Genomic DNA, 106,370 nt, shown 5'->3' with positions numbered 1-106,370 from the left:
TTGTTTTCTGCTATTTTAACGTTTATTTTGCCTTATATCTTACAAATGTATCATTCTATGTAATAGGAATTCGATGGTCCTTTTAAATAGTTCAATGGATGGAAACATATTAGCTTAGTGGAAAATACTATAACAGAGAGAAGAGAAGTGATTGAAGTAACACCAGTATATTCTGTTTGGTATAAATGTGACTTATTCTTCTTTGCTTGTATTCAGTACTGCCCAACCATGTTCTTAAACCTAGCTTTTAATCATGCTTTATAACATGTGAAAAGTAAAATATTATATACAACTTGAAATTTGTTTGTTATTTTCAACTCAACTGTGAAATATATGAAGAGCTATCCTACTTGCCTCGGCATCTATGCTGGCGGCCATGTCTGCACCTTTGTTAAAGTTTTGATGAACGTTCACTTTATCTGTGTTATTGAAACACAGAATAGTTATTTCTCATCACCACCGACATCATATGATACAAGGGCTATAATTTTTGCACCAATATTTCACAAATTATCCCCACTTAACTTTGAATTTACGTTAAAGTTTAGGTGCACTTTCACTCTGTACTTACTAAACAGATTGCATTCAAAATAGTTGTTCTGCATCACCACCCACCTTGTATGATGAAAGATCTATAATTTTTAGCTCACCAGAGCACAAAGTGCACAAGGTGAGCTATTGTGACCGGTCATTGTCTGGCAGCGTCTGTCAACATTTGCCTTGTGAACACTCTAGAGGCCACATTTGTGATCCAATCTTTATGAAACTCTGTCAGAATGTTAGTCTTATTGATCTCTAGGTCAAGTTCGAAACTGGGTCATGTGGGGTCAAAAACAAGGGCAGTAGGCCAGATCAAAGGAAAAGCTTGTGAACACTCTAGAGGCCACAGTTGTAACCCATTATTTATGAAACTTGGTCAGAATGGTTGCCTTGATGATTTCTAGGTCAAGTTCGAATCTGGGTCAGGAGGGGGTCAAAGCTTTTGAAACTTTCAACACTTGTTTACCATCACCATGTACAGTTGTAGGCAAGAGTACATAACTCCATCAAGCATTTTGGTTGAATTATTGCCCCTTTTTGACTTAGAAATCTTGGTTAAGTTTTTCGTACCAGTTTACATTTTGACAAAGTCTTTTGAGATAAAGCTTTGAAACTTTCAACACTGTTTACCATCACCATGTCCAGTTGTAGGCAAGAGTACATAACTCCCATCAAGCATTTTGGCTGAATTATGGCCCCTTCTGACTTAGAAATCTTGATTAAGTTTTTCGTACCAGTTTATATTTGTGTAAAGTGTTTGACATATGGCTTTGAAACTTTTATCTCTTGTTCAGTATTATAGTCTCTATCAATAGGCAAGAGTACATAACTCTGTCATCTTTTTTGGCTGAATTATGGCCCTTTTTGAACTTGGAAATTGGTTCTGTTTTCATATATGTCCATGTTTTGTCAAGACTATTTGACATATTGCTTTTAAACTTTAAACACTTGTTTATCACTATGATTTCCATCTGTAGGCAAGAGTACATAACTCTGACAACTATTTTGGCTGAATTATGGCCCTTTTTGGACTTGGAAATTAGTTAAATTTTTCATACAAGTCCATATTTTGCCTAGCATATAACTTAACATATTTGCCATCATGGTCACACATTGCCATTTAGTGCAAGACTAATCGAAATCCACATATATAGGAACATTTTTTGTTTAATCCATTTTTAGCTCGACTATACGAAGTATAAGGAGAGCTATCCTACTCGCCCCGGCGTCGGCGTCTTTCCGCGTCCCCACCTTGGTTAAAGTTTTGGTGCACTTTCTCTTTTTAGCTCACCTGTCACAAAGTGACAAGGTGAGCTTATGTGATCGTGCGGTGTCCGTCGTCCGTCGTCCGTCCGTGCGTGCGTGCGTGCGTCCGTCCGTCCGTCCGTAAACTTTTGCTTGTGACCACTCTAGAGGTCACATTTTTCATGGGATCTTTATGAAAGTTGGTCAGAATGTTCATCTTGATGATATCTAGGTCAAGTTCGAAACTGGGTCACGTGCCGTCAAAAACTAGGTCAGTAGGTCTAAAAATAGAAAAACCTTGTGACCTCTCTAGAGGCCATATATTTCACAAGATCTTCATGAAACTTGGTCAGAATGTTCACCTTGATGATATCTAGGTCAAGTTCGAAACTGGGTCACGTGCCATAAAAAACTAGGTCAGTAGGTCTAAAAATAGAAAAACCTTGTGACCTCTCTAGAGGCCATATATTTCACAAGATCTTCATGAAAATTGGTCAGAACGTTCACCTTGATAATATCTAGGTCAAGTTTGAAACTGGGTCATGTGCCTTCAAAAACTAGGTCAGTAGGTCAAATAATAGAAATACCTTGTGACCTCTCTAGAGGCCATATATTTCACAAGATCTTCATGAAACTTGGTCAGAATGTTCACCTTGATGATATCTAGGTCAAGTTCGAAACTGGGTCACGTGCCATAAAAAACTAGGTCAGTAGGTCTAAAAATAGAAAAACCTTGTGACCTCTCTAGAGGCCATATATTTCACAAGATCTTCATGAAAATTGGTCAGAACGTTCATCTTGATGATATCTAGGTCAAGTATGAAACTGGGTCACGTGCCGTCAAAAACAAGGTCAGTAGGTCTAAAAATAGAAAAACCTTGAGACCTCTCAGGAGGCCATATATTTCACAAGATCTTCATGAAACTTGGTCAGAATGTTCAACTTGATGATATCTAGGTCAAGTTTGAAACTGGGTCACGTGCTGTCAAAAACTAGGTCAGTAGGTCTAAAAATAGAAAAACCTTGTGACCTCTCTAGAGGCCATATATTTCACAAGATCTTCATGAAACTTGGTCAGAATGTTCACCTTGATGATATCTAGGTCAAGTTCGAAACTGGGTCACGTGCCATAAAAAACTAGGTCATTAGGTCTAAAAAAAGAAAAACCTTGTGACCTCTCTAGAGGCCATATATTTCACAAGATCTTCATGAAAATTGGTCAGAACGTTCACCTTGATAATATCTAGGTCAAGTTCAAAACTGGGTCATGTGCCTTCAAAAACTAGGTCAGTAGGTCAAATAATAGAAAAACCTTGTGACCTCTCTAGAGGCCATATTTATGATGGATCTGTATGAAAGTTGGTCTGAATGTTCATCTTGATGATATCTAGGTCAAGTTCGAAACTGGTTCATGTGCGGTCAAAAACTAGGTCAGTAGGTCTAAAAATAGAAAAACCTTATGACCTCTCTAGAGGCCATATATTTCATGGGATCTGTATGAAAATTGGTCTAAATGTTCATCTTGATGATATCTAGGTCAGGTTTGAAAGTAGGTCCCGTGCCGTCAAAAACAAGGTCAGTAGGTCAAATAATAGAAAAACCTTGTGACCTCTCTAAAGGCCATATTTTTCATGGGATCTGTATGAAAATTGGTCTGAATGTTCATCTTGATGATATCTAGGTCAAGTTCGAAAGAGGTTCATGTGCGGTCAAAAACTAGGTCATTAGGTCTAAAAATAGAAAAACCTTGTGACCTCTCTAGAGACCATACTTGTGAATGGATCTCCATAAAAATTGGTCAGAATGTTCACCTTGATGATATCTAGGTCAAATTTGAAACTGGGTCACGTGCCTTAAAAAACTAGGTCAGTAGGTCAAATAATAAAAAAACCTTGTGACCTCTCTAGAGGCCATACTTTTCATGGGATCTGTATGAAAATTGGTCTGAATGTTCATCTTGATGATATCTAGGTCAAGTTTGAAACTGGGTCAACTGCTGTCAAAAACTAGGTCAGTACGTCTAAAATTATTAAAGTCTTTTGACCTCTCTAGAGACCATATTTTTCAATGGATCTTCATGAAAATTGGTCAGAATTTTTATCTTGATAATATCTAGGTCAAGTTCAAAACTGGGTCACATGAGCTCAAAAACTAGGTCACTATGTCAAATAATAGAAAAAACAACGTCATACTCAAAACTGGGTCATGTGGGAAGAGGTGAGCGATTCAGGACCATCATGGTCCTCTTGTTTCAACTTGTCTCTGTAATTACTTGATGGATTTGATTCAGACTTGAAATACTTATTCCTCATCATCATCCACATCATCTGACACAAAGGCCAGAACTCTGGCACCAATATTTCATGAATTATCCCCCCTTTTCACTTAAATTTTCAGGTTAAAGTTTTGATGCACTTTCACTCTGTCTCTGTTATTACTGAATGGATTTGATTCAAACTTAAAATAGTTGTTCAACATCATCACCCACATCATATGACACAAGGTGCATAACTCTGGCACCATTTTTTCATGAATTATTCCCCCTTTTTACTTAGAATTTCAGGTCAAAGTTTTGGTTCACTTTCACTCTACCTCTGTTATTACTGAATGGATTTGATTCAAACTTAAAATAGTTGTTCAACATCATCACCCACATCATATGACACAAGGTGCATAACTCTGGCACAATTTTTCATGAATTATTCCCCTTTTTACTTAGAATTTCAGGTTAAAGTTTTATGCACTTTCACTATCTCTGTTATTACTGAATGGATCTGATTCAAACTTAAACAATTGTTCAACATCATTACCCTTATCATATGACACAAGGTGCATAACTCTGGGACCAATTTTTCATGAATTATTTCCCCTTTTTACTTAGAATTTTAGGTTAAAATTTTGATACACTTTCACTCTGTCTCTGTTATTACTGAATGGATTTGATTCAAACTTAAAATAGTTGTTCAACATCATCATCCACACCATATGATGCAAGGTGCATAACTCTGGCACCAATTTTTCATTAATTATTCCCCCTTTTTATTTAGAACTTTAGGTTAAAGTTTTGATGCACTTTCACTCTACCTCTGTTATTACTGAATGGATTTGATTCAAACTTAAAATAGTTGTTCAACATCATCGCCCACACTATATGACACAAGATGCATAACTCTGGCACAATTTTTCATGAATTATTCCCCTTTTTACTTAGAATTTCAGGTTAAAGTTTTATGCACTTTCACTCTATCTCTGTTATTACTGAATGGATCTGATTCAAACTTAAACAATTGTTCAACATCATTACCCTTATCATATGACACAAGGTGCATAACTCTGGGACCAATTTTTCATGAATTATTTCCCCTTTTTACTTAGAATTTTAGGTTAAAGTTTTGATGCACTTTCACTCTGTCTCTGTTATTACTGAATGGATTTGATTCAAACTTAAAGTAGTTGTTCAACATCATCACCCACACCATATGACGCAAGGTGCATAACTCTGGCACCAATTTTTCATTAATTATTCCCCCTTTTTACTTAGAATATTAGGTTAAAGTTTTGATGCACTTTCATTCTGTCTCTGTTATTACTGAATGGATTTGATTCAAACTTAAAATAGTTGTTCAACATCATCACCCACACTATATGACACAAGGTGCATAACTCTGGCACCAATATTTAATGAATTATGCCCCTTTTTGCTTAGGATATACTTATATAGTGTTTTGATACATTTTATCTTTACCTCTCTTATTACTTTAAGTTGATATTTTTGACACACTCAGGTTATTGTGCAATATCTTCATCCACAATTGGAGTCATTAAACACTCCAGTGACATCTCTAGTTTCCTCAGATGTGCCCAGTTTCACTATCCAGCATCGAAATAGTCGAGCGCGCTGTCTCCTGTGACAGCTCTTGTTTTCTTTTGTCTGAAAATCTATGGAAATATTTTGACCCCATTCTTCAATCAATTCTTCGAATAGTCGAGCGCGCTGTCATCTGACAGCTCTTGTTTTCTTTGTTGTTAAAAATAGGTTTTCAGTTATCAGACTTTAAAAGTGTTTTCCTCTAGAGCTTTGATATTAGGGTTTGACTCCCTACTATAATTGTCCAAATTATTACCCTAAGGTCAAAAATGGCCATGCCCCTGTGTGTGACATGTACTTTCTATCGGCTTATATATAAGAAACTTTGAAAATCTCCTTCTCTGAATCAGTAATAGCTAGAGCCTTCAAGTTGATATTTGGCGTGTGATATCAGAGTTGTACTGTCTACGATGATAATTGTTCAAGTTATTGCCCTAGATTCATAAATGTGTGTGACATGTATAATATAGGCTAACATAGAAGAACTCCAACTCTTTACTTGTGCCATTATAACACAAACGCACCTGAGTCTCATACACAGGTGAGAGCTTTAGGGTCAACGACCCATGTATTGGCATAATATCTCTGTTCCTTTCGAAAACTGGCCAGATCCTGTCATGAGATCCAGAGTAATGGCCGCTTAATGGTCCAAAATTTGCATTTGGCCTTTCCAGCCATATAGAGACTTTATTTTTTGGTTTGATTTGATACAAACTTGCGAAATATCATAAATGCAAATAACAACAATAGATCTTGCATTCCATGATATATCTGTCAGATCATTGGTTCCAGAGTTATGGCCCCTAATTGACCCCTGAAAGAGCCAAAATTTGTTAATTTTTACCCTGTGATCATGACAGAAGTGGCGACCCTTTCAGCCATATAGAGCTTTCATTTATGCTTTGATTTGATGCAAACTTTAAGCCAAGTTCCAAAGTGGGTCATGTGGAATCAAAAACTAGGTCACCAGGTCAAATCAAAGAAAAAGCTTGTTAACACCATAGAGGCCACATTTATGATCCTATCTTCATGAAACTTGGTCAGAATGTTTATCTTGATAATTCCTAGGCCAAGTTCGAAACTGGGTAATGTGGGTCAAAAACTACGTCACTCCTCAAATCAAAGGAAAAGCTTATTAACGCTCTTGAGGACACATTTATGACCTTATCTTCATGAATGTTGATCTCCTAGGCCAAGTTCGAAATGACTTTGTCTATAATAAGTAAAGAAAAAAAAGATGTTTCAACAGGAAAAAGCTTACATGTGATAAAAAGAAAATAACAATTGTTTCTTTCACATTGAATTTATTAAACTCATTGAATAAATTCAATATGAAAATACATTCATATCGTTAACTGTTGAGGCGGATGTCGCATGATGACAACGCTTGTTAAATTTTGTGTATCCAAAATTCCCACCGCTATAAATGAAAGAACTAGTTCGCTCTGAATATATAACCTCACCCATTTGATTATGGATACGTATATAACGTGGTGTCATAAAACAATTAAGAATGTAACAGAATCATTTAACTGCTAAAAACGGGCAGCTATATTAATTTTACAAGTACCTGTTAAGAAATATTCATTACACTAAAATGGCTTCCTTCAAAGCGATACACAATCTTAGCTTACGTATTGACTAGAAATTATTTCTTTGTCAGAAAATATTGAAAGATAAACACTGCTTGAGCTCATCTGATAAAAAAGAACAATTGACCTAAACAAAGTTTTGGTAATCTTGTATAGAGATTTTGAGCAACATTAGATTAAACGAGGTAAGGAACTTAAATGTTTTAGATATTTAAATGTTTTATGATTACCATACCTACTATTTTTTCTTTAACACGAAGCAATTTCTATCTTAATTAAACAATATGAAATAGATCTAGTGTCAAATGTTTTTTGTTGTTGTTTAATTTTTCAACAAAGCTGAACCACAAACCAATCCTTGTAAAGCACAAGGATTGATCTTACTGATGCACTGAAAGCTTAACAAAAATAAGGCAGTCCAACGTGAAAAACATAATTACGAAACTATCGCCTCAACGAATCGCTCCATTGAAGACACGCACAGCTCCGTTTAGTAACTTACCAATATATAAAGACTAAGAGCGGCAACTTGTTTGATTCTTAATTAGGTTTCAGCAACAGCTTGTAGAAAATGCTTAATTAAAAGATGTGGTATTCAAAAACTCACATAGTAAGTAATTGCAGTTACCAATACTGCGTAAAACCGAATAAACCAGCACGTTTCTGTAAAAGTTTTTTCTATCAAACCTGTGGACAAACGTTTACTTTTTATGGAGGCAGGGATTAAAAATAATATTCAGATGTAATCCACACGATTTGTGCTTATCTTGAAGTGGTGATGTGCTAATTTTGATAAACGGAACAGAGTGAAATACAATTCCAGAGCGTACAAAGAAGTATACTTCCCGACAAAGAAATATTCATTTATAACAAATATTCTTTCAACAAAAATTAAAATATTTTTGATGGAAAGATTACAATATATATTATCACTTTTGTGTTTTGTAAGTTTAATACCAAAAGCAAATTTGCAGGAATGTGGTCCATCAGTAGACTGCGTGGTAAGTGAATGGAACCAGTGGTCGGAATGCACGCAGTCTTGCGGGGAGAATGGTTCCCGAACTCGTTCCCGTGTTCTTTTTCAGGATGCCACGTGTGGAGGCACGTGTCCTTTTGTTATGGAAGAAACTGAATCTTGCAACCGGAAGTGCTGTCCAGAAGATTGTACCTTCACTCAATGGACGGCATGGGCGTCGTGCGAGTGTACTGAAGTAGGGTGTGAAGGTGTAGGGGAGAGAAAGAAATGTAGAAGAACGCGAAGAAGACTAACAAACCCTGCATGTGGAGGCTATTGTAATAAGCTGACGACACAGATAAAATGCGGACATCTTTGTTGTTACCAGGATTGCATTCTCGGCTCGTGGACCACTTGGAGCGAATGTGATGGTAATCATTATTCATTATATAAATATGAGAGCAGAGTTGGTGTTCACTTAGTCGCCCATTCTTTAAAGCTGCTCGCCCTCAGTTTGGTCGAAAAAATTAAATTTCTCAAAAGCAACATTTTTGTAACAGGAATATAAAATGAACAGGTATAATCAACAAAATAAGCGAAAATCTACGTAGCATTTTGAGAAAATGACTGATGAAAACAAGTTTACGGGTTCACAGCACTATATGGCCATATTGAAAAATAATAAACCGTTTGTAACGCTTTACTTTTCCCTACATAACCATATAGTGCGGTGAATCCGTAAACATTTGTGCGGGCGAGCAGCTTTAAGATAAAAAGGGTATGTATTTTAACGGCAATTTTAAGTGTACCAGGACAAATATCCAGGACAATATTTGTTTTTCAGCTCAGTGTGAACAACCAGGTACGAAAAGAAGAACACGAGAAATTATAAAAGATACCGCTTGTGGCGGAAGAGCGTGTAAAAAGACGGAAGAATTTACCACCTGTACTGGTAAATGTTGTCCCGTAAATTGTGTGCTCGGGGAGTGGGGAGAATGGAGCAACTGTAATACTACATGTGGACAAGAAACACAAACCAGGGAAAGGTAAGTGTGGTCACGTGTCTTCAAAGTACAGTCACACTTGCAGAATTTAAAACAGCGCCCAGATCTTGGCAATTTCAATAATATAGGCTTACTTTAAGGAAGTTGTTGTTTATTTTGTTCACAATTTACTAGTATTCCAGTAACTCAACAGTTTTATATTTATTTTAAAACTTAACTATATTCACAATAAAACATGCGACGCCAAAGGATATTTTGTGAAAATATGTATAAGTGAACATTCTAACATGACTCGGATTGATTTCCAGTTAAACAAAGAAGGAAATCAAGCTTTGTATATTTAAGAAATAATATATCTCATCCAGTGATTTGTCGTTGAACAAATCATTGTGTGGAGTTCAGATGCGAAGGAATATCACGAGGGCGCAGCCCGAGTGATATAATAATACGCATCTGAACGACAAATAATGATTTATTCAAGAGCAAATCACTAAATGAGATATATTATTTCGATTCTAACACGTTACCGAGGATTTTAAGTACATCCTTGACGACATTCATGAAATACTTGCCCGTTTTCATTCGGTTTCTTTTCCAGCGCGCCGCTATGCCGTTTGACGCCATGACGTAATATTTGTGATGTCAGAATAGTGATTTGTTGTATAATAATTCACTGTTTTCTACCATCTTTGTTTAATAGGAAAATGAATCGGATCGTGTTAGAATCTGCGATAAACAACGGTTGACGCGCGGACCGGTGAGAGAGCATTATGATCTCAATTATGACGTCAAATTGCCGCATGACGTCCGATACATTACTCCTCGGTAAATGAAGTCCAGTACAATATTTAATATGAAATAAGGCAAAGCCTCAAAGCGAGCTCAAAGAAATCGGATTTAGCTAAAAATATTATGCATCATTTATTTGTCACACAGAAACTATTCCCTACTCACAAGAATTCAGGAGAACCCATTCACTTGAAAAGTCTACATTTAGTGTCACCATACCTGTAACAGTGAATATCATACGTTGCAAAAAATATGGGAAGCCGGTGTCACGGTGACGTCATTATCGCGTTCCCGTTTCTTTCTGCTTATTAATGACATTTTTACCGTTTTTCTGGCCGATGCTTGATCTTTTAAATGAAAGAAATATTTTTTCAAACAACTGGAAAGCATTCTTTCATTATTGTTATAAAGTGATGAATACTTGTTAGCAATTGAATGAACTTCTGTATTCACTCCGGAAAGGAGTACTTCCTGTGAGCACCTATCCGTTAGGGTGCGCTTTTTAAGAACTTCCGACGAAACTTTTCAAATCCATCACCAAGTGTGGAAGTATACTTGCGTTACCGTAAAGCTCGATTCTCGAGCAGGCCCTTTTGGCCTGCTCTTCGAGCTCGCTATTAAAATATATCAATGAGCATGTCTGAATGAAAACAATCAAGGCTCTCTTGTTATTTATCGTCCGATTTACCACGGTTCATCCTTCAGATGCGTAGGAATTGAACCACTCGGGCGTTAAGCCTTGAATATTTGCTAAATATATAAACTATCAACAACTTCGACTTACGTGAGGCGGCCAATATCTATTGTATTTAAAGGGCCCATAGTAATCAGATGTCATCCTGCTTAGTTAAAAACTGTTATTAAAGTTACGCTATTTTTGAAATACTGAAATCGAAATGTTGTGGTGGCTATTTCTTCTCACCAGATTAAATGTTTTGTTTCAACATAACCAATCTAGACTGGGACAAAGTCGTGGAACTGTGCTCATATAATAATTCTTGTTAAATATCAGTCACCTGCTCTATATCATAAAAAGTCATTGATACAGCTATGTAACATCCATTATCCTGTCACTTGCAGTATTTTCGACCCGATATCAGGGTGCCGTATATCTTTCTTGATATACCGTCAGTTGCCTTCGGCTCACCCGATAACCTCCTCCACCTCGCCAGATAAACTTTCTCATCTATGGCACTAACCTATTATTCTCTATTTCTAATATGCTTGTCTCTGTTAAAACACGCTTACGTTAGAATGTGCAATGACGTCAATGTTTTGTTGCGACCAAGAAAGAGCGCTACTTAAGAAATAATATATCTCATCCAGTGATTTGTCGTTGAATAAATCATTGTTTGGAGTTCAGATGCGAAGGAATTATATCACGAGGGCGCAGCCCGAGTGATATAATAATACGCATCTGAACGACAAACAATGATTTATTCAAGAGCAAATCACTAAATGAGATATATTATTTCGATTCTAACACGTTACCAAGGAGTTTTAAGTACATCCTTGACGACATTCATTAAATATTTGCCCGTTTTTAATCGGTTTCTTTTCCAGCGCGCCGCTATGCCGTTTGACGCCATGACGTAATAATTGTGACGTCAGAACAGTGATTTGTTGTATAATAATTCAATGTTTTCTGCCTTCTTTGTTTAATAGGAAAATGGATCGGACCGTGTTAGAATATATTTTATGTACGGTTTTGCATATTAGAATCGAAATGATTTATAACAAAACCGTGTTTTAACACTATTTATACGCTCGAGCGGTAATACGTCGTACAAATGATATCACTCAGGCTGCGCCCTCGTGAAATTACGCCCGACGTATAACCACCCATCATGCATAAATAGTGTAAACCCTTTGGCTATAAATTATTTCTTAATTACTAGTACATGTATATAATGATTGTTTTGTCTTAATGACGTGACGTCATTTCCTGTAAACACGACGTCAAACGACGTAACACCACTTCCCGTATTATTTTACATGTATAAGTTTACATTGTTCAACGTTTGGAACTGTCGGCTTCACAAAGGGAGTCGGTAAATATTTTAATGAAAACCGTATGTTCTTCTTCTTCTTCTCGTACGCGACTACACTGTCAGACCAGTAGCCTCGATGAAACTTGTGGTTTGCCTTAGATCTTCAATGCCTCCGTACAAAAACTGTATGTTCCTTTTAGGTATGTTCAGTTGCCAAGGTGTGATGGGGATCGGTGTACAGAGGATCCTCGTCAACAGGAAATCAAATCATGTACAAATTACGTCAACGTGGACTGCGTGGTGGGTTGAAATAAATAGTTATGAAGCTATTTCTGCTTTAAAGGGGCATTTCTTCAGATGGCACTTCATACGATTAATCATTTAAACTTGATGACGTTGTTTGCTAAATATTGATATAATCATAAGCCTTTAGTCTGCTGAAAATCTACTTAGAATATAATGAGGCCATTTAGTCTACTTAAAAATTCTATGCCGTATAATTTATCCAAGCCTTACTCTAGGGGATGATTTCAGATGTCATCTTGGACTGCGTGGTCGTCATGTTACCTTGATAACGGTTTTTGCGGTGTCGGGTCTAAAGTTCGTACAAGATCCGTTTTGACAGCACCGGTTTGCAATGGTCAGAAATGCGGAAATCTTACAGAAAAGGGGGTCTGTAATGGTCCGTGCTGCAGAAAAGACTGTAGAGTTTCAGAATGGTCTGAGTGGGGATTCTGCTCCTCAACATGTGGCCAGGGAGTAAGGTAATACAAGGCTCCTGCGTTAATTCTCTCATCTGTATTTGTTTTATTTATTTTAATCTGTCGCTTTTAACCGAAACTATGCATTAAGCATGTTAATTGTTCTGTATCAGGTTGGTTGTTTGGAGGTTTCGGTCTCTATTTGTGTTATCTCGCACTTACTTTATTGTCATCACAGTTTGACAGCTACGACTTACTGCATATCTGCATTTTAAATATGCACTGATGATTATACTTGTGTAATCACTGTTATTTGAAACAGCACCCCTCCGCAGCACTAACGATCGATTTTCAATGTCTCACATTCCTTAGAAGTTTGTAGAAATGTCGTTGTCCAACCCACGGGTCACTCTTTTTCTCAGTGGTATCTAAAAATAAAGGAGACTCTAGGGGAGGTAATCACTGCGGGATAAAATGACGCTGTAACGTCGAGTTTATTACGTCGACAATAAAGTAACGTCATATGACGCTAACGTTCGCAGAGCGGCGCTAGCAACGGTTCAGTCTTAAAGAATACAAACACACACAGACAATGTTTCGGAATTTTTACGCAGAACAGAAAATGGCAGATCCCAGAGATAGTTGGTACAGGCCGAACCTGCTTTACAATATTCACTACAGTAAGTACATCTATACATAAATATTTCTTGAATGACTTATCGCTCAATCAGAACGCAAAACTACGAGCCGTATATATTGTTCAAACCATTTGCATCTCCTTCACTGTGAACGATCGAGAAAAATATACAAAAACAAACAAAAAGATAAATAGAAACGTCGATAGACTTGGATGTTTTATTTGGAAAAAGTTTAGAAAAAAGTGCATATTGGAGGAATTTTTAAAAATTCAAATGTAACGATTGTCACGAAAACCCATACAATTTTCTTTTAACAAGTCTTTGCCACATGCATTAACTTTCACTAGCCTGACATATATGTATTTATAAATCTCTATTACATATAACTTGCGCTTTTTTTAAGTTAATGAGTCGAAACCTTAAAATATTTAGGAAATAATAAAATGTTGTTGCGTTTGATATGGATAACTTCAAGGGATTTGTTCCAAATTTACACGACACTATTAATAGTCCTCTTTGTATACTTGTCTTTTTTTACATTTCCAACAAGACTCTTTTACTAATAAATGGCAATGAGAAAGGAGTTTACTCTGATTCAATAATGGTTCGTTTAATTAGAATCATTTTTTCACTGGTATTTACTTGAGGTATTTCTGCACGTTTGATATACCGGAAGTCATGTCGTAATGTCATTTATCCGGACAACATAGAATAAAGGCTGGACACGGCGTACGAACAGGAAACTCGTCCTGCGAGTAAAGTCTATCCCTTGCGTGCGTACATTTATAGACACGACAATGTTTCTTTCTTCTAAAGGCAAAATGTACTTAAGGCATTGTGTTCCAAATTTTTAGGACCTCCAAAGCCACCAACACCACTAAAGATGATGGTTGTCACAAAGGAGTTCAACCCTAGTGTGTGTACTTGTGGTGAACATAGCTGTGTCCCGCAATATAGAATGGAAAGAGAAGTTGTTTGGTCAAATAAAGAAATGAAAACAGAGGAAGGCGAACGGATAAAGCAAAAGATTGAAGACCTGAGAAATGCTTTAACAGATGTGGAATACGGTGATACTAGTGAAGACGATGGAGACAGTGATGATGACAGCGAAGAAGCTTGTGCAAACGAAGAAGGATGGGAAAGCGACGCATCCTGTAAAGATAGGTCAGACGATATCAATGTTATGGCCGACAGAGTAAATGATAATGATGTTGAAAAGCGGTCCAGTACCCTTATCATGGCAGGGGAACAGTGTGAAGAGGGATCTGATGCAAATATCGAAACACAAAGAGATAATTTACATCCAAAAATTAGCAATGCTGTACAAGATGTGCTAAAATTGGAACAGCGTACAAGTAATATGAAGTCTGAATTAGCAAAAGTGGTTCTAAAACTCGACGACTTTGCAAAGCCAGACAAACCCAAACGTTCAGTTAATCTTGTTGAAGACGACGATGACTGTGGATCAGCTTTTGGCATCATGAGGGTGTATTGTGAAAGTGAGCTGCATACTTCCTGGTTAGTTCTTATCCAATTTGCTATTAAGGTAGTTCTGCACGTTTGATAAACCGGAAGTGATGGCGTAACGTCATTTATCCTGAAAACGTTGAATAATGCCTGGATTCGGCGTACGGGAACAAAAATCAGTTTATGAGTTAATGACAACCAGTGAGTAAATTTATTAAAATGACACTGTTACTATCTTTCTAAAGTTAAAATATGATATTAAAACATCTGACACCTTAAATAATTCAAAATAATGTCTTAAAATTAGATTGAAATAGGCAGTTCACTTAAATCATAGCCAAATATCTCGAAAATAAGCATACTGACCTATACATTTTATTTCACCATGTTATAGGCCATATATTTATTTACGACTGTGAGAAGTTTCATTAAAATCTCCATTGTAGAAAAATTTCTATTCGCGAAAATGTTATGAAAGTTGCGATTTTCCCATAGACTCCCATTATGAAAACTTGCGTGAGGTCGAAATTTTTCCAATCAGTCTAGCAAAAAATCAAGCACACGACTTTTTTATTTGCTGAATTTTCTTAGTAGGCCTATATTCCGAACTTTTTAAAAATCAGAGTTTAATCAAATTCTACATTGTAGAAAAAAATCGATCCTAATGTGCAGAACTACCTTAAATTAGTGTTTCAATTTAACATATATAGTATCTTGCGAATGTAGATGGCAGTATTGTCATTACTTTAACTTTGCTTTAAAATTCGCGGAAACTGATACAATACATCAATTTAAAGATAAATAATTCAAATTATTGATGTATTAACTTATGATAATATATTATGATGATAATGTTAATGATAATAATTATTGCTATTTCTAGGATCGATCTTTTGGTCTATTTCAGGAACCAGACGAGTCAGTTCAAGGTCAATGAGTGAGGAGATATTGAATTATTGATTGTCGCTTTATCGTCATTGAATAAAAAATGATTTATCTTGCTTGTTGTACTTACTTTTTTGCTGACAGTTAGTTCTAAACAAAAGCTAACCTATGAAACATGCAAATGGTGAAAAATTCGGAGTACATTTATCGATTTATTTACACGAAATTTCTCATATTGATATGTTGCGGTATGAGGATGTGACAAGTGCTCAGTTTACAAATACATTTTTAAACAAGTTACCTCCACTGATATACTTCAAAATAATATTGAAGTTGTCGAAAGAATATTATGAAATATGACATACATGTAGATTTCTACTAAAAGGAGACAATAAGAGGAGAGGGAATGACGACAGAAAATAACGCCATCTTGGTCATTTTTATTGAGTTATCGTCCGTTTTCCACCTAAATTTTACAAGGATTGTTACTTCGAATTTACAGAATGGTATATTATTAGGAAAACATATTTATCGCCACGGGCTCACCCTACAGATTGGTAAGAAATGTGGTTTTAAAACATGGTGGAGTTATATTCACTCTAAGCCAGCGTAGCGCAACTCATAATAATACAGGAAAAGGGTTGAATAATAATTTATCCTGTCACTTGCAGTATTTTCGACCCGATATCAGGGTGCCGTATATCTTTCTTGATATACCATCAATTGATCATGTGACCAGTGATATACGGTCAGTTGATCATGTGACCTTATGATCGATATTGTTGTCATAAGAAATTTTGCATTGAAACCATCACCGTTGTGTTGGAAATGTCAGAACTAAAAAATGAGTGGTCAAATAATGAGTTTTTATACAAAAACGAAGTTATTGCGATTTTGTCGGTGATTACGTCATTATATAAATGACGTCATTACGAATATGACGTCATTAAAACGGTTGTCGCACACTTATTTTTGTAAAATGAATTGCCAAAAATCGTAAAATGAAGTAGATCTAATGACAAGATAAATAGAATAATAGGTTAGTGCCTAAGATGGAGAAAGTTTATCTGGCTCGGCTCCGAACGTTATCAGGTTCGCCTTCGGCTCACCCGATAACCTCCTCCTTCTCGCCAGATAAACTTTCTCATCTACGGCACTAACCTATTATTCTCTATATTTTTTTATTTGGCTTAGGAGGTCGATGTTTATCTCGAAAACAAAGGTATATCTTTGCTGAGCTAATTAATAATCATTGAAAACAAAAGCATAGATAAGAATAACTGTTGCCATCGTAAATACACATATACATGTGCTGACAGGACTCCTAACCATTTGAAACAAGATATGCAGGTTGACATAACTCATAACTATTGAAAATAAAGTAGATACTTTTATTCCTCCATGAATGTGTTGAATAAAGTTAATCATTGGAAACAAATGTAAAAAATATGCACTAAAATCAGTCTTAACCATTGGACACAAAGACATAACTCGTAACCGCAAAAAAGACATGCAAAAGCGGTTATCTAATGACCCATTGACATGCGTAGGGATGTCGAGGTAAGGCAGCCCTGGTAAAGGATTTCTGGCTTTCAGGACGATATTTGTGCTAATTATCGTTATCGAAAACGAGGAGCCTTGGTAACGATTTTTATGTCGGAAACGAAAGTAGGCATTAATGTGTCTGTACTTTTGATTAAGTAGTGTTATATAATGCCGAAAGAACTGAACAGATTATGTAAACAACAAGTAAACCCAATAGAATTTTGTCTCTAAATTGTCACGGATTTTATGACAAACCACTTTTCTGTGTTACGGATTTCTGTCTACAGTATGACAAAATTGTTTCTCAGAAATATGGGTAATTTGGAAATAACTTTCTTTATTGGAATTCGTCTCTGATAGATGAGTCAGACATTTATTGTACCAGGAAGATACCAGCACGGTTTTCAGTTAATTTTGAAATCTGTTGAATCCTTTGGGGGCACTATACAAAACTTCTATGTTTGGGAAATCTAAATCAGTTTGTTCTAATCAGATGTGTCACCAACGTAAACTGATAAACGTTAAAGACCTGTCGTTACCATAATGATAAATGAAATGTCTGTCTCTTGTACCGCAGACGTATACCATTTTATTTTCCAGTATGTTTGCATAAAAAAGTACAAAAATATCATTTTCTGCCTAAAAGTACAATGACCTGTCGCAATGGCCGCCATTTTGATAACTGCCCACAGTCGCGGACCTTGATCTAGAGATCACTATACCCATCATTCTACAATTTGGTGTACATGACTATGTGAAACACTTATTTTCATGTTATGGCCTGTATATTTCTTGAATGCGTAAATTTGTTCGCTACCATAATAAAATAGAAATCTAGTGCTCAAAAGAAAATCATTAGTTTACATACTTTTTTTTCTATTTATTAAAGAGTACGGCATGCAAGAAAAAGAATCTACCAATAGCTGAAGGTGCGGCTCTCAGGTAACTGTTTTGCGGTAACTCGACAGAGCCTCATTTCCGCCAAAATGTTAACCTCGAGCCAGATATTTCCATCCTCACCTTCAGCCAGTGAAAGATTCTTATAGCATGTTTCGTTATAGCTATATTTTGTTTTTATTTATGTCCAGATCTGGAGCTTATATGAAGTCATCTGAATGATTACACATTTAAACAATATCTAAATATCAACATTTCCTGAATCATTATGTAATGGAAAACATTTGTCTGCAGTAACCGCACACGATCTATAGAATCATGGTCATCGTGTGGAGGAACGTTATGTCCATCCGACCTTGTAGAATCCCGTGGTTGCCTGGTAACTGACGTCACAAACTGCGAGTTCACTGATTGGAGCATTTGGACCATGTGTTCGAATAGTTGCGGCGATGGTGTCGTCTCAAGGAGCAGGCAAATGATCTCTCCAGCTTATTGTGGAGGGGAGTGTGAAAGTGAACACACGTACGAAGAAGTGGCATGTGAATCTTATTCTGCAAGACAAAATTGTACGGTAATGTAACGGAATTTCTTCTTGTATCTATGCGTGCACCACAATTGCATATTATTTACAGAAAACTGGTTGTTGTTTTTTGTAAACGCGTAGTTCTAAAGTTAATTTAGATCTAACTTAGGAAAGTGATATCAATAAAAGTCTATGTACACATGTTGACTTCAGACATTTTAATTTAAATAAAAAGAGATTCACTTTTAAGTCAGTAAAATTAGAAATTCTGGTATTATTTCAGGTGTCAGACTGGAGTGAATGGAGCACTTGTATTCGAAGTTGTGAAGGTGGTACAGAATACAGAAACAGAAGTCTTATTTCTAACCCTGTTTGTGGCGGCACTGCATGTCCGAATTTAACGGTTGGTCATTAATTCAGAATAGCTTTGAATATTCGGAATCATGCAAGAACTGACGTAACAAAAGATGCGGAGCGACTGTAACTGCTTTTCTCATATTTAGAAAGATTATTATTTGATTAATTAAAAGAGTTTTTAAATTTACCCTGCTAAATTCCTAAAATGGACAGATCCATCATGCAGTTTGGATAGTACCAATTATCATTCAAAGGGGTGTTCACTGAACATTTTCTGACTGAATAGCGAACAGTGTAGACCGTGAAGGCTGACCTTGGTCTGCAGTAGTCGCAAAGGCAAAATCACTTGCCTTCAGCAGACTTTTCAGCGCAGTAATACGTATAAATCAAATGTATTCATTTTTTTTGGTGTTTAGGAATCTCGGTCTTGTCAGGAACCGTGCGAACAAACTTGTTTTAATGGGATTTGTGGTTGCCAGCTTGGCTACCGGATGAACGTCGACAATATCACGTGCTCAGAGATTACGTGTCCTCAGCCGAGAATGGAATACTGTCCGAAAACACATAGACAGTCAATAGATTGTAGATATCCGAAGTTCAGTTGTTCAATGGTACCTTTAATATCATATTGAAATTTTGAATAAACTGCGTCAGGCTGTTTTTTATGAAGTCTCCTAACATATTCAAGTTAGAAGAATTTTTTTTCTTGATGTCGAGTATTAGAGAATAATATAACTACATTACATTCATCAACTTTGGTATGTTTATTTATGAGAATACAAGTAAAGTTAGAATTATACGTTAAGCTGCTATGGATACCTCAGTATCATTTTAAATCACTTCGAAGTAAAAGCGGTAATATTTGCTACCAGTACCAGACAGACATAAATGTACATTTATTTCATAGTTCTTGCCTTCATATAAATAGTTAAATTCTCCCAGTATTATTTAGAAGTGCTACTGACTATGATTTATTTTACAGGGCTATACATTTAACCAAACATGCAGCGCCTATTGTGCTGATACTGACTGGGTCCTTAAAGGGTCACCGCAGAATATTAGCTGCAAGGAAGATGGCTTGTGGACGGAAACTCACATATACTGTCTCAGACCTAATAAACCTCCTATAGGGGTATGGATAATAGATAGACTTGACGTTAATTACAGAATAGCATATATAATTTCTTTTTGTTTGTTGTAAGTTACAGAAAATCATACACAATTTCTTTTTCTTCGTATACGTCACGTGTTTTAATTTAAAAAGATGTTTTATAAATGATTATGTTAAAATCTCGATTCATTTATCAATTTGTTCTGACAAAAGTTCTTTCATTTATATCCTTCAGCAGTATAGAGGAATTCTTATTCCATCGTGTTAACCAGACTTGCCATATATGCAGTCGTTTTGAAATTAACGCTTTTAGCTTAACTATTTAAAAATAAATTGATATTGGTTAGTTTTAACTACAACTGCCATTCTTAAAAATGTTATTGTATTTCTAGATCACGATAGACGAGACAGTAATGGTAGAAAACACACCTCAGGACACATGTTTCGCTCATCTCTCAACACTGACATCGGAAGATGAAAAATCTGAATTCCATTCCTACAATATAACAGCTGATGATACAGGACGGTTTTACATAAAGGAAAATAGAGTATGCCTCACAAGAACTGCCAATTACGAGGAGACACCGGACAGGTGATAGGACAATTGCATGCACGAGATAATGAAATCACTTCGTTATGATAATTAGTTACCCTACCATGTTGTTCGTAAGCTTTGTAAAAGGTTATATCAAAGTCTTAAGTTAGTGGTCAGTTTGTTCTAACAAATGTCTCTCCAAACATAATATTCATTTCTACATTTGTAGTGTTGATTGGTCATTAGAAATAAAGTAGCACCTTTTGTGCATACATGTGTTTAGATTTGATCATTTTGTTCGTTTACACATTTAGAAAAACAAGAGAGAAAATGTACACAAAGATATTTCAAATTCCTAAGCTGTAAATGCAGTCAACAAATAATGAAAAGCTGTTCCTACACTGAAAGAAACGTCTTGTGATCCTTGTCTCTCAACACCATAAAAATTTAATAGATTATGAATAATTTGTTTTAACGATTTCTGTGGAATTAAAATAACTAACTTGTGAGTCTTACTATATTGTATACATTTAAGATGGAATGTCACATTTCGAAGTTCTGACATTGAAGGGGAATATGTTGAAGAGACTTTCGCCTTTGAAGTTTTGGATGCTAACGGCCCGCCCTCATCCGTGAAGGTTTGACATTTTTTAAATAAGCCGCGCCATGAGAAAACCAACATAGTGGCTTTGCGACCAGCATGGATCCAGACCAGCCTGCGCATCCGCGCAGACTGGTCAGTATCCATGCTGTTCGCTAACAATTTCTCTAATTCCAATAGGCTTTAAAAACGAACAGCATGGATCCTGACCAGGCTGCGCTGATGGTCTGGATCAATGCTGGTCGCAAAGCCACTATGTTGGTTTTCTCATGGCACGGCTCAAATAAACATATTATTGTGAGATTAGTTATAATTCTACATTTCCAGTGTCTGAATGTAATAATAATAATAATAATAATAATAAATAATAATAATAACAACAACATCTTTATTTATAGAAGGTAGCACATGTAGATATAGATCAGTACAAAGTACAAATGATGCATCTTAATTAATTTTAAATGTGGCCTTCTGAACAACAACAACAACCTTATACAATTTACACTATCACATAACCTAATTAATATCACATTCATCCTTATCAATATCACATTCATTCTTAGACAAATACCCCTAAAATAGATATTGCCTTTAATTATCCATTTATACAATTTTCATTTAGGCAGTCAATTAGTTATAATAATCAATTATATCATAATGGCATAGTTATGATTCAGCTGATATAAACAAAGGGATTCTTTCATTTGGTATTGAATTCCAAACATATGCACCATTGTAACAAATGTGTTTTTTTACCATAATTTGTAAAATATTTAGGTATAACTATGTCATTATGAGCAGCAGATCTTAGACTGTATATGTTTCATTGCTGGAAAAGGTTAAGATTTCAGAGATATATGGAGGTGCTAAATTGTTGCAAGCTTTGTAAATAAGACATCCCGGGTGGAAGTTACATCTTTAATTAAATGACATCCACCCAAGTTCTTTTAACATATCATTTGTTCTTGTTTGGAACGTTTTATTCAATATTATTCTTGCAGCTCTACATTGAATTTTCATTATTTTCCTTAAAGAACTCTTATTTCCTTGACACCATACAGTACAACAATAATCAAATATTGCACTATATATATGACATACGTAAAATTTTGTCTTCACAGAAACTTCATGATATTAATGAACAGGTTAAATTAGAATATTATTGAAAGTCTCAAAACTGTGTAACTCGAAAATGAAGTTCTATTTTAGAGGAGTATCAATTTTCATGGGTGGTTATATTCTTAATACTTATTTGCTTGGTTTTACAGCTTGAGCCTGATACCGTGCCGGAGAATAGTCCCGCAGGTACAGTCGTTGGCTGCTTTAGTGGCACAGACGATGACCCCGGCCAGAACTTGACATTTACACTGGTAAATTCTCTACAGAAAAAGTTCACAACGTTCGACGAGAATGGACAAACATGTTTGAAGGTATCTTTAGAACACTGTTCACTTGACAATCCCTTTCAGCATGTGTATCGTATCCTTACATGTCTCTTTGGTTTAAAGATTTAGCTTATGGCTTTGTCTTTTACAGAATATGAACAGAAATTATTTGCTTCTTGTTTATCTCAGGCAGAATATTTGTTTTTCATATGTACTATGTACATCACTGCCGACTTTTGAACCCGAATCAACCATCTGAGATATGTATTACGAACCCGACTTTACATCTTGTCCTCTTAGGAGTTAAGCGATGAAATATTTAAACATAATGCTAGAAGGGCTTTAAGCAATGAAATATTTAACATTACTGTCAGGACTCGACAAACAATTCAACATTTGCAATTAGGTGTATTCTTTGATTTAAAATGTCTTTATTACCATCACAACCCCATGAGCGGTGGAGGAGTATAGTTTTCACGCTGTCCTTTGGTCCGTTACTCCGATTTCGTGTCCGCTCCACATCTAAATCCCTGAAAGGTTATCTATGACTATAAGGTGACAATGTCCATCTCGTCCTGATGACTTGCAAAACCATGCTCCAGTCCCTACTATACACATCCAATAATTGAGCCGCGTCATGAGAAAACCGACATGGTGCGTTTGCTACCAGCATGGATCCAGACCAGCCTGCGCATCATTTCTGTTCGCTTTCAAAGCCTTTTGCAATTAGAGAAACCGTTAGCAAACAGCATAGATTCTTACCAGACTGCGCGGATGCGCAGGCTGGTCTGGATCCATGCTGGTCGCAAACGCACTATGTTGGTTTTCTCACGGTGCGGCTCATATAAAGATAACATTTGAAGGTGAAATTGATTGGTGTCCACTCAATATCTTCTAAAAATCAAAGGCTGTTTATTAAACTTGGCTAGATTGATCATTTGCATTGAGACAACATACAGAAAAAAATGTCCCTGATGTGCCTGTCAACGGCCAAGGTCACAAATGAAGGTCAAATATCACAGCCTTAGGTTTGACAGATCCTGAGCTTGAGTCTCTGTCGGGCTTTCAGTGTTTCATCGGACTGTTTCACGGCAATATGGATTAAGTGAAAAATACTGCAGTGAGTAATATTCGCGGCGATTTTATTTTCGTTGATATTCGCGAAAAGAGCGTAATTCTTAACACCCGCGGATATTTAAAATTATCCACTCCAGATGAATAAGCCGCCAGGAAGTCCGAATTCTAATCAACGCAAATGTCTCTGTTGTTTATCAAAAGGCAAAATAAAAATTTCGCGAAAATTACCAAATCTAAGTTATATTCCAGTACTTAATTATTAAAATGTCTATATGCGCACAACTCTTTTGTTGAAATATCATATGAGAAATATGTGAACATTTGATGCATTTTAAAGCATTAAAACTTCATATCTATGTTTTGTAAAACTTAGGTACTGTCTTTAAATATTATTTATAGTAACTTTATAACCGTGAAAAGGAATGTAATGAATTTGATATATTGTCTGGATGACAATTAGAAACAGCACCGAGGGCAAAAGTGTAAAATTTTCTTGAATAATTAACGAATTATGTCCATTTTTGTTCATATTTCTGTTTCTGTTCAAATTTTGTTTGTTTATTACTTTACAACTGCTAGAAGGAACCATTATTATAGATGACAGTAAAAGAATTTTCTTTGCGCTAGAATCGTATTGTCGTTTTTGGAACGTTTGAAATGTATCCTTGTTGTTCTTCAATAACTGTAATATCATCCCCTCTTTTCTATATATATTGATAACTTTTCTGTTGAAGGTATGTAAAACATATACTAACTAATGAGAGAAAATGCAACTTTTATGCTTTTAATTGCTTCCCTTATTCTTTTGAAAGTAATGATGCTAGAGACGGACAATTTGAATTACTTCCCCTTTAATCCCAAGGGACAAAAATCGTTATTCGGTGAAAGATAGCAATTCAACGATTTCTAATACAATTTTAGGTTCTTCAAGAATCACAACCTCTCTGTGCTACTGATGGAGGGGTTTACTGTGCGCTGAACAGGGAATGGAGATTAGAGCATCGTGTCAATGTGAAGGTCACAGATGACGGAACCCCACCCATGTCGTCATTATTTGAAGTGCCTGTCTATCTTAGTGATGTTAATGACAGACAGACAGCTGTCAAAATCATTCCAGCCATGCTTCCTGAAAATGTTCCACCAGGTTCGTTTCTTCGTCTCCGTATATCTCAAAGAATGCCAAAAATTTCTGATATTCATTCAAATTTTCCAAATTGTTTCGGTATTGTATACAGTGTTAAAGAATCAAAACTGGAAGAACTTCTGCAAGGAAAAAATCAGTATTATTCAAGTACGATCTAAAATACATTTTATTGCATGACAGTACTGTAGTTATAAAGATAATTTCTAAAGTGAAAAGTCATGTATATATTCATATAATTATCATTACAAATGACAATATTGTCGTCATGTCGACTTATCATTTGGCGTCATACAGGTGCCGAGATAGAGTGCAACTATATTTGAAGTACTATTTTAAATAAAAATCAAAATGATATAACAATCATTTATTAGGCGCTCACAATTATTCAAGAGGCGTCTACGCACTCTTAAATTATATCTCGGGACGTGTAACGCGTCCATATTGTAATGCGACTCCCGTCATACATGTGCCAATAAATAGTAATTCCCAATTTCATCAACATTTCTTACATACCAGATATACAATATAAAACACAACCATATTTTAATGTACATGTATACAGATACTGACTCGAAGCGTTGAATAGTTCACTTGAGCTAGACCCTCTTAGAACTATTCCAAAGGCGTGTATAACCTCTATATCGTGTTGGTAGGTTCCTCTTGGTTACATTCTTTGCTTCCAAAGGATCTTTTTGTACAGATTTTATTAACTATCACAACAGCAATTTTTAAGTGCCGTGCGGCAGCTGTAAAAAGTCTCCCGTACTTGGATTCAGTGTTGTTATATTTTTTGTGTGTCTTTATTAGGATCATAGTGTCCATTTAACATAATGTGTATTAGAGTTTCGCTTAAGCCGATGCAAGAGGGCGTGAGAGCTATTGCACATTTCATTACCTCTGATGGGATCTTTTAAGGTTTTATTTACATTTAAATTTAACTGACGAATTAGTAAACTTTATAAATGTCGAAAATCTTTCCAACTGTATAGAAGCATGCCTATTTCACATCAGTCAGTTCAAATGTTTGCAGTTCGAAAGCATTTTTGGTTAATGTGTCTTTGACAAACTATGATATTATTCAAGATGAGTGATGATCATATTAATGGAGATGAAGTTGGATTGCCTTTTCAAAAAGACAAAGATATAATCCCCACCCACCCCCTCAAAAACCCTACAGCTGTGTATATATAAATGTATGTATGGGAGTCTTGCAGACAATATCATACACAACGTAGATATAACAACATTGGCAATGCATTGGGACGGTTAAAGAGAAAGCACCACGGGGAAGTTTAAACCATTTTATGATGCACAAAACCCGAAATCCATGTGTTCAGAATTACAAAACAATGTATATAAAACTTAAGACACCAGATGAATCCCTTACATGCATAAAGGTAACGAAATACCCAAATGCAGATCACAGAAACGCTCGTGTATAAATATATAAAGCAATTTTTATTAAACTCTATATCAGGTGATCCACTTGTGAAGTTAGTGAGTGTCGACGAGGATGAGAATCAGACTTACACATATCGTATTGTTAGTGATGCCAGCGGGTTATTCAGCATTGACGGAGACCATCTCACCGCCAGTAAAACATTTGATTATGAAGCAGAAAGCGAATCATTGTTTGAAATTGAGGTTGAATCGACTGATGATGCTTCGCCACCATTGACTGCAAGTATTATTTAGACTTGTTACATGAATGTCATTCTCCATGGCTCACCAATCTACGATCTCTGATAAATTAATATGGAAATTCATATCCATTAATAGGATCCGAATTGTTCCAGTTGCTTACCTACGTCTGAAATTCAGTCAAATGTTCAACACTTAACCTTGTAGTTATAGATATCTTGCATAGAAACGATGGCTCCGTCAGTTGTTTTGGTTTGCTTGGGTCAAGGTCATTGCTACAAACGAACTTAAAACATAAAACATATTTTACTCAATAGCGTCTGTTAGATACTTGAGTAAGAAATGAGACGAAGATACAAAACTTACATCCAGTTTTTAAATGATATAAATTTTTGTAAGCAGAGAATGTTTTTAAGAGTGAAACCATTATCCCTTTCGGAGTGGGATATCAGTTTAGTAAACTTTCTTGTTTATTTAGATTATTTCAGCCCTGAAGCTGAAGATTGGAGATGTGAATGAGGCTCCCTTTCAGCTCCAAGTGTCATCATTAAATGGTGTCTATCCTTATAATCTAAATGCACCTCGTGTGCCAGAAAATCTTCAAGGTGAGTTTATTTACATTAAGATCTTTATTAAAATGACTCTGATAACTGTAAGAAATGTAAACTTTAAACTTTTTTTGCGATCAAGATACAAGTAACCCACTATTTCTATTCCTACGTAACATTACTAGAATACAGAAAATACCACAGCCAATTAGAAATAAATTGCTCCTTCTGTTGAATCTGGCTGAACAGCAACTGTGTGATTATCTTCTCAACTGCCTGCACTGTTTAATATGTAAAAGGTTGACCGGACTGGAGTTTCTGTAAATATGGTTATTTGTATTTCTCACACTATTGTAGGTATCCTGGGTACTGTTATGGTTAAAGACCAAGATCTTGCTGATGTTGTTGATATCTCCATTGGGAGAAAGGAAACAGATTTAAATAACCTCCTGCTGTCGCCGAGCTCTTGCACAAAAATGGTTAGCAGTTATACATTTAAAGATATGTCTAAATACATATTGAGCCGCGCCATGAGAAAACCATCATAGTGGCTTTGCGACCAGCATGGATCCAGACCAGCCTGTGCATCCGCGCAGTCTGGTCAGCATCCATGCTGTTCGCTTTCAAAGCGTATTGCAATTAGAGAAACCGTTAGCAAACAGCATGTATCCTGACCAGACTGCGCGGATGCGCAGGCTGGTCTGGATCCATGCTGGTCACAAAGTCACTATGTTGGTTTTCTCATGGCGCGGCTCATTTTTCTTAATATTACGTGAACTACTTCAGTGTATACTCTTTCATGTTCATCAGTTATTAGTGTAGGTTATCATGTATTGTCACTATAATGCATAACCAATTTGTATTTAAACATGAGCACCCAGGATGGGATCAGGCTTTGAATCATATTTCATGAGAAACTGGTTTTACCCTGAAAAACGTAAGTACATAGAAAATTACATACTTGATAGAAGTCATGATATAAAATTCGAAATCCACATGAAAAAAAAATTCTGAGAAAATAGCTCTGACATACTGAAAATGTAACAAAAATTTCACATTTTCAAATACTTATTGCCAGTGATCAATCTTCTTTATTTTTGCTGTATAAATATTCCATGTGCAATGGAAAGAATCCAGAAACTTCTAGGATATACGTGCTTTATTCTGAAACATTTACTTTTTCCTCGAATAACGATCAGTTTTGGTAGGGGTCATAAATGTACTACCCCCTGTCTTGTTTCAGTCCTAGGGTGCATAGTTCAGAAAATGTGTCCTTGATTTACTTGCCCTTAAAGCTGCGGTTAGTAAATATTGTTGTGTTTGCAGATCCACCAGATGTACTGCACAGCGACGTTATCAATGATAACAGCTTTCAATTATGAGAGGAATAAATTTCATAACTTTTCATTAATTGCAACTGACAAGGCTGGTGAGGCAGCAGTTCTTAACGTCAGCTTGGAAGTACTTAACATGAATGACCCGCCCTCTGTAAGTATGAACGATAATAGATGAATGTGCACATTTATATAAACTCGGTATCTAAAATTCCAAGGGGCTAGGCGTTTTACTTCACAAGTTAACCAAAATTCAACTTATGGTCATAGTTTTGAAAGTAATAGAAACAAAAAAAAAAAAAAAGAAATAAAAAATAAACGTGGAAAGCCACGGTCAAAGAACGCTACCTTCTTGCTGTGAAATCGTGTTACAGTACGTACGTATGGATACATGTACACGCTTGTGACGCATCACCCGAGATTCAAACCTTGTGCTCTATTCAAAATAGAGCATCCCTTGTTGAATTAAACGGAAAACTATTTGTATTTTATTAAATACTTTTTGAAGTGAGGTAGTGTTAAAAGGTTGGTCATTTTAGGCCTGAATGTAAAAATGATTTTTGTCTTTTATATATATTTTTGTAAAAGGATAAAATGTAGTATTTGGTATAACAATAACTGATATTTTACAACGGCTACAAGTAAACCCACGTAGAATACATAGAAGTCTTTTATTTTTATTTTTTACAGAGGTTTCTTTTCAATGGCAAAGAGATTCAGGAAATAACAGTCCCTGAGAATAAACAAAATTTTAAAGTAGGAGATTTCTCGGCCATTGATGACGATAAAGAAGATAAACACCAATTCAAACTTGTCGACTCTGCCAATGGAGCTTTCTTGCTGGAGGGAAGCTCACTGAAGGTTGAACAAGAAATTTAGAAAAATATTACATTTGAATCGAATATTTTAGACATGATGTTTAAATTTTATCCTGACTGGTTGATCGGATGTTTCTCAGTGTGCACTTGATTTTAAGTAATGAATGCATATTTTATTAACGTGTATGTTCAAGTAATTATGTTTCTTCACAAATCAGACTTTGTTTATACTTCTTGTTTTATGTTTTAACTTAGTTGTTCTATTCCGCAGACATCAAAAGCCGACATTATTGACTTCGAGCGCCAGCATACTTATAATCTAGTTATATCGGTCACTGACGACGGTAAACCGAGACAAACTGCTCATTTTGACGTAACTGTGAAAATTGTAGATATAAATGAGCCGCCATCTTCAACACTGCTTTCAAACAACAAGGTATATTTTAGAAATACTTATATAAAGTTCTGAAAATTTTGAAAAGTTTTTTTTGGAGCTGCTATAAAGAAAATGATTAAGTGATTATTGTTACATTTTAGACATTTGATCGAACTATCACTTTTGATTTAAATTTTACATGTAATAGTTTATACTAAATTATTTTAGCTCGATTGGGATGAAGCTTCAAGCTTATGTAAACCTCTCTCGACAGCGTCCTATAAAAAGCAGCACTGATGTCATATGAGAAGACGTGGTCGTGGCCCAAGTGGGACTTGAACCCACGACCTCACGGGTTAAACGGGGACACTTAAATCAATTGGCCATCGCTTCACGTTCGATTTTTACATGAATTAGACAAAAATGATTTTCCTAACTTCAATGTTACACTTTCAGGTTTTATTATAACTTCTGCTGGGTAAAATTCAAATGATACTGAACCACATTATCACATTTTGATATCACGGAAAATTGTTGCAATATCTTATATTTAATGGTTAACTATTTCTGTACTATTTAATTAAAGTTTACTTTTATAAACAGGTTAAAGAAAATAGTCACGAGGGTGTAGTAGTTGGAAAATTAACAACATCAGATCCTGACAAAATTATAGGAGAGAAACAACATTTCATTTATACACTGTCTGATGATTCGCACGGAAGATTTCAGATTAGCGGAAATACACTTATGGTAAATATTGAATTATTTCAATACAAAACACTATAGTCTAGTTAAAGATGATAGTGCATTTATAAAATAACGAACAATTCATTCACACCGGTGGAGGGCGTGTGGTGAGGGCTTGTTTAGTAGACCTTATGACCAAATATTGACAGACAGGTAGTATTTGCTTTTAAGTTTTCAGACGTAGTAATCAGAATTGATACTTAGAAGACTGTTTATTATTCATTTGTGTTATAGTTTATTTTGATATGTAAGTTTAATTTGAAACATTCAGGTCAGAACATCTCCACAGCTGTGTGGATTGTCTACATGTTTGTTAGATTATGAGAAGGAAAAGAGTGTTACAGTAAAAATAATCACATTAGATGATGGCGAACCAAAGATGCAAAGAGAAGACAGATTTATTATAGATATTGAAGACACGAATGATCCACCGACTGATATAAGAATCGATGCAAATATGATAAAAGAAAATGAACCACCGGGAACATACATAGGTATTTGGTTAATGTACAATTCATGCCTTCTTTATAAAGTGATAAGCGAGTATAGAGACTTTTCCATATATGTAATCATTGGCTTATTATTGGTAACTAAAGGCTGCATATGGCAAGTACCATTGTTTCAAAGTAGAAGAGATTAAGAGCAAATTCACATTTCATAGTCACGACAAATGTTTGAAGTATTTACTGCCATAATTACTTTTAAGGACTTAGTATGTCTTTATCTTTATTATCACAATATTTTATACTTTAAGCACTAATACATGTGCATATACATATTTTTTCAAAGGAACAATAAGCGCTAGGGACGTCGATGGTGACAAAGTAATATATTCACTACAGAATTTTGTTGACGTATTTGAAATACAGGACGGGAACAAACTAGCTACCAAGGTCTTATTGGATTATGAAAGATTGAATAATTATAGAATTGTTGTTTTGGCTGAGGATGATGGTGACCCAGAAGGAAGAGTTAGTATGCCTGCCTATTTCATTCTATGATTATGTTCGAGGGCAGCTTGCAGTTCCATTGACAGTTTACCTTCCATTGACAGTTTACCTTTAGTAAATAGAGGCTAATCATTTGTAGTTAACCTGGTAAAACATTGCACGATAATATAAGTTACGAATATCAAATAAAGATGTTGCATTTTGAAATATGTTCAACTTCTAAGGCAGTTGCCATTTTGAGCCTACATGTTTATTGGCTTACGTTTGCAAACTATAGCTAAACCCGCTGATCTATGTTACATATATGATTAAGAAGGACGTTTTGTGTGACATGAAAAAGTAGCATCATCAGATCACATAAACAACAAGGAAAAGAACATGTAAAATGTGATCTTTCTGTAAATAAAGCACTACCTTATTGCTATGATCTATAGACCTATAAGTAGACTGCATTTCGTAACTTCTATATCTTGATTTTTTTAAACATTTACTCAAGGCAAACATATTATATTCTCTTACCAAATGTTTGATTTGCAAATGGCGGCCTCCGAGCAATCAGATTGTCTAAAGTCTTGTATTACGTAATTGTAGCACAGGGAGGTTATTGCAAATGCATAACAAGAAGAGGTAGAACAGTTCTACGAGCATGGTTGTGTGTTGTCCGGAAGTATAGCCTCTTTTTAGATCCAAATTACAAAAGTCAAATTATTTTTTATATATGATATAGGGATGTTCATAAAATTTCCATGTAAGCAAATCGTCCGTTTAAATGTTAATTGTGTAACATTTTCAGCTTTAGGTACATGTGTATATATTTTTACGTTTAAGAATAAGTTTTATATTCTATAATTTACCTAACAGTACCCGTAATATAAGGATTAATAGTGGCACCAAGAGCTGGAATTTGAATATTAAATTGCAGAATACATAGTATTTAATGTTCTACATTACATATATCAATAATGACATTTGTTATTTAAATGTTTCATAAAATTCTGCCAGGTCATATCCAGTTTTATTCTTCTAACGACAATGCATGTTTGTTGTAATGATCATAATGTCACACGTTCAAGTGTTGAATCACTTGCAAACCATGCCGTAGACATCTGCCATGATACAGACTCTTGCCACCGTCTGACAAGTCCTAGAATTGTACATTTATAATACCAGGTTACGTCCGGGTCACGTTCTATCACACAGACGCCGTTGCGTCTGATCCAAAATACATCTTGTAACAAGCAGAATAGTTACTGAAGTATTAAAGAGACCGAAGTATGTTACACTGGATATATAAATGATATTGTCAATTTAAAGCTGTCGTAGTCGATCGGGAGCGAAAAGTAGAACTATTGCATCTGCATTCAAATAAAGAAGTTTATACAGCACTGGCGTAATTAATCCTCAAGATGTTATGAACGATGTTTAACAGAGAGAAGACTGCCCAGACTAGACAAACAGAAAAAGTAAAAATAATTTTAAGTTGCAACCGAAAGATATTTTATTTTAACCAGAGCGAAGAAACGCTGGTGATTCAGGTCGTGAATGTAAATGAACAGCCAGTTTTTCTCAACTTAACCAAGGCATTGTCAGTAAGGGAAGATACAGATGGTGGAGATTATGTTGTTACCTATGCTGTATCAGATCCTGACTCTAGAGAAGATCTAACTGTGACCTTAATGGACAACTCGGATACGTTCTCTATAAGTTCGCCATCATGTAAAACAATGGTAAGGTCCATTGGTTTTTGATCTTTTGAGTAATTCTCTTCTCTGTCTATTAACGTACTGCCATATATACTTTTGCACAGCCTGAAGGATTTTGTGTTGAACTGAACGTCGTTAAAAGTGTCTTATTATCGTTTTTTATTGGAATATTTCATCCCTTATTTGTATCTTGATTACTAGAATCAAGAACCAGTCTGATTATCGTATCTAAAACTGAGTCACTGTCTAGTGATTATTCATGCTGTGTTTGGCTCTTTCAACCTTTTAAACAATTACAAAAGTGTATGCTGAACCAAGTGCGATGAAAGAACAAAACTCCATTCATTAAAGAAAAGTTATGTCCGAGCTAACCACTTTTTTCATACCCTTATATGAAAGGTTAATTTTCAAAAGCCGAATCATTATACTCTCATTTTTGTCACCGATTTTTGCTGGAAAACTAAGAATTTTTAGGACCAAAGGTAATGTACATGTCAGATAATATTGTGTTTAGAACAGTAAATGCATATATTTCGAATTCTCGTGCATGCCTCCCAGAAAGTTAGATTTCACAGTGTTAATTTATAAGTATAAAACCTCTCGTAAACGTCAATTACACTATTAATTAACAAATAATCAAGGCCTTCGAGTGGTTTATCGTCTGATTTACCACGGTTCAGAGTTCAGATGCGTAGGAATTGAACGCCCGAGTGGTTAAATACTGAAGCATCTGAACGATGAACCGTGGTAAATTAGACGATAAATCACAAGAAGGCCTTGATTATTTTCATTCTGACATGCTTATTGGTATATTTTGATAAATATTATGCTGGACTTCATTTACGCGAGGAGTAATGTATCGGACGTCAGGCGGCAATATGACGTCATAAATGACGTCATTATGCCATCTTACCGGTCCGCGCGTCAACCGTTGTTTATCACAGGATATACAGAGCTTGATTTTCTTCTTTGTTTAACAGGAAATCAAATCGAGCCGTGTTAGATTAGTGCTTTGCCTTTTTTTCTTACAGTCACTTACCGGAGCAACTGACTGCACAGTAAACGTCATTTTAACTTACCAGTTAGACGCCATCAGAGCAGTAATTTATAGTATTTCCTTATCTGTTACTGACAAAAGTGGATTAACTTCTACAGAAACTTTGGATATAAACATACTAGACGTAAACTTCAAACCAACGGTAAAGAATTTTGAAAAGAAATGTTCTACATTCTAAAGTGAAGTGATCGGTCACTCGTTTGCATGCCTGTTTTAAATAAAATGTTGTTGATACCTGCTTTTGGATAAGTTTTCTCTATGTAAATAATATTTTTTCACTCAAATATTTATAAGCAACATTTTCAAGTCTTACAGTGATATAAAGTCAACATTTGTACATACAGTAATGACTATGATGAATGAAATGATTAGCAGTATTTCTAAATATGTTTAGGATATAATAATAGACGGCATATCCACAGATGAGATACATGTGAAAGAGAACTCAAAATCTGAAGTAATAGCAAAACTTACTGCAGTTGACAGAGATACTGACCAGAATCATGCGTATAAGATATTGTCAAACACGAGCGCACTCTTCAAGATAGACGGAAACGTGTTAAAGGTTTGAAATAGTTTTTCGTACATAACCATCTTTTTGGTGTAAGTTAGTGATAAACTGTTTATTAATTTTGGCTTTAAATTATATCATGCTGTTGGATGTGCCAGTATTATATAAAGGTCCTTCTCCATAATAGAAACAAGTGGAATATCATATCCCTAGGTCGCTCAACACGACAAAATGAAAGTATTGCAGGTTTGGTTTCAATGAGCCTGTTCGGTAGTGTAAATGGATGCTACCGTCCACGCCCTCTAGCCATGGGTTGAGCAGACATGCACTTATGATATGTAACACAATTTATAACCATCCGCTTGTTCATACGACGATGTTTTATTGAACCTTCAATGATATTTTAGAGCACAGTTCCATGAAAATAATCGTATGATACACAGTTAAAATAATGGACTTGGCCAAAATTGAAAAATAATGAAGTGACCAAACCAGAGTTTAGAGAGAGGATCCGAGATTATGGACCCTGCGTATCGCAGAAACAGTAAAAAATAAAATAAATAAACAGCAGGCTCCTTGTATATAAAGCGTGATTTAACTATACCCAAGGCTGTGAAAATAGGTGCATTGCAACAAGCAACTGTTGCAATGTAAATTTAAAATAATATACTTTGGTAATATTTAAGCCATTTTCAAAATATCAAATGGTACGAGAGAGATTTGTTCAATGTATTTTGTTACAGACATATCTCTAACTAGTTTTACCTAGTTATACCTCTAAAATTGGTAGCTGGTTTATTTTAAAGATTTCCGACAGACCAGCGATTTATTAAAGAGGCTTGAGATTGCTTCCTATATATAAATCATATCTTACAAATTTGCAGTCAAAAGCAGATGCTGATATTGACTTTGAAACGATGCACTCAAACTTGACAATAGAGATAGAGGTCACAGATTCTGGAGAACCACCACGTTCATTTCGAAAGTTATTTACTATCATTGTTAGAGACATCAACGAGGAACCGTCGGGAATTACACTCTCGTCTAATCAGGTTAACATTTAATTAAACGTTTTTCTCTTTCGAAATATTGCATTGAGAAGCATTCAGTGTAAAATAATTCTGATTACTGCATTTATTACATTAATTTCTAAAAGTGTTTAAATTTTAAGAACATAATACTAGACCTGTCATTTTTAAGAAAAAAAACATAAACAGATTTCATGATGTATTAAAATATATTGCCTTTATTTTTAAACTATGAAGCTCATCTTGCATTAAGCATTATCATGCTGGACACAATTGATTCTGCCTTTGCGACTAGTGTAGATCATGATCAGCCTGTACATCCTAGCAGTCTGATCATGATCTACACTGTCCGCCATTCAGTCAGTATCTTTAAGGCAAGCACCCCTTTTAACAGTTAATGGTACTGTCCAAATTGAAAGATGGATAAGTTTATTATAGAAATTTAGAAGGGTAAGGGTTAATAAAAAAGTATCTATGTGTGCATGCATTTGCATGACTATTCAACAAACAAAATCTTTTTGCATTTCTGTACTTTTACCTATAAATTTGGGCTTGTAAGTTTCAATCATCTGAATATTAGGGATTGATGGAGTTATAAAACAGTTTTATTCTGTTTAGATTTCAGAGAATTCACTTACAGGCTCAACAGTAGGAAGTATTACTGTAATAGACCAGGACAGTAATCAGGCACATAGACTGATATTAGTAAATGATGGAAATGGACGTTTTTTCATAGATGGAAATCTGCTACAAGTATGTTTATATTATACTTATCTTTTTAACTTTTTACCATTTAGAGAAAGCACTGTATGCCTTCCATAAGTTCTTTTACATATAGAATATTTTTTAAAAATATATCAGTGTAAATTTTGGGTCCTTACATAATCTTGTGGATAAATAGTACATTGTATAAATAAGCTATATTTCTTTACTGCTACCTTACTGAAAAGACGAATTTGTCATTATATTTGTTTATCGTCCGAATACTAAGCGCTATGTGTAAGATCTTAACGGTTACCTACACAACAAACGTTATTGCTTTATGGTATTTTCATGTACTTTTGTCATATTTTAAAGCAAGAACAAAGAACATTTAAGACTTATACGAACAATTAGATATATGAAGTTCGAAAAGGTAGTAACGTCAGATAACCTGGATATATTTGTACAGATTATATTTTTCAGGTTGCAGACGCCGGAAAATCATGTTCGCAAGACTCTGGATACAACTGCAAAATAAATTACGAGGAAAAATCAACGTATAATCTTAGTGTTGAAGTGATTGATTCAGGGTCCCCACCTTTAGTAGCGTTGTATAATATTACAGTAGATGTAAATGATGTCAATGAGAAACCAAGGAATATTAAAATTAGTGGTAAGCTTAGTAGAGTTCAGGAGCAAAATGAGGTTCTAATCTTGTAAATGTGGTGCGTTTACTTACCAATTGTTTCAAGATGAATACCAGCTCGCGCTTTAATTATTAATCACTAACTGTAGATATATATTTGAAGGTGAACAAAGCTTTATCGGACTTTAACTTCTGCTCCTACAACCAGTGGTAGATTAATTTTCTTGCACACTGTATTTCTAGAAATTGTAGAATAATCAAAGCAAAGCGAATTATGAACACAAAGCGCCGAATGTTATACAGTACAACTAACATAAAGGGACCACCTAACGGAAACGTCTGTAAGGGATTGATTGGTGCTCGAGCCCTTAGGGCGAAGGTACAAACGTATCCGCAGGGATTTTGAAGATGTTATAACACGAAATGAACATGTGCTAACGCTATTCTAGCAGAAATCGCGAAAAAAAAAAAAACTAATTAATGAATACATTTTCCCTCAACGTCAAATTTCCCTGAAATGCGCGAGAATATCTGAGTTGTTTTTTTTTCACGTTGACGTCATTTCCATTTGAATTATCCGTTTTGTGGCCGTAATACGTTTACGTTTACGCTTTGCCACGGAACGAGCATACATAAAAGGTGTTATAACAGCACGTGAGCGCGAGAATCTCTCTGTAAACACACGTTTTCTCTTGTTAAAACACCCCCGAAAAGTGTAAAGAGCAGCAGTTTAATGCTAGAATTTGTGCTTTACATAAACAGTGAAAATGATTTATAAAGTGCAAATTCTACGCCTTCAGAGTTTAAACTACTCGTACACAAGCATCTAACTAACGCAGTTAGCATCTTAGGCTGAAACTGTAATAAAACGTTTGTCGAATTATTTATCACATTACTGCCGCTTAAGTACATAACAATAAGTACATAACAAGTGTTTCAACATATTTGAAAAAATAAAACGTAGCGAATACCATTATATTACAGAGAACAAGTTACAGGTAGGTTCACTTACAGATACGCTGATTGGAATTTTAAGTGTGGAAGATGAAGATCAAATTCAAGCGCATACTTTTGAGTTGTTCCACACATCTCAGTATGTAAATGTTAGAGGGAATGGCCAGGTCACTCTCAAAGAGGGCCCAGATCTAAACGAAGGTCAAGTCATTGATTTTATCGTTAAGGCTACAGATAACGGGAGTCCTCAAATGTTTGTAAGTTTTAGCTGTAACATTTTTGTTAATAAAACTTATTATTTAAATAACTTGAAATGTCTATGCCACTTATAATAAGCCGAACGAAAGTGTTAGTAAATACAAACCAGTACAATGTATAATATTTTAGGATCTTAGTGGTGTAATAGGACATAAATGAACTTGTTTGCAATGTAAATGATATTGTAATATTAGCTATCATTAATCAAAAGTTCCTATACACATTGTATTGACCACGAGTTATAAACACAGCTTTACGTTAGTCGTAAACTAAAGTAAATTTTATAATACAAATATACGTGAATTAATAGTGACAAATAAATCTTAGACAACAGAGACTATCACCATCGTAGCTGTCGGTACAGACATGCTGACCGTCACGCTAGAAGCTGTCGGCGATTCGGTACAACTAGAAGATGGCAGTATACAAATGGAAGAAAATAACCTTGTGGGAAAGAGCATTGCTATGTTAGTGGTGACGTATCCTTTGGAAGATCATACAGCTGTCGCAACAGTTGTAAAAGGAGCAGAAAATGTCCAGACTGGATCCATGGAATGCAAAAATGTAAACAAACTATTAAACATTTATTTAAAAAAAAATGTAAAGTCGTGAAGGGAGGTTTGATTCTTTCATTACGAATTCAGTTAGATTTAGAGAAATATGTTTTGAAAAATTATTTTTACTGTGTCGAGTCATCCAGTAAGCTGATATCGTTATGGAGCAGTTAGATGTATTTTTCTGTGAAATGATTTTAAGATATTCATTTTTCAGAAGTCAGACTGAATAAAAAAGAGGTTTTACCAATTGTCCGAAAGTCATTTCATATTTAAAGCTGTTTTACAATTCTTAATGTTTGTGCGAAAAAAAAACAATATACATGTATGCTTTCCATCCTGAAATATTGTTGTAACACAGATTGATGGTCAAACAGCTTGCGAAGTTGAACTATTACCACAACGTGCTATGGACTATGATGAGACCAAATGGTTTGACGTTATGTTGAAAACAACTGCAAATCATGCTAAATCTATTGATACCTTCCGTATATATGTGAAGAACAAAAACGAAGCACCGACAGTTAGTAATATATTAAATGATATTTATACAAAAAAAATTACTGTTCCAAACAGTTTTTCTACCTATTGACAAACCTATTGTACAAGTTTGCTTAACGCATTCTAAAACGAATATATACTGTTTAAAATAGAGTAGGACTACCCTTCCTGTTTCTCATTTGAGTACAGCGATATATAAATGCATGTAAAATGAATACAGTTACAGTGTTTAACATTTCCATGTACTATATCATTATATCGTTACGTGTCATCAAAATGACGATCTACTAAAATCAGCGTACTATCTGAAATATCATGAACGAGTTTGCCCGGTAATGGCACGATTGCATCAAATGGCATCAAGTGTTACATGTTATATGGACGATAGCAGAAACTGACACCCATTGAAATTCATATCTCTGTAGGCAATAGCCTCATGCCTTGTGTTCAGAAAAGCCGCTGTAATTCTTAAATGCATCTTTTATTTATATGCTGACACCTTGATATAATGAAAACATTGCTGTTTCATAATGATGAATTTTTTCTGCTCCAGTCTATACAGTTTGGTTCCGGCATGATTGCAGTCAGCGAAAACTCTAACAACCAACTTCTGGGCCAGTTTTCTGTCAGCGACCCGGATATGTCAGACTCTCATATGTTTACAGTCTCCGAAAATAATAAATTTGTCATCACCGAAGAAGGAAAGATATTTACGTCAAATGGTATAATGTTTTGCCTTGGAATATTCAGTTTCACATTTTTTATTTTTTATTTGGGTATAGAAACAGTGCGTTGAACTGACATGAAAATATTTCCGGCGATATTTGTATGTCGTATGATATTGTATATACTATCTTTAAACTTACAGATGCGGAAATCGATTATGAGAATGACAAGTATTTATTGATAACGGTGACAGTAACTGACGTAGGTGCCCTTAGTCTTACACAAGATTTCAATGTGACTGTGACTGATGAAAATGAACCGCCATCCGGGTTATCTTTAAGTAACAATATGGTATGTTACTAACCAAGTTCTTTTTATTATCCGCACGTCAGTACTATGTGTATGTTGAAATGTTAAGACGCACGAAGTCATTACTTTTGTTCAACAGACCTCCAACGAATTTATATATTCACATATTTATTCGTGATATTTCATGAAGGAGTAGTTGCTAGCACCTCTTGTTCTTTACATATGTCCCTGTACACTGCGTTATAATTCTTTTTGCGTAATTGCTTATATTACTTATAATACAGTTTGACAACATATTTCACGTTTAACCTTGTTTGCATATTCACGATTTAAAAAAGAAGACCTTAAAGTCAGAACAATATTATTTCTAAGACCAGATATCATGCACAAATTCATAGAAATACCGATTATTTTATCAAGTAAAAAAATTAACAGTATCAACAAATCTTTTTTTAATTTCAAGATCCCGGAAATGTCACCAAATGGGACTGAGGTTGGCACATTTATTGTTAGAGATCCTGATTCTGGACAGAGTCATTCTCTTGAGCTGGTGTCACAAACAGATGCCCGTTTCATAATAAATGGATCTAAACTTATGGTATTTATAAACTCGGTTTCTAATTAAAACGCTGCATTTAATTGTTTAGCTTTAGTTTTAACATACACATATGTCTTATTTTGGAGTGCATGTCATCTTTTGTTTCTTCAGTGCCTGGGGTGAAAGCAAAGCTACACATCTCTGCTTTCCTCCAGTGTCTTTAATACTACGTTGGTAAAGGAGCCATCCACTATTGTTCAAAATGACGCTTGGAATATAAGTCAATTTCAACCGATTAAAGCTTGCAAGTTTTCGTCTTATGTAATTTTATCTATTTCAGATTGAACGATGTTTGTAATAAGTTAGCAGAAATGCTGTTGAAAACAGCATTAAACCGAAGCAGTTTAACAAGTATACTGAACTAACGCTTAGCCTTACTACTTTTGAGAAAAAAAAATCAAACAACACAAAATCATAGAAAATCATGAAAATTAAACAGCATATAAAACATGTATAGATCTATTACTCTACAAAACAATTGTCAGTATATACTGATATATTCATTGATTTCTGGAAAAGCGTTGCTTAAAGGGGCAATACTTTCGGACAGTTCAGTGCCTTTAAAAACTCACCATTTTCAAAGAACTGTTACATGTCCTCTGTTTGATGCATTTGCATTAGTGTCCCAGTGCTGACATTTCACATTACTAGGTGGAACATAACTGACATTTCACATAACTAGGTGGAACATAGTTTTTCGCAATTATTTATTTTTCTTTCTTTACAAATGGCATTCATATTTGAAGGGGACAATTTTTTTTAGAATATTTTAAGTATCCATCGAAAAGGACAGTACGGCAAAATATATAATGGTAAGGTATATTATTGACCAGAAAAGATGTTGTTCTTTTATCAGATATTTCTGTGTTTTGTGAATATACTTCTAAACCTTAAACGTCTTATTCGTTAATTTACTGTTAATGCAGGTTGGAAATGACGGCCCACAGTGTATGACAAAAGGAGGCACTCATTGTTTGTTAGATTTTGAAAGTCAGTCTGAGTATGACTTGACAGTGAGAGTTACAGACAGTGGTGCTACAAACCTAGCTGCAACTTTTGTCATTAAGGTTCAAATTACAGATGTTAATGATACGCCGACGTCTGTGTCAATAAGTGCAAACAAAATCCCTGAAGACACGAACATTGGGACTATCTTTGCGGTGGTAGATGCTTTTGATGATGATATTGGACAGACCTTAATATTCGATATAGCTGATAATGATTATTTTGATATTGAAGATGAAAACCTATTCTTGATAAAAACATTAGACTATGAAACATCACCAGAGCACAATATTACCATTTTTGTAGCGGACGACGGTGAGCAGCCTTCTACGGTGAGACTTTCTTGTGTTATTCTACCTCACTGTATAGTTACTGTTTTAGATGTTTATATGTAACAGTAAATTAAGTGTTTAGTTATTGTAATGCGATTTCGTTGTATAACAGATAAAATTAAAAGGAGAATAAAAATAAAATACCTAATAATCCATTGTATATTTCTATCTTAGTATGTCTTGTTTGCAGGCTACAGCAGTATTCACAATACGCGTAATTAACGTAAATGAACCACCGTTTAGTATGCTATTGTTCTCTACTGCTAAGAGTACTTCATTATTTGACGTTGATTCACCATCGATATCAGAGAACTTGGCAACGTTAACATATATTGGACAGGCTGTTGTACTGGATGGTGACAAAATGGACAAACTTTACATTGAAAGCATCAACAGTGATGTAGATGTGAGAAATGTTCATTGTATTCCAGTAACTAAGGTAATAGACGGTTTACATTTAACATCTAGTATCAATTTGTTGTTTAATCAACAATAATACGAAATGATATTTAAATAACAAGAGTTTTATTTATATAAATTGGAGGAAACTAAAATGTTTCATCTTATACAATTTGTTTGGTCTGATTTCGTGGTTAAGTCACAATGATTCCCAGATGTTAAAAAGAAATGTTGCCTGAATAAAGAACGCGATTTGTCATATTAAGCTATAATCAGACGGGATAAATCGAGGTTTTAAACAAGACGATGCAACAATTTAGAATATATGCAATTTAGTAATTCGAGTTATTTTGATCTAAAATGTTTTAGGGAACCCGTTGCACTGCTGATGTTAGGTCTGGTCGTGTGTACGATTTTGAAGATGAACAATCATTTACATTGACACTCATAACCACTGATAATGGTGGACTTCAAATACGGAATGAAATGACATTACAAATAACAGACTCAAATGACCCACCAACGGTAAAAATAATACAATATGATTTTATTGTAGAGTCATAAGGGTATTTTATCATCAAAGCATCATCACTTACAAAGCCTTGGCAAGTTAAAATAATATATAAGATATACATAAATAGTACCGAAAGTTTGCATCTTTTTCGCCTCTTTTTTTGGCCCCTACTTCAATGTTTCATTACATGGAGAGGATGGATCTTAAAAGCAAAATTATTAAAAGGAAGCAATAGTACTGACATTAGATGACGCTGCGAGAATGTTTGCTTTATCTTCATTTCAAATTAGGACACTTTAAAAATTCAAGCCATATATATAGATTTTTAGTGCAAAGGTGTGAATCAGCGGTGGTTACAAATAATGGCCATTTCTGAGACGCAAGTCTTAACAAAAAATGACCTCGCATTGTGGTCTTTATGTCTGAAATAAAGAACTTATCTCCATATTTGCCTAAAATGCATACCTCGCAAAAATATTTTAAACAAGTTTAGTTTTTCAACATTTTCATTGCAGCAGTTTTGTATCGGTCCTCTTTAGAAGTTTACATAATCTTTAAAAATTGGTCTGCGTGTATGTTCTTTGACATTTTTAGAGTGCGTGTATCTGTTGTCCAGCTCGGTTCCAAAACAAATTGTAGGGATGTTTGTTTTTGATTTGGCGTTTTGAAATGTCGAAAATTGACAAAAATATATAGGTTTTCGACGAAAACTTTTATGCATAGATAATATCATAGACTAAAATAATATCGCATTAAAAATATGAGAGTTAACGAAGAAAGTATTTAAAAGACATTCTTTTTACAAAGTTATAAAGCCCAAATCTGTTTTCTAAAATGTAATGATTATATTCATCTAACACGTCAACACACTTGAAAATTATCATTTATATGTTTATTCAGCATTCTTCAGCTAATTATGTATTCTATTCAAGAAGAAACAATGCATCTGCAAGCAGTAAATGTATTTCGGGCATCGGAAATGTATTCTGACAGAATGAAAATGTTTCTTACACAATGACAGTTCATAAGTTGTTTAAATATGACGAACATTTGATTATTATAATATGTACAATATGTTACGATTATACTAATTTTAACATTTTTGATGTATTTATTTTGTAGAATATTTTTTTGAATGACGCTGAAACTTCAGAACTAGTAATTCCTGAAAACTCAAGAAATATTCTTCTTGCAAAGCTAAATGTTGAAGACAGCGAGGAAGAACAGCGTCATACATACATACTTGGTGGAGATAGTTCTTTTCTTCTTATCGCTGAAGATGAGCTTTGGGTATCTTCTCTTATTATTTTTATTACAAGAGAAAAGAGATAAAGGCCATCTGATAATACTTATCAATTAAATTTTAAGAATCTATGATCCGATATGAATATTTCTTACTTTCACAGAGTAGGTCAAAATAAGACGAAAGTACAGTGAATAGAATCCTAAGCGCATTTTAATACATTTCAGATTTGCATAAGTGATCAAAATGCTACAGAATAGTATTTCCATGCTATCCGGCAATGCGATAGCAAAACAGTTCATAAACATGTGAATTAAAATATTTAAAATATTTGTCTCAGATAACATCAGCTGCGACACTGGACTATGAGACTATTAGAGAAGTTCATTTTACTATTCGTGTGACGGATAATGGAATTCCATCACAATATTTCATCAAAGAAATCTCTCTCAAGTTAACAGATGTCAATGAAGCCCCTTCTGAACTGTATATGACAAAACGCACTGTGAGTTTTAAGTAAATCATTGAAAATACATTTATTTATTTCGTTGGGTTTATCGTCGCACAGACAAATGGTAGGTCATATGGTGACTTTCCAGCTTTGATTGTTGCGGACGACCCCCAGGTGCCTCCCTGTGCATTATTTCGTCACGAGCGGGCACCTGGGTAGAAAACACCGACCTTCCGTAAGCCAGCTGGATAGCTTCCTCACATGAAGAATTCAACGCTCCGAGTAAGGCTCGAACCCACATCGATGAGGCGTCATTGTATATAGGATGGGAAAAATATTGCATATGTGTTAAGTACATGATGATAAGATATTTAACCTAAATAACAATATAACCGGTCACTTTGGCTCAGTGGTTAAGGCGTCCATCTCGGGATCGGGAGGTCGAAGGTTCGAGTCCAGTGGAGAGCGTTTGTCCAGGGGATGTTTGTCATTACACTTGTTCCGAAAAGGCCGGTTCGTGAGCCTCGAGCTAGTTATATGAATGGTTACCGGCTTTTATCTGCCTGGCATAGTGGAAGGAGTAGGGAGGTAATTGGTTCGCACACTAAAGGTGTCTCATAAGCCAAATTGGCTGGCCCTTTCAATATGGTTGACACCATAATAAAACAGACCTTTACCTTTACCTTTTTACAGCCTTCTAGTATATTGATAGTATCAAGTAACTATGTTAATGTATGTAGAGGATGCGATAGGTTTGTGTAACTTGTAATTTAATCAATACATATCCCACCTCGCGTCAAAGTATCTGTATGTTAACAATTTGTCTTTTAGATTCCTGAAACTGTTATGGCGGGATATGAAATTGGACATATTGTAGTAAAGGACCAAGACAACATCAACAGTAAACAGAAACAAGAATTTAACTTCATGATACCAAATACAGAGTCATTGTTAAGGATAGAAGACAACTTGCTGTTGGTAAAATAAAAAAAAATATTTGTTTTTATTTGGTTTGTTATAAAACTGTTAAATTGAATGCTTACATCCCAGCTAAATGTCTGTAAGTATTTGTCTGTATAAGTTTCAAGTAAGGATGAGCGCTTGCATAAAACCATCGACCTTCGGGAAGCTGCAATATTGACGTCTCGTCCTGCATTCCAGGAATTTTCCAGTAACAGGTACAGAAAGTTACTTCAGATATTGAAACTTGACCACAGTCCTAAATATTGTTTTAGTTAAGGCTTACTGATCGAAACAATATTATGAGGATTATTAGTAAACAAGTCGGAAGATCAATATTTAGTTTTATGATACCAAATCTTGAATTTAGTAACCATCATTTCTGTACAGATTTTTTGTGAAGGTTTTTTAAACTGTTCTTTTTATATTTTTTGAGGTTGCGTCACCAGAATTTGATTATGAGACCAAAAAGGAATATGAAGAAGTGATCGTTGTAAGTGACAGTGGGACACCAGTCATGTCTTCAACTTTTACCGTCTCTTTAGAAGTAACAGATATAAATGAGGCACCAACCAAATTGGAATTTTATGGGAGTAAGTTTTTTTTTTCAGTTTAAAGCGCAATTATACATATTGTAAAATGACTGAATTAGCGAATACCCAGGATGGGCATATTGCTGTTGTAAAGCGAAGACAAATGCCTGTTTATAAGAGTTTGTTTCTTTTTAAAGATGATTTGTTTTTGTGTCTGAATTCTTTGTGGAGTATACAAACGCTGATGGACTATTGATGAAATGCTAAAGATTTGATATTTTTATATTGCTAAGTTTGAATTTTGCGTTATAGATGCCATTACTGGAAATATTTCTTGGTAAAGTTTAAAGATACGCATGCGTGTGTTTAATAATTCGCAAACAGCCAATTGCGCAGTAGTGTAATTTTCTCTCTCCGGAACAAAGTCTGTATCATGCAACAATGTTTTAGTTATATTTAAACTTCCTAAATCCGACTTGCAGACAGGCTTATTATATTCCATTCAATTTAAATTTAACAGTTGACATGCTACTTTACTTTTCTGGAGTGTTCTTTTCCAAGCCATAATTTCTTCGATACTTCTCCGATTTTAAAATATTTTGATATCAAAATGACGGCATTCTCGTTAGGTTTAAAATGGCCTATTACAATTCAAGAAATGATTTTGCTCTCCTGTTAAAATTCAAATCAGTCTACAATGTGTTTTCAAAATACGTAAATATATGAACGGTTTTGTAAATGTGTACCTACAGGCAATCACTTATTTGGCATATAGTAAATAGTAACAATGAAAACGTTCTTTTAGCTAATAAGTTCGTTGAACACAATTAAAACTGACTTGACAATTTAGATTATGAAATTATTGATTATTGATTAAAGGATACAACGTGCTTGAGAGTGCAGAAGTAGGTGAAATCGTAGGAACACTTTTCGCCCGAGATCCAGACGAGGGACAATCTCTTGAATTTATTGTGCTGGGAACGAATCTACTTTCAACTGATGGTACAAATGTAGTTGTTAATGGACCTTTAGATTATGAGACTCTGAAAGAGGTTCAATTTACTGCAGCTGTTACAGACAATGGCTTACCACCTTTAACGGTAAGATATATACTTTAACTATGTACACACTTTTAAGTATTAAATGAGAAAGCATAACAGTTCATACAACACATTAATGTCTACTGTAATTACATTATAAATTTAAACTTCGAGACAATATCGCAAGAAAAAATGAATTTGTAAGAAACGCATAATTACAAAGGTAAGCTTCAGTCTGATATCATTTCTTACGCACCAGACTATCGTTTCAGGTGAAAGAATTTTGTTTCGCTTTATTTACTCTAGAATTTGTAAAATACGGTGTGTAAGAAAAATAATCTACCACTGGATGTACATGCAGATGGAAGTATTCGGCTTAAGGTGACAGTTTTGTCCGTAACTTGAGATACCGATTATCATATTGCTTTAATCGCATTTACAAATGATAAGGTCTTTTCTGATGTTGTACTAAGACAGTCATTACCCTTTCAATTTGCTAAATTCTTAAATAAAATAGCAAAGGTATTTCCAATACTGTATCCAAAAAAGAAAGAAAAAAAAACGTCTATGAAATAAGCCTTTATGGCGTTCTTTAGTTGTGATTAAATTAAAATCACATTTTATTAACAGTTAATATTACTCTTCAATCGTTAAGCTGACTGTTAATCTGTTAATTTTTGGTTCTCTGCTGCGTTCTGTACAACTTGGAACAGAAATTCATTCATTAAATCATAATTCGAGCTGAAGTTTGTGCGAAAAAAGTGAAAACATATAACAATAAACTGGTTAAATTCATCTCATATATTTATACCAGACTTGACAGTAAAAAGGTTTCGAACAAATAAAAAGTGATCATATTACATGAGTTTTAGGTTCAGTGGGACAGTAACAAGTGGTGTTATTTGTCAATAGCGTACCTTTTTATAGAGGTTTGCAACCAAAGAAATGAGGAAGAACGTTTCCTTTTTTTAAGGATATTGACTTAATAATTAGGTGATCTTAATTTTATGGGTAGTCGTAATGCAGGGTTCTACTGAATATGTACATCACAAAATACTTATTACGAACAAACGTAATGCTGCGTTGTTCATATTTTTAGTTGAAAAAGAACTTTACATTGTCAGTCACTGATGTAAACGAAGTGCCGACAGATATATTAGTCGTTAACAATAATGGCATGAAAATACCTGAAGACAGTCCAACTGACGAACCGGTTGTACAGCTGAAAGCTTTCGATGAAGACCTGATAGAAAGAGTACAAGCCAAAATCGTATATGGAATGGAATTCTTTAAGCTTGTGTCACCCGATTTAAACTGTTTAACGGCAAGTACTGGACATTCAATTTTAGTTATAAATTGTGTAAAAGTATGTCGTTCTACCTTTAGAGAAAGTAAAATTTGTGCACTACAAACATGGAAAGTAAGACAAACATTGGCATATATTTCAACATATTGGTATTAGTAAGTCTGCAGTATTGTACAAATGTTAGCTGTATTGTGTGAAAACATTGTATTTTGTACGAAATATTAAATATTTATAAAATCTTGCTCAGAAATATAACGCAGATGGTGATTGTAGGTATTCTTTCGCTGAACAGTAGTGGAAACTCCCCGTTTTGGAAATCAATAACTTGGATTTCCCTACTTCTTAAACGGGAAATTTTATACTATTGCTTCTCGTTCGTAAAGTAAAATCATAGTTTTTGTGACCGTCCGTTGTCGTGCGGTGTCCGTCGTGCGTCAACATTTCCCTTGTTAACACTCTAAAGGCCACAGTTGTAATCCAATCTTTATGAATCTTGGTCAGAATGTTTGTCTTGATGATCTCTAGGTCAGTTTTGAAACTGGGTAATGTGGGGTCAAAAACTAGGTCAGTAGGCCAGATCAAAGGAAAACCTTGTTAACACTCTAGTCTCCACAGTTAAAACTGAAACTCATTGGAATCGGTCAGAACGTTTATCTTGGTGGTCTTTAGGTCGAGTTTAAATCTGGGTCATGCGGAGTAAAAAACTAGGTCACGTAGTCAAAACAAAGGAAAAGTTTGTTAACACTCTGGAGGCTACATTTATGACTCTATCTTCATGACACACTGTCAGAATGTTTGTCTTGATAATTGCTAGGCCAAGTTTGAAAGTGGGTCTTGTGGAGTAAAAAACGAGGTCACCCGCTCAAATCAAAGGAAAAGATTGTTGACACTCTAAAGGCCACATTAATGATCCTGTCTTCATGAAACTTGGTAGGAATGTTTGTCTTGATGACCTTTAAGTAAAGTTGGAAACTGCGTTGTCTGGGATAAATAAGTATGTCACCCGGTCAAATAAAAGGAAAACATTGTTAACACTCCAGAGGTCTGATTTATGTCTATAACTTCATGAAACTTGGTCAGAATGTTTGTCTTGATGATCTTTTGCCAAGTTCGAATCTGAGTTTTGTGGGGTCTAAAACTAGGTCACCAGGATCGATCACGATCAAAGGAAAATCTTGTTAATACTCTAGAGATCAGATTTTGGCTATCTTGGCCCTCTTGTTTACTTGTTCCACTCAAAAGGACCGGTGCATAAGAATATGCATGGTATCATTTAAAGAAATAAAGCATTGTAAAGTTGAGAATTATATCTAAATTCTGTCGTTCAGTTTTTTTAAATATCCTGATGAAATTTTTATTCAACATTGAAATTACTTAATTTCAAAATGTCCCAAATTGGAATCTTATATAGATTTGTACTGAATTGCTTGTCTTTCTTAGAGTACTTCCGTTACACAAATAATACTTACAAAACCCTTTTTAACATTACCCTGCTTGGTGATTGCTAAACCAAAATGCTATTTGTTTAAATGTTGAGTTCTGCTCAACCCGGGGCTAGAGGGCATGGACGGTAGCATGCATTTCCACTACCGTCCATGAACAGGCGGCTCAATCAAACCGAGCCTGCAACATTTTCGTTTCCATATCACAGCTCGCAGAGCAACTGTTCTCACAGTATTACACATCTTAAACCACTTCCCTGCTAAATTTCTACTTGTCCTTCTTTCAATTTGGACAGTGCTATCAACTGATAAAAAGGTGCTAACCAAAAATCTACTAATTGAATAGCGAACGGTGAAGATCTTGATCAGACTGAACAGATGTGCAGGCTGATCAAGATTTACACTTGTCGCAAAAGCAGACTCAATCGTGTCCAGCATGATAAGCGTTAAAAGTTTCATCTATGTTTAAGTGCATTTTAGATACATTTTTGAGAGCCTGCAAAAATATGAGAATAGCACCTGGCGTTTATGCTATTGTGAAATGTTGTCGTTTTTTTCTCTTTGTATCTTTACTTAATTTTTCTTAACAATGTCACGGCTAATACAGTGAAAATCTAATTGTTAGCAGTTTAATTACTTTATGATAACAATGTCACGGCTAATACAGTGAAAATCTAATTATTAGCAGTTTAATTACTTCATGAAAATGAAGCCCGCCCGCTTAGCTCAGTAGGTATCGCGTTTGGTCTACGGATCGCGGGGTCGTGAGTTCGATCCTCGGGCTGGGCGTATATTCTTCGTGACTATTTGATAAACGACATTGTGTCTGAAATCATTAGTTCTCCACCTCTGATACATGTGGGGAAGTTGGCAGTTACTTGCGGAGAACAGGTTTGTACTGGTACAGAATCCAGGAACACTGGTTAGGTTAACTGCCCGCCGTTACATGACTGAAATACTGTTGAAAAACGGCGTTAAACCCAAAACAAACAAACAAACAAACTTTATAATAATGGTATTAATAAAGCACGGTTACTTAATAAATCCTATTAAAATTAGTATTGCATTCAGGAAGAATGATGAGTTTTAAGCCATTTTAGTAAAAGCGCAATATACGCATCGATAAATAGATTGCACTTATTAAAGTCATTCGCTAACGTTTTTAGCTCACCTGAGCCAAAGGCTCAGGGTGAGCTATTGTGATCACCCACTGTTCGGCGTCCGTCGTCCGTAAAATTTTACTTCAAACGACATCTCCTCATAAACCGCTAGGCCAATTTCATCAAAACTTCACAGGAATGTTCCTTGGGTGAAGCTCTACAACTTTTTTTATAAGAATTGAATTCCATGCAGAACTCTGGTTGCCATGGCAACCGAAAGGAAAAACTTTAAAAATCTTATTCTCAGAAACCAGAAGCATAGAGCTTAGATATTTGGTGTGAAGCATTGCCTAGTGGACCTCTACCAAGTTTGTTCAAATCATGACCCCGGGGTCAAAACTGACTCCGCCCCAGGGGTCATATGATTTTACATAGGAAAATCTTAAAAAATCTCCTTCTCAAAAACCAGATGCCCTAGAGCTTAGATATTTGACATGTAGCATTTCCTAGTGAACCTCTACTATAATTGTTCAAATCATGACCTCGGGGTCAAAATTGACCCCGCCCTAGGGGTCACTTGATTTTACCTAGATTTCGATAGGAAAATCTTCATTAAAAAAAAAAATAAACCAGAAGGCCTAGAGCTTAGATATTTGACATGTAGCATTGCCTAGTAGACCTCTACAAATTTTTTTCAAGTCATGACCCTCGGGATCAAAATTGACCCCGCCCCAGGGGTCACTTGATTTTACATAGAAAAATCTTCAAAAATTTTCTAAAAATAAACCAGAAGGCCTAGAGCTTAGATATTTGACTTGTAGCACTGCCTAGTGAACTTCTACAAAATTTGTTCAAATCATGACCCCCAGGGGTCACTTGATTTTACATAGGAAAATCTTCAAAAAAATTCTAAAAATAAACCAGAAGGCCTAGAGCTTAGATATTTGACATGTAGCATTGCCTAGTAGACTTCTACAAAATTTGTTCAAATCATGACCCCCTGGGTCAAAATTGACCCCGCCCCAGGGGTCACTTGATTTTACATAGGAAAATCTTCAAAAAGTTTCTAAAAATAAACCAGAAGGCCTAGAGCTTAGATATTTGACGTGTAGCATTGCCTAGTAGACTTCTACAAATTTGTTTAAATCATGACCCCCGGGTCAAAATTGACCCCGCCCCAGGGGTCACTTGATTTTACATAGGAAAACATTCAAAAATTTTCTAAAAATAAACCAGAAGGCCTAGAGCTTAAATATTTGACATGTAGCATTGCCTAGTAGACTTCTACAAAAAAATTCAAATCATGACCCCCGGGATCAAATTGACCCCGCCCCATGGGGTTACTTGATTGTACATAGAAAAATCTTCAAAATTTTCTAAAAATAAACCAGAAGGCCTAGATCTTAGATATTTGATATGTAGCATTGCCTAGTGGGCCTCTACAAAATTTGTTCAAATCTTGACCCCCAGGGTCAAATTGACCCATCCCGAGGGGTTACTTGAAATCGTCATAAATTTGCTAAAAATAAACCAGAAGGCCTAGATCTTAGATATTTGATATGTAACATTGCCTAGTAGACTTCTACAAACTTTATTCAAATCATGAGTAGAAAGCCTGAGCACATCAGTTTTGAAGGAATGGATAAATGAACTTTTTCCTATTGCCTGTGGGATTTCTATTTTGTAATTTTTCGATGTCCGAGTTACGTTGTTCACTAGACTATAAGTATTTGATGATTTTCACAATAGAAAATGTAAGTCAGCAGCTTTGATGCATAGGCCCAGGTCATTTGCCCATGATGTGACATGTTTTTGACATTTATGAAATAATATTTAAGAGACTTTAATATTTTATAAAAGATGTATCCACAACTTTGGACAAAATCCCCTTTCATAAAATTTAATAGCAACAGTATCCAAGGGAGATACTTTTCTTAAAAATGTGGTCAAAGCATTGACAAATCAGCGGTGTTATATTGTCTGTTTTATAATAAGAATGCTTTTTTAGAAAAGAAATACGTAAATGCGTATTTTGAGCTTTTACAAAATTAATGTGATGTGGTTGTTTATTTTATGACTAAGAGAAGCAAGAAAACGGAACACAGATAAAAACGTTACCAAATTTAATGATTGATTATGTACGATATTTATAACATTCGCACCAAATAAATAACAGTATGAATATGCACGTACGACGATATATTTATTGATAGATGGCAGAAATGGCCGCGATGAAAATTACACTAGGAGCTGTGTGATAACCCAAGTTGTACCAATACCGGCCAGCTGCGGGACGAGCAAGCAAGCGCATGTTGTTTGATTATTATCTACTTAGAATTGCCGAACTTATCGTGCAACTAGGAGTTACGCTACGTAGTTATGGGCAAAACCTAGTTCACGTACGCTAACATGGTCAGTAAAATACACGCAACCGACCTAGCGGTTGACTAATAATCACAGAGAGCACGTGCACAACCCAGCAGTATACGCAACTAAACCGACCTAGCGGTTCACAAAACTAAACCGACCTAGCAGTTCACAAAACTAAACCGACCTAGCGGTTTATATCAGCACTTGAAAAACGGACCACACGGAGCACGTGCACACTATATGTACCGTAAACGGACCAAGCGTTTACGTCATTATAACATTAATCCGATCTATGTTATGGCAAAAACTGATATTTTAGTCAAAATTTTTAATGTAAATGGCGGCTTCCAACCACCAATGGAGCTGCGACCTTAGTCGTCCAAAGTGAAGTATCGATCCGCAATTTACCTAACTTTAGCTAGAATAAAGCTTTTTAAATATTATTAAAAAGTACTGAATAAAATTCGTAAACAGAGGTTACCAACAACCAAAGGAGCTGTGCACCTGGCCGCCCAGAATGAAGTATTGAACCTCAATTTACATTAAAGCATTTATATTTGAAATACGCATGCTCGCCGATCCCGCAGCCGGAGATCCCTTACATCGCGACTTATTGTATTATTTAGCCAAGTTACTTGTAATAGAAAAACACAATATCTTAATAATCAGAAACGAATACAACATATTAAAAAGTTATTCGTAGATATTACAGGCTACCTAACCCGTTCAAACACTGTCTATAATGTTCACTGGCTCATGGCGTAACCTAGAGTTGCCGTATGGCCTGTCATCCAATGTCACATAATTATATTTAAATGAATGCACTCATTACGGTAATACAAAATCTCTGATATAGAAATAACTTGTCCCAACACACAATATGAATAAAGTCACATCGTTAAATAAAAACAAAAGCAATGTTGCAGGTTTCCCAAACCTGACTTAACTGTCTCTGAAACTTCCATTCCTGGCATATAATGTTCTGTCTAAGCGCAACTAGTAAGAGCCTTGCGCAGCTTCCGGCTGTGACTGGTGAAACCCGAGGTGAATCTGTACGGAGCATATCTTGTCTATACTATTAAACACAGTTCTGGCAATAGTTAACGACTGCCACTAAAGTTATTATTTGTCGTAAATTTATTGAAGTTCATTCAGTATGGAAACTACTCTGTCCAAACCAGCGTACTCTGTAAATTCCCATTGATACATTGCGTTGTTTGAAATGTGTTGTGCAGAGTTAATTCTGTGTAGCCAAGCATACTAAAGTTATTATTTGACGTAATATAAAAGTTAATTCTGCGTGGAAACTACTCCATTGAAACCAGCGTACTCCGTAAATAGCAGCTAAACACTGTTCATTGATACATTGGCGTTCCATGTCGCCGGTTGTTTGAAATGTGTTGAGCGGAGTTAATGCTGTGTAGCCAAGCATACAGTCTATTCATGAGTCTATTATTGGTTTCTAGGTGAGCATCGTACGTGCATAGCTGTTCCCATAATATAGTTCCATATGGATAACAAGGTGAAATCTGCAAGCATACAAAATTCCAACAGCAGTACTTTGTCCAGATACAACAGTGACATATAAATTAGTTAACTTTAACAAAACTTCAAACAAGTGTTTTAACCACTTCAAACAAACGTTTTACAAGTAATAATAACCAGACTCATTAACAATAACATTATATGGTCTCTATATTGCAAAATTACTCTTTCTCTATGCTCGTTTACATAAACTAAACATTTATACAATCTGAAGGGTGTGGTGGGTGGGCTTATTTAAATTGCAGCGATGTGTACTGCACGAAGACGTTCACCGGAAAGACCGAATATCTGCGTATGGCCTTGCATGAATGAATCCGAACGAGCTTATCACGTGACCGCGCCACCTAGTGACCATAACCATAGCAACATACGACGCTTCCATCGCAAAAATAAATTATATTATTTTTAATTGAAAATAATATGTATTATTTTATGACTAAGAGAAGCAAGAAAACGGAACACAGATAAAAACGTTACCAAATTTAATGATTGATTATGTACGATATTTATAACATTCGCACCAAATAAATAACAGTATGAATATGCACGTACGACGATATATTTATTGATAGATGGCAGAAATGGCCGCGATGAAAATTACACTAGGAGCTGTGTGATAACCCAAGTTGTACCAATACCGGCCAGCTGCGGGACGAGCAAGCAAGCGCATGTTGTTTGATTATTATCTACTTAGAATTGCCGAATTATCGTGCAACTAGGAGTTACGCTACGTAGTTATGGGCAAAACCTAGTTCACGTACGCTAACATGGTCAGTAAAATACACGCAACCGACTAGCGGTTGACTAATAATCACAGAGAGCACGTGCACAACCCAGCAGTATACGCAACTAAACCGACCTAGCGGTTCACAAAACTAAACCGACCTAGCAGTTCACAAAACTAAACCGACCTAGCGGTTTATATCAGCACTTGAAAAACGGACCACACGGAGCACGTGCACACTATATGTACCGTAAACGGACCAAGCGTTTACGTCATTATAACATTAATCCGATCTATGTTATGGCAAAAACTGATATTTTAGTCAAAATTTTTAATGTAAATGGCGGCTTCCAACCACCAATGGAGCTGCGACCTTAGTCGTCCAAAGTGAAGTATCGATCCGCAATTTACCTCATAATGATTGAAACGTATGCGCATGCCCGCCCGTCCCGCAAAAATAGAATTTTCCGCCACAATAAATTTAATTAAATTTATTTCCCCAAAATTCTACAGATACATTTAACCCGTTTGATAGATCTATACTGTAACCCTTTATATTTATGAAGGCATTTGTAACAAAACGACTACTTAAAGGTACTTTAACATTGAATCCCGGATGGAATCGAGATAAAATTCCAATCCAACGTCCGACAAATGAACCCCGTCCTGGCGAAAAAAACCCGGGGTTTTGATGTCTATATCCACACATAATGTATCTGATCGGGTATGCAACTGTACCTGTTGTCTACCCCAACGGTTAATACGTTTTCGTTTAGACTCAATTCTAGAAATTTCAGAGTCCGGAACTCCCCATGATAGACGTTGTAAAATGTCAATCCATATAATGACGCTATCCGGCATGGCTTCACGTAAGTACCGTAGTTCGCGTTTGATTGTATTTCTTAACCTTGTTAGGGACATGGACACTAAATCATTACCACCAAGGTGGATGAATAAAAGATCCGGGCTCTTCATAAGTAGCACATTGCACTGGATTGAATGGCGGAAATCATTCCACGACATACCCTTATTCCCACCAACCTATGATCTTCTGACTTGGTGCTTTTAAGTTCTGTTTCTTTGTCTCTTTTGCACGGACGCCGGCCCAGAATGGAATGGAATCCCCTAATATCCAGATATCTGTGAAAATAATATAAACACTGAACTAGATTGATTACCTGATATAAACTTTATAGCTATCAGAGGACCAACGACCCATAGCTTTAATGTCAGAAGGCGCTAATCCCATCACGACAGGTCCGATGCCCTACCTATCCGAAAACTATGTGACCTGAACTTATTATGTGCTAGCCCAGCCTTAGAGACACATTTTAATAAAAGCGCTGTAAATTGATACCTAGTAACAAATTTACCATTGGCATGACAAAATAAAGGTCCGTCTGCCTTTGGTCTTATTTCCAAGAACTCGCGCATGGCTTTGACCGGACATAGCATAGAATCGCGTTCCTCGGGAATCTGAAGAATGGTAGGCACGCCACGCTGATTAGTTTTGTGTTTGAGTAATCTAACGGATATGTAGTGGTCGTGTACAGTTATGTCTTCAAACTTTAGGCAATCAAACGACCCTACAGCGGAGGAAATCACAAGTTCGCTCACCCTAAATAGACCAAAATATGCTAGGACCCAAATGGCAGTGAATAGTTTCGTTTCGTACAGACTAAAGGTTATCCTGGGGAGTTCCGGAATTAAAATAGCTAAAACCCGTTTTGTTATAGGTGCTCTCAAATCTACCGATTTCCTCATACGGCTGTACCCTTCTAAAAGCTTCGCAATTACAAAATTTCCCGTAAAGTCAGCCCACCCATTAGCTTTATGGAACTAAGTTATGCCGGCAATGTACGTTTTAATCGTTTTTGATGCCAAACCTAGCTCAAAACAGTGAGTTATAAATAAAATCACCTGTTGCGAATTGGTGGGCCAACAAGACTCTAATTTGTAGGACATCCTAAAAGTATGGAACGCACTGAGAGCTGTATCATATGTCCGTAATGTATTCAAGGCAATGCTGCCTTGCATTAAATACTTTGCTGTGGCTCGAAGATGGTCCAGAGATGCTGGGGCACAAGGGCAGGATACCTGTCGGCTTCCGGAGCTAATTTCCTGAATCTGGCGTCCTGGAAACGAGACAGAGCATCGCAGATAGAGTTATGTACGCCTGACACATGACTGGCCCTCAACAAGATGTTAAGTTTCAAGCATTTCAAGGTCAAGGCCCTGAGTACACACATTACCCTTTCAGACTTAGAAGTCAGTGAATTCAAAATGCAAACGACGGCCTCATTATCACAATTAAATTTTATTTTTTTGTTCTCTAATTTATGGCCCCAAATGACTACTGCCACCAGAATGGGAAATAACTCTAAAACTGTTATGTCATCCGTAATGTGTTGATTTCTCCAAGACTAGGGCCACTTTGCTTGGCACCAATGACCTTGAAAAAAGCTGCCAAAACCTAACCCAGGACCTCCGGCACTGTCCGTAAACAATTGCACGTCATCATTCGATAGCCAAAATCTATCGTGAAAAACCGAGACGCCGTTGTGATTTTTAAAAAATGACAACCACATTTCTAAATCTAATCTGATACCCTGTCCGACTCTCAGGTGCTGGTATGGTTTTGACAAACCACAGGTAGCGTTAATCAATCGTCGGCAGAAAGGTCTGCCGGCGACAATAGCTCGGCAACAAAAATTGAGCGACCCTATAATAGATTGCATTTCTTTCAGCGTGGCCTTCTTTTTGCTAAGAAGTTCCTGGATTTTTTGCACCACCTCTTCAATTTTTTGAGACGGGATACGCACCTGCATTTTTATAGAGTCAAGTTCGAGACCTAGAAACACAATTATTTCGGAAGGTCCCTCGGTTTTTTCCTCTGCTAACGGAACACTTAACTCTTCCATACATTCTGTGAAAGTGACCATCAATGCTTTGCATAAAGAAAATGTCTTATCCCCACCCAGAAAGTCATCAAGATAATGTATGAGCTGTCCTGACGTCATTTTGCTTTTAACCACAAATTCCAAAAATGTTGAAAATTGTTCAAATGTATTACAACTGACGGCTGCACCAAACGGCAGAGCCTTGTCGACAAAATATTGACCTTGAAACTTTAAACCCAGCAATTCAAAATCTTTACTTCTGATAGGTAATAAACGAAATGCATTTTTTAGATCCATTTTGAAGAGTTTGCAGTTTTTACCTAAAACCTGGATCATATTTACTGCTTCATCAAAATCGGTGTATTTCACCGAACAAAATTTCCTATCTATAAAATCATTGACCGATTCACCTTCGGGAAAGGACAGGTGATGAATTAACCTGAAATCTCCCGGATTTTTTTTAGGTACAAGCCCGACAGGTGAAACTATAAGATTTTGAAAGGGTTTTTCAAAGAAGGGACCGGCCATTCTACCGGCTGTAATTTCTTTCTTTATTTTTCTCGTACGATACCTGGATTTTGCAACGCCGATCTGAGATTTTTACATTCTCGAGCTCTACGGGGCCCTGAATAATGCATACTGAAACCCGATAAAAAACCATTTAACAGAGAGGATGAATGCTTGTGTTTATACAATGATATATATCTACATAAAGCCAGAATGTTAATTGGTGTAGTTGCTAAATTAATGACATCTAGATTTTGCGGGACAGACATAGATTTACTGTCGACTGTTTGCATTTCTGTAGAGGTTCGAACCCCTATAGGCACCACGGCCTCGGCCTCTGAAGTTAAAGCTGCCTCGGGAGTTGTATTGAAACTGACTTTTCCTCGGGTACGAAGAGTTACTAGTCTGAAACAACGTTTTTTCGGTGCGCGGTTTTGTATAACAGTTTACCGCTGAATGTGAGGCGCCACACTCCGAGCATGCATGAGTAAATTTACATTCAGGCCATAAGCATCGGCCTTCATTGAACTGACGGCATAATCTACGACTTCGCGCCACGGGCGTCCGTTCGGGCATAGGACTAGGACGCAATTGGACGCAACGCCACCACAAGTCGTTGTTTATCATAGCCCAAGACGAGGGCTGTAATGCTTGCCTGAGACGAAACTGTTCGTCGTATTCCCGCCAGGAGTAGCCGCCTTGTTTGGCCGCGCATTCACGGATAATCCACATATAATGCAAAATTTCGTAAGTTTTGTTTACATGTGACGAAAGGTAAATAGACGCAAATATCAAGAACGCGTCCGACCATTTTTCAATACAACTAACCTTTTCTTTGCATTGTTTTGATTGTGTTTCAAGTGTGCCGTTATCAGACAGTTGCAAAAGTCCACCGTTAGGCCGACAATAATCTGCCAATTCTACAGCGCCCTTTAGTAAAAGTGCAAGGTTAACATACTCGCCTCTAGCTATTTGTTGTTTTATAGCTGCTGGCACGTGTGCCGCTATGTCATCGTACGACAAACGTGTAATTTCCGGACTAGCAGGAGCACGTGCAGCAGCGTCAGAACCACAAAGGTTGCCTAGAGACTGAATATAGGGAGGAATAATTTCGTCCCGACTATCCGAAATATGTGACTCGTTACTTAAAGGTTCGATACCCTGCGTACTGTCGGAAAGGTTTATTTGAGCTCCTGCACTAGATCGAGTTTCTTGTTCATCTACATTTACAGACTCGTTACATGTACGATTCGCTCTGGACCTAGTGTTTGGACGCAAGGCATTTTCATTTACGTTGCCACCACACCCCTCGGGCAAGATACCCGCTGCCGTAATAATTTCTTCAGAATTTATAACAGAACCTGAACGTAAATTACCTGGATCTGGTTGTGTAAGCCTAGTTTCTTGCCCATCATCGTTCCTTCGTTGAGAAGTGGCCTTCCTTTTAACCCCTCTTCCTCTGCCAGGCATTGCAGCTTAAAGATAGTCAGATGCAACTCGATATTTACTTATTTAAATTGCAGCGATGTGTACTGCACGAAGACGTTCACCGGAAAGACCGAATATCTGCGTATGGCCTTGCATGAATGAATCCGAACGAGCTTATCACGTGACCGCGCCACCTAGTGACCATAACCATAGCAACATACGACGCTTCCATCGCAAAAATAAATTATATTATTTTTAATTGAAAATAATATGTATTATTAAGTAACATATGATGTTTATTTCATTGACATTTTTGTGTGACATTAAATATATATCTGTGTAAAGACTATCCAGATATGTACGATAAGAGACGTTGTAGATATTGGTAAACAACCAAGAATGGTCACAGTGTTAGATTAGTCAAGTGTTAAAATTTAAAAGATATTTTATTTGATAGTATGCACAGGACCGTTTAAACATGCAGCTATTAAATTCCAAAGACCAATGTTTGAAATTATTTTATAGGTAAATTACACTGGCTCAGTTTGCGTAACTAGTCTCTATTTGCAAAAGCCGTTAGATTTTGAATCAGGTCCAAGAACGATTGATGTTTCTCTGAAAATTCAAGACAAAGGTGGCTTAACATTGCAACGGACATTTTCCTTCTCTGTGACAGACGTTAAGGAACCGCCAAAAGTAAGTAAACTAAACTAAGAGAGATGACATTGATGAAATATGCTGCAACCATAAACGTTCATCTATTATGAAATGAAAAACATAAGAAATATTTGTATTGAATAATTTGATAATGTTCATTTGTTCATTTCGAGAATGGGTAAATTTTGTTGTGGACAACAATATGATAACAGTTGAATAATAATACAATACTTTCGATTTATAATATTGTCTCTTTGAAATGTAATGATCTTTGTTAATACCAAGTTTATTTTTTCATTCCTAAAAGGATATTATCCTCGACACTGATGCTGTATTTGTACCAGAAAACACCCCAAATTTCGCGATAGGTAGACTTTCCACTGTCGACGATGACAGACAAGGACATACATACGTTGTTGTTTCACACTGGGAAACATTCTCAATTGTGTGGTACAAACTGATCGCACGATTAGCACTAGATTTTGAGGAACAAGATACTTATATAGTTACTGTCAGATCACAGGACAATGATCCCAATCCCAAATATCTGCTGAAAGACTTTACAATACTGGTTGGTGATATAAATGAAAAGCCTTCCAAAATAGAATTGGTACCTGCAGAGGTGAGCGCAACATTAAGATTTATTTTATTCTATGTGTATTTTGGCATATTTCTGCATCCACTTAAGCAGATGGTTTTCGCGAAAATTTGTATACCTTTCGTGAAAATTCAAAAAACTTTCACGAAAAGAAACTCTTGTTCTAAATGAAATAAAAATCACGAGTGTGCCAATTACTGCATACGATAATAAATAAACGATTTAGATATTTTTGCAAAACTATGCTTGTTTTCGTGAAAAATGGATTACTAGTAACTTAAAAAAGTTTTTTTTTCTGCATACGATAATTTTGAAAATATTATGAAAAACTTTTAACCTTACAAGAAAAAAAAAACAAAAAAACATCGCGAAAAATTCAGACTTTACGCAAAATTCATCTGCTAATTGTATGCAGAAATATGTTAATAAAACGTTTGTTTTCACGAAAATAAAATGTTTTCGCGAAACTTTCTATAATCATGTAAGCAGAAGCTGTTTTTATAAAAATAATTTTCAGAATCTGTCTTCTGACTTTGGAACATGGTGAGAGAAAGAGTGAGGCTAAGTGCACACCATAGACCGGTTTAAGCTCTCCAATGGAGATTTGCCACTAACCATTTCAAGGCGTTGTTCCACTGCGTTCTTTTATTTAATTGTTTAGTCCTCATGTGTTTGTTTTGTCTTTGTCTTGATGTGTGTTTGTTTGTGTGTGCTGTTGTGATGGTATTTCATAAACAAGCGCAGTCAAACTGAATCTGATATAATATTGCTTGGTTGCAATCTATGCTTCCAAAGTATTTTGCAAAATTTTATTAGTCTCCAATGCAGCACAAAAGATGCTTCTAATGACTTATTCGAGTGACAATTATTAAATAGAGGATATTACATGAGTGTCTTTTTATATTGAATTTATTAAATGGGTTTGATAAAATGATAATATGCGAGGTTCTGCCGAGCGTTTTATCAATTTTATTCAACGAGTTTAATAAATTCCAAGTGGAAAGTCACAAATATAATATTCTTTTTATCACATGTCAGCTTTTCCTGTCGAAACATTAAAATATTCTACTTTCTTTTACTATATAAACAAGTCGATTTGACCAACGTCTCCTATATTATAAACGACGTCGACGTCAAAGCTTTATTACACTAGTGTATTATCATTTTTATTTAATGCCTTTATTACACTCCCGCGACGTCAAACATAAAATATTTTTTTTTTTAAATTGCTTTAAACAATGAATCAAACTATGCTGCGAGAAAAAAATGCAATATGAGATATTTGCAATATAGTTTTCTGTGTCTGTTTTAAGCGGTGTGTAAAACAAATATAGCAGCCGGAAATATTTAGATTTTTACGCTGGTTATTCCAAAGTAGAGCATAAACATATAGACAAATAGTCATTTTGATTCTGAACAGACAAGTGTGATATCATTGCCCTTCTGATATATATACGATTTTATTACTTTAAGCCTCCCCCCCCCCCAACACTTATTTTAGCCCGCCCGCATAGCTCAATAGGGAGAGCGCAGATCTACGGATCTCGGGGTCGTGAGTTCGAGCCATGGCCGAGGCGTATGTTCTCCGTGGCGATTTGATAAAAGACATTATGTCTGAAATCATTCTTCCTCCACCTCTGATTCATGTGGGGAAGTTGGCAGTTACTTGCTGAGAACAGGTTTGTACTGGTACAGAATCCAGGAACACTGGCTAGGTTAACTCCTCGCCGTTACATAACTGAAATGCTGTTAAAAAACGGCGTTAAACCCAAAACAAACAAACAAACTAAGACTTTATACATATACGAATGAAATGTAGTTCCCAAGTAAGCGGCAGTTATATTCAACGTTTTTGTAAAACGCAGAATTTTTGGCATTAAAACATCATATCCAATAGGATGGAACTATACACGTTCCTTAATTTTGTGTAGCCAGCAACTGTCTATACAAACAGTGCAATATGGAAGGGTATACATAATATATGTTTGGACAAAATAAACACACCATTACCGTTTATTCAAGTTACAGTCATGTACCCGTAAGAAAACTGAACTTGACTGATTCCCAGATGATATCATAATCCCGCATATTATAAACGTACTTAAGCTGGTCCTTAAGTTGGAAAGCAGTCCTTGAAATGTTTTTGATTCAGAATTTATCAAATGATATGAATGTATATACTAAACTTATATTTCTTATTAAAATAACAAAATTTGTGTCTGTTTCCTTAAGATTACAAAGACAGCAAGCGTTGGAGATGTGGTGGCACAGATTTATGTTACTGATCCTGATAATATTGGAAGGCCTGATTTTCAGAATCATTTATGTGAAATATTTCCTGATGACTACTTAGGTGTTGATAACACATCTTTGGTGCTTCGGGTATGTTATAAACTTATAGACTTCTGAGGGTTTTGACTTTCAAATAAAATATTAGTTTTTGTCATCAACAAATCTCTCAATCGTAAATCCTATTGAATCAGAGCTTAGATTTGTTCTTTATTTGTTTCTTTAACTGCATACAAGAAGAAGACTTTTATAAAAATCAGTAAATGTTGCAGCGGTTAGATATTGCATACTTTTCAATTTAAGTTGCAAGTCCCGATACCAGAAGATATTTGGAATATCCCAGTGACGATCAGATGTACCGATACAGGAGTACCGGCTCTCTCAGCAGCTTTTGATTTCAGTATTATGGTTGTAGAAAACGTGAATGTGCCTAAAGAAATTCAGCTGTTGGGCCCGTCTGGAAGTAAAGACGTGTCTGTCGATGAAAACACAGCAGATGTCGTTGTTGGAAGTTTATCTATCCTTAATATGTTGACAAAACAAACCTTACAACATGTTAGTACATTTTATTATTATATTCATTTCATAATCTAGTATCTAAACTGTTTATAAAACGTTCAAGCATAATATTTATACAGTTAGTACAATTTCTTTTTACCGTATTCTATACCATTTTAAAACGAGCACTGTTATTTTTATCATTTTCTTTTCTTTCTTCCAGGAAGCTGAGTTCAGTTTGTCTAAAAATTCTCAAGACATGTTTGCAATAAGTGCAGATACATTACGTCTGATGAAACCGCTGAATTTTGAGACCCTACCGGTTGTTGTTGCTGAGATTTTCTACAATGTCACAGACGCATCTGGTGACAGCTTTGACCTTGCTAAACATTTTGCTGTAAGTGCTATAATTATATCTAGTAATTTATGCTGTCAAAGGTTTACGTAAATATGGATATCTGCGTTTTTACTGCAACAATGTTTGTTTATCTTTGCAGTATTTTGTATCAACAGCGGCATGACATATTCATACAAATTTTATATACATTTGTTTTTATTTATTTGATCGAGCATTAACAAAATTAAGTGATAACGTATTATGGTGGTAGTTTGACGTTTTAAAGTATCTTTGAATTTGTGAGATTACATGGATCGGTGTGTATCTTTAACTCTTACCTATATTTCTACAATGGACTAGTCCATCTTTCAATTTGGGCAGTACCATTAACTGTAAAAAGGGGGTGCTAACAAAGAAGATACTGACTGAATGGCGAACAGTGCAGATCAGTGCGGGTGTACAGGCTGATCATGATCTGCACTGGTCGCTAAAGCTAAATCAATTGTGTCCAGCATAGTAACTAAAATTATAAGTTAGGACACACTTGCATGCCATCTGTAATTTATATTGATACTCTAAATTCCAAATTCCCTTATTAGATGATGTGCTAGAAAATATCTTGTTCTGTCCAACAATATCTTTCAGCTTCCTTTATCGAACAACACCTCTTTAATGAAAAGTATCTGTATCTTTCTGTAGACACATAGAAAAATTGTATGCTATATACTGCACCAGATTATTTAATGGAACTTAGGCTCAGATAACCTGTTCTAAAATTTAAGATTGAGGCTACTCAATGTTTTGTCAATTTTTCAGATAAAGGTGAAAGATGTTAATGAACCTCCAATTCATGTTGATATAAACGGAAATAGATCAGTTACTGAGAACACTGAGCAGGGAACAGTTATTGGCTACTTAAAAACCTATGATTCTGAGCAATATCAGAATTACACGTATACCTTACTAGGTGTCAGTTATGGGTGAGTGTTGTTCGAGATAATTACCTTATATCCCGCTCATGACATGTTTAAATAATTTAAGTAGAAGCAACTCAAGAAATTTTTTATTAATTATTTTTGTATGTCGCGTAATGAATTAAAAAAATATAATGATGAGTAATACACGGCAATAGTGTGCGGACCTATTTTTACAGGCTAGACGCAACAGACGCTGATGTAGAAATGCTGAATGCTTTTGCTATTGAAGATGACGTGTTGAAAGTAGGGAAAGATGTCCAGTTTATAAATTACGAAAAACATAGTATAATTACTCTCCTCGTAAACTCCAGGGATTCTGGAGAACCTCCGTATAACGTATCTGATATTGTTAGACTTTTAGTAGAGGATGCCAATGATCCACCGACAGATATTATGCTGTCAAATTTTGAGGTTAGCAAATATTGTTTTGTGTCATCTAGATATCTACCTGCTTTGTTTCGATTAATCTAACTGTATTGTTGTCACATTAGTTTTGAATGGTTGTTAGTTTCCTTCTTTCTGAATTTTCCAGAAATGGCAAATATATACACTTGACCAACCGCTTACACAACATTGCGATACAATCAGTTATCCAAACAGAAACCAAAAAGAATAAACACTGATTGAATGAGAACTATGTAGGCTGTATTACCATTTCCTTCAAATGTTTCGGTTACAATGAGCGCAGTTTAGGAATTTAAATCATAAAAATTTCGAAACAAATATATTCATTGTAGGTTTGGGTTTTTTAATGATTATATCAATAACATTTTACACTCAATTAATATAGTACTCATTATTCTAATTTAAGTTATAAGTTTCTAATTTGATTAACACCAGATTCCAGAAAATAGTCCGATTGACACAGTTATTGGAACATTTTCCGTAGTTGACGAAGATGGAGATCGGCAGCAAAAATGTGAGATACTCAATCTTATAGATGTTCCATTCAAGGTAATCTTTTCTTTAGTATAGGGGCAACATTCACGGTAATCTCCGTGAAGTAATGTTTTCCATTTGAGATAACCATTCCATCAAAGGTAATCTTTAACAAAGTTTATGTGTTCCATTTAGCTGTAAAGTCCGGAGTTAAAGGTCTTCTATTTAAAGTGCCCATTAACCATCTCGGTAGCCTAGTGGTAGAGCGCCCGCTTCGTGTGCGGGAGGTCATTGGTTCGTTCCCAGGCAGTGTTAGACCAAAAACGTGAAAATGGTACTAGTAGCTGCCACGTTTAAGACGATACTAATAGGACTGGTCAGACCAGTTTCAGTAAATTGTGACTGTGTGTGGTATCATGTCACGTGTCTACGGCGCGATATTCAAGTGATGATGTTTATGTTGGTAAGTTATAGGTCATATGACGACTTTCCAGCTTTGGTGGTGGAGGAAAACCACAGGTCCGCCCCTCCGTACATTTTTTTCATCAAGGGTGGGCACATGGGTAGAGCCACTGACCTTCCGTAAGCCTAGGTAGGTAGGCTTCCTTACATGAAGAATTCAAACACGCATCGAACCCACATCGGTGAGGGACAAGTGATTCGAAATCAGTGGTCTTAACCACTCGGCCACGGAGCCCCCCACCAGTGATGCAGCACAATATAGACACTGCAACAAGTAGACACCGTCGTTTATATGACTGAAAATTTGTTGAAAAATGACGTTAACCCGAACAAACACTTTAAGTCCCGAAGCCTCTCCACGCCACACCTGGAGTCTGGACATACCCATCTTCTCCGTCTTGACTGATTGTTCGCCAATCTTTTTTAGTATTTTAAAACAAACTGAGCAAAGGTGGATGTCATAGATCCTGGCTTATTACAATTTCAGTATGTTAACAAATGCACTTTTAGCATAAATTTTTTATATTTCAAGAAAGAAAAGTGTGAAAGTGTTTAATTAATACTCGGGACTTTTCTTTGCGCTGGAAGCCCGTTCTGTATTGCGCATGTCCAGGGTAATAAAATTAATAAGTATAGAGTTTCATAGTAAACAATCATTGTGCAGTAATTCTCCAGCTCAATGAAGTTGAAAGCGTGTCAGTTCTGGTATGCGGCTCCGTCTACCTAAGGAGATATAAAGCAGGAATCTATTCGCACGTAAGTGATCCACAAAGGAAAAAAAAACACTAAAGTGATTGATTTTTAAAAGTTATTGATTTCTCGCCGAAACCCGAATGTCATTTGTCAGGTCCGATGTCATTTGATCAATGATTTACAGACACTTCGATTGATATTAAGGATTGGAAGTTAGGTGCTAATTAAAATGCTGAATCAACTATTGTTTCGAAGTGCCGATTTCTCATTATCCAGAATGATAAAATGTGCATATTTAAACATGTTGCAGTTGTAACAAAACATTCTCTATGTTCTCCACTTTTGATCAGTTTGTTTGAAGATGCTAATGGCTACTGGATAACAGCTGACAGGGACGGGGGAGAGGTAGGGGAGGAGGTCTTGACCCAAATATCTGCGATCTGTTCAAAGTAGTATTTCCGAACAATTAAAATGTTATTTTCTGGCCAGAAGATCAAACTAACAGAATCCACCCTGAAGAACAAATGTTCCAATTACGTTTACCTTTTTGAAGTTAAGATGTATTTTTTTAAATACTGAACATATCTCCATTTTTAAATTCTTTTTATATGTTCTTTTTGAAACTTTGATTTGCATTGATTGAACTTCATTACATTGTTTGTATATACTGTATTATTGTTATCATTGCTGTTACTGGGTCACAATGCCGTTGTCACATTGACAAAACATAGGTCATATGACAACTTTTCCACCTTTCCAATGTGGAGGAAGACCCTGATTGACCCTCCGAGCATTACTTCATCACTTGTAGGCACTTGGGTAGAACCTCTGGCTACCTTAACCCAGTTGGATGGCTCTCTTACTTGAAGAACTCTACACACCAAGCGAGATTTCGAACTCACCTCAATGAGGGGCAAGTGATTTAAAGTCAGCGACCTTAACCGCTCAGCAACGTAGGCCCCTATACTGTAAGGTAACAGAATGTTTCCTCATATATTTTCATCAAAGATGTCCACATGCTAATATTTCAGGTACATGACCTTTATAAGTTGGCGGTTGCACAGAACAGCCTTGATTTTGAGTCTCAGATGAGTTACAATGTAAAGGTAGATATTTCCCTGTCTAAAACCTAACGCAATAATACTTTTTAACACACGTTGAAGTAAATAAGTATCTGTTGTGTTTAAGTTGGTAACTGTCTATTTAACCTGTACCAACATAATTTGCCATTATCACTAATGATCATCGTTGAGGATTTAGCATTACATGAACCCTCCAAATTCATCCTTCCTAATTTCATATATCCTTTTGACATTTATTAATCCAGGTATCGTGTGGAAACAGTCTTAAAGATGGAACGAAACTTAGCTTTACCAAGGCATTTATTGTGAACATTACTAACGTTAATGAAGCTCCAACAAACATTACTATATCTGCATACAGCATTGAGGAAAATAATAAGAGAGGACAAACAGTTGCAGAAATAAGAGCCGTGGACCTTGATAGCACAATGGTACATTTGGCATACATGTGTGTTTTTGTAAACTAATCATTAATTGTTTTAAGAAATAAACATTAAATGTTGATATATATCTTTGAATCATAATTCTCTACAAATATGCTTTTAAGACCTTTTTGGATATAAGAGGGGGTAATAGCTGATAAGTGGTTTTCCTTGTTTGTTTTAAACATTTAAGTCATGGAGGCATTTTTCAAATGTATCAATTCAAATCAAAATATTTTTTCTTGCAAACATTCCAAAAATGAAGGCTGTGTATTACACACTGTTCATGTTTCAGATAATGCTCAAGAAATATAGACTCGTTCACAAGCGTTATATTTCAGATTGTTTACTCCGTTGAAGCTGAAGAGGATACAGCTGCTTTTCGGATTGAAGATAATTCAAGGCTCGTCGCTAATGATGTGTTTGATTATGAATCAAGGGTTTTCTATCATATCTTTATTAAAGCAACAGATGACGAAGGGCAATTTACACTGAAAGAATTTGAATTGGAGGTATTTTATAAAGCTTTTTCATTTAGTTCAAAATACCAGGTAGGAAAAAATAGAGAAAAGTGAAATTCCTAAGAAACGTCTTCGTTTAATTAAAACAGGAAAGCCCATATTAGTATTATCCAACAACTTCATGAACAATGGATTTCTTAATCTTTGAAATATACTCGGTCATCGCTACCTGAACATACCTTTCAAACACGATGCGCATCTTACGCACTAAAATGAAAATTTATAGATAAGTATTTATCCTTTTTCAGTAAAGCTATTAATTATTGTTATTGATATTGTTATTCAATTAAAGATAACGGACATGAACGAAGCACCGACAAGTATAAAGCTGGACAATCAAGTTGCCTCTGAAAGATCTGAGCCTGGAAGTACTGTTGGACATTTTACAACTGTTGATCCGGACAGAAATCAAGACTTTGTTTACACATTAGACAAGCAGTACGGTATTACGATATTACAGTAACCTAGCTGAATAATGGACAATTCTATTCTGTAGTGTTTATTGTTTTCTAAATTCACGCTGACAAATGCGTTAAAAATCGAGATTTTATGTGATAGTTGTTGTCTGTTTTATCATGCGCGGATCCAGAGGTGGGGTCCCCCCTGGAAAATCCCAGAAAAAGGAAAGAAGAGAAGAAGGAAAAAACGGTTTTTCGAAAAAGTAACATTAGGATTGCATTCAAAGTGTATGTACCCCGACGTAATTCATATTTATGTTAATTATGTCAAAGAAACTGAGAATTATACCTTTAAGAAAACATAATTGCAGCGGAAAAGGTGCACAACATAATTGCAGCGGAAAAGGTGCACTTAAGTGCTCCTAAAATGCCACAGAATGCAGAAAATGAAGCGCTGAATTTCAAAATTTTCCAGGGGGGTGGGGGGCTGGGGCGGGGGGAGCTAGGATCCCCTAGCTTGCCCGCAGCTTTTTCTATTTCAGCCTGTTCAACAAAGACAATTCCTGTTCTCTTATACGGCTAACATCTAAACACAAAAAAAAAACATCAAATTATTTAGTGTATAAAGACACATGTTTGTCATAGCTCGAACGATTGGTACGTATTAGCTAGACCTTCCTGGTCTTAGTGAGGGGCCGGTCGGACTCCCTCTGAGAAAATTGGCTGGATCCGCGCATGGTTTTATGATACATGATCTTAAACATATGACTTTATCGTTTAGGTAGCTTCAGTATTAGCGGTAATACGCTGCTAGTTGGCGAGACTGGACTTGACTATGAAACAAAGTCGTCCTACAATGTAAAGGTGACCTCTGTTGATAACGGAACTCCGGCTAAATCAGTCCAAGTAATGACCATTAACGCATAATAGTGCTTAAATACATTTTTCTATGATATATCTCTTTTATTGTCTTAACCTCTGCAAAGATGCATTTGTGCTTATAACTTTTTCAAGCATAATAGTTAACAAAAGGCATGTTAAATTCCATATAGTAAACATATGTCTTTGTAATTTAGTTCGCAAAATTCCATTTTATTTGCTATTAATTTCAAGCAAGAGTTCTTTATCGAAATAAAAGACGCAAATGACCCACCTGAAAGGATCACAGTAAACAGGTTAGAAGTGGTACCGGAAAATGCTGTGATGAATACGGTGATAACATCGTTTAAAATTGACGATCCAGACACTGATCAAAGGCATGCCTGCAGCACAGAAAAGAGTGGAGAATTTATCTCTGTACGTATGGAAACTAACGCCGATCCAAAGATAGCACTGGCTAAAGAGTTAAACTACGAAGACACTAATGCACTTGATATTTTGCTGACTTGTACAGATGGGGAGTTTTCTATTAAAAAGGTATATCATATTTTGATAAAGAAATGTTACGTTAACTTTAATCACATAGATTTTGTATGAAATACTGCAAAATTTCATGATTAATATATTTAAGATATTTATTTAGCAACCATTAGTTACAATGGCGGTACGATAATATTTAGAATGTATGTGAACACTTACATGAAGCCTAATCATTAGATGTCCATAAACGACATTGACATTAGAGACATCAGTACTTGTCACGTGATGAAGTCATGCCGATCTGTTGTTGTTTATATGTCCAAAGTAATATAATCTCTACACTGTACGTTTAAATTTAACACTTTCTGTTAAAAGTGTTTTCCACCATATTCATGGCAGTCTGGTAAACAAAATTTGCAGGAATTGACTATTTATATTAGTGACGTGAATGAGGCACCCACCTCTATCAAACTTAGCGGCTCAAACACAATACTAGCTGACGCTCCAAACAACTTTGAGATTGGGATGTTTTCTGCGGAGGATGAAGATGTAGGACAAGCTCATACATTTACCATCAGTGGACAAAATTCAGATTTGCTTACGGTAAAATTCTATAACACACTTGCACAAGCAACACGAGATTATGTTTAAATTCATTTATTTCATTGAAAGTTTCTTGATATTTACTCTTCAATTGTGTAAATTTGACTTGATTGATTAAAATTACTAGCATTACAATATTCAGCGATGACAGATTCCACAGATATGGTAAAGTTTAGTTATTTTCACAACATTTCAAGTACTTACAAACTTTTGGGTCCGTTATCCTACTGTGCAATATAAATACATTTGACTGGTTTTATTTCTAGTGATAGTACTGTACTACTGTTGATTGTGAATTACAGATTTCGACAAACAATGAACTGATTTTGTTGGCGCCTATTTCTGCTAAACTCCTAGAAAGCTTTGATCCTAGTCTGAAGTTTACTGTAACTGTAGCAGATAGTGGTACCCCAATGCTTACTTATAGCCAAACATTTACATTGCCAATTACAGATGTTGTAATTGAACAAGAAGGTCTTCCTGAAGTTACAATCAGCTCAATTAAAGTGAATCTTACAATGAAAGATGGGCATGTACTCGGCCGTTTATATTCAGAAAATTTAACACTTCCATCAAGAATTCAGTTTAGCTTAGTGAAAAATCCATATGATATATTTTCAATTGAAAATAACTCTTTGTTAGTGCTAGCAACTGTAGTGGAAGCCAGTGTTGGATCTTCACTAGAACTACGCGTTCGAGTTGAAGATGTTGAAACACTTGAGACGGATACAAAGAGGGTAGATGTGTTGATTGACAGGCATACTAAATGTCTGTTAGCAGAACCAAGTTGCAAAGAAAATGAGATATGTGTTGAGCACGAAACATATCACGTTTGTGAATGTATTGATGATTTTAGACGTAATTCAGACTATATATGTACAAAGATTGACGACTGCAAGGCTGAAGAATATGATAGTGAGGACGAACACCATTGTTTAAATGGAGGAACATGTATTGATGGCATTAAGAGTTACAACTGCAGTTGCGCAGACGGTTTTGAAGGGATACATTGTGAAATAGAGAATAATGGATCTATTGCTTGTTCCACAAACCCTTGTTTAAATAAAGGTGTATGTAAACATAACGCAGGTAGGTAGTGTGGTCGTTTTAATACATACTTACTACTCCACTATGCCTTTGTTTCTGAAGTATCTAACATCACAAACGTTGTATTTATGTACAGAAGATATATATTTTTCACTGGTGCGTCTCATGATATACTTATTCATTTTAGAGGCTTCTTCCTACCACTGCTTATGCGCAAAAGGCTGGACTGGCTCGCATTGTGAAGTCAGTGTGGATGACTGTGAAGGTGCCACATGCTTACATAGTGGTACTTGCTTGGATGAGCATTTGACGTTTCTTTGTACATGCAAAGAGGCATGGAAAGGACTTCGATGCGAGTACGACAGAACAGTTTGTCTCGAAAAACAGTGCAATGAAACTCACGTGTGCGTAGGGACAACAACTTCAAACAGAACATTGTGTTTCGAAAACGAGAAATACGTAGTTCAGTTAGAATTTGCAAAACCAGATTTTACAAATGTAATAGCCTTTCAGGCTCGTCTGACTCATTTTATTCTACAATATGGACGTTTAACCACACTTACTATTCCGGTAAAAAGACAAAAACGGGATATTAATTCAGGAGAGCTGCAGATATACATCACAGATGCAGTAGAAACTGAGGAAAAATTCATATATTCATTTGTTATAATCGACCACACTGAAGTACCATTTACAAGGGATGACGTCCTGACAATTCTGTCAGAAAGGTGTCGTGATTTGAGTAAGTTTGATCAATATTTCTTTTTTTAAACAATATTGATGTTTTCTTCAATTTCTTTCGTATCACCATTTCGAATTTGAATGCAGTTTTTTAGAATGGAGACACGCCGAGGATATCTTTACAATTTTTACTAATCTGCTCAGTTCTCAGAGAGAAATGTGTTATGGTTGAAATTATAAAAAAGTAGAATAAAATCCTCGTATCAGTATAAAATGCAGAGTTAACCACGTTAACAAAATCAAGTGTACATTATCATTTAGTGGATACAATTTATTTACTGTAATTATGCCTGTAAATAAAATGTGTAAAAATAATGTTTCTTTAAAAATCATGATCTTGGATCAGTACGCGATTTCAAAGGCGAATTAACTTGAAAATAGTTCATATTAAAGGAGTAAGTCTGTTTAATGAAACGGGAAATCGTATTAACTTCTAGTCCCTTTGCGGAACTTATATCTAAGACTTTAAAAATTGTTCCGAATGTTTATTAAAATCTAATAACTCCTTCCGTTATATTTTCAATACGTTGTAATCTATTATTATATATGCTATTAATTCAAAACGTTTCTTTCCCATGTCATCATAGATTATGGAGAGGTTACAGAGGATGTTTTCTGTCCTTCAATACTGCAAGCTAGTAGCTATAGAAAGCCTACACGTCCTAAATCGAGTTCTGCCACGGGTGTAATAATCGGAGTAATAGGTACGATTTTGTCTTAAAATTCTATGAACTCATTTATTAGATAGAATAATATGATTATCACAGACCGTTTAACACCGATTTATATGTCAAACTAAATACATGTAGATACAGCTGCACTCGCCATTAAAAACGACTACTTTTTTATTTCTCGAAACGCAATAACGTTGTTAGAGAAACGGTGCGTTCCAGTTGCTTTGCGTAACGTATCTAAGAAATAAGTTCATTAGATTATTGCGCATTGAAGTTGCATTATGTTTTGCAATAGCTTAATAGTGGTTCACGAGACATTTTAGACCAAGTCGCCGGGCGTCCGAAACAGAGGGTAACCGCACTAACCCTTTTTCCATTTTTCACTTTCCATTCTTTTTTAGACATTGCCAATAGCAAGAGAACATTTTGATGCTATCATGTTTAAAATGAATATAGCCACTTACAATTGAGTTGAAGAACTGTCATAAGCAGATAATGTGTATTCACTAATTAACTTATAACTACAACATCAAAACTGAAACTTTATTAACTAACGCAGCGTATTTATTGTGAAATTATTATGCATCCATTGTCTTTTTATTTAGTTGGAGTTACAGTTTGATTCGCAGAAACACAGTTGTCTTGTAATATGTATATAAGCTAATAAAATAATGGTAACCTTATGTCATTTTTGCGTGTAAAAGTAAATATTATGGTAAGCACTTAAAAGTTTAACAAAAAAGTTTACATTACAGTTACAATTATACTCCTGCTCGTATTTACTGTGGGGAGTGTAATCATCTGGAAGAAAAAGAAAAGTAACACAATCAAACCACAGGTAACTTAGTCAAACCATATGTACTACATCCACGATATAATTTAAAACTTTAAGCACGTAGAACGATTACATAAAGCATTTTTCGTGTCTTATAGTTTTGTTAATGAATATGTATTCAGATGCTGGAAACGTTGTTTTTTCTATTTATTTTTTTGGCAAATACGTGATACATTTCAAATAATATATTTATTTATTTTGAAAATCATTTCTATAAATAATTTATCTCTTTTGATATGTCTGTAATAAAATAAATATCTATCAATTTTTCTCAGACTGTTTCGGTTGCGTTACTATTTCAGCAACGGCTTTCGTTTTATGTTGGAAATCATTTAAAGAATGCCTGGGATTTTAGTTTGGATTCATATCATCAAACAGAACCAAAGGGATCCCCCAAAAATTGTTGTCAAATTATTGATGTTAATGATTATATGGCGCTTTTTCAATAAATAGAATGCAAAAAAGCGTGCCGTGGCAATACTTCAACTGGATGATAAAATTGTTGCATTTTTAATATTATGCTTTAATACATCAGTGAAATCTTAGTATTTCATAAATAAAAGTTAACATTTCTGAAACAGATATCACCTAAGAAGTGGAAATTATAAAGATTTAGAATGATTAGATATTAATGCAGTGATATGAAACGCAGCAAAAACCCCCCAAAACAAACAACAACAAAAAAACAGCGAGCAATTTGATTAATAAGCCTGATATTTTCAGGTTACAGTGAAGGTCATACATACTGTGAGTTACGCTTATCATTTGCACCCAATATATACCAAAATAAATATGCCGTTTGATCTATTTGTAGTTTTAATTAAATGCTAGAAAGTTGTGTCCACGGAATTTGCGTCGTTCTGAATTCGTACCTACTGGCCTTCCGTAAGTAGTGAATTAGATTTAGATTTAACGCGATTTGATAAGGCGGTTGCAATATAAATTAAATGACTCTCGTATAGTTCTATAATCACAAAACTGAAAATAAAACTAAATTGAGCACACACAGTAAATATAAACCGCCTACATATTGCTTATCTACACCCTGAGAATTTCAATTGTATGACGTTTTTATAACTTTTCCTTAGACTACAGGTCAAGAAGAAGATGTAGATACAGAGGGAGACTATGCCACTATGCCAACGGTAATTCAAATATTCATAGATAAACTAACAAATTAAAAAAAAAAAAAAGAGGTGTGTCATCATTCTTATTTTTATGTAATATTGTGTCTGGTTAATGCGTCTGTTTCGCCAGCACTCTATGCATTAAGGCATTGAAGCTTTGGAGCAGAATGAATTGTTCGTTTTTATGCCCCCACTTTGGGGCGGGGGGGGGCATATAGATTTGCCCTTGTCCGTCCTTCCGTCCTTTTGAGAATGTTGTGTCGCGCCTAGCTCCAAAAGTATTTGACGTAGAGTCACAAAACTTTACAGGAATGTTGGTCAGCATGTGTAGTTGTGCACCTGCGGTTTCGCGTCCGGATTCATTCAGTCATGTAGAAGTTTTGGCCCCTGACTTTTCAAAAATTGGTCATTTTAGTGTTGTGTCGCGCCTAGCTCCAAAGGTATATGATATAGAGTCACAAAACTTTACAGGAATGTTGGTCAGCATGTGAAGTTGTGCACCTGCGGTTTCGCGTCCGGATTTATCCAGTCATGTAGGAGTCATGGCCCCTGACTTAGTAAAACATTGGTCATTTTTATGTTGTGTCGCGCATAACTCCAAAAGTATTTGACCGAGAGTCGACAAAGTTTACAGGAATGTTGGTCAGCATGTGCAGTTGTGCATCTGGGGTTTCGCGTCCGGATTCATTCAGTCTTGTAAGAGTTATAGCCCCTGACTTAGTTAAAAATTGGTCATTTTAATGTTGTGTCGTGCGTAGCTTGCAAAGTATTTGACCTAGAGTCACCAAAGTTTACCTGAATGTTGGTCAGCATGTGCAGTTGTGCACTTGGGGTTTCGCGTCCGGATTCATTCAGTCATGTAGGAGTTATGGCCCCTGACTTAGTTAAAAATTGGACATTTTAATGTTGTGTTGCGCGTAGCTCGAAAAGTATTTGACGTAGAGTCACCTATACTAAGTTTACAGGAATGTTGGTCAGCATGTGCAGTTGTACACCTGGGGTTTCGCGTCCGGATTCATTCAGCATTGTAGGAGTTATGACCCCTGACCTGGGAAAAATTGTTATTTTAATGTCATGAAGCGGGGGCATCTGTGTCCCATGGACTTATTTCTAGTTTATCGTTGATAACGGTGTTATTCAAAAATAGAAGTAATATGTTGGAATTGGTAGATTTTATGAATATGTTTACTTAACAGTAATTTCAAAGGTACGAAATTATTGAAACCCCTTCACCGATGTGGGTTCAAGCCTCACTCGGGACGTTGAATTCTTTATGTGAGGAAGCAATCCATCCGGCTTACGGAAGGTCGATGGTTCTACCTAAGTGCCCGCCCGTGATGAAATAATGTACGGAAGGGTACCTGGGGTCTTCCTGCACTATCAAAGCTGAAAAATCGGCATATGACCTATAATTGTGTCAGTGCGACGTTAAACCAAACAAAATCAAAAACAAAACTAAAAAGCCTGACATGCAACAAGCGACTGTGCTTTTTCAATGTCAGACCTTTAAATACATGTCTGAATATATAGATGATTCCAAAGTTGATTTTTAAGTTGAATACATATGTTTCATTACGGCTGATAATTGTAATGCAATCTCAAAATACAAGTTTTTATTATATTTGGTCATTTAGTTAAGCAGTCACGGCACTTGATTGCACAAACTACCTATATTTTACAGCAAAGCAGAGAACCCGACGATATAATGCAGTTAGGACCAGCTGAGAACATGCCTTTAACTGTGAATACTAACTTTATACAAGTAGCACCTGCACCAGATGTTCATGCATACACATCAGTGGTATAGACCATTTGTTTTGCCCAACAAGCGGAGAAACATATATGACTGTACTTAATGAACAACCCTAAAAATGACCAGTGAGTCAAAATACCTGCGGATGTTTGTTTTAGATTCACATGACATTCAATATCTAATCTAGTTGTCCACATAGCGGACACTTTTCTTGCTTACCAAATATAGACTGAATACGTATATAACTGTCTTTTTCACTGCGTTTGTTCTGATATTATAATGCCTTATGATGGTTTTATCAGAACATTTAGTTTCCCTACAATTTTTTCTACTATTATTATTTAAAAAGTGAAAGTATATTAATATACTGCGCTTCCAGAATCTTTCATTTTCGAAAACCAACATTTCAGTGTTTATTTAGTTCTGTGGATTAATCGTGTAATTAATCAGACTTCTGATTGATTGATTGATTTATTTCAGTACATAAAATACATGGTATGGTACAACACAAATTAAAACAAATTTCAAATATCACATATACAATGACTAGGAATTAAAACATATTGAACGACAATTAAGAACCATTACTAACATAAAATGCCAATAACTGCAGAAAAAACAATGTACCAGGACATGTATTCATAAACCCAAGATGACACAAAAAGAGGAATGTGAAACCCCTTATTTCCATTGTGGTCCTGGGTGAATGATGACATGTCCTAGCAAGGCACAACAACTTTGTAATAAATTGTGGTAATAAAATATAGTTAATTCTATTTTACTATACATTAAGCCGGTGCTATGGTGCGGTTTGGGTATTGCATACTTCATTATCTCTCATTAACAGGCTAAATCAAACCTAGTGCACTGTTATTTTGATTGGTTCCGTTCTCTATTTCCGAAGGATCTTCTTACAGATTTTATCAACTCTCACATCAGCAGTCATTAAGGAAGCCTCCTCGTACCTGGATTCAACCTTGTTATATTTTCTGGTTCTATAGGAGCATGGAGTTTATTCAAATTTACTACTACAGAATTTCGCTGGTGTCGCACGTTTCATTACCACCCAAGAACAGCCCCAGTCAAACCCAGTCTGCTATTGTTTTACTTGGTTGCATTCTGTGCTTTAAAAAGGGTTTTCTTACACATTTTTTAAACTTATAAACTCAGATATTCTATGATACATACGATTTTGTAAAGAAAAAAATACATCGAACAAGGAAGACTTCATGATACATTTAGTATTGCAAAGTTCTGATTCTAAATATGATAGGACCTGAACAAACTAAAATAAGAAACCAGGAAGTCTCGGTGACTGAGCTTATGTATTGGCTGTTAAGTAACGCACTTTTCAGTGTCTTGATGCTATCTCATCTCATTTTGTAAACAATTGCCGCTTTTTAACTTGTAAACATTTCATAACTTGTAAATGATCACATTATGTGCATGTCCGACATTGCCGTTTATTTTTATGTAGGATAATAAGACCACGCGTTTATCATGCTTTCATGATACATCCTGAACTACTTTTAACACCATGTTTAGCTATGGTTTTTAATAAAAAGAATTATGTCTTGTTGGTTATTGTTTGATTAGTCTAATGGAGATTTTGCCGGGTATCGACGAAATCATTCATCTCCAAGTGGTAACAGACAAATACTGAAAATTCTGACTATTCAATAGTATAGTTTGAATTGATAATTCTAATGAAAGCAAGAAGAATTAACTTTATCAGACTTAGCTGTTTGGAGCACAACACATGTGGTCCTTTTTGCAAGGCAAAATATATCAACAATCTTTATTTCTTTATTCAAAATGTCGATAACAGGCGGACAGTTTTATCTATACCCGTATATTACAGAAAGAAGAGGGGACACCAGTCCGAGTTTGCACATTGTTTTCTAACATTATCCAATTTCATTGTCTCTCGATATTTCTGTTTTGCTTCCTCTTCACGACAAAGCATATCGACACTACAAGATTAAAAATGGTAACATGGGAATGATTTATCGGTAGAACGAGAAAGACATAAAACTGCCAACACATTATTGCAAGAATATGTGGGTTGTTTCGGAAATGATCGGATGACTATATATCGTATAAGTGTGATAGATATTATGTTTGATGTGACATCACTGCTTTAAATTGAAGTGAAATGCACATATTTAAATACGTCAAGCAAAGGTATATGCTACATAGTAGCCGGATAGAATTTGTTTTAATTTTTAGATAGCCTGGCTAATACTAAACATTTATACGCCTATTCTTTATTGACACAAAGTGTAGGAAGTGCTGATCGCAATTTAACTGTATTTCGACAGCTTACAAATAAGGAACATGTTTTTGACCACTGAACGTCCTATCCGAATATTAAACATATTGGAAATTATGAAGAGATACATTGATGATTCATTTAACATATCATTAAATAAGTCTTGATTAACAAGAGCAAAGCAACTTCTTCTGGCGTATTTATCTATTTCACAGTATAAAATGATTCATTTTATTATGTACTTTAGGAGTCAGTCTTTTGTCAGTCACTTGTTTTATGGGATGAACGGCCATAAAAGTTATAACAATACCGTAGTTGTTGTTTAACTTATTTCAGGCTTTTAGAATTAAACATTAAATATTTTCAATTAAATTATTTGTACACAGAATTTAAAATAAAATGTCCGAAACACATATATGCTAATATTTGATACACTGCTTCAAGTATTTGAAAATTGGCTGGCTAAATATTTTGTGATGTACATACAGTGGTACAACACTAGTACTTGGAAATACATGTAATTTATACGCCAATAACCTTTTACTAAGTTTGCAAATGAAATATTTTTCGCAAAATATATTTGCAAAACTAGCTTTAAGACAGACAATTGAAAATATACAAGTGTATCGAAAATCACGCAACTTTGCATATTCATTTAAGGACATCTTATTGTTAATAGACCCGGAAAAATGTATCTATTTAATCAAAGATGCTAGTTCAGTTTTGTGCATCCAATGAAATTCATTTACAAAAATACTTAATATTACTGCAGCTTCCTTCTATAAAAAATATCATCACTGCAACTGCGTCTTTAAGTGTGGTTGTTTTAGAAGTTAGGTTCCTGCCTCTCTTTGTTTTATTTTATACGGTTTTGAGAATATAACTGATTATACAATATTTAAGAGCAACGTCAGACCGATTATTTTGATAATAAATTTTGTATAAAAAAGTAGAATTGCCCTTCTATCAAATCATGTTGCTCAGTGGCATAATAAAAAGCTACTAAAGTTCTCACTTTGCTAGTCAAATTTCTAATAAAGTTGTATTTTTAATTTATTGTCATACTTCAGTTAAATTAAACATACCGACGTTACCTTCGTACAAGTTGAAAACTTTTAATCTAGTAGACTCTCGCATGCTTCTTTGTTAAGTCTTAATTTAAATGATACGTTTAATTTGTTTCTCAACTGTAACTTGTACTGGAAAGCTATCGTTTTTGTTACTTGCGGATAACTAAAATATTGGTGAGTAGAACACTGTATGATTATGATATCAACTCGATATAACTGAAAACAACAATTAAGTTATCAGTTAATTGTCAATTTTGTTTCTAATTTAGCAACAAAATCTTCATTATGGCTAAACAGTGTTACATTTCATCTTTAAAAATTCCAAATAGAAAGTATTAATTTTATTTAGTCGGTTCAGCATTGTCAATTTCAGAATTCAATTGTACATCCTCAGTTAGTGGAATGGTACAAGAAACTTAGAAAAGAATGTACCTAGCCTCAAAAGCTTGACATGTCATAAAGGACAAAAGGATTCATTACTATGTTACAATTTCCTCATAGTCTTTTGGTATCAGTCAATATATATATATGAGACTCTCCCTACATTCCATGCAAATTTCATAGCAGCTGAACAAGCTTTCTACAGCGCATTTTCTTGACAGAGTAGACGTCAAAAAGTACAAGCATGGTAAGTGAATTTTTGATATTATAAAATTATATAATTTAACATTTACCATCTTCTTTTGTCATACTTTTAAAATAGCTAAATACACTAAGTACACTTACCAATATGATTAAAGGGTCGGGCATGAAAAAGTCACAGCAAGCACTGTTTAAAAAAATTAAGTGAAAATTACTTGGGGTATGACTGAAAAACTGAGAATAAAAGAATTAATGAACAAAACCGCGAAGGGTCTGAGTTCAACTTGAGTTTATTTTCAAAAAGGTTTGAGCCGTGCCATGAGAAAATCAACATAGTGGGTTTGCGACCAGCATGGATCCAGTCTGGTCAGGATCCATGCTGTTCGCTTTTAAAGCCTACTGCAATTAGAGAAACCGTTAGCGAACAGGATGGAAACTGACTAGATTGTGCGGATGCGCAGGTTGGTCTGGATCCATGCTGGTCGCAAACCCACTATGTTGTTTTCTCATGGCGCGGCTCATTTGTTGAAAAAAACTGTTAACTGTTAACTGGGAAACAACCGTTTTATGAACCACAATCATGAATTTCTTATATCAGTTTCATAAATCACCAAAAATCCGAGCCATCAAAATCGACCTTAAATATTACAAGGCAAATAGTTATTGTCTCCTACGTTTTCTGAATGAGAACCGAACAAGCGATTTTTGGACTTTGATAGCGCACGTAATTTTATATGCAGATAAAGTAAAAAAAAAAAGAAAGAAAAGGTGTACGTTTTACTGTTTCAATTAACTTGTTTTTGTTTCCAGTTTCCTTACCAAGAAGTATAATGTGAAGTATGAGAGCAGTTTTACGTTTTTCATGATTCGAGGTTTTTCAGAAAGTGTTGCTTAAAAGAATGAAAACTTTACACATAACATGCCATTCTAACAGAAATTATTTATATTTCAGAGGGCAATTTTCATCACAACCATACTACTGGCAAGTTGTCTGCCTTCTGATGCTTTTTTGTTTAGGAGAAGACGGAACTCTGCAACTGCTTCGAGTTCTTCCATCACTAACTGCTACTGCACAATGGTGAAAGGGAATCTCGTCGGTACTGACACTCCCCTTAGGAAAAGAAGTGTTGAAATGGTAGGAAAGAACAATGAATAAAATATGAATAGGTATAAACTATTCATATTTTAGTTAGTATATGTTTTCGTTCAGTTTCATTATATCTTAAATAATGTAATTTACTTGAGTATTGCTTCTGTACGGTGGATTAGGACATACTCGTTTCTATTCCCCGTTAAGTTACACTGGTACCGGAAACGTCAATATTTTCCATGCACTGACGTTTGAATTTCATATCGGGTGCGTGACGTAATTCAGTGAGTGTTGTTGCACTATGTTTTTATTTAGTTTAGTATTGTCAATCCTATTCAAGCTATTGAACATATTTATGACAGTTACATAACATTCATACCTGTAGATGCGTATGTAATAAAAAGGTTATTATCTTTGCATCGGGAAATATGCACTCGCTCTTCAGCGGAAGAATATCGCGCTCCTAAAGTCGCGCAATATTTCTGCTGAAGAACTCGTGCATATTTCCTGATACAAAGCTAATAACCTATAATTAATTTGGAAAGAGAAGGAATCTGAATGGTCAGCGGCAGGCTTTAATACATATGTGTAAATTCATAGATTGCAATGCAACCAACGTATTTTAATAGATGTAGCTGAATAATAATATATAAATCTTGAGGCTGTTCCAAGCAATATATTATTTGTATTCAGTTAGTTGAATGAACGCATTGAAGTAAAATAGAAAAAAATGAAACTCCACAGGTCGCTAAACACGACAAAAACGAAACTGTTGCAGGCTCGGTTTGATTGAGCCTATTCATTGACGGTAGTAGAAATGCAAGCTACCGTCCACGCCCTCTAGCCCCGGGTTGAGTAGAACGAACGTGTAATTCCATGAAAAGCGGTGTATGGTCCCCAGATAAAAAAAAAATGGGTTTGCTCTAATCAAGAAGCAATGGGCAGAACTAAACAAACTGGAATTTAGAAAGGGGATCTGAGGTTATGGAGCCTGCATATCACAGGAACTGCCAAAAGACAAAATTAAAAAGCAGGCACCATATCCAAGGGGTGATTATACAATACCCAAAGCTATGGAAGTCGGAGTATTGGAACCACCCAAGCCAAAATGGTCATGCTGAGAAACTAAACAGTGCCAATAACACGACAAAAAAGTCGTGCTGAACGATCTGAAAAGATCGAAATATAACAGCCCATATATGAATGTACGATGCAAGTTTTCTCTCCTGAAAAATCGAAAAGTCAGTTTAACAGTCGTCATGTGTACCTTTAACGGCGTGAACATCTCTATATAATTAGCGTAATACCACAAATATAACATTGTTTTATTTCACGCCCTACGACGTCAAACGTGTGATAAAAGTTACTCTTGAGCAGTAAAGTTATTGGTTAGAATTCATTTTTATCTTTTCTTACATTTAATTTGCATTTTTTAGAGTGGCAACCGTTACGACGTCAGATTTCAAGTTGATCCGTGCAATTTCAAAACGTATGACATTGACCAGAATCTAGAAATCACTAAAAGTGAACTCCATGATATATTTGGGGACGACGAAAAGGTTAATGCTCTGTTCAAAGCATTAGATTCTCCAATAGGTTCGTATAAGCATTATTTATTTAAAGGAAAATAAACAAAATCAAGTTCGAAACCGTAAACAAAACCGAAGTTATCATGCTGAGTAAGGTTTTGACACTGTATTCGATATCGTTTGTTTTCAGGAGATATGTGTATTTGTGTGTGTGTGTGTGTGTGTGTGTGTGTGTGTGTGTGTGTTTTGGGGGTTGGAGTGAGTGTGTGTGTGGGGGGGGGGGGGTAACGTTGCACCCACACAATTATAGGTCATATGGCGTCTTTTAAGCTTTTGATAGTAGATTGAGGCCCGAACTCACATCATTGAGGTGCCAGTGATTTGAAGGCAGCGATCATTACAACTCGTCCGCTCGGACACCCTTCCATATCCGATAAATGATCGATGTTTTGCAAAGGTGTAGTAGTAGGCATTGCAAGTCTCAGTCACTCTGGAGTACACAATGTTTATTAATATCTTAGAAGACACGATATTATCAGACTTTTTGAATTTTTTCATAGACAGGAAAATACAATAACAATTAATAACATGAATAAATCTGTTTTAAAATTTCACTTGATTTATGTTAAAAATCGAAGTAAATACTGCAGTCTGTCTTCAGAGTCTTTTGACAAGTTATTCGTTACCTTATTTAAATCATTTTACGATATACACCACAAACACTAGTAAAATTGTAGTTAACTTTTATCATAAACAAACATTCTGTAGTAATTTCTGTAACTATTCTGTAGTAATTTCTGTAACGTTTCTTATCAATGAAATATGTAGCAAAAGAGCTGACTAGCTTTTTCGTACGATGATTTTGAGCATTGCTGGAAATTAGAAAATTTATTTACAGGAACCAGATCACAAATACGAGCAATGATTATTATGTACCAGCTACTGAACGTTGTCACATCTCGCAATTGATTTCATCATGGAACTCGCACATATTCTAAATATATATTTGACTAAATCATTTACTTTTCCATATGGGGTATGATTAAATACTGCTGACGTTATTATTCACTTGTCATAATAATCCATTTTTTCATTCAGTTGATGGCGTTATAGAAGCGGAAGAGTTCTATTCAATGGCACCAGAGACCATCGTTGCATGCGCGGACTATGACGAGTAACATCAATATTTTCGTACGCGAGAAAGTTGTGGTTTCTGCGATATAACATCGGACATTCTGCACGATATAGAATAACTGATATAGTGACAATGTTAGCACCAAGTGTTAAGGATTTTTTCTTATAAAAGAAAGTTATTACCTTTTGTTTGAAGAGAACAAAACTGTGTTTTTTGTTGTTTTTTTTTTTTCAAAATGATAGCAGAAGATGGACCGCAATTGAAAGTATACTCACACGAATTTTCATTTCATGTTAACACGTTTCCTAACCATAATAATAATAATTTCTTTCTCATTGCTAAAGTCAATACTTACCTCTGTATCATGAAAGAGTTTTCCTGGAATATAAGAATATTTATTGAAGCAGTCCGTAAAAGGTAAAGGTTTCTTGTTTAGCGTAGGTTGTTCATGAAAATCCACATCTGAAATGATTAGAAAAATTTTAGTCGAGCCCGCAACAGGTGTTATATTTATCTCCCGCAGCATCAGTCTAGGCTGGTACTGCTAGAAACAGTATCGGCATTGAAACATATCAAACGGGAATAATACCCGTATGTTTGGCAGTGTAGTCTGATCTGATAACGACTATACCACTGACTCAGTAACAAGCGGTTAATTGGTTATGATGGAAAAACAACTTTAACTACGTATCTTTGGTGACATTTCATGATTGTGTAATATGATGCTTATATGCAAACACAATTTCGTCATTATGAAAAAATAGCAGACCTTACTTTTTTTAAAGTCAATTTGACAAGTTATTTCAGATAGTATATATCATTCAAAATATTTAACAGGAGAGAGGGAGAGAGAGAGAGAGAGAGAGAGAGAGAGAGAGAGAGGGAGTGAGAGAGCTAAAACATGTCCATAACAAATAAGTTTTCGATGTCTTGATATGCAGTGTTACTAAGTAAATGATATGTTGAATGTTACAGTGAAGTTTGCAATGTGACCTACTTTGAGCCTTGACTTTTTCTCTTACTAATATTGTTGACTGAAAATTTTTCTAACTATAATAAAATAAATCTATCCAAACTGCAAATGTCTTTTTACTTTGTTTGATAAGGTAATATTGTTTGTTTCTTACTTGTTTACTTGCAGGGTCCATTAATATTTAGCATTAACAATGAACGTAATACCTTAATGAAAGATTATTTGTTTGCGATTTTACCTGCATTGATCATTTGCCATTCCGTAAATTTGGCCAGATGTCTCTCCATTTGAGAGACCATGTCTTGATTCTAAAATTGTAGATCCAATCCTATAGCGTAAAGCGTACAATATCCTATCCCATCGATCGTGGTATTACATACATATTGTTTTTTTTTATTATTTAATTGATAATTCTATTTGGGTTATACTTAAATCCGAACGGAATATAAATATGTGAAAATCACAGCCGGAATATCGAACATCTGCTTCGTTTAAACTTGTTACAGCTCAATATATGTCAACGGCCCCAGCCTGAGCAAATAATCGCAAATATAAACTACACTAAAATGGATTATATATAAATACAAGATTTGCCATTTACACGAATCTTTTTCTTATTATTCTACTTTTCACCGGTACATATCTTCTAGGAAAGAACAGATTCTTTTTACAGTAAACCACAATATAACTGCGTTTCGTTTTCTTATATTTACCAGACCAAATATTGTATACCCACCACGGCAAACTTTGGCAGTGCTAAAAGCGGTATTTTATACACTTTAAACATTAAGATACACGTCATTCCTTTTATTTTGCAATAACTTGTTATTTTGATTTCCTAAAATAAAAGATATTCAAGTTTGCAACAATATTTTGATGGATGAAGTTGAAGATGTACTACCAAATTAAGCCATACTTAAAATATGGGATATCGGTACAACGTATACGGACCGTCGAAATTAAAACCATAACATTTTCAATGTTTGTGTATAGGGCGACTTGACACATAAAGTATGTGCTCTTCACCACTGTACCTATGAGTCGTGCAACATCAAGTTGTAAAAATGAAATGAATGAACTGGCACGCAGAAAAGTGCCATTCAAATATTCCACATGACATTGCAAACACAACCAGCCGTGTCCAACTGTACAAAAACAGTTTGGTTAATTCCGAAAGACAAGCATCAACACATCCCGACATGCACCAACAGTAGCCCGATGAACTCCCCGGAAACAATACCAGATAAATTCCCTTGCGAAGAATTAATGGCAAGTTAAGGCCTTTACGCGCGCGCAACGCTCCTTGCCTATCCGGCCCGAATCCGAAGCAACCCCCAAGCAAAACTGTTCACATGTCTTCTTCAAAGTTAATATCTTCCATGAAAAAGTGATTATGGAGATTTTTGTAAACCATTTGTTTTAAATCATTATTCATTATTCAGTTTGTGTAAGGATCTGGCTGGATCCTTATTGAAGGTGGCCACCAGTTCAACCGTGTAATCACTATGAATATCGTAGATGATAAGACAAAAGTGTTATGTAGTAATTGTGATGACCATCTAATCTGCCTTCTGTTCCCAAAAATATTTTATATTATATGTGTCATTGGTTACTTGCATTTGATTCAGATCAAAACGGCTGCTGTTTGCCACCCAAAAACCATCAACTGAGTCAACAAGCAATCTATCCATCCTAATATCCATGTGATCATAAAACAATTCAGGCGGCGAGATCACACCCGAAATCCGAAACCACACTAACCTATATCTCAACCCTAAGACAACAACAACAATCCTCTCCAAATTGTGACAATGCGAGATACTTACCTTAACACAATGAGTGAAACCATTAGGGCACCGCCATAGAACCATGTAAACTAAAATTCCGAATTCCGAGTATGTATCAAATTTTCGTCCGAATTTTGGACAGAATCTCTAATATTTAAACAATTTCAACGACCAAAAGCTTCTAGATCACCCATTCGTCCAGACCCCCGGTCAAACCGTACGAACCTCACCTGCCCGAACTAAAATGGACCAAGCAGAAATGCGCCGAACCGCCCCTCCAACATGCAGAGATACACCGCAACATAAAATCAAGCAGAACCATTTACCAAAGCATGTTCCGGATCTTGGAAAACTATCCCGGCAAAAATATCGTCCAACGGACGTAGCTGACCCCCAAAAAACTCAGACAAGCATCAAATGTCAGTATCTACTCAAAAATTTTAGTTAATATATTAAGAAATAAAGCATACAGTAAAATCTAATTTGAATCATAGAGTGAACAGGTGCTGGAAACAACCGTACGTTGCATCAAACTTCCATATACCTAAAAATGTAAACATGCCCGCAAGATCTCATTCCCAGTTATACACAGTGTTCGTCATTACTAGATGTAAGCGCCCACGACCTTGCCTCCAAACGAACGAAACCAAGCAGAGATGCATCGAAATGCAATAAAATTATATACAGACACCTCTTGGAATACTGAAACAATTTATAAACACCTGATTAACTCCGGAACTTAGATAAAAACCCGTCGATTACCAAGCCACTACAATCTGAGGGGCGGTTCGGCGCATTTCTGCTTGGTCCATTTTAGTTCGGGCAGGTGAGGTTCGTACGGTTTGACCGGGGGTCTGGACGAATGGGTGATCTAGAAGCTTTTGGTCGTTGAAATTGTTTAAATATTAGAGATTCTGTCCAAAATTCGGACGAAAATTTGATACATACTCGGAATTCGGAATTTTAGTTTACATGGTTCTATGGCGGTGCCCTAATGGTTTCACTCATTGTGTTAAGGTAAGTATCTCGCATTGTCACAATTTGGAGAGGATTGTTGTTGTTGTCTTAGGGTTGAGATATAGGTTAGTGTGGTTTCGGATTTCGGGTGTGATCTCGCCGCCTGAATTGTTTTATGATCACATGGATATTAGGATGGATAGATTGCTTGTTGACTCAGTTGATGGTTTTTGGGTGGCAAACAGCAGCCGTTTTGATCTGAATCAAATGCAAGTAACCAATGACACATATAATATAAAATATTTTTGGGAACAGAAGGCAGATTAGATGGTCATCACAATTACTACATAACACTTTTGTCTTATCATCTACGATATTCATAGTGAGTACACGGTTGAACTGGTGACCACCTTCAATAAGGATCCAGCCAGATCCTTACATAAACTGAATAATGAATAATGATTTAAAACAAATGGTTTACAAAAATCTCCATAATCACTTTTTCATGGAAGATATTAACTTTGAAGAAGACATGTGAACAGTTTTGCTTGGGGGTTGCTTCGGATTCGGGCCGGATAGGCAAGGAGCGTTGCGCGCGCGTAAAGGCCTTAACTTGCCATTAATTCTTCGCAAGGGAATTTATCTGGTATTGTTTCCGGGGAGTTCATCGGGCTACTGTTGGTGCATGTCGGGATGTGTTGATGCTTGTCTTTCGGAATAAACCAAACTGTTTTTATACAGTTGGACACGGCTGGTTGTGTTTGCAATGTCGTGGAATATTTGAATGGCACTTTTCTGCGTGCCAGTTCATTCATTTCATTTTTACAACTTGATGTTGCACGACTCATAGGTACAGTGGTGAAGAGCACATACTTTATGTGTCAAGCCGCCCTATACACAAACATTAAAACCATAACATTTTCAAACCGGTATTTACAAAAGTTATTGAAGAAAATATAACAAGCGTTGTTTCGTAAGTTGTATAAGTTTACTGACTGAGAATATCGAGTTTCGATGTTGACAGTTCTTCTATTTATCAGTCATCTGACTTTAAATAAAAAGATGTTCTTTTCAAACTTCTACCCGACAAATATCAATTAAGTAAACGCTATCAATAAACCTGCTTGTTTGTTGAATGGAAAACTATAAAAAAAAACAAAGAGCTTAATTTAGAAAAACAAACTAGTAGCCACAGATCTAATTATGTTTGTACTAAAATCTGACACGTTATCCAATACACATCCGATCACTACAATATATACAAAAGGGTCCGTTATTAGATAATTATTACGCAACTACTTTAATTGGATTATACATCATAATTAATTTTGTGCTCTACTTGTCAAACTGAACTAAAAGTACTTACAAAAAAGAGCTTGTATTCGGAAGTTGAAATCGAAGTGTAATTGGAAAAAAACAATTGCAATATAGATAATGTAATTATATATACGATGGAATCATAACGTGTTACCTTGAGCAAGCCAACGTAAATGGTGCACCAACAATGGCAACTTGCCAAAATGCACCATTACTGTTATTATTTTTATTTTCAATATAATTATTATTATTATTTGTTGTGACTTACCAGCTTTTGATGGTCAAAAAATACTCAAGGTGTCCCTCTGATCATTTGTCCAGGCATAGACGAGCACTTTGGTGGAACTATCGACCTTCCACAAACCCGCAAGCCAGCTGGATAGCTTCCCCACGTGAAAAAAACTAAACCTCTAGCGACAGTTCGAACCCACAGGAGCAAATTTATGGAGAAAGTGACCTTTATCACTCAGCCACGAAGGATCCTAACAACGAGTAAAAGATCAAAAATCAGACGCACATGAACTGCTGAGTTTAATTATTCATGTACTGTTATTCATGTGTGAGCTTGATCGGACTATCGATCAGCGAACTGGTGATTTATCGTGTAAGTTTATTTTTAAGAGTTTTTAGATATTCCGGAAGACACAAACATATGTGTCAGTGATGGAGCAACATAAACACAAGTTAAGCAAGTATAATAAGTACATTGAATTTGCAGTTTTATCCCCAACACATTTTACGTATCAAATTATCGTTATACGTAGGGAATGCGGAAACCAAAGAGATATTGTAATTGATGTTTTTGATATATTGTGTTACGTATTTTTGTAAAAAAAAACCCTGCTAATTACAAATTTGGATGTCAAGTTGACAAACAACTTTGTCTGTGTCCAGATTTTTATCATATTTCTCCGAGTTATCACTTACATAAGTATTGTGTAGAATTGAGACTTTGGATATAAAAAGTTAAAGACATTTGCCTTTGCTTCAAGTCATTTAAAATATTATTTTTTTTATGTAAAACCGTTGTTTAACTGTGATTGTGATGTCAAACTCTTGCATATTATTATGCTTGCATGTAATGTTTACCTGTTTGATCATAATAAAAAGAAAAACTATGGCATGGTGTAACAAAGTCAACGTTACATAATCCTAGGGTAAAAAGATGTATTAAGATAACGATACTGTTTTAAATATTTCTTTGTTTTGAACTGAAAGAATTTGAATCATTTGATTTGGTAAATAACCTATAATGTTACATTAGTTGTAAGATACTGTAAGATATAGAGAACAGATTACAGTGTTTACAGCCAATTTGAGAGTAACTGTAGATGATATAATAAAGCAATATTATAATGCTTCGGTAAAAATAGGCCTATGTTGTGATGTATATACTTATATGCGTCGGGCTAATTTTTACGAAATACCAAGTTAACATAAACGTGAATATTTGAACATTTCAAATTAGACTGGCGTCAGTCATTGGAGTCCTTCAAAACAAATATCTCTACTATAAAATCCTCTTTAAAAGCACTTTCCTGAACCATTTACAATATCTCTTATCTCTAACGAGGTTTTCTGAGAAAGTATCAGTATTAGAATGAAGAAAGAAATTAACATTACTACAGATTATTTGATCTCAACAGACTTTGTAAGTCTAATTTCAAATGAGCTTTAACTGATTTGAAAAAAGATAAAATTATTAGAGGCAGGTTCAAATAATTGAGATTCTGTCAAATTTAGCGGTCTATAATTTTCCCCATATTAAGAGGACCTGCATGTTACACGACATTATTGTACGGGTAACACCCTGTGACGTATCATTTGTTTAAAACTTGTACAGCCGCTTTCTTTACTTTCGAAAACAATAAAGTTATGCAGAACTAAAATAAGTGGTCTTAAGCAGTAATGATTTCGAAATTCTTGAAAAAAAAAATTGGTCGCAAAGAAGTCCAGTTTACAGAGGAATTACAGAAGCAATTTGACATTATTTAAAGGGTATAAGGCCTTTTTCAGATCCCAGAATTACCTGAAGTTCTTTCCATAATACGTCAAACTGCTAAATATTACGAAAGATATCCTCTGTATGTAAAGAATATTGAAAGCGTACACAGATTTCTTTTTATATAGGCGTTGAAATAAATATTCTATATAACGACGATTCTGTAAGCGAGGTCGCGCGTTCGCGCCCCTGATAGACATTTTATCATCCTTTCTCACCCTGTAAAATTTGACGTCCATCGTGGGCTCGGCGTGATTATACCCGATGCCCCAAGATATAAAGTTCAATGTCTGTGTACACGCTCTCTTTATGGAACACCATCATTCTCGCAAAATCCCCTTCAATTAGTCCATACACTTTTCTTTTTCAAGAAATATTTTTCAAATTATTCGTTCCTGGGTTGATTATTTGAATCTCAGTCTTGCCTCTATATTAAAAGCAAGCCCAAACCATATCATGATGCAAAACATTTCAAGCAACAACTTTCTTTTTCTCACGTTCTCACGTATCCTGTGAAGCACAACTGCCAAAACCCGTAGCTTCTACTTTAGGAAAAGCATAGCCTCATTAGAAATAACAGTTCTTTCTAATGTCAATTGCACACTTCCTTACGTAGTCTCAAGGAACGTGATCCTTTTGAAGATATTTACGTTGCTCCAGATGTTCAGAAATGCTGACGCTGTAGGTTGTTTTGAAACGTTTCTTGCACTCTCAATACTATCTACGTTTGCACTTTTACCAAATCTAATGACAAATAATCTTTTTAAGTCCAACGAAATGTTTATATTCGTGTCCAGCACTTGTACCTGGAAGCGGTGCTCTTGTTATATACAGAGTCAATTTAGAGATTCTTTGTCGAAGACACTTTACAAGAATGACTGTGAGAGTGCCTATCTTTGGCATATACAGCTCAAAATATTTTTGAGGAGTCATGGGCCCTTAAATATCATTTTATACAGTTTTTCTTAAATCTGTCCCTTATACTATAATACTATTTGAATGAAACTGCACAGGGACGGTCAGTAGCAAACCCAGTAACATATGATATATTTGAGAGGTTTACACTTTAACGATTTTTCGAGGTTTGGCACTGTGATTTTTTTGTAAAGAAAACCGCTTAAGTAGTCTTCAGTAAACGTTTCTCTGTATATGTTAACATTTACTCCCTCCTGTTTCTATAAAAAGACTCCATGTTCTATCAAGATTAATTGCATTAGGAGAATTCCATTTCTTTCCAAACCGCTCTCGTGCCATTTGAAAAGTACAAAGCTTCTTTACTTTGCACTTTCTGTTATTTGAAAAAGTGTCGCCTCAGATATAAAATAAAAAAAAAAACTTACAAAAAGTTCAAATATCAAGCTAATATTTAGCTAATGCAAATACATATACGGTTCATACATATTAATTGTTGATTATCTACAAAAGGCATATAATATTATCGCTAAATATTTTGCTTTAAATGTTTCTCTTTATGGAAATGTCTAGTGTGCATGGAATTTGATATATGCAATGGATAAAAAAATGTATAAATGCTTAAATCATCATCTCACACAAAATGATATCATTTGAAACGGACAGATACATTAATTTTCACAAATATATTCATCTTTAGTTGACTGACTTGATTTAAGTTTTGTAGTGTACATTAAATCTGCCTGCTTTCGACACCTTTTACAGGTCTAAATTATTCTATTTATCGTTAACATGGGGAACAACCATTTTTCATTAAGTGTAAACTGTGGCTTTTGTTATATCCTTCGAGTCCTGTATGAAATGTATCTTTTATATTTGCTTGATAAAGCGAATATAATTCTAAAGATTTGTAAATTTTAACTAGAAGCTGTATTTACCATTATTATTATAATCATGATGATGTTAATAATAATAATAATGATAATTATTATTATCATCATCATCATCATCACCATCATTATTATAATTATTATCATTATACAAGTTTTATTTAGCGGCTTTTTTTCTAAAAGGCGTTTTACGTACGAAGGCATCCGCCTAGGGCGCCAAGGTACAGACACAGAACAGGGCGATCTGACCCAATTTTAGGCGGTGAGAAAAGCCACCGAGAACAGAGAAGGAGAGAGAGAGAGAGAGAGAGAGAGAGAGAGAGAGAGAGAGACATGCCTGTTCGGCTAACATATATCATTTTTTGCGAATAGATAGACTGGTTCTGTTACGTCCCCGCTGTATAGTACACAGGCACACCGGGAGCCGTCTTTTCCAGGAAGAACCAGAACTTGCTTTCACGTCAGGTGGAAGACATTCAAGAGCATTGCATTAATTTTCAGTGACTGGACCGAGATTCGAACCCCGGAGCTCTGGAATGGCTGTCTGGTGTGTTACGAGTGGGCCAAGAAAAGGATACTGAAAGCAATGATTTTACCTCCCTTTTCCTATCTTTATTGCCTAACCAAGATCAATGTGAAGTGAATGAATTCAGAAGCAACACGTAGTTTCAAATGTTGAAAGATCCGGATACGTATCAAATGCATATCAATGTAAAACTGAACATTACATTGAAACAAAAAGAAATATTCAGCTTTTTAAATACTTTCATATAAAACATACTTTTCTAACAAAGATATATTTCTATGTAATGTTTCATTTCCTCCTTAAATAAAACTCTAGCAGAATACATACATGTATATCAAAAGTGAATAAACTTGGCAGATAACCACTATGTATATAGCAATTACTCAGTTTGTAGTGTGTGCCTAAGCTTGTTGTGTTTGGGGATGACATTTTCAATTTTCATCATATTTCCCTACGTTTATGCTTGACCACTATTAAGATTCCGAGTAAATGAAATTTCATTTAAATGAATAACGATTTGTTTTAACGAATTAATATTTTGTTATAACCAATTGATATTGTGTTAAAACAAATTAAGACTTTGTTATAACAACTAAGATTTCACTGTAACGATTTATATTCGTTATTATGAAATATGATTTCCTTATGATGGTTTAAAATTTCGTTATAACGAATTAAAATTTCGTTATGTTAAAATAAGATTTCGTTATAATGAAATAATATTTCATTAATACAAGTTAACATTTCGTTATAATGAATTACGATTTCTTAATAGAGAAGTAAAAATTTGCACTGAGTATGTAAGTTAGCGGGTTCAGCTATGACATCCGTCTTAATATACAATTTACAATCCGTTGAGAGTTTTGGTATATTTGATATAGAAATAGCAAAATGTTATTTTACCTTTTCTTTAACAACTGTAGCGCGAACAGGTACAAACATGATTTTGTTGTAAAGTATTTAGGAGATGATAATAAAAATACGACATACAAATTATAAATAGATGTATCTCAGTAAAATAAAATTGTTCAAAACGGTTTAGAATTTACTTCAAATACATGTGCATGTATATGTTGGACTCATTTTAAAACAACATAGCAACCACAGAAATAATTTCGACATAGATACAGTTTTAAATATATTTTTTACTTTTACATAATCGTTACTTTAGACATGACCGCACAAAACCAATTACTCTGGAGAAAATTAACCCGGCTATTCTATGAATCATTTTAAGTTGCGTGACAGACAAAGGAAAAATATACAAGGAAGACCACATTCTAAATTATAGACTTGTCTGTAAAGATCTGATGTTCTATACGATAGGAGCTGAATAAACTGTATCAACCAGGAAGACTCAGTGAGCCTTTGCATTGGCTGTAAAGCCAGACAGGCTTTCGGTCACCTCATGTGGTCTCATTTTAAAAAATAGTACGTCGCTTTTGTCTAAAAATTCGCTTTTGTTTAAAAACTTGCATATGATCTTATCTTTACCAAAACAATGTTTTTTAGCAGTTAGATATTCAGGTTAGGGAATGGGTGTTACGATCACGCGCTTAGTAACTGATACTTGCTGACCTACTTTTAAAACTCCAGGTTTTCTGACTTCCTTTATCAAAAAAGTGTCCTTTTTGTAAAGGTCTTTTCAATCAAATTAAGATGGTGCTTGGTATTGGACTAACCGCTCGTCTACAAATGCTAATAGAAAAAATATTGAAACTTAAGAACATTCAAGATTAGTTGAGTTTGTCATTTAGAATTGATAAATGCAATGAATGCACGTAGTAACAACTTTATAATGGCTGTTTAGTGCACAGCAGACCATGTGTTATTTCTGCAAAGTCAAATAGTATGCGACGGTCTTTTGATGCGTGAAAGAAAGTAACACAAAGCGTCTACGGACTGATCTTCATGGTCTCTAGTTGATCCATGACAACGGTTCGGCTCACAAAAGTGTCATCGTTCAAACATTTTTGAAAGATGAAAAAGTGGTACAAATCACTCACCCCGCTTATTCACCAGATCTAAGTCCTTGTGACTTTTTCCTCTTTCCAAAGCTGAAAGAGATGTTGACTGCGTGCAATTATTTATTGAATAAAGTGGGAGTGGTAATTTTTAGATAGTTAGGACATACCAATGGGAGACTACTCTGCAGCGGTCACCTCTTGGATTTCTCGATGTGCATGGAAGTTAAGGGCGAATACTTTGAAGGGAGAAATTAAATTTGAAGTCTGCACACAGACAGTGTATCATAGCCGAGCACGATAGTCATTATTTTTAGAATGGCCCTCGTATTAAAAAGTAATTTGTTTTCCTTTAACTGGCAGATAGATCAACTTTCCGACTCAATTTACATATTTATGACTTCCATCCATATTGTTTTTGCCCTGTCCGTCCGTCCGTCGGTCCATCCTTCCGCCACACTTCATTTCCGATCAATAACTGGAGAACCATTTCACATAGAATCTTCAAACTCCATAGGGTGATAGTGAATGTAGTAAATGAACCCTATTGTTTTTAGGGTCACTCGATCAAAGGTCAAGGTCACAGGGACCAGAACAAGGAAAACCGTTTTCAATCAAGTACCTTAGAGCCACTTGATCCAGAATGTTGAAACTTCATAGGATGATTGGACATGCAGTGTCAATAACCCCTATTGATTTTGATATCACTCAATCAAGGGTCGAGGTCACAGGGGCCAGAAGATGGAAAACTGTTTCCGATCCATAACTTGAGAACCACTTGACCCACAACGTTGAAACTTTAAGGGATGATTGGACATGCCTTGTAGATGAAACCTATTGATTTTGGGGCCATTTTTTCAGAGGTCAAGGTCACAGGGGCAGAACATGGAAGACCGTTTGAATACTCTGAGAATAAAATTAGAGAATAAATCGAGTTTTCATTATGCACATTATAGTTACAGATGAAACACAATGATTTGATTTTATCCATTTATATTATATTCCAGTAACAGTGGTTCGCCTTTATGATAAATCAATTTACAGGTTTTTAATAACTACGGCATATGAAGGTAAGATCACTTTTACTTGTTTGACCTTTTTCATTATGATATTGGTACCAATAACAAATTATCATGTTTTCACTATAAAGTTATACACTCCTTGTTATAAATCACAACAAATGTGTACAAATACTACCTTTTTTAATTTACGGTTCAAATTTCGAATTTGCTAATTTGTAAAGTGAAGCGATTAAAAACCCCTGGGTAGTAACAGGTTGCGGACCTCAAATAAGTACGCCATTTTTATACCCTCAACTGACGACGTTTCTTCTTTCTTGCCATGGTACTGTCAGACTTTGTCAATAGCAATTTAGCAATGTCAGAAAAAAATGCGAACATTTGCGAATATGAATAAGTCTTGTTCATAAATTTTTGATCGTCACTAAAAGTATTGAGGTCGGCCTGTTTGAATTTAGGTATTTAGGGCAGTATGTTTTTCATTATGTAAGTGAGATTTTATCAGATTTGCACATTGTGCACTAATACAACAAAATATCTTGTTTTAGATGACTTCAGATTGTTTAAGAATGCTAAAAATAAGTTAAATATTTTTACAAAAGACCAGGAAAAGTCGTATCTTTTAAATCGAAGACGTTTGTTCTGTTTGTCTATCCAATGACAATCATCAGCAAAACCATAATTTTATGACCACTTCCTTGTAAAACAAAAGTGATAGCTCCAACTGTTGTAGCTTGGATTTATTTTTAAGACACATGCTCTCGTTGTTGTTTCCGCCCTTCCTACAGTTCATTTCATTTTTATAGGTATTGCAATAATGTTAGCAGATACAAGGTATATCGAATATAGGTAGACAATATGACTGTATGAAGTAAAGTGTCTTTAAGGTCCAAAATGTTTACTATGACAGTTAGAATTCCATACACCCTCACTGTGCTTGTAAAATATCAAAACGTTTGACATAATATGAAACTGTCTTTTTAGTAGGCTTGCATGTGTAATGTGTGTGTGCACATGCTTTGTTTTGATTCTAATCGATACAGTCTGACAAGATGGAATTACTTTAAGTAATGTTTTTTTGTCATACAGATATCACAGACACTAATATACTGAATCCGAGAAATGCTGCACATATATCTGACATTACACAATTAACATTATTGACGTTCTATACATCGAGCGTGACGTCACTATTTGCAGTCAATGCGTCAGCATTGAAAGCACTACCGTAGTATACACAATGGGTCTATCATATTGTATATTTTTCAAGAGAAGTATTGATTTATAACATGATTAAAGTACTTTTTTTGCATGAACGGCAGATATAGTGAACCCTGATAAAATACTGCTACCCTTCTCATAATTAAATTCTGTTCTGTTTTGTTCTATATTTCTCTGGTGTGTTTGATGTAATATTTATATTATAACACGAAACATTCTGACGATTCTTTAAAACATACGAAACCAAACATTTCAATCTTATCGTCACGTGTTCGATCCTTTGTAGCAGGTGAATGTTTCTTTGTTACAGTTTGACTAAAACTATAGTTTTAATGCATCTCCTCTGTGTCGAGTGGAGAAGTTGCCCATTACTTGAGGATAACAAGTAATTACTGGTCAGTAATGAGAAAAATGTGTATGTTCAAAAACAGGTATGAATAACATAATATATCATTACAACGGTATTACAAACTAAGAATAAAATGGATTTAGCCTCAAAAGCTTGACATGTCATACAAGACAAAAGAAAGAATCATTACTATGTACATTCATATCACGTGTTTGAAATTGACCAATGGTCCCTAACACTGTTGATGCAACTGCCAGTATATAAACAAGACATTCCCTCACTTCAAAGCACCTTACATCTGCAAGCGAAGAAGCTGTTTCTATCAACTGAAAAGGAACTTAACAGAAACATGGTAAGTGAAGTTTTATTTATAAATAATTAGCTGTTGATTTCATTACTGTTATATATTATATTTTATATATCTTATTATAAACTTTGTTATCGTTGTTTATAATACCTGTATATATACAAATACCTGCTCTAAGGAGAAACTTGTCAGCGTATAATTGAAAATGCGGCTAACGAATACAACAAATATATGAAATTTTACAAATATTATCAATTACTAGAACTGCGTCGCCAAAGACTCCAACATCTCTGACATACATCTGTAATCGCTTCATTCTAACTTTTAAAACTTTAAGAATTAATTAATATATTAGCACAAATTGACTTTATTTTCATCTGTATAGTAAGTAATCAGGAAGAAGAAAGGCTATTACTCTAACGTAAAAGAAACATGCTGTGAGATTTATGTGAAATATTTCGAAATTTTAAATTTATATTGCATTTCATTTCGTTGAAGTCAGGGGTGGATCTAAGTAGGGGCCCAAGCCGCGCCCTTAAATCACACCCCCCCACCCCCCTTTTCAAAATCATTTCTTATAGCTTATAATCTAATAATTAGATATCAGTCATTTTAACAATAATTTTTGGGCTGATTCGCACGTAAAAAATTGTAATAGTACTATTTATAAGCATTGAAGTGCTGGGAACGGAGACAGTTAAATTAAATAGCTATCAACCTCTCGTCATACCGCTTATCTCGAACATTTACAAAATTTAAAAGATGATATTGCATGAAATATTCATGCTCAAAGTGTGTCAAATATAAGTTAGAACGGAAATGTTCGGAGGTTATATGCCCCTGGGCACAAAGTCGTCCGGGATCCGTCCTTTGTAGTTGTAAACATAACATGAAATGAAGTAGTAAGAGTGTGCCTCAGTCAAAGGTTATAAGACTGAGTGAGGGACAAGTCTCGAATCTCCAGCTTCTGACTGTTTGATTCTGAGTTCGTTTTTTAAATTGACTAATGGAAGAGCAGCACTCAAGGAGTGACCTCAAAACATTTATGATCTTGCACGAAGGTAATGTTTGCTTATAGAAACACTACCAGAATCCAGAAACTAAGCATTAGACATGTTGTATTAAATGACAGACCTTGTTTAAATGTTTTAAGGTTTACATTGTGATACAGCTATTTATATATGCCCGATTTTTATGTTTACAACTTCAAGTCCACACTGAATAACTGTTAATAAAGCGTCTTTAAACTACTGGACATTTTGATAACACATATTCATGAAATGCTGGTTTTATATTCAAGTCAGAAATATACCTAGCGCTCAGTGACGCAGCTGTAGTGTCATAAACAATTAAATGTCATCTTTTTCATTCTAATACGACTAACTTAACTAGTGATGTTCTATTTCAGAGGGTGGCAATATTCATCTCGGTCATGTTACTTGTGTGTTGTCTGTCCACTGACGCTTGGTGGGGAAGACGTAGCCGACGTTCACGCAGGACGGTTAACGCAGGCGTGAGGGTAAACAATGGGCAACCAACGCTTGAAGGGAGTTGGACACATCACGGAGAGAACTGGGATGGCTCAGTGACAGGAAGTGTCGATCGCTCAGGAAATTGGCAAGTTGGAGCTAGTGCCACGTGGCATTTAAAAAAAAGGAGTGTTGAATTAGTAAGAAAGTGTAAAGATACTATACTTCAATTTTATTTTCGTGTACTTTCATTAGCCCATTAGCTTTACTTATGTATTTGTTAAATTGAAAATTAAGACATTGGCGATCATTCACAAGTTTTGAAGTATCAGTGCATATAATTTAATGAATGTTTTTACAACGCTTACTTATATGTTGATACTTTTGAAAAAATTGCTGTACGTTAGTATCATAGATATAAGATACCATTGAAGAATAGTCAGTAATCAACTGTCTATGTTATAAATAGAGGATATTACATGAGTGTCTTTCCATACTGAATTGATTAAATGAATTGAATAAAAATAATAAAATGCGAGGCTCTGTCGAGCATTTTATCAATTTTATTCAACGAGTTTAATAATTCAGTATGGAAAGACACAAATGTAAGGTTCTTTTTATCACATGTAAGCTTTTCATTTATCACATGTAAGCTTTTCAGGCTGAAACGTCAAAAGTTCTTATTTTTACCTCTAATAGATAAAGTAAATTCTTCCAACGTCTCCTATACTTAAAACGACGTCAACGTCAAAGCTTTATTACACTAGCATAGTGTATTATCATATTTATGTAATGGTTTTATTTCACCCTCACGACGTCAAACATTTGTTAAATAAGTTTTATTTTGTATATTCAATTTCTCTATTTCAGCATGGCAACCGTTACAATGTGACACTGCAAGTTGATCCGTGTAATTTCAAGTCATATGACGACGACAGGGACGGAAGAATAAGTAAAGAGGAATTCTACGCTGTATTCGGGGAAAACGAAAAGACTGATGCTCTATTCGATGACCTAGATTATCCAATAGGTTGTTTAAGCAAAATTTTTTTAATATAAATACTTAATTAATCTACCGTGGAATAGTCCTGTTTACAGGTGCTGCAAATCCGTATCCTCTATATTAGAGGTTGATTGCGATCACTTAAATTATTATCTCTGTGAATTGTACACTATTCACAAAGAAAGCTAGAACATGCTGATTTTTTAACAAACTGAATCTTTTAAACATCATGAACTCTCTTTTTAAATAGTATATAAATATACAAAATACAATGTAGTCTGATTTAAATTTTGTCATACGTTTGATGCACGCTGCAACAATATATAGTGAAATTTATTCAGTTGTTAACTTGCTATTCATTAGCTATATCTTGATATCTTTTATCTGAGGAAGCCATCCAGCTAGCTTACTGCAGGTCGGTGGTTCTACCCATGTACTTGCTCGTGATGAAATAATGCACAGAAACGCACATGTGGTCTTCCTTCACCATCAAAGCTGGAAAGTCGCCATATGACCTAAATTTGTGTCGGTGCGACGTTAAACCCAACAAAAATAAAATAAAAAAGATATCTTTTATTATTAATCTAGTCTACTTGTCAGTACCTTTGGTTAAATCTTACTTTATATTTTATATTTCTGCATGTTTACGCTAAACCATTTAGTGATATACCTAAAACAACTGTTAATGCAACAGGATAGCTTGCTGTTTTGATATACACCGTGCAAGACATATTTGCATGAGTTAAGGTTACAATTCAGCCATTAGTGACTAAACCATCTCATCGATGTTATAACTAAACTGATACTCCGTATTTATGATTAATTAAACATATATCTATAGTGATCAAGTCCTGTCGAGAAAAATATCTGCAGTAAGGTTCATTGGTCTTACTTAGCCATAATTAGTTATTATGTTTACTTTCTCATTCAGCTGATGGCGTTATAGAAATTGAAGAATTCTACGAACTGGCACCTGTGACAATTACTGAATGTGTGGACGTGGATGAGGAGTAGAAACATCTTCCAAATGTGCGGACAATTTGTGGTTTCTAAATGATGTATAATGAACATTTTTTACGATATAAAAACATGTAGATATACTCACATTATTTAATTAGCGTAAGGTATTTAGGTTTTGGTTTCTTAAACAAGAATTACATCTACAAAATATTAATTTGCATAGCGTTAGCGAAAGATCACAACCACAAATATAAAAATAGGTCCGCATAGTTTGTGCGTTTATGTTGATTTGTTCCTAACCAAACATTTGTATTTTTCTTTCTGTCTAATTTTTCAATGTTTTGAATCTATCCTATTATCATAAGACTTTTTTTTAACTCTTAGACATAGCATTTATTTCAGCCATCTTTACCATGTAGGTAATTCACTATCAACAAAAACGTTATCAAAACTACATTTCGTTATAAACTTTTTATAAAATATGCTAAGGCTTTTATGTGCAAATGCGATCTTATCAATTTGTCGTTATGAAATATGATACGTTTATTTATAGATTTATGAGTCTGTGCCTTCTTAAACAGTAAATATGGATAAAACTGAGGCAAAGACAGTTAAGAATAAAGGGAAAGTTACTGTATTCAAGTGAATCTGGGTATCTTTTCGAGAAAACTCAATTCAATTTTAAAACGCGCAAAACTTCTCCGTATGGCAATTACTGCATCTTGAATACATTTTTTTCTCTTTTTTTTCCCATTCGACTATTGTGATAAGTTGTTTCATTAGAATTAATTTAATATGTATAACAAAAAGGCGAGCTACTTCATATCCGCATCAAGTGCTCTTTAGAGACCATGTATATGCATTGTTCAAAGAAATCCACCATATTAGTACTTCTTAACTTTAACTAAAACAATTGTGTAATAAAATTCTAAAGAAATTTCTTTGTTTGAGATTATACCTGCGTTGAAAACCCGTTCCCTAATAAAGTTGGTCAGAGGTTTCTACTTACAACGGGCCATGTTTTACACCAACTGATGAAATATAGAATCTTTAACATTGTATGTCATATACGTCTCATCCCTAATCTAATACAGCTCATGGTTTTGAACAGATGCTTGTAGGCTGAACTTATCCGCATTTTGCGATAGTACCTAGCTTCGAATTGAATAATAACGCCCAAAAGGTGTGCGCAGTGCCACACGTGTTTTATGTAAGTGCTAACAGGCCAGAAATTGAAACATTTCAACGGTACAAGATGATATACGCATACGCGTACATACTTGTAAATTAAATGTAAGAGTGATTATATTGCGCAAAATATTGACGAAAATGTAACAGGCTCGATTTGATCGGACGGTGGCAGGGCAATACATACTTTCGTCCACGTTCTCTAGTCTATGGTTATGCAGAACCCAACTTTACATATATAAGTACCAAAATACAATTTAGGGACATCTGTAGATATGTTCATTCATCAAAGTTCTTGGTAAAACCATTTAGTATTTGACAAAAGAATGTATTTTCTTTCTTTTTTATGAAAAATTGTTTCCGAAAGCCAAAATCTTCAAAATCTTCCCTAACGCATCTATACATGTACATTCCACAGATCTGCCATTACCAGTACATCGATTCGTAGCAGAAGTAGGACAAAAAAGAAATGTTTACAAACTTTATCTAATTTTAAATTTCTGATATAGAAAATTGACAAATATTGGCAAAGCTCAATTGAACTGAAAAACTTCTTGTATGATTAAATGTGTTGCTCGAAAAGCCACACGTACCTACACGGTTAGAAATAAATAACTCACTTGCAATTGTTGACTTACAAATCTCTGAGTCGATGGGGAATTTAGCCTTGTAGTTTAAGGTGGCTAAAAGTGAATACTTTCATACTCTACGTAGAAGGAGCCTCTTTTGCCGAGTGGTTAAGGTTGATGACTTCTAACCACTTGTCCCTCATAGATGTGTGTTCAAGCCTCGCTTGGGCCGTTGAATGATCCATGTAAGGAATCCAACCAGCTGCCTTACGGAAGGTCGATGGTTCTACCCAGATGCCCGCCCGTGATGAAGCACGGATGCACATCTGAGAAATCAGGGAGGAACCTTTTTGTGAGAAAGGTGGATCAAGCAATAGTACAGCTAGGGCATCTGGGATCTTCCTCCAGCATCAAAGACTGGAAAGTCGCCATATGACCTATAATTGTGTCGGTGTGACACTAAACCCAACAACAACAACAGAAAAAACTTTACATAGAGAAAATTATTTTTGCGCGCTCTCAATAATGTTATATTGTTTGATACATATCTAACCTAGTAGACGAAACATGCAGCTATTTTCCTCTTGGTTTATATATATCATTTGCCATTTGGAAAATTAAATGGAAGTATGAAGCGAAAGAAAAAGGTCCAAATTTTGACAAAAGTGATAATAACTAGCTAAATAAATGACAATGATATTAATTAATGTTCAGTTTGTTAGTGATCCTGCACAGAAATGTCAGTGATACTGTCAGTTGGTGTCAGTTATACTGGGG

General features: G+C 35.3%; 4 protein-coding genes across 4 annotated transcripts; all 4 read left to right on the top strand.

Annotated features, from left to right (window-relative positions):
- Positions 1-13,231: 13,231 nt before the first annotated feature.
- LOC123545758 (uncharacterized) lies at positions 13,232-15,791 on the top strand. Its single transcript, XM_045332067.2, has 3 exons — positions 13,232-13,365; positions 14,178-14,841; positions 15,698-15,791. Exons 1-3 carry the CDS (start codon positions 13,278-13,280, stop codon positions 15,729-15,731), a joined length of 786 nt encoding a protein of 261 aa, XP_045188002.2. The 5' UTR covers positions 13,232-13,277; the 3' UTR covers positions 15,732-15,791.
- A 1,436-nt stretch (positions 15,792-17,227) lies between these two features.
- LOC123524194 (protocadherin Fat 4-like) lies at positions 17,228-80,880 on the top strand. The gene is given in 60 exon segments (XM_053517995.1): positions 17,228-17,235; positions 18,412-18,688; positions 18,924-19,043; positions 19,414-19,608; positions 19,980-20,129; positions 20,501-20,700; positions 21,179-21,281; positions 22,513-22,723; positions 24,638-24,850; positions 26,328-26,534; positions 26,980-27,096; positions 27,397-27,518; positions 28,366-28,527; positions 29,064-29,234; positions 29,463-29,627; positions 30,171-30,317; positions 30,586-30,808; positions 31,104-31,285; positions 32,752-32,991; positions 33,999-34,166; positions 34,419-34,589; positions 35,420-35,587; positions 36,182-36,316; positions 36,749-36,938; positions 37,896-38,122; positions 38,451-38,687; positions 39,039-39,200; positions 39,732-39,900; positions 40,047-40,195; positions 40,617-40,751; positions 41,678-42,088; positions 42,279-42,527; positions 42,857-43,012; positions 44,124-44,291; positions 44,585-44,749; positions 45,527-45,673; positions 46,092-46,248; positions 47,068-47,288; positions 48,328-48,594; positions 61,076-61,246; positions 61,515-61,829; positions 64,038-64,187; positions 64,398-64,649; positions 64,816-64,989; positions 65,746-65,909; positions 66,083-66,317; positions 66,747-66,860; positions 68,972-69,046; positions 69,268-69,453; positions 69,786-69,956; positions 70,258-70,408; positions 71,145-71,269; positions 71,477-71,779; positions 72,143-72,325; positions 72,628-73,424; positions 73,426-74,114; positions 74,701-74,817; positions 75,543-75,625; positions 76,711-76,767; positions 78,431-80,880. Coding segments are annotated over 60 exon segments (11,703 nt in total). The 3' UTR covers positions 78,557-80,880.
- A 1,448-nt stretch (positions 80,881-82,328) lies between these two features.
- On the top strand, positions 82,329-87,262 carry LOC123545759 (uncharacterized). The gene is made up of 4 exons (XM_045332068.2): positions 82,329-82,472; positions 83,379-83,561; positions 84,953-85,112; positions 86,144-87,262. The coding sequence occupies exons 1-4, from the start codon at positions 82,470-82,472 to the stop codon at positions 86,221-86,223; spliced, it is 426 nt and encodes a 141-aa protein (XP_045188003.2). The 5' UTR covers positions 82,329-82,469; the 3' UTR covers positions 86,224-87,262.
- Positions 87,263-100,319: 13,057 nt separating this feature from the next.
- LOC123544859 (uncharacterized) lies at positions 100,320-104,773 on the top strand. The gene is made up of 4 exons (XM_053541148.1): positions 100,320-100,449; positions 101,813-102,073; positions 102,744-102,903; positions 103,808-104,773. The coding sequence occupies exons 1-4, from the start codon at positions 100,342-100,344 to the stop codon at positions 103,888-103,890; spliced, it is 612 nt and encodes a 203-aa protein (XP_053397123.1). The 5' UTR covers positions 100,320-100,341; the 3' UTR covers positions 103,891-104,773.
- The last annotated feature ends 1,597 nt before the right edge of the window (positions 104,774-106,370 follow it).

Source organism: Mercenaria mercenaria, chromosome 1 (genome assembly GCF_021730395.1).
Source record: "Mercenaria mercenaria strain notata chromosome 1, MADL_Memer_1, whole genome shotgun sequence".
Classification (NCBI taxonomy): Eukaryota; Metazoa; Mollusca; class Bivalvia; order Venerida; family Veneridae; genus Mercenaria; species Mercenaria mercenaria.
Note: the sequence above shows the minus strand (reverse complement) of the source record. Positions and strands in the feature narration are given on the sequence as shown.

Bases quoted from the DNA above. Each gene is read 5' to 3' on its own strand.
- LOC123544859 (XM_053541148.1), top strand. From the start codon at position 100,342: ATGCAACTGCCAGTATATAAACAAGACATTCCCTCACTTCAAAGCACC. The intron at 102,074-102,743 runs GTAAGAAAGTGT...TCTCTATTTCAG, and splicing joins AAAAAAGGAGTGTTGAATTA to CATGGCAACCGTTACAATGT. The intron at 102,904-103,807 runs GTTGTTTAAGCA...TTTCTCATTCAG, and splicing joins TGACCTAGATTATCCAATAG to CTGATGGCGTTATAGAAATT.
- LOC123545759 (XM_045332068.2), top strand. The intron at 83,562-84,952 runs GTAGGAAAGAAC...TGCATTTTTTAG, and splicing joins GGAAAAGAAGTGTTGAAATG to AGTGGCAACCGTTACGACGT. The intron at 85,113-86,143 runs GTTCGTATAAGC...TTTTTCATTCAG, and splicing joins AGCATTAGATTCTCCAATAG to TTGATGGCGTTATAGAAGCG.
- LOC123545758 (XM_045332067.2), top strand. From the start codon at position 13,278: ATGTTTCGGAATTTTTACGCAGAACAGAAAATGGCAGATCCCAGAGAT. The intron at 13,366-14,177 runs GTAAGTACATCT...CCAAATTTTTAG, and splicing joins GCTTTACAATATTCACTACA to GACCTCCAAAGCCACCAACA. The intron at 14,842-15,697 runs GTTAGTTCTTAT...GGTCTATTTCAG, and splicing joins AGTGAGCTGCATACTTCCTG to GAACCAGACGAGTCAGTTCA.